The 142,751-nt window shown below is 33.8% G+C and overlaps 4 protein-coding genes, 1 long non-coding RNA gene and 1 pseudogene across 6 annotated transcripts; 3 read left to right on the top strand and 3 right to left on the bottom strand.

Annotated features, from left to right (window-relative positions):
• Positions 1–3,616: 3,616 nt before the first annotated feature.
• On the bottom strand, positions 3,617–10,884 carry LOC7471871 (auxin response factor 6). Its single transcript, XM_024581015.2, has 15 exons — positions 10,205–10,884; positions 9,910–10,123; positions 9,286–9,398; positions 8,953–9,051; positions 8,814–8,870; positions 8,573–8,728; positions 8,346–8,430; positions 7,655–7,745; positions 7,112–7,276; positions 6,913–7,035; positions 6,439–6,514; positions 6,132–6,279; positions 4,843–5,993; positions 4,457–4,647; positions 3,617–4,115 (listed from the first exon to the last, which is right to left on the bottom strand). Exons 2-15 carry the CDS (start codon positions 9,950–9,952, stop codon positions 3,908–3,910), a joined length of 2,706 nt encoding a protein of 901 aa, XP_024436783.2. The 5' UTR covers positions 9,953–10,123; positions 10,205–10,884; the 3' UTR covers positions 3,617–3,907.
• A 39,350-nt stretch (positions 10,885–50,234) lies between these two features.
• Positions 50,235–52,052, bottom strand: LOC7483641 (uncharacterized). Its single transcript, XM_002316734.4, has 2 exons — positions 51,748–52,052; positions 50,235–51,432 (listed from the first exon to the last, which is right to left on the bottom strand). The coding sequence occupies exons 1-2, from the start codon at positions 51,845–51,847 to the stop codon at positions 50,597–50,599; spliced, it is 936 nt and encodes a 311-aa protein (XP_002316770.4). The 5' UTR covers positions 51,848–52,052; the 3' UTR covers positions 50,235–50,596.
• Positions 52,053–59,849: 7,797 nt separating this feature from the next.
• LOC18103275 (DNA damage-binding protein 1-like) lies at positions 59,850–73,083 on the top strand (annotated as a pseudogene).
• Positions 73,084–80,052: 6,969 nt separating this feature from the next.
• LOC7483639 (ABC transporter C family member 2) lies at positions 80,053–113,293 on the top strand. The gene is made up of 28 exons (XM_024611452.2): positions 80,053–80,252; positions 80,553–80,955; positions 81,804–81,982; positions 82,067–82,106; positions 84,159–84,315; positions 85,138–85,252; positions 85,392–85,472; positions 86,953–86,977; positions 90,266–90,322; positions 90,815–90,880; positions 91,962–92,036; positions 92,326–92,433; positions 93,645–93,779; positions 95,443–95,549; positions 95,655–95,748; positions 96,886–97,053; positions 97,926–98,066; positions 98,655–98,855; positions 99,116–99,214; positions 99,315–99,467; positions 100,519–100,904; positions 104,779–104,959; positions 105,181–105,504; positions 107,358–108,114; positions 108,203–108,324; positions 111,504–111,749; positions 112,105–112,531; positions 112,902–113,293. Exons 2-28 carry the CDS (start codon positions 80,623–80,625, stop codon positions 112,997–112,999), a joined length of 4,875 nt encoding a protein of 1,624 aa, XP_024467220.2. The 5' UTR covers positions 80,053–80,252; positions 80,553–80,622; the 3' UTR covers positions 113,000–113,293.
• A 17,862-nt stretch (positions 113,294–131,155) lies between these two features.
• LOC7483638 (BTB/POZ domain-containing protein At1g30440) lies at positions 131,156–137,816 on the top strand. Of its 2 annotated transcripts, XM_052445413.1 has the most exons (6): positions 131,156–131,653; positions 131,852–131,982; positions 134,240–134,309; positions 134,656–135,867; positions 136,703–137,247; positions 137,423–137,816. In XM_052445413.1, exons 2-6 carry the CDS (start codon positions 131,924–131,926, stop codon positions 137,433–137,435), a joined length of 1,899 nt encoding a protein of 632 aa, XP_052301373.1. In that variant the 5' UTR covers positions 131,156–131,653; positions 131,852–131,923; the 3' UTR covers positions 137,436–137,816. The 2 variants fall into 2 exon arrangements, with proteins under 2 accessions (XP_052301373.1, XP_024437218.1); XM_024581450.2 differs by having other exon boundaries at positions 131,157–131,982.
• On the bottom strand, positions 137,804–138,531 carry LOC127904011 (uncharacterized). Its single transcript, XR_008056809.1, has 2 exons — positions 138,452–138,531; positions 137,804–138,220 (listed from the first exon to the last, which is right to left on the bottom strand). It is a non-coding gene; the product is annotated as an uncharacterized LOC127904011 (long non-coding RNA).
• Between the last annotated feature and the right edge of the window lie 4,220 nt (positions 138,532–142,751).

Below are 142,751 nucleotides of genomic sequence, written 5' to 3'. Positions count from 1 at the left end.
TTTGGTATGTAGGTTATAAATTAAAAAAAAACAATATTAAGTATGCAGGCTGCTCCAATGTGTTTTTTTACATGAAAAATTAAAAGTATCATTTAAAAAGTCTATACAATTATCTAACTAAATAAATTGATAATCATTTATGTAAATAAAAAAAATTGTTAACAATAATCAAGAAAAAAATTATAAAGACGAGATATTTACTCAATTATGTTTACTAAATTTTTTTATTTAAATAAATAAAAGATAAACTCATCGTAAAAAACTCATGCTTAAGTGATAAATACAAACAAAAATAACTAAATAAACCCAATCATAAAAAAAAAATTAAAAAAGGCCGAACACATAAAAAAATATAAGAAATGGATAGTTGTTGATATATATATATATATATCTCTCTCTCTCTCTCTCTCTCTCACACACACACACACACATATATATATAATCCTTGAGTGAACCCGGCCAACCCAAATGAACAAATCAAACATATGACCCAAGACATAAAATTGGGATGACCTCATAAATAACAAAGCAAAAAAAGTATTGCCAAAAACAATATTTGAAAAAAAAATGCTTTAAAAAAAAACTAAAGTCAACCCGGGTTAATCTTTTATATTTATGACTCGAGTCATGAGAACAGAGTGACTCCATTAAAAGCAAGCATGAAAAAAATAAAGAAGCAAAAATCTAAACTAAACAAATATTGAGGGATGAAATTGAAGGGAAAAAATCAATAAAAAAAACAACGCAAAACAAAACAAATAGAAATTAAAATAATTAGGACTAAATTCAACATAAAAACCAACTGAAATTAAATGTTAAGGCAAAATTTAAATGAAATTAAATGTTTAGGGATGAAATTGAAAAAAAAATCAATTAAGAAAATAATTAAAAAATAACAATATTGGCACCAAACTTGACATAAAAATTCAATGAAAAGAAATAATTAAGGATGGAATTGAAGAAAAACAAATAAATCAAGAAAATAATTGAAAACTAAAAAAATAGCAATTAAAAGAATGAGGGCTAAATTTTATAACAAAAAAAACTAACAAAATCAAATAACCAGGGATGAAATCAAAAATAAAACCAATTAAAAACAATTAACGTAAATAAAACAATTGTAATTAAGAGAAGAATGATTAATCAAAAGAAAAAATAAATTGAAGGGTTGATATAATTTTTTGCATGGCTAGAATATAATTTGAGGAAGAAAGAGAAAGAAAAGAAAGAAAAGCCAATTGGAACCAAATTAGACCTCACTACTATACACGTACCACCTAGAAAGAAAGATGACATCGAGATACATCAAATGATACGGCGGAAGCTTGATTTCAACTACCGTTATTAGTTGCACGCGTCACTAGAAAGCAGCAGAGCAGGTAATGCGTGTGAGGCACGCGTCAACAACCTTCACTATATTTGTACCAAATAAAAAATACCCCTGTGACTGAACAAAAATAACAAAAAAAAAACCCTTATAAAATTACAACCAAGCCCTTAGGCTAAGGCTAAAAAACTTAAATGACAAGGATAATAGAATAATTCAATTGCTCATGACATTATGAAAAAACAAAAATTTTCCTAGACTAAATAACAATAATAAATCCAATGACACCAAAATCATAATTATTGATATTCTAAATTTGTCCATCTTATTCCTTTCCCTCTTCTTTTATATTTAATGACTTTCTCAATTTCTCTAGACATTAAAGGGCTAAAACATTGAAAAAATAATTATGGACTAAAACATGAAAAGCTAAAAAAAAAGGGATCAAATATGAAAAAATAAAACTTGAGGGACCAAATTATGCATTTATACACCATTTGAAAAACAAACAGGTGAAAAGGTTTAGCTTTTTTAAAATTTCAATTTGATCCTTAATTTTTTAATTTTAGTTTGAAGAACAACATAAAATTAATTTTTGTAAATTAGTCTCTTATTCAACGTTGAAATTCAGTGGCAAATCAGTCACGCGAGAACACTGAATTTGATGAAGATAACAACATATAAAACTATATCAACATAACTTGTAAGGACTTAGTTAAAAATAAATGAAGTTTAGTGATCAAAATGAAAAAAGATAAAAATTTAAGGGAAAAAAAAGAAAAACACTTGTCATTTATTGGCCGTCCAAATTTGACCACTCGAAAACTTTTCCTCTCCTCTTTTTATCGAGGCAACTTTCTCTCTCTTCTCTAAACATTGAGGGATTAAAATGAAAAAATAAAATAAAATTATGGACTGAAACATAAAAAGCCTAAAGGGAAGGGACCAAATATGAAAAAAGTAAAACTTGAGGGATCAAATTGAACATTTCTGCACCCGTTGAACAATAAACGAATGAAAAGGTTTAGATTCTCTTAAAAGTCAATTTTGGTCCTTGATATTTCAATTTTAGTTTTGAGAATAACATAAGATTAATTTTGTAAAATTGGTCTCTAATTCCATGTTAGATTACTGCACGACAAATCAAACACTAGAGAACATGCAATATGATGCCGATAATAACAAATAAAACCATGTCAACATAAGTTTTAAAGATTTAATTAAAAATAAATGAAGCTTAGTGATTAAATAAAAGGAGATAAAAGTTTTGAGGGAAAGAATCGGAAAAAAAACTACTCATCCACAGCATATGAGCAACATTTTTCTAAAATCTTTCTGTTTATTTATTAATGCTAATGCTAATAATAAGGCGAAATCAATTAACTGGTCATGCAAGGCATAAAATAGTTTGAGCTACAATTTCAGCCAGCCGGAGACTCAACAAAAGAAAGCCACGGCGAAGAACATCTCACATACGCTGAAGGGAAAATGAGATAAAAGTGGCTTCTTTTTTTTTATCATGTTGGAGCTTCACAGTTCACAGGGCAAAGCGCAAGTCCCATCAATGTTTGCTTGAGGCATTGCGCAAGCCAAGAGGGAGAAAGGACAGCCCTCCTTCCCCTACCCAAAATCTAAAAGTAAAGGGCCTCTGAGAGGGTTGTTGGATTGCCAACCCTACATCTTATCGCTACTATTATTGATGATAGTGCCCTTCCTTGTCACCTTTCCATCCCTCAGGAAAGTCCAATCTGCACTCAATGCCCCACAACATGCATCGCAGAAACTCAAACCTGTAATCCCACCATTATTCAGTGTCCCACAAGAAAAAGAAAGGGAAAGGGAAGCCCTTTTTCTCCTCTCCTTTCCCTTTCACTTGTTGAACATCGTCCTATGCAGAAACTGATAAAATTAGGTTATATGGATGAGGAAGTCAGGGATGGCACGTGCTTCACTAGTCAAATTCTTGTCGACAATTTACTGTGCTTTTCTCAAGTTTAAACACTTCGCCAACAGTTTGATAATCTCAGATAACCTCAGATAACCTACCCCACTACGTACGCCGGACAGTTAACAGTTCCCTCATGGACCTTCATTATCCGGTGGCTATAACACAGAGCTGAGGTGGGTTTGGCTGAGGCACGTGACGGTATCAGCACCTACAAGATGAGCTGCTAGTCATCTCCCTATCACGACAGAAAAGTCCAAGCTACAACACAGAAAAATCACGTCCATTCTACAGTAAAATTTAGCTCATAATAAATGGACTGCAAGATAACAAAAGCAGACAGCTGAGCTTACAAATATATTTGTCTCCTATTATCAACTGTTGGCATTCAAATTTCAATAGCTTAGAAACGAGGAACATTATCTTCTAGTTACAATAATAGCTTAGAAACGAGGAACATTATCTTCTAGTTACAATAATAGCTTTAGAAACTAGGAGAAGTATCTTCTAATCACATTACAACAATAGCTTACATTAAAACTTAAGCTAGATTAGGCTTGCCCCTTTCACTTCTGAAACTGAAAGATTTGGAAGGAATGCTAATATTACAGAAGAGATTGTGGTATCTTAACTGCTTAAATTTCTCGGCAGTCCAAAGACCCCACAGAAGTTATAGCATTGCTCAAATTTTGTGAATCCTGCCGGTTTACATAGTCATCACAGCTGCCATTGGAAAGCCTCTGAATTGGGACACTGTTCAGAAGCTCTAAACCTCGTTTGCCCATTTGCTGTACTTCTTGCGGTGAGAGTATTTTGATGCACCACACGCTGTTTACAAATTCCCTGTGATAAGAAGGTAACAAAATTGATCGGAATTTGGCTGGTTAACAGGAAAACGATGGATAGAAATTCCCACATGAAGGGCATATTCAGCATGCGTATGTATTCATTTCATGATGGTCATATACACAGAACAAAATCTGACCTTTCAAAGCTTGTTCACGATGATATGAGACATTTTCTTCTTGTTCTTCTACTCTTTTAAATATTTCACAATTATCATAGCTAAAACTTTTAGATTAGATGCTTTCAATGATTTTAGTTTTGTTTTGTTTTAGGAAAATTAACAAAGAAATTTTGCATGTATCAGACCACTTAGCCAAAAGTAAAAGTGAGAAACTCACGGCCAGGGGCCATCACCAAGGAGAAGAACATCATTCTCCCGGTCGATGAATACAAGCTGCCAGCCTGATCTCAGGGGGTCCTCCAGTTGGCCTTCAAGGCCAAACATGAATGCAAGCTCACTTCGCAACTCATTGTAGTTGCTGAATTTGGTTATATCCAGTGACCTACCAAAGGACCCTGACTTGTAAACCTGTAAACAATTACACTGTCAACATCCATGATAGCACTTGCTTGAGGCTTCTAGAAGATTGCATTCATAATGGAGAAACAATTGAATCTAAGAACACACCAAAAATATGAAAGCTAAACATACAAGTGTTCCATACATCCCACCACAAAGCATCAGGAAACGAAAATCAACTAAAATCAGAAAATGGGAAGTTACCTTAACAAAGGTTCTAGATGGTGGATTTCCTTGGCCCACATTTTCCATGGACTGGAGGAAACCTGATTCATCAATGCAACTTGAAGGTGCCATTGCTGGATTAAGAGAGAAATTGGTGCCTGCAATACTCATGTAATTAGAAGAGAAAGGTACAGTTGTTGAATCACTATCACTTCCAACTCCCCTGAGGCTTGACAATCCATTCTGCATTAGAAGAGAAGAGGGCTCTATACTGACACCAAATAGAAGATGGCTTTGTGGATCAGTGCCACCATCCTGCTCTGTTGGACATTCTCTGCCAGGAAAGGGCAGCAAGGAAACAGAGCTAGGAGAGATGCTTGTCTGAGGTGGCCCCAGCTGCTCCACTTGGCTCATCATGCATTGAGGAGCTACAGAGGAGATAAGAGGTTCAACAGCAGCTCGCTTCGAGGGCCAGCCAGAGGATGTTGTCAAGGGGTTTGTTCTAGGAAAATTGAACAAATGAGATGTTTCGTCCTGGGGAAATGAGCCCAAAAGACTTTGCATGGGAGAAACAACAGGGCTTGTCACGAGGTTCCCATTTGAGTCAGAAAAACTGTGTTGCTGACACAGTGAAATTGCTTGCAATGGTGGCGTCAGGGATTGAGTAGCTGAAGCATATTGAGATATTGCAGAGACAACATTTGGGATCTGTTGGTCAGCCAGATGCTGTTGTTGCAGAAGTGGCTGCTGCTGCTCTGGACTGTCAAGTGAGTGCTGATGCTGCAGTTGATGAATAAGGTGTGACCGAGTTGGAGTCTGAGACTGAGGCTGAGACTGATGTTTATTTTCTTGAACACCTTGAAGAAAGGCCTGTTGAGAAGGAGACTGCTGCAACATAAGCGGCTGCATTAAAGCAGCATTCCTGATTGGGAGATTCTGGTGTTGCTGGAATTGCAAAAGGGATGCAGCTGATGATTTAGAAGGATCAAGAGCCCTCATCTCCTGAAACGCAGCAGTAGCCATAGTTTGGTAGACATCATTTTGCAAACCTAGCATGGAAGTATCAACTCTTGGCTGCATCCATGGTGCAACACCCATTCCCTGAAGGTTCAGAGATTGAATTCCACGGTCTCCATCTCCTCTTAGCCACATAAGAGAAGAGTTCATTCCCAGATCATCATCCTTGATGCCTAAATCCAATAGACAAGGCAAAGTAAAGTGAAAGGTTAAAATATGAAAGAGAAGAAAAATCATGAAGTACTCTAAAATTAGAGTTTATATGATAGAACCATCCATCAAAGCCCTTAAGATGGTGTAGAGAAGCTTGCCGTGGAAAGAGTGTAGTCCTGGTGTCCATGGCCGCTTGAGCCTTAGGGGAAATGTAGATGGATACATTGGGAAAGTTGTTAGTGGTTCAATCTCCCATAGAGAAACTCTTGGTTGCCTCTCCCCAGCTGTAGACTCATCCCAGCCAACCTGCACTCACATTCTCTATCAGTATTAAGATGCAGTCTTGGAGAACACAGCAAGTAAATCTTTGAAAGCAGATTTGGCAAGAGAAAATTTCTTCTTGCACTGTGCTTTTATTTTATTAAAAAATAAATAGTATCAGTGTCACTGATTGTCTGCGCATACCTTGACTGAGCGCCAAAGTGAATTTGGCCATCTAGCAACATCTAAGTCACTTATGCCAGTTATCGTACCCATGTACCTGGATAATAAACAACTGTCAGATGTCTTCATTGAAACAAAAACAAAATGCATCTTCAAAAGAATTCATAGCAATAAGAAAGAAAACAAAACAATAGAAGAAGAGAGCTAGAAATTACAGAGCCTGTTATTGATCAACTGTGATGTGACAAATCATGGTAAGAGAGAGACATATAATGTCTTCTCACTCTAATCAATTGTAATGTGACAATAAACCATCTAATGAAATACCAGGCAAAGATTTGTTATGTTGTGGATCTGCTGTCACACTTAGGCAATAATCAGTTACGAGGACTTTTCTCACTCCAGTGGCCAACAAAATGTCAAGAAAATGAAACCCAATCACACAATAATCATAACTATCATATGTGAATATGCCAAAAAAAGTTTGGAGCCTACCGACGGACACTTGATTCTTCAGTTTCAAACAGCATCCTAAAGCGCATGCCAACAGACACTCGAGTATAATAAACAGCTTTAAGATATTTAGCCAACGGTATGACGAATTCTGATGGACTAGCCCTGAATAAGAGAGGTGACAAAAATTTTAGAGGGCGGATAAGTAATTTAAAATTTCCTTTCACTTGCACAATCATACCTTGGATTGTAAAATATTGTAAAACGGCTATTTGTTGCAGCTGCATGAGCTGCAGCAGCAAGAAGGCCCAAGTGCATGCTATCACTAGATAAGACTGATGAAGGCATCACAGTTTGAGGTCGAGTAGCACGCTTAATGCCAAGTAGTAGCTGATTCTTTTCATTCCTGATGAATATAAATCCACTTCAATTGAAAACTGACAAGATCCATAGTTTATAGAAAATCATATACATATAATTTAAAGAGCAAGGAAGTTCTTAAAAAAAGCCACATCAAGCACTACATATAATAACATCCAATGTCGACTCTGGTGACCCAAGCTTATTTTACCAGATTGCCCGCGCATTAAGCTCCTTATCTAGACATTGTGTCATGTACATTACTAGGAATTCCAAGAGAGTGCACAAACTATGTAGGCTAAGATGATCAGGATGTGTTTTCTGGCCATGGTGTCACCAAGTTCAGATGCACTACAACAAACCTAAAAATGAACAATATAGAGTCGAACAAGTATAAAAGAAGTGGAACCAGCCAACAGCATACCAGATGAAAAGCACTGAATCCCCAGCAATAAGTCTTTTAGCACTCACAAACACACTCCACCCTGTTGTAAGAAGGTGTCTTTTTGGCTGGCCTGATTAAAGAAAAGTCAGGAACTGTTAAGAAAGCAACTGTAATTCACGAGTAACTCCTTTTTTGGCTTCAATTGTCGAAAAAGCATAGAATCATCTTATATCCTACATTGCATTCAACTAGCATCATTCCAATAAGAAACAAAATTTCAACAAACAATTAATTATGACTATTTATTATGGTTCTTTGATAATCTAAGTCTAAAAGCTCTAAAAATATAGTTTACATCACCAGTTCAGGCAAAGAATAAGTTTTATGGAGAATAATGTAGACTAGCAGGTAAATAACATAGAGAACAACAGACCCAAAAAAAATTGAGTCAAGGAAGAGAGGAATATAGATTAGCCTGTCAGTTAATGAGTGACAAGCATAAAGAAATAACGAGTTTGAAAGATAATGATTCAAAAAAATAATGCCACTTAGTTTCAGTTCTTTTAGCATCAGATACAAAGTTTATTGGCCTGTTCATCACATGTATTAAACCCAATCAATTAAAACAACTAAATGAAGATGAGACCACACTGGATACACTTAGACTGGCATCAAGAATATCACAGTGCTCGATTAACAAAAGTTGAGCTAAAAAATAACAAGAACTAACCGCGAAAGATGTGTCTGAATTTCCATTCATTATCATGTAGATCCCTAGCAATCAACTCTTGAGCTGGAGGTTGCTGAGAAAAATCCTGCAAGTAAATGGTAGACGGAAATTGATGGTCACATTCCATTGTTGGATTGAATATTTACCATGTCAGAAATTTCACATGTGAGGGACATTGGAGAACTGAAAATTGATGGTCACATTCCATGGTCAGATTGAATATTTACCAGTGGAGGGAAAACTTTCTCAGCTGCCCGCCGAGGGACAGAGAATCCTCCATGAGTACTTGTATCGCTAGCAGTCAAAGTCTTACAAAAATAATTGGTTGGCTGTTTGCTAGGGGTGCCCAAATCTGCTGGAAGGTAGGCATCCTTTTGCTCTTGCTGCAGAACAAGGTCAATTGAGCATGTAATGCTACTCATATAGAGTAATCTAAAAGAACTAATGAAAAATGCAATAAAAACATACTGGACTTAGTGGCTGCAAGGTCAATTGTGCATAAACTTCATCCGTCTCGACATCTGCCTGAAATTGAGAAATCTTTTGAGCCTTCAAGAAAGGAGGGAATATTCAGAACCAGAAACTAACAAAGTAAAGCAAGTCTTACATGCATGGTCACGTTGTGAAGCTGACAGATAAGTTGCGGAGGCAAGCTTGGGTAGTTTGGAATCCGGGCATCCACTTCCTTGTTCGTTGAAGCAGCAACCTACATACAAGGACACTGAGATATAAAAGAAACAAAGCAAGAAGAGTCGCCGACTGTCATAACTCGACATAGAATATGGCTTTGTCTAAACTAAGAAACAGCAGGAAAAGTCATTTCTCAGATGATTATTTGAAGGCTATATTCACCTTCTACCAAAACGTAATTACTAATCAACAATAAAGGAATCTGATCCGTAGGTACAGAGAAGCAGGCTAAAATCAGAGCTCTGCTTACCTGCTCACTATGACCTTGAGCGAAATAAACAACACGGCTTCCAACAGCAGGTAGAGAAACAAGAGGACCCGCACATGCGTGCCATAGTTCAGAATTCAGCACCCGCTTCTCCCCTACAAAATCCATTCCAGAGAAATGTCATAAAATTACATGAAAAACTGCATTTTCGGTGAAGAAAATTTAAAATATGGCCACCAATTAGCTAGAATGAAGTAGCCAAGAATGCTGATCCAGGGCTTTGAAAAAAAAAATTCACTTTTCAGAAACCAAGGAAAACATTAAAATAAATAACCAAAAGAAAAGGGAAAAGGAAGTAGTAAATACAACAAGGTGAACCACTGGATATGATATCGAGAAAATTGAGGAAAAGAAAAACACAAAAGGAAAAGGTTCAAAACAGGGATACAAAGTAAGGTCTCTAAACATAGGACAAGAAAAATACAGAATCAAAGAAGAAGAAGAAGAAGAAGAAGAAAAGGTTGAAAAGCTTAATCCAGGTTTGTGTACGGATTATATTGACCAAGCATGCTAAGGTTTTCCAGGATCTCATTTACACAGCCACCAAAACTATACCCGAAGCAAAAAAGAAATGAGGATTCCTCAAATAATAATCAATACACATACCTTCCTGGGTTTGTGGATTAAAAGAAGCCGAAGAGTGCCTCATTAAGGCAGAGAGAGGGAGATTCAATAACACAATCCCAACAAGCTTAGACCCACAACCCAACCCAATTAAAGATCCACAACAAAAACAATCTTCACTAATTTCTTCCTTTCACACAATGACAATACCATGTCTTCTTCTTCTTCTTCTTCTTCTTCACCTTTTCCTTTCCCTCTTCAAAAAAAAATCACGAAAAACTCTTTAGCCATCAAAGACAGGTTCATTTGGAAGATAAGTAAAGCAAAGATTACGGACCCAGTTTTTAAATCCTCAACCGAAGCCGGTTTTGCTAAAAAACACAATCGATTTCAGCCTCATCCGCTTCTTCCAACTCCCAAGTTTGTTATGCCACAAAATCCCGCTGTTGTGCTTCTTGTTTAAGCTAGTAGATCTTAGTTGAATGCCACTAAATTTGAGTTTGGTAAAAAGAACCCAGATCTTTTACACCAAAATAACTATAACTATAAACTGATAAGTGAGAGCCCAACATTTTCACAGCTAACACACCACTCCACCCTGCTTCAAGCAGCTATATACCACTTGCTATATTGACAACATCCTAACAGAATCGCTCACTGTCCTATTCTATTCTATCTGTATGAATAAATAAGGAGAAGAAGAGGATTTATGGGGAGAGGTCAGTTTTGCCAGTAATGGATGCTACAGGACGTGCTGAGCTGCTGATGCTTCTTCTGGTTTTATCTATAGGGGTGTGTGTTTTTCCCCTTCTTTGGGTGGAGGGGGTCGATCAACGAAGAGGACAGCATACAACCGCCATTAATTTTTATACTTGAGCATGAAAAAAGGCTAGGCAAGCCAGGACCCTCCTCAGCCCTCCGTGCACAGAGAAAGAGGGTGTCTTAGATTTTTTATTAGCTAGAGAAAGAGAGAGTTGGATATCATCATCTAGCGAGTGAATTATACATATTTTGCCTATCAACTCTTGAGGCAGTACCAGACTATTTGGATTGTCCCTACTCCTAACCCATACGTCGACAGATACATGTTCATAATAATAATAATATTAATACGTTGACAGCTACCGTGTTGACCAATCCATTAAACTTTTTTATTATTATTATTATTTTCTTCCGAGCATTCGAAAATTTATCTACGAGTGGTTTTGTTAAAATTTATCTATTATTTATTTTATAGATTTCATTGATACGAGTCTCACAAATCTTAAAATTAATAAAGATTTATATAATTATTAATTTCAGAACATGTAAAATTAGTCAAGGTACATGAGATAATTCGAATACTCATATTAATAAAAAAAAATTAATATACTTTAGCGTGACTGAAAAAACAATTAGGATTTTTTTTATTTATATTAAAATTAAACAAATTAATAAAAGTTAATTGAACATTCAAAAACACAGTAGACACAAATTTATTTATATTATTGATTAAACAGTGTAATAGCATTTTGCTTCGTATAATAGAAAAAAATTAATTATCTTGGTACTAAAAATGTTTTAATCTTTTTAAGAACTCATTAATCATTAAAATATTAACCAAGATATATGACTGGTGAAGGGTATTCATGTTTTTTTTAGTTTTTAAAACACAATAAAATAATAAATTTATTCTTGAAATAAAAATAAATAAATCAAACATGTGTTTAGGTGTTTTCTGGTCTTTTCACTACATTTGTTTACTAACAGTTTCATGAAAGGCAATTTGATTTTTGGCATAGATTAAGACCCCGTTTGTTTCATGGATCCAAGCTTTTATGTATTTGTTTGCAATTAGAAAAGTTGGTCAACGAAAAATATTTTTCAGTTAAAGAAAAATTTAGCTTGATTTTCAGGAAAGTGGTTTCCATTTATTTTAGGGGAAAAACTCTTTTATTTCATATAATAAAAGAAATAGGTATACCCATTTAAAAATAACATTTTTATTTCATATAATATCACATATTTATTTATTTTTAGAAAATATTTCTTGGGTTTTAACCTAAAAAAAATTTAAAAAACAAAACTTTTATCAAAGAATAATATATCTTTGATAATATGAGGAAAAAAGTCAAACTCAAAGTAAAATATTTCAAAACTATAAAAATAATTATTCAATCCTCAAGAACCGAAATATGTCAACTTAACTCTTCCACCAAACACTTGCCACCCAATCTACCCTTCAATTATAACAAAATGACAATTATATTAACTAAAATTAAAAAAAAAAAAGAGCGAAGAAAAAGTTTTGAGGTTTCTCAATAAAATCAAGAAGTTTAAGGACTAATTTGTTACTTTGAAATAAAATTCATTTTCTAACTTTTTAAAACACAAAACAGGTGTAAACATGCTACGGAGTGAACAATCAGATTTAATGGTGTTAGTACCATCAATTAAGAAAAGGGTATAATAATAATAATAATAATAATGTAACGTACGAGGTTAATATTATAAAAAAAAATAAACATTTTAAACATGTATATAAAGGTCATATAGACATATAAATACGTTAGCCATAATTAGAAAGAAAAAAAAAGCATCTTGCCATTATGCTTCATGCTACATGTACAATTTTAAAATAGAATTTCAAAAATATATAATATGATAAATAAGTTTAGACTAGTTAAGTTGAATATTGATTCAAATTTATCGAATGACAGATTTTTTTTTATCGAATCAAGCCTTGGATTGGATTTTTTTCAAGCCTTGGATTGGATTTTTTTCAAGCCTTGGATTGGATTTTTTTTCAAGCTATAAATTAAGAGTGGGTTGAATTTGGTTGGGTTTGTCTTGGCATCTTTATATATTATATATATATATATATATATATATATATCTTTTATCATGATATTTTTGTTTATTGATGTTGATAGTGCATTTTTTTAAAATATATGATCCAAAACCTTCTCACCCCTTGTAAAATGCACTTTTCTGTTTTGCAAAGTAGCACAATCAAAAAAAAAAAAGAGGAAATAACACAGTTCAAAACTTATCCCTTCTCATCGGGCTTCTTAGCCTTCGACATCCATTTTATTTTCTTCTTCTTAGCCCTTAGCTTTCGCTATCTCATTAGAAAAACTTTTCTTTGGCTCACTATCTTTTTAGTCTTTTCTCTGAATAAATCTCTCGGGATTTCTCTATCCCAAAGGAAAGAACCCATCATATACCCCAATCTCACAATTCAAAATCTTGTTAAGGATTAGCCTTATGATAAAATCAACATATCCCACTTTTATTGGTTTTATTTAGTGTTTCTAAGCATTTTTAACTTTGTTCATCATCATGAGAAATCAAATTCACATTGCCTTGCTCTTTCAGTTCGAGAAGGAGCTCTTGATTCCACTCCCTAAGTTCTTCCTTCCTATTCTTTTAGGCTCTGAAGTGTCTGCCCATAACAACAAGAGTTAGGCAGGTCTATTCATCAACAGAAAAAGAGAGGTTGATTAGTGATGAAGTTCAAAAATCCAGGAACATAAATAAAATGTTATTTTGTGTTTGGAATATTAGTTAATCAATATATAAAAGATTTAGATTTCTTCTTAATGTAGAGAACTCTTAATTTACTAATAAGGTCTTGAATACCTATAATAAAACAATCTCACTCGGAGGGACTTAAAGATCTTCTGATGGTGAAGTCAATATCTTTTTTAGAAAGATATTAAATGATTTATAGTAATAACATAACTTTAAAGAGCCTTTAATTCTAAGGACCAAAATCCTTATTCTTGAATTTTAAGTTTTTTTTTAATATATTATAAAGTCTTAGCCTCTTACCTGAATGGTTTAAAGGGTATTTATACCTTTTGAACTTTGTCGTTTCTATGAAAAAAAAAAAGCTAGAAAGTCATATGCTTTCGGTGATATTAATGAGAGATGCAAAAACCTCTTACATATCATTAATGAGACAACAAATATAAAGGGTCCCTTAAAAGACCTTGTACACACTTATAAGCATAGGGAAATTATCATCTTATGGCGGTTTATCATGCCTTTAACATTTATATCGTAAAGAATCGCTTAGGATTAGACATAAAAAACTAAAAAATGATAAGGTTGTAAGAAAACAAGTCAGGGCCACATCACTTGGACTTGGCTGATTGCCAAGTCCATGTACTTTGGACTTGGTATTCGTCAAGTCTAAGCATCTTGGGTCTGGCAAACATGTCAAACTCACATTATGTAGACTTGTTTGACTGCCAAGTCCACACACTTTGGACTTGGTTGTCCACCAAGTCCAAACGTCTTGGGTTTGACAAACATGCTAGACCCACATTACATGGACTTGGTTGACTGTCAAGTCATGCACTTTAGACTTGGTTATCCACCAAGTCCAGACATCTTGGGTATTACGAACATGCCAGACCCACGTTACATTGACTTGGCTGACTATCAAGTCCACGCACTTTGGACTTGGTTGCCCACCAAGTACAGACATTTTGGGTCTGGTAAACATGCTAGACCCACATTATATGGACTTAATTGACTGCTAAGTCTACGCACTTTGGACTTGGCTTTCCGCTAAGTACAGACGTTTTAGGTTTGGTAAACATGCTCGACCCACATGACATGGACTTAGCTAACTGCCAAGTCCACGTACTTTAGATTTGGTTGTCCGTCAAGTACAAGTGTCTTGAGTCTGGTAAACATGTCAGGCCTACATTACATGGATTTGGCTGATTGCTAAGTCCATGCACTTTGAACTTAGTTGTATGCCAAATTCAGACATCTTAGGTCTGGCAAAAATACCAGACTCATGCTATAAGGACTTGGCTGATTGCCAAGTCCAGGCGCCTTGGGTTTGGCAAACATGTCAGGCTCATTTTATATAGACTTAGCGGTCCACCAAGTCTAGGTGTCTTAGATCTGGCAAACATGCCAGACCTATGTTATATGGACTTGGCTGACTGCCAAGTCCGTACACTTTGGACTTGGTTGTTCGCCAAATCCAGATGGCTTGGTTTGATAAACATGTCAAACCCGCATGACTTTGCACTTAGCTGATTGCCAAGTTCAGGCTTCTTGGATCTGACATGTTTGTCAAATCCATATATTTTAGGAAGATTTCTAAACAAAACAAAAATCTTAATAATAATAAAAATCTTAATAAAAAAGATGACTCATCAATTGTCCCCCAAGCCTTTAATATGTGATTTTGCATTTAAAAGCTTAAGAGAGGATAAGGTGACAATTGGCTAATAAATGTCTTGTCATCCTTTATGATAAAAACGGAAGGTGTTTACGTACCTAGCTGACGTTGTATTATAATATTATATAATTCTACATGTCATGACTCCTGGCCCTCCTTAATGTTCTCTTTCCTCTAGGGACAATTCTTGATCGCCATAATATCTTTCATTTCTTGATTGTGTCCTTGTATAACATCATGTTGGGGTTGTTGCTTTTAGGGAGATCACCTCTCCTTTGACGAGTAGTGCATATAGCACTGAGGAAACTACGTTCATCCCTTGGAGGTTAATGCATATAACATTGGGGAGACGATGTTCATCCCTTAGAGAGTGGTGCATATAACACTGGGGAGATCATATTCTTCCCTTAAAGATTGGTGCATATATCACTAATGAGATCACATCTATCCATTAAAGAGTGGTGCGGCTATCGCCCTAAGGGACCACCTAGAGAAAATGAAAAGCCATTTTGAATAAGTCATTCATATTTAAAAAACTTACATTCTTATAAAGGATTATACATCTTGAGGTGATCTAAGTGACAGGTATAAGAAAGGCTCTTCGGGTACCGTGATTATTTCACTTGGAAAATCATTGATGTTGGTTTTCCTTGTAAAAACAAGAACATACATGTCGAAGTAAATTGGCCTCTTCAATCTGTATATGATTTTCCATTAATTGATTTACTTCAGACAAGCTTCTATATGGTAAAACATAAAGTTTTCTCCAGAGGACATGTTCCTTTACTCCTTTTATTAAGGCTTCTGAGGCTATTGGCTCAATTAATTCTTCCACCTTTAGCATCTCCACGTTTAATCTCCTCAAATATGCTCGTGTAGACTTGCCCTCTTGTTCGGCTTCACTGAAAAGCTCTGTAGAGGTTTTCTTGGTGGGTATGCTAGTGTTAAAGCGTGCCACTAGCTTCACACATAGGTTACCAAAACCTTCAATAGAGTTTTGTTATACCAAGCACGCGCAGATCCTTTAAAGGTTGAAGGGAATATTTTGCATATTGAGTCATGGTCTTGGATGATCAAATCCAAGCTACTACGTATATTCTACATATGTTCCCTTAGGTCGATTGAGCTGTCATAGTTGTCCAAATTCATATTCATGGAAAAATAGTTCTTAGAGAGTCCATTCTTCAATATATGTTTGGACAAGGAAAGAAACCTCCACTCTTGGGGACTATAAACATTCCTCTGGGTGTGCTCGTGCACAGACTGTCTCCTTGCTCTTTGTCTATTAGGCTCTTGAGAGCTTGAAGGGCTTGGTGTAGAATGATGATTACAATGACCGGTGTTCATCCCATAGTAACTGAGGGGAATGCATTTAGAGTGTTTGCTCTGTGCATGAGTGTGATAATGGCGTGACTGATTCCTTGAGGAACTTTCATGAACGTCATTTTGTTTAGTCTCCTCTAAGTAATGTAATTGTCTACGAGCTCCTGGAGTAGCTGGTGACCCTGGTGGTAAGACATTGTGTGTTGTTGAGGGTGTTAAGACTTGTTATGATGGCAATGTCTGAATTTGCCCTCGGGTTGTCAACATGGTTTGGGTGAGGAGTTGCACTCAACTAATGAGTTGTTGAAGCTCATGCTAGGTAGGAATGTCTGCGATAATAAGTTGATTTGTCCCGCTTCTTAGCCTTGGGGTCATTGATTGTAAACCATAAAATGCCATGAAAATGCTAAAAACATGTTTTAGGTAAAAACAATGGCTTTTTGATCAGTTTCCACGAATGGCGCCACTAATGAAGTTCAAAAATCAAAAATCATAAATAAAAGGTTATTTGGTATTTGAGGTAGTAGTTAATCAATTTATAAAAGGACTTGGATTTCTTTTTAATCTAGAGAACTCTCAATTTACTAAGAAGGTCTTGAATACCTACAATAAAACAGTTCCAATCAGGGGGGCTCAAACATGCCAGACCTATATTACATGGACTTGGTTGACTGCCAAGTTCGCGCACTTTAGACTTGGTTGTCCACCAAGTCCAAGCGTCTTGGATCTGCCAAACATGTCAGACCCATGTTACATGGACCTAGCTGACTGCCAAATTCGCGTACTTTAGACATGGTTGTCTGCCAAGTCTAGGCGTCCTGGGTCTGCCAAACATGCCAGACCTACATTACAAGGACTTTGCTGGCTGCCAAGTTTGCGTACTTTAGACATGGTTGTCCACCAAGTCGAGGCGTCTTAGGTCTGGCAAATATATCAGACCCACGTTACATGGACTTGATTAACTGTTAAGTCCGTGCTCTTTGGACTTGGTTGTCCGCCAAGTCCAGGCGCCTTGGGTCTAGCGAACATGTCAAACCAACATTATATGGACTTTTTTTACTGCTAAGTCCGCGCACTTTAGACTTGGTTGTCCACTAAGTCCAGGCGTCTTGGATCTAGCAAACATGCGAGACCCACATTACTTTGCACTTGGCTGACTATCAAGTTCAGGCGCCTTGGATATGACATGTTTGCCACATCCATATATTTTAGGAAGATTCCTAAACAAAACAAAAATCTTAATAATAAAAAAAATCTTAATAAAATGTTGATTAATAAATTAGAAGAAAGAGTCGTAATAAATGCAAAGAGGAGTTTCACCCAATAATGAAGGCTTTGAACTAATAGATAAATGGCGCATGGTATTATCTGACACATAATTTAAATGAAAAACAAATTAGGCAAATAAAAGGAAGGCCCAATACAGACTCAGACTTCGAGGTTTCATGTATTACACTCGTGAGAGTTAAATAAAGCTTTTGACTTAAGATGGATATTGGTTTATCATCAGAAAAACCGAAGTCGATCATACATATGACAATCTTCATGTGTGAATAGCTTATGAGGAAAGAAAGGGTAGTAGATGATAATGGAAAGCAGTGCTATGTTTGGACAGGCAAACGGAATATATTAGAGAAAGGTGCTCTGCTATGGAGTACAAAATATCTTCAATATCATGTAAGACAATTAATTAATGCACCTCGAGGCCGAGGAACGTCAGGTACGTTATCTATCAATTTAAATTTGATAAGAATAAAGTTTGCTTTATTTTTAAATTTAAATTTTAAAATATCTTTTGAAATTGCATCTATCAATTATTTTTTTAAGAGAGTTGCAAACATTATTTGTGACTTGTTAAATTGCACTATTTTTCTAAATAAGTTTTGAATCATGTTATTTTTCTCAATTTTTTTATACTGTATTAAAAATTGAGAAAAATAACATGGTTCAAAACTTTTATACACACACAACATCTCCCATTGCAAAACACCCTCATTTCTTCACTTTTCATTTTAATTCATTCTCTTCAATGTTGAACACTTGTTTATCTTCAAAGCATAAATGACATGGCAAGGAGAGAGGAGATGGGAAGAAAAGGAGAGGAGAGAAAAATAGGTCATCGAAGACATATTGAAACTTTAATTTTGACACAAAGAATTTTTGAAAAGATAACAACAAAACAAATCCAATGAGATCTTGAAATACAATAGCGAACATGCCACATTGAAAAAAAAAAGTGATGGCTATTTGGGCCAAAGCCCAACCACCCATGTATCTTTTTATAGTTGTTCAGGCCTACACACCTTTTTGTGGATATTTAGGCCAAAACCAAAGTATCACTCATCTTTTTTCTGACCCACCTTTTCTACTCACCCCCTCTCCCTCCTCCTCAATCCCATGTTTTTTCTCTCACATCTTTTTTCTCTCTTTTTTCACCACCCTATTGTCCAAGCAAATTGCTTCTCAATTCTTTTGGACTAGCTTGATCCTTTTTTCTCTCATTTTGATCCAAGAAATTATTTGGGCTTCAACCTAGTACAATGAAAAAATCTCGGCTCCTACACATATTTTAATATATTTTTTTTAGTTTTGATTAGTTAGAACGCGATGTTGCACTACCCACATAAACAATATTTTTTATGATGAACTGACATATTTTATTGTATATTTTCTGCAAGTACATATTTATATACAGGGTTGGTGGCACCTTTTCTAGCCAATGATCAATAGTGCAAACAAACACTGCATTCAATGCAAATCAGGGATCTTCTTTCTCAACCAATGGTTATTTCTAGTCAACGTATCACTAATAATCACTCACCTATCCACCAATATGAAAGGCATTGCAACCAAAGGTGGGCCCAAATATTTTCACCGATCAATTATTGTGCAACTCTTCATCTCCTGAGGTGAGCTGATGTGGCCAAGGTTTATAAATATTTTGGGTCACCAGATAAACAGAACGAGTTCTCACAACTTATAATTTTCTCATACTCCATATTTTCACTCTCATTCTTACATTCTTCCTCGTTTCTCTTCTACGTTTACTGACTAATATCGGAGAGTCCCTTGTTCCATAATGGAATTGTTTTTCAAGTATAATTAAGCCCAAACATCAAACTTATAGTAAAGCTCATGTATTGGCCTAGGATCATATCTCAATTATCTATATGAAGTTTTTTGTATTCTTTGAACTAATTTCTTTTTGAATCTATAAAATTTATCTTGTAATGGGTTTCTATCATCATTAATGAGATTCTTAACCATCTTTTTTTTAAAGTTCATATTCATGTTTTTGTATCCCTTGTTTGTGCATTGGTATGAGAGGGGATTTCTATATTATATCTACCAATATTTTTCTTTTAAGGTCTTAACGAAAAACATCTCTATTTTAGTTTTTAAAGTAAAGTATTATACCTAATTTGAAGTTTTCCCAAACTATTTTTAAGTAAAGCATATAAAAGAGATTCGGGTTATCATATACTCCAAACAAGGATTAAGACATTATGAATTAATAGGACAACATAACAGATGAGTTCATCTGCACCACGTATTGTCCATTTAAAAGAACCACCGTAGGTATTTAATTTCTAATTGAACATCCTTTTGAATTTTGGTCTTGCTAACTAATTAGAATACACTAGATTTGTGGCCTGTAATCCGTTACGGATCGACCAATTTTGTTTTTTCACATAAAGAAAAATGCTAAGAAAAAATAATTTAAGATCTTAGTCATTGATTCAATTGGTAATTTTAAATAATATGATTGAAAAAAATACAACAATAATAAATAAATAAATAGACAAAAAATAGCAACAAAAAAGGTAAAAGAACATCACTTGAGCTTATCCGAATTATCAAACGACCCTAATGTTGAATGGAAAAATTAAAAAATTAAAAAAAAAACTTAGTTAAAACGGGTTAACTCGTAAATTTCATGACCATTCACATAAGATTAAGACAATCTCATATAGAGAAACATAGGGAAAAAAGCTCGAAGACCAATTCCTAATAAATAAAATGAGGACATGATGACTTCAAAGAAAGAAAAAATGAAAAGAAAAATGTTGAAGTTCAATCTCTAGCAAATAATATGTTGAAGGATGACAATTAAGAAAAAAATATAATTAAAAAAAGGATGAAAAAATTTGATCCAAGCCCACCCAAGTCAAGATGCAAAATCTTTAACTCGATCGTGGTACCAGAGTGATCGCGTTTGAAAGCAAATTGAATAAATTCATGAAGCTCAATTATCAAAAAACTTAAAGTTGAAGGATAAAAATGAAAAAAAATCATTTAAAAAAGCAAAGGAAAAAATAAGGGAAAAAAATGAGCCTAGATTCAAGGGCTTATGGCCTAGCGCCTTTAGGCCACTCTAATAAAGAGCCCACACGCGTAGGTGGGCCTTCAAGCCTAAGTTTGCATGCCTGAGCTTGGTTTTATTTTTTTTTCATCCACCCATATTTTTTTGAAAGAAAAATTAATCATGCGATAAGTCACCCGCGAAGGCAGATGACATGTCATTTGTAAGCCTAGATTCTAGCCACCACTATGGTGCCCACAAAATCAATGAAGCATTTGTTTTGCCCAAAAACCTAATTTTTAACCCATTTCAACCTAAAAACACATCACTAACATCCTTAAAACAACTACAAACCAACTCATCAACCCAAAATACCCAAAAAAGGTTTAGAAACCCGAAATCAAACCTGTTAGTTTTGGTTTCCTTGGCTTAGATATGTCTTTACAAGCAACATTAAGGCTCTAAAAACCACCATCAAGTTCCTTTCATCACATGAAATCTGTGGACACCAAGAAAAATCATTTTGGTGGTTGGAAATGGCGTGAACAATGATTTTCTCTCTCATTGCTGGAAATTGGTGACCCATGTCTCTCTCCTCTCTCTAACCATGAATTGAAAAACAATACAAATAAACTTTTGCATCAAAAGTGAGTTTTGAAAATTTAAAGGGACCTAAATTTTATAAATTGTGTTATTTTTAAATATCGAGGACCTAAGTGTATTTTGCGTGAAATCACTGGCATGCCACCTATGTTTGACCTATTTTTCTATTTAGTCCCTCTTCTTCCAATTTCACCTTTTACTAACAAATAAAAAATAATTGGGCTTCAATTATGATCAAATCACCCAAAAAAGACTTTAAGAACCAAAATGAATTATTAGAAAATATATAGTAAATCTATAGTGTTTTGTGAATGTATAAATAGTGCAAATTTATAGTAAATCATCCATACCTAATACACTTTATACTAAAAGGCATCATCCTTTCGCAGTGCGAATCCACAGTGACATACTAATTTTACCATTTGGTGGACAAAGTAGCATGTCTTGGATATAGGGATATGATGATATTTTTCATGGGACATAGATCTAGCCCAAAGGAAGGGGCTAGACGATAATTTTGTGCTTTCTTTCACAATTTGATTACTTAATTGTCCTCGGAAGACAAAACAATCACTTAGGTTAAGGGGCTTTTAAGTCTGAGACTTTATTTTTAAACAAGTAAGTTACTTTATTACCATTAGAAAATAAAAACAATTGTCTTTGACTTAGGGGCTCTTATGTCATTTACATGTGGTCACTTTGGTAGTTATTGGGTGTCCTTGGAGGCAGTAAAGTAATTTGGTAAATAAGAAAAATTAAAAAGAAAAAGAATTAGATGAATAGTGTCAGCTGCCTTTAGATGGTGCATGCAGCGCTGTCCGATGATTAAAACCGTGATTCCAGGGCGGCTTCTGAAGCGTCTCAGCTTCCCCTCTATGGATCAGCGATGCATGTACCACTATGGCGGCTGGTGTGACGCGTGTGACCTTTTGTTTTCTTTTTTTTTTTTTCCTCTCTTCTGCTCGATTTTCGTGTTGTAATTAAAAAAAAACAAATCGGCCCCTAAAGTTTGCTGTATTTAATGTTTTATCCTTATTCTCTTTATTATAATTTTTAAATTTTAGAATACTTTATGAAATTAAAGGGTTTTTTCAATTTCATCCTTGTTCTCTTTGTTGCAATTTTTTTTTAAATTTAGAATAGTTTATTAAATTAAGAATTGTTTTCAATTTCATCCACAATTGATATTTTCATCTATCAGATTTGGTTTCTATTTTTTTAATTACTATTACTTTTTTATTTAAGATGGTTTTGGCAATTTTTTTTTTTTGCAATTTCATCTTTCTTTAGTTTTTTTCTTGTCAAATCTAATTCTTTTTTTTTATTATTGTCATATTTTTTTGACCTTGCAAGATATTTTTAGATTGATTTTTTTTATTATTTCATCTTCCAACATTTAATTAATCGGGTGTTTAGCTTCTTAGTTGAGTTCGGGTCTAAATTTAATGGTTTGCGAGTTTAGGAGATTAACCCTGGTTTACGAAGTTGACACAGGTTTCTTTAGTTTTTTTTTAGCTTTATTTTTTCATCCTCCATCCTTCAGTATTTTGTTATTTTTTAATTCATTTTCTATGATATTTTTTAGTCGTTTTGAAAATAACATGAGTTGCTTTGGTTTTTTTTTTTTTTTTGTCTTTGTTGAATTTAGTTTTTCTAAAGGAATTTTGTTTTGAAATTGAATTAAATTAATTGATTTTATCCTTTAATATTTAATTTTTTAGGTGTTGAGCTCCTGGGTTGAGCCCAGGTCAAGAATTTAACGGATTGCGGATTTGAGAGTTTAACCCGAGTTTACAAGGTTCACTCGGGCTTGCTTAGTTTTTTTTCCTTTTTTAAAAATCTTTTTTTTCCCTCATATTTCATCCTCTAATAGTCCTTTTTACTTTCTTTTTATATGATTTATCTTTCTTTTAAAATAACAAGGACTGCCTTGAGTTTTGTTTTCAGTTTTTGTTAAATTTATTGATTTCATCATTTGATATCTAATTTGAGGTAATACCCGAAATAATTTTGTTTTTTTAATTATTTTTTTAAAAATTAGTATTCTTTTTTTTGTACTTTTTTTTTTCTATAGAGTTATCCTAATATCATGTCTTTAGTAATGCATTCAGCAGGTTTACCAGGTTTGACTTTGACCTTTTTTTTACTGCTTTTTAATCTTTTTTTTTATTTTGAATCAATGACTCAAATCTTAGATTTTTTTTTGAAAAATTAAATTTACATTTTCTTAATATCTTTTCTACTATATAAAAAAAATTGATAACACAACCATCTATCTTGTTAGTATTCTATAATAATAATAATAATAGTAATAATAATAAAGAGAGAGAACCCTCAAAGTTGAAGAGTAAAACCAAAGTTGAAGTTCAATTATCAAATAACTCAAAGTTAAAGGATAAAAATGATTTTTTTAAAAAAATACAATGCTAAAAAAGAGGGCAAAAAATAAGCCCAAACTCGCGGGCCTGTGGCTCACCGCCTTTGGGCCACTCAAATGAAGAGCCCAAATACATAGGTGGGCCTTCAAGCCCAAGCCCGCATGCTTGGGCATAGTTTAATTTTTTTTTTGTCCACCTAAATGTTTTTTTAAAAAAGAGGGCAAAAAATAAGCTCAGGCTCGTGGGCCTATGGTTCAACGCCTATGAATCACTTTAATGAAGAGCCCAAATGCATAGGTGGGCCTTCAAACCTATGCCCGCATGCTTGAACATGGTTTTTTTTTACCACCTAATTTTTTTTAAAAAGAGGGCAAAAAATAAGCTCAGGTTGTGGGTCTATGGTTCAGCGCCTATGGGTCACTCTAATGAAAAGCCCAAATGAGCAGGCGAGCCTTCAAGCCTAAGCCCGCATGCCTAAGCGTGATTTTATTTTATTCGTCCACCCAATTTTTTTTTGAAAAACAATTAAGCAGGCGACAAGTCAACCATGAAAAAAGATGACGTGTCATCTGCAAGCCTAGATTTTGGCCACCACTATGGTTGTTGAAAAATCAAGAAAGCGTTTGTTTTGCACAAACGCCTAATTTTTAAGCTATTTCAACCCAAAAACACTTCACTAACACCCTTAGAACAACTACAAACGAACTCATTAGCCCAAAATACCCAAAAAAGGTTCAGAAAACTCGAAATAAAACATGTTAGTTTTGGTTTTCTCAGCTTAGATATGTTCTTACAAGTAACATTGAGGCTCTAAAAACCACCATCAAATGATGATTTTCTTTCTCATCGCTGGAATTCGGTGACCCATGTCTCTCTCTTCTCTCTAACCATGGACTGAAAGCAATAAAAATGAATTTTTGTACCAAAAATGAGTTTTGAAAATTTAAAGGGACCTAAATTTTATAAATTGTGTTTCTTTTAAATATCGAGGACCTAAGTGTATTTTGTGCGAAAGTTTTGACATGCCTTCCATGTTTGATGTATTTTTCTATGTGGTCCCTCTTCTTCCAATTTTACCCTTGCCTAAAAAATATAAAACAATTAGACTTTAATTTGGATCAAATCGCCTAAAAGTTTTTTTAAAAAACCCAAAATGAATTATTAGAAAATATACAAAAATATCTACAGTGTTTTGTGAATGCGATTTCATGGTAAATCATCCACACCTATTTGTATTCTATAATAATAATAATAAAAAAAAAAAAAAGAGAGAGAACCTTGAATAGTATAGAAAGGTAATCTCGAAAGAGAGAGGGAAAAAGCGAGAGAGGGGGGAATAAACTAGCAATAGAAAGCACAAGAGATCTTGCGAGTTATCTGCAGATAGATAGTGTAGGCCACAGGGGAATAAATTAAGGTAGAATACTGGGTGGAGGAGGGGACAATCCTGGCCTTCCCCAGCACTATACAACATACTTAAATAAATGTATGTGCTCTGGAAGGCACTACGGCCAAAAAGTTAAAATGTGCCCCCTTTTTTCAAATGCCAAGAGAGGACTAAATATCTCTCCACATTAAAACAATTCTCCTCTCGAAGACCAAAATATCTCTCTCTACCTCTGCTGTCCATCTTTCAGTCCATGCTATCAAATCCAAAGACGACTGATTTGGTTCCATCTTTTTTACTTCAGCTAGACACAAAAAAAAAAAAAAACACGTGGGAAAATAATTGTACAAATGCATTCATTTATCTTGGATTATATAGTGATTCGATGGTTCTATCGTTTACTTTGGGGTAAAATAATCCTTTCGTATAATTTATTTCTCATTCTATGTTTGCTAAGAGACATCCGCAATGTGGTAATTTGATAAAAAATAAAAAATAAAATTTATTATATGGACTTTCAAATGGTTTAAGTAAAAATAATTTATAATAAACCCATCTTAACAAATTGTTAATTAAAGTTTTAGTTAAAATAAATTTCTCAGATTTTCTCTTTTTTTTTAACTTGAAATTAATGTTTTCTTTTATCTATGTATATAATAAGAGGTATCTAATCCATGTGTTAATTTTTTATTAGATAATAAAGTATTATTAATTGAGATTTAAAAGTATTTACATATAAGCAGCAATTGATCATGTATTGTAATTATAAAACAGACTTAGGGCTGTTTGAGAGTGTGAGAACGGTGACGGTTTAAAGTGCTTTTTGTTTAGAAATATATTAAAATAATTTTTTTAAAAAAATTATTTTTGATTTCAGCACATCAAACGATCTGAAAACATATTTTTTTTTCATTTTAAGCAAAAAACAATTTAAAATTTTTTAAGAACACGATTTACACTGCGTTTTCAAACACACCCTTATAATTGCATCGTTTTTTATATTATAAAATTTAAAAAAACTTGTTTTTCAACTTTCTCTTATCTTAAATAAAACTAAACAAAAGATATTAATGTGGATATTTTTTCAAAAAAAACTCATCATTTGCTTTCTTTTCTTTTTTCTGCTCATAATAATTTGGTCCCACGATTACGTGCTCTATATTATTTTATGCTGTATGTAATTTTAAAAATTGATTTAAAATTTATAGGATCCCATTATAAAAAAGATTTACAATCCCTTAGATCCTGAAATTTGAAGTTGCAGAATTGGCTAAAACAAGCAAAAAAGAATCATAACGCCCTGGGCCCCACAAGCTTCATTGAATTCTCATTGGTCGAGTTCGGCACCGCGTAGGCCCATTATTTTATGGAGATGGCCTCAATTATTGAATGATTGTAGAACATTCCTACGTGATATGTTGCCCATCAATTTCTTTTTTTACATTAAAAAACAAATTCTCTACATGTTGCTAATATCTTTTCAATAAAAAAATAATTATATGTCATCCAGTTATTTTAACGAGTTTAAAAATAATTTAAATGACATGTAAAAATATAGTGTGACTCTAAATAAATATTTAAAATAAAATATTTTATTATAAATATCAAGACGACAATATATTAAATTGATTCAGGTATACCCAGATTAACTTCCCAATCTGCATGCTAATGTATGAGACCATAATAATCTCATAAAAATAAATTAAGATAAATTATAAAGTTTAATTTTCAATAAAATCAATATTAAGAGATGAAATTAAAAGATTTGTTCAATTAAAAAAATGACAATAAAAATTATCCGGGTCAACCAAGTTAATCTACCAAACTTAAAATCCAGATCATGAGATTAAAATAATCCAATATAAATTAAACTCAAACAAATTATTAACTGAATTCCCTATCATTAAGCCCAATTGCCAAACTTGTCTCCTTTTCATTTTGATTTTTTTTTTTAATTTTACCGTTAACTAAAACATTAAAAGCAATTGCTTTGAATTATGATCAGATCACATTTTATAAAACTTTGAAGATGAAAATGAATTATCAGAAAAGACAGTAAGTCCACAGTGTTACGTCTGTGTATGAACAGTACAAATCCACAGTAATTGAGCAATGCCATATTCTATAATAATAATGATAATAATAATAATAATCTATAATATTATAATGATTTCAATCTATCATTGCTTCTCTCTCCTCCTCCTGTCACAGGTCACATAGGCGCAGCAGAGCCAGTAAATCCGAAACCCAACTGAGGACCACTGTCAGAAGCAGCCCTTGAATCAAGATTCTATATTGGCAACCCACACGTATCTCAAAAAGAACAAAAATGGTGCCTTCAGCTGCAATTGATAATGGTTTGTCACTGAAAGACCCCAGCTAATCAACCAACCAACTGTATGCCGACCTTCAATTTATTTCATCATCATGCTTCAGTTTCATTCAATGGAGCTGAGAAACTTTGTTGTTTTTGAAAGACAAGCAGCAATCACTCCTCTTGTTCAAAGCCCACAAGGAAATCAGTCAAGTTCTCAGAATCATCATTTGCCTCATCAAGGCTAGCTAGCTCATCGGACCCTCCTTTCTAGGTTTGGCCAGCATGTTCATGGAAATAAGGACGTGGTTCTTGTTAGCGGCTTGAAGGGTGTAGCTGGGACGTGGCATGCAGTCTACCATGTAAGATGCTAGTGGCGCACAACTTCTCAATTCCTAAAATCCTGACAAAGGGAAAATCTTCTGCTTCTAATATAGTGCAATTCTACGACTTCAAGGGACACAAGTACATAAACATGTTCTTACTGGAATGAAAGGTTAAAATCTTTTTAACTCTTGAACAACGTGTCAAATTCATGCCTTCTGTGCAAGGACATGTTAACGCTGTAATATGGGGATTCCGTTGACCTTTTTCTCCACCTCAAATGAAATATGGGCTGTAGTAAGAGAGAATTTCCATTTTAAGCAACAAAGGAATGCTGCAGGAGCAGGAGACGTGAATTATCCTAGCAGGAGCACTGGTGCTGTCAGTACTGTGTGTTAGCATGTCCGTACGTGCCTGTATCGGATGAGGCAGAGCATTCAGAAGGATACACCATCACCTTTGATTTTCGAGCCTGGGGAGTGGTTTTATAAACACTCCAATTGCATTTAATTCCCTCTTCTTCTCCATCAACCTCGCTATTGCAAGTTCAAACAGAATTAAATGATGATGGGTAAATATGAAAAGCAGCCAGCATTAAATACTCTTTTTCCTCGAGAAAAATAGATGCAGCTATCCAAAAGAACACTGAAACATGACCGAGTGAAGACGTAAACAACAGTACTAGACTTCTTCAAATGAACTGGATTGATGATATTAGCCCTTTCTAGTGGAAATTCTTCATCACAAATGGAAACAGAGTCAAAGAGCAGACTTCAAGGATGAAACTGTCAGCCAGAAAGCTTTGACAGGTTGCCCGTTGTATAGAACAGCCAAAACTACTGCACGTTGATAAGCCAAACCAGCAATATGTAAAGCATAAATACAAAACTGTAGAAAAAGCTTCCAAACACTTTAATGTGATGATATATACGTGCGTTGTCATTCTTCTCTTCTAAGAAGCTTCCATTCTTGCTCAATCTATTCTATCTTAGAACTATATATGGCTTCGATTTGACTTTGAGCTCAATATGTTGATCTAGAGAAACTTCTAGTTTGTTTCTCCCTAATTTTAACTTGTTAAAGCTCAGTAGGAGTTCTCCTTTTCAGACTGTCTCCTCAAGAATCTACAAGAGCTGCTGCAACAGAAGCTGCTGATTCGCCTCAATAAACAGAGATTGGAAGTTGAGTGCTTTTATCTGACAGTAGAAATTGCTTGTGATGAGAATATTTTACTTGTCCTCAGTCTACCCACATTGATTTCATGGTTTCAAATTATGCTCAACATTCGACTGCGGACCTTGTTTGTCTAAAATAACGATTGTAGCTTCACAGTTGTGAATCAGTTTTTAATAATTTTACAAAATAAAACCTCGAGTAGCTAGTTCATAATAAAAACTGTACAAAAGAAGAGCATCTTTCATATTCCTGTGGATCTCGAGAATCCTAATTTCCATGTTGATTCAGCTCAAGAAAGCCTTCTGCATGTGGATCTCAAGGGGTACTTAGTGGATTCCTAGACATCACAGAGCGATGCGCGCGCACAAACATACAAACGCAGAGAGCTGGTCACACACACACACGTACAATTTTCACGTCTAGATCAAGGTGATAAAAGTTAAAAGACAGAGCTAAAGCACAAAATTGTCAGCTGCAGGTTAGATACTTTGCTTTATTTGATCCTCTCGCATCCGCTTTGCTAAGGGATCTCTACGAATTCTAACATCGGCCCCCGTCATTATCAACCTCTCCTGTTAACATTAAATCTAAATTAAATTACAATTAATTATCCGTGCAGCACTATGCCTCAGAATAACTATTCAATTACAAAATTATCTCGAACAAGAAAACAGTTGAACTACGTATCGGAGGCGGGGTGAACTTTTTTCTATCACACAATTATCTTTAATATGTTGTGTAAACTCTCAATAATATTCTTGATAATAATAAAATTTAATGTTATAAAAAATAAAGGAAAAGTGATCAATTAAATTATAAAAATGATAATAGATTTGAGAATTTAAAATAAAATGTTTTATATGGGTGTTAAAATAATAATAATAAACAATAAATAAATAAATACAGAAATGCGAATAAAGCTAGGAAAAATTCTTTAATTTGAAAGTGTTAAAGCTTTAAATATTACTTGTTAAGATGCCCTAATACTTTTAAATAAGATTCTTGAAGAATTCATGCTTTGAATTGATTGAACTTTGTGAAATTAAAAATTAGAATTCTTGATAAATTTTGGAGAAATTGAAATTGATTGTGAAATTGTGTTAAGATTATTGAAGTGAGCAGAGAAAGTAAGAAATTATGGTAATTGAAGCAAAATTTAAGTGTTCTTGAAGAAGAAATTTTCGGACAAAAAAATAAAAATTTAAGAATTTTGATAAGATTATGAGATTGTATAGAAAAGAGATGAAATTAATGTTAAAGAGTTAATAGAACATGAAAGTTTTATGTTTTTCTTTAGTTTAAATTTCGACCAAGAACAAATAACATTAAAGACAAATATATTTTTTATTTGAATGATGAAATTAATTGTGTTAGAATGTGGGAATTTGAAGAATAGAAAAAAAATTACAAAGGGAAGAAGGAAATTTTCATGTTTCTTTTTAATACTAGTTTTTCAGCAAATGAAAGGATAATTGGAAGGATTTCATTTATTGATTGTATCAATATGGAAAGAAGAATAATGATATTAGTTAAAGTTTGATATGAATAAATAAACTTGATTAAGACGTTTGAGTGAGAAAGAATATACATATTTATTGTACATATGAAAAGAAATGATGTGATATACTTGTCGATCCAGGAGAGGCTGACGGGTCGTCACCGCAGCAGGAAACTTCAGCTCGAGCTCAGACATCAGGTAATTATGCGGTGCTCCAAATTTATTATTGGTCACTATGTATTTCTATTTGATAAATTATGGTTAATCAATTAATAATTTTTATATTGTTTACTCGAGAAAATAAAATATATGATGCAATGAACTAATTCGTGGATTAATGGAATTAGTGTCGAATGGGCAAATCATTGAACTAATTCCTGGATTAATGAAATTAGTGTCCTGGTGAATGAGCGTGATGAGGAATTAATTCATTGGTTAATGAGATTAGTGCTCTGGTGCATAGACAAATCGTTGAACTAATTCCTGGATTAGTGGAATTAATGCCTTGGTGATCAATGGGTGAGATCAGAAATTAATTCTCTGATTAATGAGATTAGTACCCTGATGAATGAGTGAAGCCTTGAACTAATTTCTAGGTTGATAGAATTAGTGCTTGTTGAATAGACAGGTGAGAAACTAATCACCTATTAGTGGAATTAATGCCCAGGTTAATAGGCGTTAGGAAGAATTATATTTTTGGTTAATATACAACGTTAAGGATTATTCTTTCTTATTTGAAAAATTGTGTTTAGATTTTTATTCAGTATTATATCAAAAATTTAATTGAGATATAATACTAAATAGACGAATTAATTTAATGATCTTATGAGCAAATTTTTAAAGAAAGAAAGAATTTATTGATATTTTATTTCATTTGTCTAATTGAATTATTGTATTAAATTAATTTTCAGTTACATCCCCATATCAGGTTGAGAAATATATTAGTTTTCTTATATTTCGTTGGGTACCATTTTGATATGAATCAATTTATTATTTTGTCATGTAATATAAATTTTAGAATTTAACGCTTCAATAATTTATAGAAAGTTTTTTTTGTAGTATAATTTTAATTATGAGTTCTTCTTTAATTATATACTTAATTCAATTATAATTTTGTTGAACCTTATTTGTAAATCTTTGAATTGTGTAATGTAATTTAATTTTAATTGGTAGAATAATTCATTGAATTGCATTTATGTAAACGTGTTATATTGAATTGTTTAAATATATGCGAATTTGATTGTTGAGAAATGGTAATGTAATGAGAGGAGGAAGTCCTGGATGATAGGACAGATAGGAAATTTGATAATTGAAAATTATGGAAGAAGAGTCGATAACTTAGTACCTAAAAATACAGAGGAAACTCTGCTGGATTTTTGATTAATTGCAATTTTTTACCCTAATCTTAATTGAATTATTATGTTCTTGCTTTTGGTTTTGGTCATAAGTTTTGTGGTTGTTATAGTTGATATTAGAGCCCTAGTTTGAGTTAAGAAATTGAATTAGAATCTAATAAGTATCAAATTGGTTCAGGGTGGTATGCACAAGGCAAAGTGAGATGGCGGATCGCTCTCCAGCGTGGGAACATGGTTAAGATCCCGTATTAGAGTATAAAGAAAGAGAGGATTCTTTAGAGGATTCAGCCTCTCAATACCTGCAGCACCTGATCCAAGAGAGGTGCCTCTTTCAGCAGTAGTGGTGTTAGCGACAACCCTTGCATCGTATTCTGATATGGTATTTATAGCCCAGATTATGAGAGCTGTAATGAAGACCATGCCTTAGGTACCAATGTCGACACCCTTAGTGGCACCAGCATCACATGTACCACAAGTTGTCTCTACATTAGTGGACAATATAGTTACACTGGTTCGGGTAGTGAAGAGTATGCGAGAGTTAGGATGTGACTCATTCTCAAGAGTGCATGATGCTGAGATAGCAGGCTGATGATTATGTACAGTAGAGGACATTATGGAGCATATTTGGGTGGCGAAGGATTTACAAGTAAATCATGCCACTCATTTACTGTCAAATATGGCACAATTTTAGTGGGATACAGTGTGGTCTAAGAGGCCTACAGGGTCTTGGACATAGGCAGGAGGGTATGACATTACTTAAGTATGAAAGGAGATTTCATGATCTCTCCATGTTTTCTCCATAGTTTTTTCCCACTAAACAATACATGATTGACAAACTACGAGATGGATTATGCTAGGATTTGAGACAAGGCTTAATAGCACTTAGATTTGGGACAACTAGATGCTAGGCCCTTGAGACATGTATAGTTGATGGACAACGGAGTCAAGTGAAGGTGGGTAAGAGGAAAGATATCAATTTTTTTTCCTTAATTGGACCTCTTATTTCTAAAAAGGGTAAGGGATAGTTCAACTAGTTTAAGAGAAAATGAGGAACAATGTCTAAGCCTGTTCAGAGTACATAGTGCTGGGACTGCTAATGGACAACCACCTTTTTAGAGAGGCTTTGCTAGAGAGGCATCGAGACTGAATACATTATCTTATCCTTATTGTGTTTGATGCGAGCAGAGACATCCGGGGATTTGATTGTTCAGCATCGCCGGGACGATGCTACATTTGCAGAGCTGAGGGGCATAGATGGCGTGATTGCTCTTATTTAGGTAAAGGATGTTACTATTATAAAGGATAAAGACACATCCATATGGATTGTCCACGGAGAGCTAAATTCATACAGGGACGGAGGCAACATACCCAAAACTAGTAGTATTCTATCATTATAGATAGATCGGGTAGGACAACACATTCAGGGGCCAGTGGAAATAGAGGCTAGCCTAGAGTGCAAAGGGATAGGACTCAAGGCATAGTATTTCATATGACACAGGAGGAGGTTAGAGCTGCCCCAAATATAGTAGTAGGTACTTTACAGTTAAACTCATTGCCTGTATATGCATTGATTGATCCTAGGATAACACATTCATTTGTGGCTAATACAATCATGGGGAAATTAGGAAAAAGACCTAACATGGTAGAAAGATGATTTATGATAAGTACTCCTTTAGGTGAAATCATAGTAATTGATGTAGTCTAAAGGAAATTGGGATTAATATAGATGGGCTTAAATTAGGAGTATATTTAATTCACCTAGAATTGTAGGATTTTGAGGTGATACTAGGTATGGATTGGTTAAGTTTACATAAGGCTCAAATGGACTACTTTGCAAAAACAGTGACTCTCTAAAGACCAAATGAGAGGAGAGTGATTTAGGGGGGAAAGGAATGTCATATCGAATTGCATCATCTCAATTATGACTGCAAGGAAGATGATTAAAAAGGGATGTGAGGCTTATCTTGCCTATATGTTGGATTCAAAAGAGAAAACAAGAGAGTTGACAAACATTCCTATAGTAAAAGAATTTCCAGATGTGTTCCCAGATGAATTACCAGGGTTACCACTAGATAGGAAAGTGAAAGTTTCCATTGATGTACTACCTGGAACAACACTTGTTGCTCAACCATCATATAGAATAACGCTTGCCGAATTAATTGAGTTGAAGATTCAACTACAATAAAATTAAAGAACTATATGTTTTTTTTTAGATTTGTTTTCATAGTTTCACCATTCAACATTGAATTGTTTGATAACTAGAATAAGCTCAAGTCTGGTTCTTTTTATCTTTTTTTATTTGTTATTTTATTTGTCAATTTATTTATTGTTGTTGTATTTTTTTTGTTCATATTATTTAAATTACTAATTAAACCAATGACTAGGGTCTCGGATTTTTTTACCCTACCCTTTTTTAAGTCGAAAAAAAATTTAGTGCGGGCAACAAACCTAGTTAACAAAAAACTAAAGGAGAAGGGCTTTTATTGTATCCCTTCTCATATAACACTATTCATTGCAATATTTTTTCTAATGTGTTTTTTTTTTCAATTTCTATTCTATCCTTCAACATTAGCAAAAACCTAAAAGAGACAAAGTTTTTACTGTAATACTCCTCACATAACACTATTCACTGCAATATTGTTTTTTCTTCCTTCCTTTTTTTTTTTCTAATCTATATTTCTTTCCAGTTTCAATTTACTTTTTTACGAGGTTATCCCAGACTCATGATCTGGACCACGAGTTTAATTGTATATTTTTCTTGATTCGGTATTTTATAGAAAAAAATTTAAAAATATACTGATAAAATCTTGGTGTATCACCTGAATGCCTTAACATGGTTTATGACCCCAAAATACTATATGTAGCTAACTACAAAGGGGTTGGAAAGTCAGAGTTTATGGCTTTTCAGTCTAAAGAGAAAACATGGATGCTTTACATAAAAAATGCTTAGAAACATACTTGATGTCGCTACAGATATTGCAGTCATTGGCTGCTCGAGTATTGCAAAAAAAAAAATTGTTACCACTATTTTAAATGTTATTGAAGCCTTCTTGAAACATCTACTGCCTTCTAGGACTCTTGTCGTTATCCCTGGAAACCTCTCACTCAATAAGTGCTCATCTAGCGTGGTTTACCTACTGTCTTTCATTTTTACTTCTGTCACAACTAGGACTAGTTTTGCAACTTGAAAATGCTTGATGTGGTATGCTACCTATAAATGTTAACAGACGGGAGTAATGGCTAAGAGTCTCATTACCATGTGAAGGAGAAGTCTATTCATTATATACCATAATGATAGTTATGTGATCCTATATAATAAGAAAGATCAAGATACAAACAATCAAGAAATATCCTACAACTATACATACACAAATATTGCGGTTACAGAAAAAAGTGCAACATTTATTATGAAGAATCATTTGATTCTCCCTTATCACCCCCTGCAAGGTGAACATGGTAGAAGGGATAACGTTGAGCTTGCTTCGAAAGAGAAAAAACTGAGGCTTGGTGATGTTTTGGTTAGGTAATCAACGAGCTGTAGTTATGAAAGAACAAAATCAATTTTCAAAGTGCCATTAGCGACAAACTCACGTACAAAGTGATAGTCAATTGCAATATGTTTGGACTGAGGATGAGTAACCAGATTGACTGTCATAAAGATTGCACTTTGATTGTCACAAATAATTCTAGGTGAAGCTAATTGTGTAACACGAAGGTCCTGAAGTAGTTGAACAAGCCATGCAATATCAATAGTGGCAATAACTAGAGAGCGATAATTGGTTTCTGCACTTGAACAAGAGACAATGCTTTGTTTCTTAGAGGACCAAGAGATTAAATTGCCGTAAAAAAAGATAGCATAATTAGTAGTAGAGCGAAGTGTATCAGGACAACCAACCCAGTCCGCATTAGAATAGACAATAAGATCATGAGTGGATTGTTTATGAAGTTGAAGTTCATGATGAGCTGTGTCTTTAACAGAAGGCAAAATACGCTTGAGAGCACGAAAATGATCTTTGGTTGGAGCATGCATAAATTGACAAATAGAATTAACAGAAAAGGATAAATTGGCATGGTGATGGTCAAGTATTGAAGAGCACCAGCCAGTGAGCGAAACAGAGTAAGGTCAGAGAACAACTTGCCTTCGGCTGATAGATGGTGACCACATACAAATGGTGTAGAACTAGGTTTGGCATTAGTCATGGAAGTTTGCTGCAAGAGATCAAGAGCATTCTTCGTTTGACTAAGAAACAAACCCTTTTTATTAGTAAAAGTATGAATAAAAAAAGGACTACTGCTAATGAGGACCATGTTATAATATACAGAAGTAAGTAAAGAGTCCCAAGCGTGGAGTGATAAACAAACAATGAAGACTTAGTTTGACTAGAGAGAAAACATAGTGTGAGCAGAAAGGAGCTAAAGCGATGGAACCAAGCTCGAGGAGCCTGTTTCAGGCCACATAGAGCACATTTTAAATGACAAACTCGCTAAGAAAACAATGGATCAGTGTAACCTGGTAATTGTTCCATGTATATTTCTTCATTGAAAAAGTCACAAAGAAAAGTGTTTTTAACATCTATTAACTAATGTAAACGCCATCTAGAAGTAACAACCAAGGACAAGATGATTCTGACTACAGCAAGACGAACCACAGGGTTACAAGTGTCACCAAAGTCAAGACCATGAACTTGAGAGAATCCTTAAGCCATAAGACAAGCCTTATGGCATTCAGTAGACCCATTAGAGCAAAGTTTTACTTTGAAAATACAGTGACAACCAACCACATTAAGATTTTTAGGACGGGGAACAAGAGCTCAAGTATCATTTTTCCTCAAAGCCTGAATCTCATCATCCATAGCTAAGAGTCATTTAGGGTGTTTTGCAACAGACTTAAAACCCCGAGGCTCTTTGATAACAAGAAGAGCTTGAAAAAACTAAGAAGAAGACAAAACAATCATAACATGATGCGATCATGGTTTGAAAATACCAGCATTCCTTTTGGTAAATATGTGATGGTTGTTAGTGTTCACATGAGGAGTTGAAGACATAGGAGGAGAAACAATAGAATCCAAGGTTGCATAGTTAGAGGGAGATGCTACAAAAAAAAAAGAGGAATTTGCAGAGTAAGAGGAGAATTCAAGGAACTTGATACATCACTACAGGGCAGACATGGTGAACTCAAAATAGAAGGTAAAGGCAAAAAATTGCAAGAATCATTGTGAGAACAACTAGAAACACATTCCTCATAATAAAAAAATATATTATAATTAGTATTGGATTGCAGATTATGAAAAGAGCCATCATTGTAATGAAAGTTATGTTCATAAAACTGCACATGTCATGAAATATAGACACGATGTGTCTTTCGGTCTAAACAATGAAATCTTTTATAAAGAGTACTGTAACCTAAAAAGACACATGAAATAGATTTTGGAGATAATTTATGGGGTGAGTAATCTCTCAAATAAGGGAAGCAAGGACACCTAAAAGTATAAAGCATAGAGTAATCAGGTTGCTTACCAAACAGGAGTTCATAAGAAATTTTGCCATTAAGGGACGATGATGAGAGTCGATTAATGAGAAAAATAGCAGTAGAGAAAGCCTCATCCCACAACGAGACTAGCATATGGGCATGAAACATGAAGGTGAGACTTGTTTCTATGATATGACGATGCTTGCATTCAGCAATACCATTTTGACTAGGATTGTATAGATAAACTAGACGAAGAACAATGCCACAAGAGTGTAGGTGAGAGCGAACCTTAATATTTCTAAATTTAGTTCCATAATCACACTGAAAGAATTTTATTTGTTGAGAATTGAGTCTCAATATGATGTCGTAATTAACAAATGTATCAAAGAAATCAAATTTGTGTTTTAAAGGAAACATCCAACTAAATCTCGTACAATCATCAATAAAAACAACATAAGTCATAATGTAAACGATCAAAGGGCATGACACAACATTCATCATTTAGAGAAAAAGGTAAATGATGGCTTTTGCCAAGTCTATAACCAACACAAATGTCAGAATCATTCATCATTGGTTTATTACTACAAGAGATAAATCATATTCTAAAAAGAGAAGCAAAAATATGATAATTTGGATGACTAAGGCATGCATGCCACAAGTGAACAAATAAACGTGGCTTATTGGCAGAAACAATGGAAACAGGGGCATGATGATGTTGATCGAGGACATACAAATCATTCTCACATCAACCAACCCCAATCACTACTTTTATGGTATGATCCTGTATGATAAGACCAAGAGAATCAAAGATGACACAACAATTAATTTGTTTGTAATTTGACTAATAGAAATGAGTTTTTTTTTTTTTAATTCCAGGAACAACTAAGACATTAGATAAAAGAAGTGAGCTTTGAGGAGCAAGATTGGAAACAAAACTAGTGTTAAGAATAGGTAGGGACTGACCATTACCAACCATCACCCTTTTATTACCAGTGTAGGTAGCAGGAACATCTAAGTTGTTAGGATTATTTGTCATGTGGGAGGTTGCACCATAGTTAGAGAACCATTCAGGGTTATCAGATCTTGAATTGAGCAGGCAAAAAATGCTTCATCAAGGTTAGTCGATTGCTTCTTTTTAGGTTTCAAGAAGTTCCAACAATGTTTGGCTAATTGTCCCTTCTTATCGCACAACTGATACTAAACAGAGAAGGTGGATGGTGATTTCGTGTTGACAAAAGTTGTAGAAGATGTGAAAGGTCGAGGTTTCACTTTTTTGGTTCCTGCCATTCTTGAAGTCTATTGTGCATATAAGCAGAGTTGGAGGGCAAATGGGTGACAAACCGTGCAAAGATCTCATGGCTCAAAGCTTTCAGAACAATATCTGAAAAAGACGGTAATGGAAGTCGTGACATCATGGTGGTAAAGAAGATCTTATAGTATGGTCCCAATGCTCGTAAATACCAGTGGACTTTATTTGTGTCATTAATGGGATGACCAATAGCAGCCAACTGATCGCAAAGACCTTTGAAGGTTCAAGAAAACTCAGCAATGGACCAAGAGTCGCATTGCATTAGCTGGAGTTCATCCTTAAGGTGTAATTCTTGAGTCTTTGACCTCTGAGAGAGGCTTCAAGAGTTTGCCAAGCCTCATGGGATGGATGTAAACCCAGTACCTCATTTATAGACTCCTCTGTAAGAGAAGAATACAGTAAACTGAACAACATCTGATATGTATGCAGCCAAGAGATGTAAGCATGATTTGACTTTGTGGTACTATTAGAGTCTGTAATCATGATACATGGAGCCATGATGCTAACATCTAATTAGTCAAAGAGCTCTTGACTAGCTAACAAAGGAACAAACTGATTTGTCCTAATTGCTTAAAAGACATGCATGATGAGGGCAAGCAATATGATACTAGGAAAAGATTCACTATGAGCTAACTTGGTAGAAATGAAGAAGACAATGAATAATGTACACAAAACATCGTCTCCCCCCTTTTTTTATAACCATTTGCTGAAACGTCGTCACTTAGGCCAAAACATGTTGTTTTATTTAAATCAAAACCACGCCATTTTGGCTTATAAGAGAAAAGTTTTATTCTTTTGAGTCATGTCCTTCAACCTTTTCACATGTTCAATTTGGGCCACTGGTATTCCAATTGTTTTATTTTTGGCCTATTTCGCCCTTAATTGTTTCTTCAACCACACTCCTGATTAAATTAAGAGGACCCTTATATTTTAAACCATTTTCATTTTGATCCTTAGTCCTTCAATTCTATCATTTTTGGCTAAATTGGCTCCAAGTCTTATTTTTTTTATTAAGCTCCTAATTGAATTAATTTATTTTGGTATTTGTCTTATAAATTTAACCAATATGCCCTAAAGTTTAATTTTTTTTTCATCAATTAGGCTCTAAATTGAATTGGACTTTGATATTTTTCCACCTCTTTTCATTTTGATTATTAATCTTCTTGTTTATGCAATTATGATAACTTTCAGTCTTTCTTCCTAATTTTCTTCAATTAAGCTTCAAATTGTATGCCTATCGTGATTTTTAGCTAGTATAACCAAAAGATTTTTTCTTTGGAAATTTTTGTTTTAAAAAATGATGTTTTTTTTTTAAAAAAGATATATAGTTCTAAAAAACAAATATAAAAACTCAAGATTAACAAAAGTTAAGGGGTGTGAGATAAAAGAGGGGAAAATGATTTTGGTTATTAGGAGTTTGGCTGAAGCTCTGAATTAATATGGTGAAGGAAAACTTGAACAATATCATACACTCTCACAAAGTACCTCTCCTTGCCAATAAGCAAAGCATAGATTATACCTCTGTTACTATTTAGAATAACCAGCTTGTACTTAAGCATAAAAACAAACAATCAACCCGAATGTTGTATGATTTAAATTCTTTTAGCAAGGCCTTTGATGCTTGAACAACACTGGATATATGTGAGTGGATTGTTCATTAGCACACTTGAGAAATAAGAATGATTATCAGCTACAAGTTTTGATAAAACTCAAAGCAAACAGTGACTTGTGAAGAGTATAAAAGCGTGGTGTTTGTTTCATTTCAGTTCATGTGTAATGCAATCAGGTTATGATTGTCCAGTCTCTGTAAAGTGCCATACGCTTATGATTATTTCATAAAAAAGAAATCAATTTCCAAATCAAAATATTAAAAGGGCACTGTTAGTTGGCAATAATTGTTGTAGAGGCTCGCTCTGCTCCTCATATGGATAATAACTTGGTTAGCATTTACAGAAGCATGGGAATTGCTTCAGGGTTCAATATCTTTATCAACCTATCATTCCCATTACTTCCCTTTCCAACTGTTAGAGAATAATATAAATCATATGATGAGACCTTACCTAACAGCTTAAGTTATTGGGTTGAGATGGTTCTTTGACACCAACCAAAAAAAGAGTTCAGGTGCCACAATACACTCTTTCAGACACACCAGCACTACGAACTGGATCGAGAGAAAACAAAAAGGCTGACTTTAAAAGGAAGAACCCGTTGTTGATGAAAAGGGAGAACCCTTGCTATCGTCTTTCTTCTGGTTGAGAGATGGAGATGGAAAGAAGTCAAATAAACACACTGATGTGGATCAGCTTTTGGATATACCACCACCATTACCAACACCACCAAATGTTCCTCCTTTCAGTGATATCAAAGACTCAGATGATGAAAACCCCTCTAAATCATATCCCTAAAAGTGAGTTTGGTGCTAAGGTTTTCTTGGAGCAGCCTCACGCTGAATACCAAGAACAGGGACTAGCACATAATCTCTCTGTATGTTGGAATCACTCCAAGTAAGCACACTGATGTGGATCAGCTTTTGGATATACCACCACCACCACCACCAAATGTTCCTTTTTTCAGTGATATCAAAGACTCGGATGATGAAACCCCCTCTAAATCATATCCCCGAAAGTGAGTTTGGTGCTAAGGTTTTCTTGGAGCAGCCTCACGCTGAATACCAAGAACAGGGACTAGCACATAATCTCTCTGTATGTTGGAATCACTCTAAGGAAAACTCAACTCAGAGTCATAAGATGGCAAAAAAAAAATTCCTTCTATTAGTATCATCGTCCCTTAAATATTAAGCCAAACATACAATCTCCAACTCCAACTAGAAAAATAATAAACTAGGAAAACAATATCAGAATAAATCTCCAATTCTAACTAGGAAAGTAATAAACTAGGAAAACAATAACACAAATAAAATTGCAGCAGCTCCAATGTTTACGGAGGCATTGATCACTGAATTATGGGAGAATCCTTTTCCTGATTTGCATCAATTGCCAGCTCCTCTGAAGAACTTGACTCTGGCAAGTTTTGACAGGTGTATGCAGTAAATAGATGTGGGGGTAAACGTTTGAGCTCTGAACTTTTAACCAGACAGAGGCCGAACTTGGATGATCTTTCCACTGCACCAAGAACTTATAATAACCTCCTCGACGAGTGATAACAAATTGATGGTCAAGAATGGCTGCAATCTCATCTCGTGGTGCTATAATTTCTAGAACTCGCAGCACTGGTGTGTCTGCCTGAACTGGTAGTGCACTAACGTCATTGCTAGCACCCTTGAACTACGTAAGATCATCAATGTTAAAAATGGGAATAATACCAAAATTAGAGGGTAAATCAATGACGTAGGCATTAGAACCCGATTTCTTTGTGACTTGAAAAAGGGTTTGCTCTGCGTGCATGCAGCTTGGTAAAGCTCCCTAGAGGAAAACACTCTGGTCTCAAATGAACTAAAACCATATCACCTACGTTAAATTATCGGTCCTTGCGTTTTGCATTTGCCACAGCTGCATAAGAGTTTGTATGGACGGTCAGGCTCTACTTGCATTCCTCATGAACATCTCGTATATAGCTAGAAAAATCCAGCGTAGCCTTATTTGGCCTTGGCGGCGATGGTAATGAATTAATATCAAGTGAGGTGTTGGGTCGAAACCCATAAACCACTTCAAATGGGGTGCAACCTATCGAACGGTTAACAAAGTTGTTAAAAGCAAACTCGGCGTGCGGAAACACCATATCCCAGCTGGTCATATGATCCGCGACGAGGCAACGTAATAAATTTCCCAAACTTTTGTTTGTTACCTCAGTCTAGCCGTTTGTTTGGGGATGGAGGGCACTAGAAAACATCAATTTTGTTCCCATTTTTTCCCACAAGGTCTTCAAAAAATAGCTTACAAACTTGACATCTCTGTCAAACACAATCAAAACTGGAATACCATGCAGACTAATGATCTCCTACAGAAATAAGGCAGCAACTTTTGATGCATCATAAGTCTTGTGGCATGGAATAAAATGGGCTATTTTGGAAAAACAGTCAACTACCACCATAATTGAATCATATTATCGTAAAGTTTTTAGCAATCCAAGGACAAAGTCCATGCTAAGATGTTGTCATGGTCTGCCTGGAATGGGAAGTGGCATATAGAGCCTTGCTGATTGCTTGGTTCCTTTATTTAATTGGCAAATCCGACATCGATCCCCCACTGTATGCACGTCCTTCCATATTTGAGGCCAGTAGAATCGATCAGCAATAATAGCAAAGGTCTTATCACAACTGAAATGCCCAGCTAAACCCCCACTTTGGAGTTCTGTTATAAAAAATTCCTAAAAAGAGCCACGCGGAATGCACAACCGTGATTTGTAGAATCGAAAGCCATCACGCGACACATACTCTTTCCCAGATACATGCCCCTAAATGGAGATATCACTCCATACGTTACCAAAGTCCTCATCATTGGCATACTTTGTTTTCAGACTATCAAAACCTGCAACATTAGCTGAAAACATATGCAGCAAGTGTGGTCTCCTGCTTAAGGCATCAGCCACCTTATTTTCCTTCCCTGACTTATGTCTAATAACAAATTCAAACTGTTGTAGGTAATCCATCCAGCGAGCATGTCGTGCATTAAGTTTACTTTAGGAATTTAAATGTTTCAGGGAGTCATGGTTTGTAAAAAGGATAAATTCTCTGTAGATCAAATAAGGGCGCCAATGCTTGAGTGTTTGAATTAAAACATAGAATTCCATATCATATACCGAGTATCGCTGGCGAGTGTCATTAAGCTTCTCACTATAAAAAGCAATGGGATGACCCTTCTGACTCAACACACCCCCAATTCCCACATGCGATGCGTCACAAGCTGCTTCAAAATTTTTTGAGAAATCTGGCAACTTAAGCACTGGTGTTTGCCCCATCTTTTCTTTAATTTCTATGAAGGCTTTGGCAGCTGCAACACTCTATGCAAATTTCTTTTCTTTCAGGCACTCGGTGATTAGGGCCATGATTGTGCTGAAATTGTGAATAAATCGCCGATAGAACATGGCCAAACCGTGAAAGCTTCTGACATCGGAGAGGTTCTGGGGTGTTGGCCATTGCTGGACAGCCTGTACCTTCGCAGGGTCAGCCTGGACACCTTGATTAGAAACTATAAAACCTAGAAATTTGGCACTTTTCCTCATAAATGAGCACTTGTCTTTATTAATATAGAGCTTTTCAATTCTCAAGACCTTCAGAACCTCTTCGACATGGCTCAAATGCTCCTACACACTTCGACTAAAAATTAAGATGTCATCAAAATAAACAACAACAAATTTTCCCAAGAATGGTTTGAGAACTTGCGTCATTATATGCATGAAAATGCTTGGTGCGTTGGTTAATCCGAAGGGCATGACTAGCCACTCAAATAGACCATCTTTCATCTTGAAAGTTGTCTTCCATTCATCACCCCCTCGGATACGGATCTGGTGGTAGCCACTTCGTAGGTCGATTTTGGTAAAAATAGAGGAGCCATATAGTAAATCCAACATATCATCAAGACAAGGAATGGGAAAGTGGTACTTTACAGTTATCTTATTAATTGCTTGACTATTGACGCACATCCTCCAGTTACCATTTTTTTTGGTATTAGTAAAACCAGAACAACGCAAGGGCTAAGACTGTCTCGAATGAATCCTTTGTTTAGTAATTGCTGAATTTATCGGCTTAGTTCTTCATTCTCTGTTGGGCTCATATGGTAGTGTGGTTAATTAGGTAGGGTGATCCTGGAATCAGATTAATAGCATATTGCACTTCCCTCATGGGAGGTAGTTGATTTGGAACCTCGTCAAGCATGATATCCTGAAACTCCTCCAACATTGTCGAAAACTCTATTGGAATAATGTTGTCCTCTTGCTTCACGTCACGACTCACTATTACCAGCACCATGTTATCCTCATGTATAGCTTGAGAGAATTGTTGCATCGCCAAAACTGGGACAGCCTCCTATTTTGTATCAAATTCTGAAATCTGTAGAGGGTCCAACACAAATTTCTTACCTCTGAAATTAAAAGAGTAAGTATTAGCATACCCATCATAGAGAACTCTTCGATCATAGAGCCACGAGCATCCTAGTAGCATATGACAAACAGTCATAGGAATTACATCACACCAAGCTTCGTCCATATATTTTCTTCCTAATGAAAATTTAACCAAGTAACGTTGTTTCACTAGGACAGAATTGGCTTCATTAACCCAACTAATTTGGTAAGGAGCGGGGTGCTTCTCAGTCTTCAACCCTAAGCGCTGATAGTTTTAGAGATCACATTCATGTTGCTGCCATTATCAATAATGACATTCAAAGCCCGACCATTATGCTCCAAGCGAATGTGAAAAATATTTGTGCACAACCGTTCAGGATTAGCTTGAAGTTCTTTCCTCGTTTCTGTCAACACTCGATGGATAACACATGTAACATCCCACATCAAAAGAAGAGTGTCCAGAGCTAGGGCATATTAAGGCAAATGGTACCTAACCTTGTAGGACGCGTTTTAGGGCCCATGGGCTGCCAGGAACAAAACAGTGAGGCGTGAAAGCCGGGTTGGGCTGAGCCATTGCAGACAATATTCTGCAAGGGGGAGTGGGTCGGGCCTTACATATGGTATCAAAGCCGAGGACGACTCGTTCTTAAGGTGGGGGGATTGTAACATCCCACATCAAAAGAAGATTGTCCAGAGCACACAGGCCCCAAAACAAATCCTACAAGGTTAGGTACCGACTGCCTTAATATGTCCTGGCTCTGGACACTCTTCTTTCGATGTGGGATGTTACAATCCCCCCACCTTAAGAACGAACCGTCCTCGGCTCTGATACCATATGTAAGGCCCGACCCACTCCCCCTTGTAGAATATTGTCCGTTATAGCTCAGCCCAACCCGGCTTCCACGCCTCACGATTCTATTCCTGAAAGCCCACAGGCCCAAAAACGCGTCCTACAAGGTTATGTACCAACTGCCTTAATATGCCCTGGCTCTGGATACTCTTCTTTCGATGTGGGATGTTACAATCCCCCCACCTTAAGAACGAGCCGTCCTCGACTCTGATACCATATGTAAGGCCCGACCCGCTCCCCCTTGCAGAATATTGTCCGCTATGGCTCAGCCCAATCAGGCTTCCACGCCTCACGGTTCTGTTCCTGGCAGCCCACAGGCCCCAAAACGCGTCCTACAAGGTTAGGTACCAACTGCCTTAATATGCCCTGGCTCTGGACACTCTTCTTTCAATGTGGGATGTTACAATCCCCCCACTTTAAGAACGAGCCGTCCTCGACTATGATACCATATGTAAGGCCCGACGCGCTCCCCCTTGTAGAATATTGTCCGCTATAGCTCAGTCCAACCCGACTTCCACGCCTCACGGTTCTATTCCTAGCAGCTCACAGGCCCCAAAACGCGTCCTACAAGGTTAGGTACCAACTGCCTTAATATGCCCTGGCTCTGGACACTCTTCTTTCGATGTGGGATGTTACAACACAGCTGGGTAAGTCTAATGCACCCAAGTGCTCTTCTTTACTGTGACCACTTCCATTGATTTCTTCTCCCTCCATGTTTTCAACAACGTCCTCTACTATCAATTCCTTTTCACAAATGAATGCTAATTTTTTTTTCTCTCGTAGGACACACCACAACATAGTGTCCAAAGCCTTTACACTTATAATATTGTGGTCCTTCATTCGAAGCTTTGGTTTTTCCTTTATAATCTCCACTTATCTCGTCTCTACCTTGATCCCTCAGCGATGGGGGCCTTTGGGTTGTAGATGCTGGGACATGTTCTGATCTTGACTCCCACGATGTCCCTCTCCTCCCAACCGACGACCCCATTTGTTTTTCGATACGGAGTGCCAATTGATACGCCTCCTCTACATTGATTAAACGTGCAGTCCACATTTCTTTACGCACTCGCTGCATAGTCCAGTGTGGTATCGGGCTAAGGTTTATTGCTTAGTCTCCACAATCTTACTACAGACAGTTAGTTCGTGGAAGCGATCTATAAATTGGTCAATACTCAATGATCCTTGCCTGAGTTGCAACATCTCTTGGAACATCATCTGCTCATAGTCAATGGGCAAATATTTTTTCCTTTAGTCGCTCTTTCATCTCTTCCCAATTAGAAAATTATGGTCTTCGTGTTCGGCGCAATTGTTCTTCCACGCTTCCCCACAATGCTCGTGCATACCCCTTCGATTTCATCCGAACGTGACAAACCTTCCTATCCTTTAAAACAACAAACCAATCGAAGTAATCCTCGATAGCCGTTAACCAGTCTTCAAAAGCACTGGGTTCTAATTTTCCAAAAACATCTGGCACGTCAACCTTTATTCTTTTAGTCAGTTCATCAAGGGGCTGATAACCTACGCCATGATCTGCATGTCCTCTGTGGTTGTGACCTTAAAAGGAAGAATAATGGAAAAACAGGTAAGAGTAGTCCTGAGTGCAAGAAACGAGAGATGGATTCCATTGAGATAAACATGATTAAAAAATGTCTATCCAATTCAACACCAAATGGACAAACATGAAAACCCTTTGCCTGATGATGAGAAAATCTCATATATCAAAGGGAAACCTGGCAAACAAAGGGGAAGAAGTCAAGTTTGCTTTCAGTTCAGAACATAATCAAGAATTAACAAGTTAGAACAATGTGGAAGTTTCATTAGATGGATTTTGTTAATGAGTGTCGCATTTGTGATTGTAATTAATTAATTCTTTTAATTTGAATCAAATTAAATCTTAAATTTAATTAAATTTCTAATAGAACTCGTGATTAAATCAAATTGGTTTAAATTTAATCTTTTTTAAAAAGAAAAGGATAATTTTGGGGGAAACCCAAAACTAGATTATGACATACTCGATGATAAAAAATTATTGATTATTTTGAAATTGACGTATTAATAGTTGAACGTGTTGAAAATAAATTTTAATTTGAATTTTGATTTTTTTTTTAAATGCTGAAAATGCAAAAAAAAAAAAAGCATAACACAAATACTTCAAAAATATATTTTTTGAATTTTTTTAGATTTTTTATGGAAAATTTTTGAAAAAGCGTGTCAAATTTTGGACTACGAAAATGAGCATCAGGAAGGCCTAGGAAATGTTTTTGCAGAGGTATCTTACTCCACTGAAAATATTACCGTAAACTATGTAAGGGCAACTGAATCCGCCGAGAGGGTTCAAGCCAGTCTTACCATTGGAATTCCTGATAATTTGTCAACATTAAAAGAGCATTGCCAACCAACTGGAGTGCTCATTCCTGATAATTCATCAAAAGATCTATTTTCTTATAGTCATTAACTAGTGTAACATGTATATGCTCTTGAATTCCCATTACTCAAAGAAATATTAATTGCCTTGGAATCTCACTTTGCAAAGCTTCAGTAAATTATATTTGTCTTTGACGAAGTGTTCATATATTCTTCAACTTAATCAATAAATCATGGTATGATTGAATGAATTTCTGAACTTGAGGAGTCAAACCATCACCTAAATCAAAGTAGCCAAATCTACATCTGTATGAGAAACCTAACACAAGCCTTCTGAATAGAGGTCAAGTGATTTTGATAAACCAAAAGGTTTGGTACTTCCCAAGAAGTTTTTCCGGTGATTTTGATTACTCTCCTCGTTTACTACCATCTTCTAGCCTCCACTCATATTTCTAATGACCTATGCATTTGAAGTTTCAGCAACAAAGATTTGCTCAAACAAATCCTTTTCTTTCACTTTATCAGTTGATGAGGCAGCAACAATTCTTTTCATACTATCACCACCTTCTAAACCTTTTAAAACATCACACCAATCTCTCATGTCTTGTTGATCAACCTTTTCTTCAGTGTTATCTTCCTAGTATATGAATCTAGTGGACTTTCACTCCTTGAAGCATGCAACTCATACAAGATTCTTAATTGTCAAGCCTAAATTTCTCTTACCTCTTTTTATTATAAACCTTGGCAAATTAATAAGTATAGCTTCAATCTTGTCCATTTGATTTTTTATTTTATCGAATGCTACATTCATACACTCAAATCCTTGTTGCGTAGCTTGTAAGAAAAGGAACATGTTCTTGTCTTCCTTGGGGGATGACCTGTATTTGGAAAACATTGTCAAATCTCAAATTTTATGTTAGTAAAAAAAATCTTCACACATCCTCTCGTATGTTTATACTCAATATAATATCACTTCACTCGTGTTTCACTCAATTCTGACTTTTCACGATAATATTCTCATGTTTTTACGGTAAGAATTCTAGAATCCACAAACAAGATATAAACAACCTAATAAAGCTTAAATCATATTAATAAAAATCTGACCCAATGATTACTTGAACCAATGAATCAAAGTTTTTGGATGAAAGGCCTTAAATCTTTGATTATAGACAATCAAAAACTAAAAATATAAGGAAAAATGCCACAAAAATATTTAATCTTTGATAACTCATGAAGAGTTTAATAAAAAAAAAACTAAAGTATGAGTAATCTCTCACAATCAAAGTCTCTTATTTAATTAATCTAAAACAAATTAAATAACCCTATTTATAATAGATAAAAACATCTTTAAAAATCTAAAAAAATAATAAAAGAGTATTAATCCAAATAGAAAAAAGAATCATAAACCAACTAGAAAAATAAAATAAATCTCGCACAGTAGCTTTTAGACCTTATCGCAAGGCTTTTACAATGTTTGATTACTATGAAATTTTAATCCTATAAGAAAAAAGACCTCTAGAATCTTCTGAAAAATTCTTAACCGGATCCAACGGTTGAATAGAAAATTATATTTGTTAGCATAAAATTATGTATTAGAAAAAAAAAACTCAAAACCACCTCTAATATTCTTAAATAATAAGGATTGTTGTTGCATGAAAAATCCTTGCAAAATAATGATTCCACATGTAATGATTTACTTGCCTTGTAAAAATCCACAAATCATATGAAAAATATCTATTTTTTTTAATTTCCTTATTTGTTGGCAGATTTCAAACATGTAATTCTTATTCATTTGGATGAGCTAATAGGCCTATCAAATATTGATGGAAAGCTTAAGATGTCTAGTTTTCATCTTAACTAGAATCGCGATAAAATCTCATATGTAGTTTCAGATATAACCTAAACAGTATATGAAGGTTTATCTAGCAAATTTGCAACTTATTAACCAAAACATTCAGAATCGACCCAATCAATTCCTCTTCTTATTTTCAAACCTTATAATAGGTACAATTGACACCTCTAATGAATCTTTGGTGATATTCAATGATTCACGTCATTTTGTACTTCTCCACTTGTCTTTTTGCTTTTTTTTTATACCCATTTAACTCTAATTACCTTGTGTCCTTGGGAAGTTATGTCAGATCCCATGTAGTATTTTTGTTAATAGCACTCATCTCCTTCTTCTTCCATTTAGCTTCGTGGGAAGGTTTTTCAAATGTAATAGAATCATCACCTCTAAACAAATAAACAAATAAAGTATGCTAGTATTATTAAGATTAATTCTCTGCGTGACATCGTATATCTCGTGTATGCTTTTTGTCTTCCTTGGAACTGAACTTTAGGATCCAGTTGTACTATCAGCCAGGAGGTAAAGAAGGTGCAACCTGGAACTCTTCTTCATTCTTTTGTTCTTATTGCTCTTGTAAAGTCAACTGTTGTGGTTGATCTTCAGTATTCTTAACTGAATTATTCAAGTTTAGTCATGATACTACTACCTTTCACAAAACAAGTTCAACATTCAACACTAAGAGCATTAATTAATAATTATTGAACATATGTAGAGAATTGCTTACCACAATAACGGATCCATTACAATGAGATGCATCAGAAACCTTAAGAACTTATTCTAAGAGCTTAGATCCTGCGACTCAAGATACAGCAAAAAACAAAAAAAAAAACTTTTGGAATTGCACAGCTGTTTAGGGAGTACACCGGAAAACCGAATCAGGCAATTGCACATGGACAGTTGAGCAACATCACTAATCATGTCTACTTGGATATGATACAACTGCTTCCCTCATTATAAATAATTGAAGATACCTAAGAGTATTGTCTTCCTGTGGGGAAAATAAAACATCCTTTCTTCTTCATATTATTCAAGAACAGGAGGCTTGCTAGTATTGATCGCAGCTTTTGGTTTAGCACATTCAATGTCCCTATGTTTTGAGATCTTCATTTCAAAACCCTCAAACATTTGCTCTAATTCTGAAATCTCCTCTTCAATATCTTTGCTTATGGCCACTCTGCTCCTAAAGCTACGTATTTTTTCAAGCCCTGCACCTACTTCGATCTTAATCACATCCATTGTAGCGCAAATTGCTCTGTTTTCCTCTTTTGCGACTTTGTATTTTCTCTTTAAAGATCGACAGCTATCAAGGGACTTGAGGAGTTGCTCTGAAAGCGTCCGGTTACGCTCCTGAAGTGCTGCATTTCCTTGAGCTTCTCCTCCGCTATTACTACTTTTCTTCTGCGGGGCACGAGCTTGAAGTTTTGCCATCAATGTCTCATTTTGGGCTTTGAGGTCACTGACCAGCTCCTCCGCTTCATTCAATTCATGAACTTTTCTTGCAATCTCTGCTGCCATAATTTCCTTTTCCTTTCCCAAGCTTGAACACATCATTTCTAGGCTCTTTCGAGCCGCCATGCTTGCATTTAGCTGCTTCCTTAACCGCTCTTTCTCGTCACCTACAGATTCTTGCGGTTTCTTGTCTGCTGGAGCTTGACTCCGTCTAAGATCCGTGTTGCACCGCCTAAGCTGAGGTGCCTTCTTCTTGCCAGATTGGGATTTTTGGATTCGGAATTTAACATCATCCAGAATGGACACCATTCCAGCGAACCTTCGCATTTTACGGTCATCGTTGTCTTTTGTGCTAGCTTCGTTGTGATCCTGGATTAGTTTTAATAGTAGCTTCACATTTGTTGCAACACCTACACCGGCAGAAGAGAATTTATGTACAAATAGGAAGAACAAGTTACTTCTACCCAACAAAGAAAAATAGCTCGATGCATGCTGCTAATTGCTAATACGAAGCCTCATGGGAAACTCTCTTAATCATTTTATTTTTTCATTAGTTTACCACGCTATATACCATGCATGTTGAATGTAAAAGCTTTAAAGCAGCAGGATATTTCTTAATTTATTTCCTTCCATTATCTATGATCTAGTGGCATGTCATGGATCTGTTTAATTCTCTTGATCAGCAGATGCAAAAAGGAAGAAAAGAAAAAAGAAAACGCAATCACCTTCTAAGCTATAATCTTCTGGCCCTTGATCAGTCGAGCTTGTTGGAAGCGGTAGCAATTCAGGAGATGAAAATGCTCGAACGCGGCTAACATTTTCCATGGCAAGAGTTTTAACAGAAACACGATTTAGTTAGGTCTAAGATATTAGATACATATATCAATCGTCAAATAGAAGAAAAGGGTGTGTTGGATATCAATTTTTAATTGGTTCTTATTTTATTATGAGAGATCCAAAAAAGGGAGACTGCAATGCATTTGCACTCTCCTCTTTCTTGTTTTTTTGCCCTCCCTCTCTGTTTCTCTGTGTTTGCTCTTCTTTTGTAACACAAATTTCTTGGCTGTAAAACCATGCGTGATTGTGGGAGATGGGGTTTGACTCTTTCAATCTCTATTTATTGCTTTGACTTTCTTGGCAAATTCTACATTGCCTCTACCCAATTGACACATGCACTTCATTTCTCAATGTGCATGAGTTTTTTTTTTTTTTTTTTGAGTCGAACAACATCTCAATTATATAGCTTGTGGTATAGGCTTTTTTGCAGAGGTAAGAGGTAAGAGATAGCCTCAGTAATGAATATTTGGAAAGCAAGCAATAAAAGATAAGCTCATGAGACCCACCTTTAACATGAAAGAGCGACTCGATATAAAGATACAACTACTACATTGGTCGAGCTGTGACGCGGTTTCAGAGTAAAAAAAATTTCAAACGCTAAATATAGTTTAAGTATTTCTAATGTGTCTTTTAATAAATATAGATTTTACTCATAAACTTAAAATTAAACCTATATTAAATAGTATTTTTATTTAATACTGAGACGGAAATGTATTAGATCTACCTATATCAATTTAGATTGGCATGCGAAATTTATAAAATCTTAAAAAAAAAAAACAAACTAAAAAGTTAAATCTCCAACTACCTCAATGTTGAAGAACAAAATTAGTAAAAAACAAAACTGGATTTTTTTAAAAAAAATTGAAATTAAGTCAACCAATCAATCTTGCGACGCAAGTCATGCATGCCATTGGATTCAATAATTTTTTTATCCTAGAGATTATTTTTTATTTAATGGATTTATATGAGAAACAAAACGCATGAGAATTTTTTTGTATGAAATATTATTTTTAAAAGAAGAAAAAATCATGATGGATACATGAGACTGAGATAGAAAAAATAGATTATTGAATAAAAAGGTCAAATTGATTTTTTTTTGTTTTAAGTTAAATAAAAGAAAATAAATCATCGATAACAAATGATGAAATTATTTTTTTTAATGAGGGGCAAAAACGGCACTAAACAAAAAAATAATAGACTAAATGTTGTGGCTTAACCAGTCGAACCTGCGATTCGGGCCATGAACTCAACCGAGTTAAATTTTTTTTTACATAAATCTATAGTTAACCTAAATATACAAAAAAAAAACAACAAAAAAGATCTAAAAAATAACCTGGTAGCGCAGGCCCATGGCCTAGTGCCCTAAGCAATAACTTGGGTGTGTGGGCCTTCAAGCACAGACCCTCATTGTGCTTGTATTTGAACAACAAGTCGTCGGTTTTTTTATTAGAAAAAAAATAGACAAACAACCATCCTATAATTCACCCACCACAGTGTTGCCTTGAAAATCAATTATATGGGTTTTTTACCCAAAAAAAACCTATTTAAACCCAAAAACACTCTTAAAATATCAACAAACCAACATATCAACCAAATAAATAAATAAATAAATAAAGCCAACTCACAAAATTAACTTGAATCAAATCTCTCATTCTCGACTTAGATATGATTTTTTAAGCAATATTAAAGCTCAAAACAACGACTATAAAACATTTTAACCTAAAAATACTCTACAAACACTCTTAAAACATCAATAAACTAACATATCAACCTAATAAACCAAAAAAAGCCAACTCACAAAATCAACCTATATAGAATCTCTTATTCTTGACTTAGTTCTTGTTTTTTAAGCAAAATTGAAGCTCAAAACAACCATTATAAGATTCCCCTCATTGAATAGATTTTGTTGACACCGATTTCAACTATTTTGATGGTCAGAATAGTTGTCAACAATGAATTTCTCTCCCTACGTTGAATTTCAATGAGTGTCTCTCTTTCCCCTCACAAAAACAATGACTGAGAAATGAGGAAAATAAAGTTTGGTATCAAAATAAAGTTTCTGATAACTAAAGGTACCGACCACTTGTTAAAAAAATAGGGGACCAAACAATTTTTTTATAAAATTCAAAGCTGCCACCTATTTTTTTCATATTTTTCACTTTAGTCCTCTATGTTTCGATTTTACAATCTCTTTAAAAAAGATGTGATTGGCTATTAATTTGGGATGAGAATGACTCAATTGTGGGGGGGAAAAACATTTGAGAACCAAACTGAAAATTTTAAAAAAAAATTGATTATTCAAATCTACAATGTTTTGTGAGAGAGTAGACAATGCATCTTCACAATAAAATCATCATACACTTAGTTTTTTTTTATTTATTTAATCACTTGTAACAATAAAAAATGAATGAATTAGAATAATTATTTTTTTATAAATTGAATAAACTTAATTAATTAAATAGTGATTGTTATTAAAATGTATAAGAAAAAATGTTTTTAATCAAATGAGTGAGTTTTTTAACATTTAAAAGAAAAAAATATTATGATTCAATGTCGATATTATTTCATAACTATTTTCACTTCATGAATATATTCAATTTATATTAATATTATTATTTCACAACTCATGAAATTTACCTAACAATTTATTTCCTCAACACATATAAATCATATGATTTTTTCCTCTGTCAACCACCTTTAGCACATATCGTAACTCATTATACAATCACGACTGATTCACATTGTTATTTAACTTACAACATATTTAATTAATGTCATCTTTTTACTTTCCTAGCATTTATTACATCTAAGATGTATTGTACTTCAGTCCATATAACACCCTTATCATATTGAGAAATTTCTTCGATTCATTATTTATTCCACTTATCTCATGTCCATTTTTATTATTTATAATTTATCATATAACCTTCCATTATTTTTATACTTACAAGACATACTCAAATCATTTTTCTTTTTCGTTAAATTTTGTTGGTAGGGCTAATTTAATACTCAATCCTTAACTTGTCAACACAATCAAACTCATATACACTTTACTCTATTACTTGTTATTGTTGTTGTTAATTGGTTAGCCAAATAACTTATTAATCACTTTATATGACAAAACCAACCATTTTCATATAATTTTGCATAAGTGTCTTTTAAAATTATATAATATACACTCTACCAAAATTATGGTGGAGTTTTTCATATACTTGAACTATACCAAGTTATCGATACTTCATCAAATATCTCAATCCAACACTACAATCATGATTTACTACTCAGCACAATATTATGAGGTGCCTAATAATTTCTTGACATCAAATACAATTAGTTTTATACACAATAATTATTTAATATTATCTCTTTTATATATTTACCACATCAATTACTAAACTATTAATTTATTATTTTAACTTTAACCTTGCAAATCAATACAATTAGCACAACTTAAGAACATACTAATGTCATCTCTAGTCCAAACCAGCATTTATTCCATTACCAAATTAATTGGTTTCTTTAATTGCTCATTAACTAGAATACTAATTTCATTAACTAGGTAACTAGTTTCTCCAATTGCTCATTAATTAGGATAACTTGTTTCTTCAATTGCTCATTAACCAGGGCATTAGTCCTATTAACCAGAGTAACTAGTTTCCATATAATATATGTTCATTTATCGGCTATCTCACACGTCGATTATATGTGTGTGTGTGTGTGTATATATATATCAATATTAATTTTTGTGTGGGCGGTCTAACACAAATTACACATGATTTCCATCATTTTAATTGGTAACAGATCATACATTGAATCTCGTCAATGTGGTAGATAATAATTCATGCATAGCAATTTTGCTATTGTGGTAAAAAAAATATTTATAATGTTTTTTTATCATTATAGTAAATCACTTTTCATAATATACTACACATTATCGCCTCCTAAAAATTTCAATCCAATCAATCAACAATTTATCAATAACCACTTTCAATTTTGAGATAAGGAAACATAGGAAGTTGTATATATAAGAAAATGAACTCAAAGGAAAAAAGGAGAGGGATGAGAACAAAGAGGTTAAGAACAATTGTCACACTCAAGATGATCGTTCTATGTATTGTCTGCAGTATAAATATTGGTACATGGGTTAGACTTTCTCAAGTCTATTTACAAAAACTCAGCAATATAAAGTAAGTCCAATCAATTACATGTATTACAGAGGGATTGTCAATTAATCATTATGGCTGATGAATGTCGTTGCTTATGATTAGAAGGCTTCTAAGGCTAATGTAGTGGGAGCATAGGACTGACAGATTTGATGGGATCTACTGGTGTAGTATGCTCTGCTGGTGTAGTATTCTTTTTACCCCCTCAAGCGTAACGGAGCAACGCGAAGATTAAGCTTGGACTTAAGAAGAGAGAACCTATCACGATTTAAGTCTTTGGTGAATATGTCAGCAAGCTGATGAGATGAGGGAACATAGAAGGTATGAAGAGCTTTGCGAGCAACTAATTCGCGAACAAAGTGATAGTCAATCTCAATATGCCGAGTGCGAGCATGGAAAATAGGATTGGCAGCCATATAGATGGCGGAGAGATTATCAACATAGATGCAAGGGGCAAACTGAAGAGGGATACCAAGTTCACGAAACAAGAAACCAAACCAGCGGATTTCAGCGACAGTATAGGCAAGAGCACGATATTCAGCTTCAGTGCTAGAACGAGAAACAGTAGACTGTTTCTTGGCAGTCCATGTGAGAAGATTAGGTCCGAAAAAAATACAAGAACCAGTGGTAAACCGTCGATCATCTACAGAGTCAGCCCAATTAGCATCAGAAAAACTGCGTAAAGTAAAGTCATTGGACTGGTGAAACATAAGACCTTGCTTAATTGTACCCTTAATATACCGAAGAATGCGCTTGACAACCTGAAAATGGGAAGAACGAGGGTTGTGCATGAACTGACACACTTGATTAACAGCAAATGAAATATCAGGCCACGATAGAGTAAGATATTGGAGGCCACCCACCATGCTTCGATAGGTAGAGGGATCAGATAAGGGATCACCATCCATACAAGACAATCGAGGGTCAGAAGGTCACAGTATAGGATATGTTTGAGATAATCATCATCCATTGTTGCACCAAATTGTGTAAGAGAATCGAAGAGTGATTTGGCATAATTAAAATAATCAACCACTGTTGTGTTGTTGTCCTTACGGAGAGTGCGAATTTGGTCTTGAAGAATCCGTACACGGGTACTAGCAAGAGGTGAAAAGCGCTTGGCCTGCATGGTCCAAGCTTGATGAGCAGTGGTACAAGGGATGAGAAGTGTTTTGATGGAAGAGAAGGAAGTTGTTTTGATCCAACTCAGGACCAATTTATCCTTGGCTAACTCTGGGTGCATAAAACCATCTTCTTGCACTTTGGGTGGGTCTGTGTTGTTCTTGACGACTGCTGTAAGGCTGTGCATCTCCAGTATATCTTCAAATTAGGATTTCCAACTCAAGTAGTTGGTGCGATCCATAGGAACAGTGAATAAAGATGAGATATTGAAGGAGGTGGGCAAAGAATGGGATGAGAATGGAGGTGAGGAAAGTTTTGACATTTCAGAAATTAGTTTTGACATATCAAGGTTGCTTGATTCTCCAGATTTAGGTGTGTTGGCCATTAGTTTGGGTAGGATTGATATTTTGAGGGTTAGCTCAAAAGAGCTCTAATACCATATAAGAAAATGAACTCGAAGGAAAAGAGGAGAGGGATGAGAACAGAGAGGTTAAGAACAATTGCCACACTCAAGATTATCGTTCTATGTATTGTCTGCAGTATAAATATTGGTACATGGGTTAGACTTTCTCAAGTCTATTTACAGAAACTCAGCAATATAAGGTAAGTCCAATCAATTACATGTATTACAGAGGGATTGTCAATTAATCATTATGGCTGATGAATGTCATTTCCATGCCAGAGAAGAGCAATTACATGTATTATAATGTAGGACATGGTTTGCAATCAGTCATATTAAATCGTTTCAATAAATCAACTACATATCTAGTTTAAGATAGAAATAAATGATCAGGAAACCATGTAATTTCCATGCCAAGAAAAAAGTTGAGCTCACCTAGTCGGCGACTGTCAAAGGTGGAGCACAATTGATCAAGAAACCGGTGGATATTTTGTGGTTCAGACCTGGTGACAATGATATCATCCATATATATGAGAACATAGACTATGTAGGAAGAGGAATGATGAATAAAAAGCGATGCATCAGATTGACTGTGAGCAAATCCCTGAGCAAGGAGAAAGGCACTGAGACGTTGGAACCAAGCTCGGGGAGCCTGTTTAAGGCCATAAAGAGCCTTATGGAGCCGACATACATCCTGAGGACGTAAGGAATCATGAAAGTTAGAGGGTTGTTTCATGTACACCGCTTTTTGCAAATATCCATTCAAGAAAGCATTATGAACATCAAGTTTTGAAGAGACCAGTTATAAGACACAGTTAGAGATAAGATAGTGTGAATAGTGGTCGGTTTAACAACCGAGCTAAATGTTTCTTCATAATTAAATCCTTCCTGTTGATTGAAGCCTTTGGCTACAAGGCGGACCTTGTAGCAGTCAACGGAGCCATCAGCTTTTCATTTTACTTTGAAGACCCACTTGCAAGCCACAATATTCATTTAAAATGTTGCTGGAACCAAAGACCATGTTTGATTCCTTATGAGGGCATCATATTCATCCTTCATGGCAGCTTGCCAGTGATTATATTTGGAAGCCTGGGTGAAACTCGTTTGTTCAAAGGACATGGGATCAGAGTAAGCAGTAGAGAGAGCATGGGGCAATGGGTGCAGGTTGGTTGGGGAGTATAGGGGTTTTGGTGCAGGACCAAAGGGGATGATGGACTTGAGACTCTTAAATTTTTTAGGAGGGTTTTGTGTATCGGGAGAATTTGAGAGGAGAGATGGGTCCAGAGGTGAAGAAGGAGGCGTTGACACGAATGATGGGTTTGTGGTGTCCGTGACGAACGCTGGGTTTGTAGAGCTGGATGGTAGCGAGGGAGACAGAAAAGTGGTAAGGGGTTGTGGGATTGGGAGACAGAGAAAAGAATGTCTTCTGTTGGACTAGGGGAGAGAGGTTGTGTTAGATTAGATTGTATGGGTGGAGGTTACGGTGGGCTTGCAGAAGGGTTGACTGATGGAGAGTCAAGAATAATGAGGGCAGATTAGGTTAGACCTATAGAATTGTTGATTTGTTAAGAGTATAGACCGAGCCCAATATCAAGGTGAGCGGTAGGTGTGGATTGGGCGACTGGTGTAGTCTGAGGTTGCTAGTAGGGGAAGCTTGCCTCATTAAAAACCACATTTCGAGATATATAAATGCGACCTAAAATAGGATCAAGACAGCGATAACCTTTATAATGATCATCATAGCCAATAAATACATATGGAACAGATTTAAAGGATAATTTATGTCTGTTATATGGGACCATATGAGGGAAGAAGACACAACCAAAACTTTTGAGAAATGTATAATTCGATGTGCGTTGAAGTAATTTCTCATAAGAAGACATGTGGTCAAGTTTAGGAGTTGGTAGGTGATTAATCAGAAAAACCGCAGTGGAGAAGGCTTCAACCCAAAAGCTGGGGGGCAAGCGAGATTAGGCCACCAAACAAAGTCCCATTGCAACAATATGTCGATGTTTCCTTTCCATCACTCCATTTTGTTGGGGAGTGTATGGACATGAGATATGATGAGATATTCTATGATCATGTAAAAATATCAGAAATAATTTGCTGGTAAATTCACTGCCACCATCAATCTGCAGTTGTTTGATGTGAGAGCTAAAATGATTTTCCACCATCTTTTTGAAGTGAATAAATGTAGTAAGAACTTCTGATTTCTTATCCAATGTATATAACCAAGTGAATTGAGTATTATCATCGACAATGGATAAATAATAACGATAACCAAAATTTGAGGTGACGACAACAAATTATGGGTAGCGAGGCTGAGAGCAACGATCTGGAAACCAAGCCTCTTGAGTCGGCTCCCATTGCCCTGTTCTTTTTTATCCACGCCCTTGATTCCAATTCATGCCACGATCGCGTCCTCTTCCAAATCTGTGATGAGGATTGTGATTGTGACTGGGCATGTTTGAATTGAAGATGCGCTCGTTGGGCACACGGTCAGCAGCTATAACAACTCTTGAAGCCACGGTAAGAGACATCCATTTCTGTAAATGCTCTTCTTTTAGAGCTAGATCATATAATTGATCAAAATCAATATCGGGATGCAGGTGAAGTGTTGTGGCTAGCTCTTTGTATTCAAGACCAAGTCCATCCAAAACATAACTGATGAGTTCATCATCATCCATTGTTGCACCAAATTGTGTAAGAGAATCGAAGAGTGATTTGGCATAATTAAAATAATCAACCACTGTTGTGTTGTTGTCCTTACGGAGAGTGCGAATTTGGTCTTGAAGAATCCGTACACGGGTACTAGCAAGAGGTGAAAAGCGCTTGGCCTGCATGGTCCAAGCTTGATGAGCAGTGGTACAAGGGATGAGAAGTGTTTTGATGGAAGAGAAGGAAGTTGTTTTGATCCAACTCAGGACCAATTTATCCTTGGCTAACTCTGGGTGCATAAAACCATCTTCTTGCACTTTGGGTGGGTCTGTGTTGTTCTTGATGACTGCTGTAAGGCTGTGCATCTCCAGTATATCTTCAAATTAGGATTTCCAACTCAAGTAGTTGGTGCGATCCATAGGAACAGTGAATAAAGATGAGATATTGAAGGAGGTGGGCAAAGAATGGGATGAGAATGGAGGTGAGGAAAGTTTTGACATTTCAGAAATTAGTTTTGACATATCAAGGTTGCTTGATTCTCCAGATTTAGGTGTGTTGGCCATTAGTTTGGGTAGGATTGATATTTTGAGGGTTAGCTCAAAAGAGCTCTAATACCATATAAGAAAATGAACTCGAAGGAAAAGAGGAGAGGGATGAGAACAGAGAGGTTAAGAACAATTGCCACACTCAAGATTATCGTTCTATGTATTGTCTGCAGTATAAATATTGGTACATGGGTTAGACTTTCTCAAGTCTATTTACAGAAACTCAGCAATATAAGGTAAGTCCAATCAATTACATGTATTACAGAGGGATTGTCAATTAATCATTATGGCTGATGAATGTCATTGCTTGTGATTAGAAGGCTTCTAAGGCTGTTGCAGTGGGATCAGCAGATTGCATGGGACTGACACATTTGATGGGATATGCTGGTGTAGTATTCTCTTTAGTATATAGCCAAAAGCAACAGAGTTAGCTGGGTAGGTGTTATAAACATCTTCTAGTTTTCTTGTCTTTAAATGTAAGAAGCCTTGGTGAATAACTGAAATTGTTGTAATATGTGGATGGTATTTTCTATGTTATTCTTGCATTGACTCTTTCTTTACCTTGTCATATAGAGCAATGGAGGATGTATCAGGTCGGATTGGTCGCCCAACAGACAATGGTCAGGTAATTATTTACAGTTCTAGGTTCATATTGAGTCTTTCTGTCATTTCTCGTAAGCTTTAGGATCGTTTTTTAGAGATGTTCCCTACTCGGAAGAAGTGTGCCTTTGCTTTTCATTGGAAATGGCAATGCACTTTGTCCTGCCTAGTTCATATCTTTGGTTTCTTTCTTACTGCAGATTGGCATAATTGATCCTGATTGTAGATTAATTGGACTCCACTTGTATGATGGGTTGTTTAAGGTACACTATCCAACTATGGGTTGTTGAATTTTGCTAGTTGACTCAAAGGGGTCTTATTATCCGCATTTTTCTTTGCATTATGATCAAAAGCATTAACAATTAATAATTTTATTGGTTGTTTTTCAGGTCATTCCTTCTGATAATAAAGGACAACTCAAACAGGCTTTTAGCATGAGACATGTAATATCTTATCCAATTACTCAACATCAGTTTCATGGATAAATCTGTCAACAACCTATCAAAAGAATTAATGACTCTGCTTATGAAGATCTTGGCTGTGATATTGGTGTCCTGTGTACTGGATCTGGATTCTATATTTCAAATACATATGTATGCAGTGTATGTTTGTGTTCATGTGTATGTATGCAATAAGCAGCAACCATATCATTCTTAGAAATCGATATATATATATATATTGCAATGTACTTTATTTATTTTTAATGAACAAATCATTTGAACATTTTTATACATATGGATAAATTTGAAGTGGTGATTGATCTAGAAAAGTTACATTTTCTTCTCGTTTCAAATGGTTGTTTTAAGTTTTCTAGCTATTTAAGGATATCCCGGAGCATGTTAAAATTTAAAGCATGAGTACACTGAAGCATGTAGATATATTCCAAATAAGCAACCATGCCCCCCCCCCCGCGCTTAAAACAATTCATTTTCAAGTTTCTGTAGTACTGCAATATTCAAACAACATCCGTCACATCTTTTCACTTTTATTCACTACTCTGGCTGGTCTTTGGAGTCCTTGGACACTTTAGATTTTAGAATGTAGCCTTTTTTTATTTAATTATTTACTTCGTTGTGTTTCTTTTTGGTTCTTTTAGGGCATCCACACTCATTGCGTGCTTTGGGTTGTGCCTTTTTTTTCACCCTTTTTGGGTACTTTATTGTTGATATGGAAATTCCTGACAAAAACTTTTATATGGAAATGATCACTTTTTTCATACTTGTAGCCTGAAACTGGTTATCTAGAAAGTCCATGTCCATGTGAATTTTTGTTATTTAACTACACACTTATTGTGGGAAGGAAAATTTAGATGGCTTTTTTATTCTGTTCTTATCATTGCAAGATAACAAGGATGCTCGTTATGTTAAAACATATGAGGTTGCTCTGAAAGATAAAGACTTTATTGAGGGTCGGTGGTCGCAGAACAATCTTGACAATGGTGCTAATTTACTAATACCAGTGCCACCGCCTTTCTATGGTGTTTTAATTATTGGAGAAGAAACAGTTGTATATTGCAACGCCAATGTTTTTAGAGCAATCCCAATCAAACCTATGGGACACTGGTGGAATTGGTCATGATATTATGCTCTCTTAGTAAATTTCTGGACTTGCAAGTTTGACCTTTTTATGTGTTCATGACCTTTTTTCCTTTATTTGCACTGCTAGTCTATCACCAAAGCATATGGAAGAGTTGATGCTGATGGTTCTAGGTATTCACTTGGTGATCTTGTTGGGCTTCTTCACCTTTTAGTTATAACCCATAAGAAAGAAAAGTGAGTTTTTTTTTTAATTTCCCTATCACGCGCTGATGATGAGCTGCATGCATTCAGATTTTCTTTATTGGAAAAGAAAACAAATCACCTCCCAGCATGATCAGGATTTTCTCAAGTTTGTGCTACAGGCCTCAAAATTAAGCTACTGGGAGAAACTTCTATTGCATCTACCATAATATCATATCTTGACAATGCTTCTGTCTTTATTGGTTCAAGCTATAAAGATTCACAGGTATGGTGTATTAAAGGAATTCATTTTACTGTTGAACAAAATTGAGATCTTTTTATTTATCTACTGTTGTCCTGATGTTAGAGAACCTGTACAATTGGGATTTTGCAATTTTGTTTAATGAATAGGGAGATAATGCGTTTTACTTGGTTCGAAAACATCTATTTAATTGATTGATGTTCTAGTGGATGCCTTTCATGATACAGGTGACTATATTGTATTTCATGGATTTTGTTTTTTTGATTAACGTGGATGTCCGGGTCAGTTTAGACGTGCCTCGACTAATCCCACGGGCCCTAAAATTAACAATCATGTAAATTTTTAGTGGTTTTTAGATTTGTGAGACTCGAACGGTGATCTCTAAAGAACAAATTATATTTTTAAGGATGACAAAAAGAGGAGGACAAGAATGGGTCTTTCTAAGGATGCTGCTTTGTCTTCATAGTAGTTGAGATTAATTTATAGATTTCATTTGTTGAAAATTCTAGTTTTCTAAATTCAAATGTTTATCTTTTCATTTTTTTTGGGTTGTGTAAGAAAACTGTCCAAATTGTCAATGCAATGCCTATTTGACTGATTAAATTAATTGTTCCATTGCAGATTAATTAAACCAGATCTATTTAACTGATTAAATTATCGATTCAACAAATACTCCCCAGATGTTTATTTTATTCTTGTTATGTGCTGAAGTCATGGTTGGATGCAAGTAATGTTTTCTCTTATCGTTCTATTGTGTCCTCTTCAAAAATATTATGAACACAATTATGTGAAATTAAGTTATGTGATAAGGATTTATCGGCATCCACTTTTTTTCTTCTGGGAGATATTTTATCCATTATTACATGTCATAATATGGAAAGGACTAACCTGACAGGTTACATCAAGTTCTGTAAGACTAGTCAATTCTATAACAAAAGAGCTTAGAAATGAGTTTCACAAACCTCAGGAATATTGAAAGCATACATGGTTGTTAACTTTAGAACTCGTGGAATTAGTCGAGGTGCGCGTAAGCTGGTTCGGACACCTACGTTAATAAAAAAAAAATAAGTGAAATGTTCCATCAGGTTATTCAAAAAATGTTGCCACTGCTAATGCCACCCAGGTTTGTTTCATGTAATTCCTAAACTATGGGTGTTGACATTTGTGATTCATGGTTTTAGAAAATAAATTTGCATTAGGTTTTGGTGGAAATGAGCGTGAAACTATTCTGTTTGGTTATTAAATGCAATCATTCCCGAGATGCTTCTCAGTCTTATTTCACCTTATTTCTTCTAAAACTAACCCTATTTAACCCTAATTCTGCTTGATCAAACCCTAGATCGAAAGCAGTTGTGGACATGTGTCCTTACAGTTCCTTTTTCTTCTAATAACAAAAGACAACCACATGAAGGACAAGTCATAACTAAAAAAAGGCACGAGCTTTAATGGAATGACAACATTACAATTGGAAATAAAATTCCCAATTCTAATTTGTATCCCTAACCTCAACCTTTAAGCTGCAAGGTTGTCAAAATCGCGATTTTGACACGGCACGGAACATGCAAACCAAACTCGGATCGTAAAAACGGATCGTAAAATCGTAAAATCGTAAGGAATTTTAAAATACATTAAAAAAAAATTATGTTTCAAATAAAAATTCATAGCACCTTAAAATATATGCTTCAAATAAAAATCCATACATAGTTCAAGCACCTTAAAATACATGGTTAATACATGCTTCAAATAAAAATCCATACATAATTCAAGCATCTTAAAATACATGGTTCAAATAAAAATCCATACATAATTTAAATAACTATTCATTAGCTAATAATTAACAAACTTAAAACAAATAATCTGCTGGTGTGTCATGTAAACTAAAACCAGCTTCATTGCCATCATCTTCCTCATTATTCCTCAGACACTCATCAAGAGGATTATTAGTGTCACTACTAGTACCAACACCAATATTATGAGCATTAGTGCTACTACTAGTACCAACACCAATATCATCAATTTGAATCTCCAAATCATCTTCAGTACCATGAATCTCTATTTCAACATCATTAGGAATTTCTTCTTCATCACTTTCATCTTCATTATCATTTTTTTTTCGTGTTGCATTGTCAATAGCACCAAGCAAATCAATGTTTGAATGTTTTTCTCCCTCGGTTATCCAATCATCATCAGATGAAAGATCATCTTCTACACTAAAATCATCTGCTTGCTTTTTGACTTGATTATTATTCAATTTCAGATTGCACATTACAAATACCAAGTCATTCATTTTTCTCTGGTGCAAACGATTTCTTCGTTTTGTATGAACCTAAATAAATAATTCAATTCAAATTTATAAGATTTTTATCAAATATTTCAACATTTAAAATAAAAAAATAAAAAAAAAACTCACCATTTCAAATGCACTCCAATTACGCTCACATCCAGATGAAGTACAAGTCAAGCTTAGAACTCGGATTGCAAACCTTTGTAATTCTGGACATTCATCTCCATAAGAATCCCACCATTGAGCTGGAGTTTTTTTATCTCTTGCTGTCTTGGCAGCCTCAATGCCAAACAACCCTTTTGCATCCTTGAATGATTCAAGTTGCAAGTCAATTTTGCACCTTTCACTTGCATTAGGCACCATCCTTTCTAAGCATTGATATAATCCAATTTTAATGTTGGCATTAACCTTAAAATTGGGATTATAATGATAATGAGGATTCAAATAATAAGCTGCTGCATGTAAGGGTCTGTGGAGTTGAAGTTCCCATCTTGCATCAACAATATTCCATATAGGTATATAACTATATAAAAAAAACAATAAAAATATCATTACACTCAAGGAATATCTCAATTGAAAGTATCTCTAAAGACATTCATATTAATAGATGACAACATTTAAAATAGAAATTAGCAAGCTATATACCTTTTTTTCACAGAACCAAAATTCACTTGTATCTTCTCTTTTGCTTCATCCATTGCTTTATATATAAAACCCATAGCTGGTTTCTCATCAGAATCAACTAATCGAAGAACTTTAATTAGAAGATACGCTGCCTTAATACATATAGTAACATCATGCCAAAACCTGTTGTTCAAAACACAATTTTGAATTTGTTTCCCTTCTTCTATTCTTGCAAACCTACATGAACTCCACTGATTGGAAGTAAACATAGTCATCAACTGCATTTTATGATCATTCAAACATCCCAAAGTCAAATATGCAGTAGCAAACCGTGTGGCAGCAGGCCTAATCAAATCCCTTCCTTTCGTAAAGTGCCTTAGCATGGAAATAAGAATAGTTCTTGAATAAATATATGAGGTGATTCTCCTCCCCTTAGCAATAGTTACTTGATGAATCTCTAACTTCTTCTCAAAATCCTCTAATATCAAGTCAATACAATGGGCAGCACATGGTGTCCAAAACAAACTCTTTCTTTTTTCCATCAATAATTGTCCCGCTGCCTTATAATTTGCAGCATTATCGATGACTACTTGGACAACATTTTCCTCCCCAATCCTCTCCATAATGGCATCTAACATCTCAAATACCTTATCAGCAGTTTTGGACATATTAGAAGTATCAACCGATGACAAAAAAACTGTCCCTTTAGGACTATTAACCAAAAAATTACAAATACAACGTCTTTTTTTATCTGTCCATCCATCAGACATTATTGAACAACCAGTTTTTTTCCATTCTAGCTTATAATCCTCAAGCAAATTCATAGTTTGGTCCACTTCTTGCTTCAAATACTTCTCTCTAATATCATGGTAGGATGGAGGCTTGAAACCTGGCCCATGCTTTGCAACCAATTCAAGTGCCTTAAGAAACTCAGGGTTTTTTACACAATTAAATGGAATTGCACTAGTGTAAAAAAACCTTGCAATTTGTCGACATGCTTCTTCTCTAATATCTTTTTTTAGCAATTGATTTAGAGTTGTTTGTGTACTTCCACTCCCACTAGCTACTCTCTTTCCTTTGTCCCTGGAGCTAATTTCTTTTATTTCATCATCATCATCATCATCATCATCATCATCATTTACACTATATTGATGGGCCTTTCTTTTCTTTTCAGTTGCTTCTAGATTTTTCACCAAAACACCTAAAATCATCTGCTTAACATTTTCTGGTACTTGTTGACATGGTTCAACATCCTTACGAGTGCAAGCCAAATGCTGTTTAAAACGAAAAATACCTCCACTGATAATTTTTTTACAATACTTGCACTGAACTTTTCTAGAATTCTTATCAATATCTATACCATGTTGCCATCCCACATCAAGCCTATTACCAGAAGAATTTTTCCTAGATGCCATATGTTCAACAATTCAAGAATCAATTCAAATCAACCCTGTAATCAATCCAAACATTTTATGCATATAAGGTAACCATTACAGCTTCCAAAAAAAATAGAAATAAAAGCCAGAAGGAAAGGGCAAGAAACAGAAACATCAAACACCCAATACATGATAGCAAATGCATGCTGGGTGCCGGTGCATAGTCATACAAAAGCAACATGCATTTTCAACATAATCACAGGCTTCACAACCCAATTCACTAGCAACTAACAGTCACGACAGATTACTAACACCTAACAACTAACAAGGACTAACAAAATTGCACATGGATTACTAACCTGACTCTAACTTGTTCAGATCAAGAAACAGAGACAATTGATTTATGTGAAAAAACAGAGTCACAGAGTCACACACACACACACACACACACACATACACACACACACCGCACGGTTTAATCCAATTGATTTTCAATATCTCAATAATAGACAGTCACAGAAACTTTGAATCAAAATCTCAATCTTTAACATCATTAAACTGTAAAGATTAAAGCACCTAATGGTCCTAAACAACAGCCACGACAGATTACAAACAAGGTAAGAAATGGACATGGTAAGAAACTCTTACCTCTGTTCTGAGCAGTGAGCACCGAGGAGATCAATATTGCAGTCAAACTTGGAGCCTGCGAATCCAATCAAACAAATATTAGCATTACTGGCTTACTGCATTAGAGTAAGAAACGGACAGGGGAAAAAAAGCACCCCCAGCCGCTGGTAGTTACCAACAGAGAAGAGAGAACCAGAGAAACAAGATGAACAGAGTAACTTACCCGGTGGAGACTGGAGAGACGCCGTTGTTGTTGGGTTGTACTCTGGTTCTCACGGTGGCTGGTGAAAAGGACGTCGTCGATGAGGGGCGAGGGCTGTTTTGAATGATGAACTGGAATCTTGGACGGCTGAGAGAAAGAGATAGAGAGTAGAGACTGAGACACCGAGTGACTGAGGAATCCTCAGTTTAGGGACGGCTGGAACTGGAATTTTGGGATTTCAATTTAGGGATTTTTTTTGGTTCTGAATGTGAATGGTGAACTGAAATGCGAAGAAGACTGAAGAGAAACATTGCAATTGCATTGTTAAATCCAATAGGCGGTCGACACCTGGCAGACACATGGTTTTTTTTTCCTGCGGGCAAAATCGTTAAATCGGTGGTAAAATCGCGATTTTACGCGATTTTACCCGATTTTAACGATTTTACCCGATTTTGACTCGATTTTACCCATTTTCGAGTTTTACAAGCGATTTAGCACGTAAAGCCTATATCAACTCGTAAAAACGTACAATTTTACGAGTCGAATCGCGATTTTGACAACCTTGTTAAGCTGTCATTTCCCTATTCTTTGTTTCACAGCCTTCTGCCACCTTAGTCTTGTATTATTGTCCTGCATGATAATTCCTTTAGATCAAGGCTGGAGTGCAAATATGCTTGGTATTGGGGCAAATATCTTGTTTGCATCATCTTGAAGGCATTAGGTCTATACGACTATATGTATATCACATATGTAGGTCATTTGCCAGTTGTCATAAACTTGTGAGAACCACATTTATAATTTGCTCAGTTTCTTAAGTATGAAAATGCAATTAATGTTTTCCTTAGGTAAAAAAGAAGTTATTTTTCTCATTTCTTCTCCTGTACGTCATCTTAAAGGCACCAGTTCCACACTATAGCAGATATGTAGGTCACATGCTGGGCTGCCATAAACTTGTGAGAACTGTATATATAATCTGCTCAGCCTTGTTACAGTTGATATTTTTCCTTGTGGGAAGGGGAGAGGCTATATCGCTCGATTCCACTTCTATACATGCCAAAGAAATGATAATGGAGAATTCAACCTCATAATATAGTAGAGTTATGAATCATTTTGGTCTCAACATTTCTTTGGATAATAGACAGTTTGAAAAAAATCTGTTGGTGTTGTGCCAACTTGTTACTTCTAGAAATCAGTAGGCGGCATTGATTTGCTTAGGATTTGACTGCAGTAATTGCAAGTTGATGTGATTTGTTGGCATTTTAATTGTATGGATTATGTTTGATTTATGCTAACTTTGATGAATGTGTTGTAAACAATGGTCGTGGATAACATAGGTTTTTACTATGTTCTATGATGTGACCTTTTGGAGTGTTTGGACATTTTTGGGCTTAACATCCAATTCCTGCAAGTAAGAGAATGATAAATTATTTCTAGTATTGAGTCGCTTGTTTGACAGGTTTTATTGGCAACTAGTGGTGGCAACCTTGTCTATCTTGAAATTATTGCTTTGTTCTTCTTTGTTCCTTTGAAGGGGTATGCTTATCAATTTTAGTATTAATTTTTTATTTTTTGGACCTAATTAAGTTTCTTCATGGCTTCAACTCCATGTTATACGTTGTGTCGCATGTATAGAGGACAGAATTCTTGATTCAAAACAAAAGATAAATTGTTCTTGCAAAGAATATTTCTTAGAAAGTTTACTGTACCAAACAAACCAAGAAATTTTTATCATTACTCCTATGCCATTCATTTGATGTTTGTTGGGTTCTAATCCTGCTTTGATGGGACCAAAATTACGTAACTGACTTATTATTATAAACAGTGAAAATGAAACTCACCAATTCATTATTTGGGTTTCACATTGGTTTGGTTTTTACCCCGTGGAGGAGGGTGGTGATTTTGAATGTTTATAATTTCTTTATTCGAACATCTCATTTGTTCCTCGTCAGATATTATATTTTTTTTTGGGATTAAAGTAGGTGTTCGGGCCAGCTTGCATGTACCTTAACTAATCCTACGGACCCTGAAATTAACGACCATAGAAGCCTCTAGTGGCTCTGAGAGGACTCAAACTTGTAACTATTGGGGAGCAAACTCAAAACTTGACCAGTTGAGCTACCCCTCAGGTCATCAAATATCATACTTGTTATGTGCCCTTGGAGATGACCTCTTAAACTTCCTATTGAATTTGAGTACTGGTGAATTGAAAGATAGGAAAAAGGTGTCTTTAGGTACGCAACCTTTAACACTCCGCACTTTCTCGTCGAAGAATGCCACACATGTATTTGCTGCATCAGATAGGCTGATTGTCATTTACAGCAGCAACAAGAAACTACTTTACAACAATGTAAACTTGAAAGAAGTTAGTCATATGTGTCCTTTTAACTCTGCTGCATTTCCAGACAGATAATCTTTTGTGGTCCAATTTTTATTCTGGCTTCTACCATAACAACTATTACGGAATCACCTTCGATTTACTTGTATACAAGTTGATTTTGTTGGCTTGATCAAACACTTTTAATATGGAAACACATGTCTGATTTGATTTTTCTACTTCACATTTTATTGCAAAATATTAACACTGGAAACAATTAGTTACAAATTTTATGTACACGTGAATCCAATTCTTTTACTGAATATAGGTAACTCTGGTGGTGCGATTATCTTCAGTTTGAGACTGCAGTTTCTTTCTTGTAGTTTTTACTTGTTAGGAAACTACATTCACCTTTTTACTCCTTTGAGCAAATTGTCTCTTGTAATTTTATGCAATCACTTCTAAATGTGTGCGGTGAAACAATTATTATGATATTTTTTTTTTATCTTTTGGGTTTAATTACACCAGTGGTAACATGTTTGATGTGAAGTAGAACGTGGGCCGATCACTTGTCATCCAGAACTTATGCATGGTCACGATAGCCACTGCTATTTAAATTGCTCTATCTTAAATTGCTACGAGAATGTTGTTTTTTGTTCTTTAAAGGAAAAAAAAATCACTTCTAAAAAATAAATTCACCTTTCATTGACTTGTGGTTTATTGTCAACAGCCTTGCTATTGCAAAAGATGGTGAACTTAGCATTGGAGCGATCGATGATATCCAGAAGCTTCACATCTGCTCTATTCCATTGGATGAACATGCATGCACGCCGTATATGTCACCAGGAACAGTCTCGCACCTTTGCTATTTGTAGTTTGAAAATCCAATCTAGTGCAGATGAATCTAAAATGCATTTTATTCGATTGTTAAATGATCAAACATTTGAGTTCATATCAACATATCCACTTGATACATTCGAGTATGGTTGCTCTATACTTAGCTGCTCCTTTTCTGATGATCGCAATGTCTACTATTGTGTTGGAACTGCATATGTTTTGCCAGAAGAAAATGAGCCAACCAAGGCAAAGGTCACCAAGATTGTTATCATTTTCTTTGTTCAGAAATATGAAGTTAAACAAAAGGAATTGAAAAATTGGGCAGTCGGCACTACCTATTTCACATTCTGTTCATTTATCTTCATCATGAACATTATAGGGTCGAATACTGGTTTTTATAGTGGAAGATGGGAATTTGAAGCTCATTGCTGAGAAGGAAACTAAGGGGGCTGTGTATTTTTTGAATGCTTTCAATGGAAAACTATTGACTGCAATTAATCGAAAGATTCAATTATACAAATGGGTGCATCGAGACAATGGTACACATGAGCTGCAATCTGAGTGTGGGCATCATGGGCACATACTTGCCCTCCATGTACAAACTCGTGGAAATTCCATTGTCGTTGGTGATCTGATGAAGTCAATCTCCCTGCTAATCTATAAGGTAGCATATATTATGAAACAAATAGTTGCACAATAATTCACTTTGTGTTTATTTTCCACACTCCAACGTCATGGTCGTTACATTTGATTGATGCTCGACTACTTTTTCTTTGACATTAGTAATGCATCAAAAGTTGAGAGCCCATTTTTATGGCTCCTGTCCTTGGAACCAGCTTCTTATCCACACGGAGTCCTAGTATTTATGTTTTTTTTGGTTCTTAGCTTGACACAGCTTTTCATTTGTCTTCAGCATGAAGAAGGTGTTATCGAAGAGAGAGCTCATGATTATAATGCAAATTGGATGTCAGCAGTTGAGATTCTTGATGGTGACATTTACCTTGGTGCAGAAAATAACATTAATCTATTTACAGTTCGGAAAAATAGTGAAGGTGCTATTGATGAGGAGTGAGGCCGTCTTGAGGTGTTGGGTGAGTATCACCTCGGAGAATTTGTCATTCGATTCCGACATGGTTCCTTTGTCATGCACTTACCCGATTATGATGGTGGCCAAATTCCGACTGTTATATTTGAGGTTGGTAATGGTGTAATCGGGGTCATTGCTTTATTTCCTCGTGATCAATACCTCTTTTTGGAGAAGCTTCAGTCAAACTTAAGAAAGTTGATAAAGGGAGTTGGAGGATTGAGCCATGAGCAATAGCGATCATTCAACAATGAGAAGAAAACTGTAGATGCCAAAAATTTATTGGATGGTGATCTAATCAAGACATTCCTTGATCTCAGCCATAGTCGGATGGAAGAGATTGGTAAAACAATGAATACTATTGTGGAGGAGCTTTACGAGAGAGTGGAAGAGCTGGTAGGGCTACATTGATATTGCTGTCTCTAGAAGTTTGCTCACTAGTTTGTTTACAAGAGGTGTTTTTTTTTCATTATACGAAATATGTTTTGTCGGTTTGGAGGGTTATCGAAGTCAAGAATCATTTTCTTGTAAGGAATCCGGTGATGTAAGCAAAATATATTATAAGCATTGGAAAACATTGTGCAGTTAATATGGATATAGAATTATTGTACTATGGATCATACTATAGACTTAGAGTGTTTGTACTGTGAACGACATTATAGCATCATGGGGACATTATCTTTGCTGATGTTTAGTCAAAAATTGCAACTGAGAGGTGTTGTCTTTTCTGTTTGTTGTGCCAAAAGTTATTGGGTCTGGCTTGGCAGGGAGACCCAAATCGTTTCCAACAGAAGCTGGGTCTCGCTTGACAGCCAGACCAAACGCTAATGGGTCTAGCTCGTAGCAGACCCAAGACTATTAGATTTGGCCTTTAGCTAGACCCAGATATGTTCCATTTTACTTTTTTATCTCTTTAGATTTTTTAATGTATTTTTTTTATATGGTAAAGAGAAAATAAATTGATAGGACTTTTTTTATTATACTATACTTTAAAAGACACGAGGAAAACTTAGTACATTTACTGTGGACATAAACTCATTGCACTGTGGACCATACATTAAACATAGAGTGTTTGCACTGCGGACGACATTGTAGCGCCATGAAGGTGTTGTTTTTGTTGTTTTTTAGTCAAAAAGTACAACTGGGGGTGTTGCCTTTTCTGTTTTGTGTGCTAAAAATTGCTAGATCTGATTTGGCAGCCAGACCCAACGCTATTGATTTTGGCGGCCGAGCCATACCCAATGTTGTTGGATCCACTAGCGATGTGCCCTGCTGTCCACCAAAACCCAATAGGATTGGTCAGGTCTGTTTTATTCCAAATTTGGGCCTGCAATTGGCTCGGAGTAAACCGGTCGTCCTGCTAGGTCAACTCGAAACTCGGGTAACCTGGCAAAAACCCCATAAAGACCTTTTTTTTTTCAAATGTGTTTTTTCTCCTACTCAAATACCCTTCTTTTTTCATAATTTTCAGTTGATTACTAACTTATTTTAAAGTTCACTATATAAATACTACAAGAATATTTTATTTTTTCAATGTGGGATAATAAACTTTTTTTGTTTAAATACTTCAACTTAGAAGAATAAGATAGTATCTTTTCAATGTGAGATAAAAAATCTTTTGAAATAATTTTTTAAACCTAATTATTTACAACATGTATAGCGTATATCCACATGAATTGTTTTTTTTTTTAATTTTTTCATATAAACTATTAAAATTTCAAAAAAAAAATTTAATTTTTCTGGGTGATCCGGGGCCTTGGCTCGGTCTGTTTCATTCAAAATCTGGGTCTGCAGTTGGCCCGGAGTAAACTAGTCTACCCACCGGGTCAACCCGTAACTCGAGTGACCTGACAAAAACCTGGTGGAGAACTTCTTTTTTTACGTGTTTTTTCTTCTACCCAGAAACCTTTTTTTTTCATATTTTTCAGTTGATTACTAACTCATTTCAAAGTTCACTATATAAATACTTGAAGAATGTTTTATTTTTCAATGTGAGATTTGAAGGCCTTTAGTAGATATACTCCATGTTCATAAGAAAAAAGTTATGATTTTTCAATGTGCATAAAAAACCTTTTTAATTTAAATACTTCAACTTAGAATAAGATAATATCTTTTTAATGTGGAATAAAAAACATTTTGAAATAATCTTTTAAACTTAATTGTTTACATGTATAGCTTATATCCACATGGATTGTTTTTAAATTTTTTCATATAAAATATTAAAACCTCAAATATTTTTTCCTAATTTTTCTGGGTTGACCCAAGTCAACCCGTGTAACCCGGGACCCGACTCATTGGTTGGGTCAACTCCCAAGCTGGGTTTGATAACTATAATTGCCATGAAAATATAACTTTAAAGAATGTAATTGAAATGAAGTAAAGTGACGTGACCGATTAAAAAACTAAAAATAAAAAAAAAAGATAAAACCTCCTATCTTTTATTTTGTTCAGGGCCTCTTTTAAAAAATATTAATTTTTTTGTTATATGTTTAATTTTCAGAGTGGTTTTTCTAGTTCATATATAGTTTTGTTTTTATCTTTTATATAGATAAACTATGTTTTTGAAAATAAAAAAAATATTTATTTTTAGATGATATTCTTAATATGTGTAGCCTTACATGTTATTTCTTTTTTTCTTTTTATTTTATTCAATCAATTTAATGTCTTATTTTTTTAGATTCAATAATTTGATCTACATTTGTCTCTTGGTTTTTCAAGTTTTGTTTTTGGATGTTATTAATGATTTTTTATTGATTTAATAACAAACATAATTCTTAGTTTATTTGATTACATGTGTGTATAAACGTTTTGATTTGTTATATTGTTGAACTACCAAAATGCGTTGAAAAAACCTGCAGCGAAGCGCGGGTCACATAGTTATTGGGTCCGGCTTTCAGCCATACCCATATATGTTCAATTTTATTTTTTTGCCTCTTTAGATTTTTTTTTCTTTTCTCCTATTTAATTTTTTGGTCAACTCCTAATATTTCAAATATCAACCTCACTTGTAGGTCAAACGTTCTATACCAAAATATTAACCATTAATTCTCATGAATTAAATTTTTTGTTATTGAAATATTGTTCAAATTCTCATGGATTTAGTAAACTGGTCATTAAATCCCAAAATGCATGCAAAATATATATACCTTCTTAGTTTGATAATTCCAAATCTGAATCGATTCTTGGTATTACTTGGCTTTCTTCTTGTTTTCAAGCCTCCCTAAATAAGGCTGAAGCTTCCAAATCCTTCTAGATAGAATCCTTGCTCCTTATCCTAGTTTTTTTCTTCTTCTGTATTTTGCTCTTTTCTTTCCCCTCTCTCTCTTTTTTTTTTTGTGCTCCTAGATCCCTTCTTTTATAGGTGGATTTAGGTCTTCTAGATGGGTTGTTAGGGTTCTAATAGACTAAAACCTACCTGGTTTTGCAATGGAACCAATGGTCTTGGGTTTATGTGGTTTTGGAATAAGCTTGAAGATCAAGGTGAGGTGTTTTCTACCTTTGGATCTAAAGAGAATGGTTTAAAACCTTTGATGGGAACCTTCTGGGGGGTTTCTAAATGGGAACAAACGAAAAAAGTTAAGTGATTTTCTACAAATGGGTGTTCCTGTCAAGGCTGAGTAGGTTGGTCACTTTCGTGGCTTCGCCGGAGCAACTCAGATGTTAACGTTGCATGAGACCACCTGGACTTGGTAGAGGGAGAGCATACCTTTCAATTGGATCTATTTTTACTTGATTTGGAGATTTGTAGCTTCACATTTAAACGTTTAAAAATGTACACTCAAACAACGTGAAGACTAAAATTGTAATGTTGGCTGATTAGGGATAAGATGTTGTGGAGATCAATGGAGAATATGAGATGTAAATGTTTGATTTTAAAAACATGGGGTTGTAGAAGGGGTGTTTTCTAGTTGAATGGTAATAGGTGCAACCTTTGGAGTGGTTAGAAACGTCATATTCATTCACTTGAAAGTACCCACCCGATCAACCAAAAAACTGAAGAAGAAGAAGAAGCACAATACCTTGAACGGCGCTGTTTTGACTAATTCCTACAGATTAGTGCGTTTTGATTTAGGATTTGTCAATTTTCAATTTGATCCCTATTCTTCTGATTTCGTTCTATTTACCCTTAATTTTCCTTTTTCTTTCTAATTTCGTGCAATTGCGTCCTTGCCAGATTCACTTATCATCCCCAATTTTGAGCGTCTTTTATAAGTTGATCCTTGGTCTCTAATTTATTCAATTAGACCCCCTAAATGACCACTAAACTTTTGATTTTTTTGATTTGACCCCTGTTTTCTCCTGATTCCAGTCCCTAAAGTCGCGCGTGTTTTGCAAGTTGATCTTTGGTTTATAAAATGTTCAATTAAGTCTCTATTTGCTCACCAGACATTGAATTTCATGCAATTAAGCCCCTAATTTGATTAATTAAACCTCACAAGCTTCCAATTGAGTCCTTAAAATTCAATTGTTTCAATTGATATCAAAATTGACTTCTAAAAGTTGATTTTCCTTGCGATTAAACCCTTAATAATTAATTAAACCTTTGAAAATTCCAATTGAGTCTTTAAACACCTATTTTTTTTTTACTATTGGGTTTTGTTAATTAAAACCTTGGATTGTTATTTTGGCCTACCAATTTTCACTTGGCGTTATGGTCTTCCATCATTGGGCTCGAGCATTTTTTTATGCTTGCTTTAGGTGTATTTCCTTGCATTTATTTTATTATTATCTATTTTATTATAAAATTGGTTGCAACAAATGCCACCTTTTTACAATGCTTACGAAGCAAAATCAAAGTTTTTGCAGAGTGAGCTTGTAAAGAAAAGTGACTAAATGGGTGACCAAACTTACCAAGGAAATGTCACATGATCATGGGTGACCTCCCTTTTTCAAAATTGGTTTATTTTGCGAGCAACTTGCCTATCTTAAAGAAAAAAATGGTCTATTTTTACGGGTGACTTGCCCCTTTCTGAAATTCAAAAACTAGTCTATTTTCATAGGTGACCTCCCCTTTCGGAAACTAGTTTATTTTCACGGGTGGCCTCTCCTTTCTAAAATTTGAAAACTGGTCTTTTTTCACGGGCGACCTGCCTTTTCTGAAATTCAAAAACCGGTCATTTTCATAGGCAACCTCCCTTTTCAGAAACTAGTTTATTTTCATAGGCGACTTACCCTTTCTGAAATTCAAAAACTAGTCTATTTTCATGGGCAACCTCCCATTTCAGAAACTAATCTATTTTCACGGGCGACCTGCTCTTTCTGAATTTAAAAAACTGGTTTATTTTCATGGACGACCTCCCCTTTTAGAAATTGATCTAATTTCACGGGCGACCTACCCTTTTTAAGATTCAAAAACTGGTATATTTTCATGGGCGACCTCCCCGTTAAGAAACTGGTCTATTTTTACCGATGACCTGCTCTTTTTGAAATTGGTCTATTTTTACAAGCGACCTGCCATTTTTAAAATTCGAAAACTAGTCTATTTTCATGGGTGACCTTCATTTTCAGAAACTGGTCTATTTTCACGGGCGACCTGCCCTTTCTAAAATTCAAAAAGTGGTCTATTTTCATGGGTGACTTCCCTTTTCAGAAACTGATATATTTTCACAGGCGACCTGCCCTTTCTGAATTTTTAAAACTAGTCTATTTTCATGGACGACCTTCCCTTTCAGAAATTGATCTATTTTCACGGGCAACCTGCCCTTTCTAAAATTAAAAAACTGGTTTTTTTTCATGGATGACCTTTCTTTTTAGAAACTGGTTGATTTTCACAAGCGATTTGCCCTTTCTGAGATTAAGAAACTGATTTATTTTCATAGATGACATACCTTTTTTTTTTCTCGCAACTTTATACTAGGACCAAATCCTTTAGTTTTTTCAAAGATCAAAACAAAATACCCTTTCAGGGTATATTCTTAAAACAAACACTATTTTTTAGGTGTTCATGTTATGTGGATGAAGCCTCAAACGTTTCGAGTTATATTTCTTTAACTACTTTTAAAATTTTATCAAATAAAGCATGAGAAAAATATATTGTTAAAACAATTTTTTATATTTAAAATTAAGATGTAATATTTAGTGGTTATCTTTCGGTCACATTAAATGATTGAAGTGGATTTAAGAAATTCTCATTAATAAAATATTTGATTACTTGGTTGCAAACTAAAAACAAATTAATCAAATTAGACAGAGGACAAACAAGTTCATTTGAGTAATGTTTTTTTTTGGCACCTAGGATTTTTTTACCCTTTGGTCCATTAATTTCCTTTTCTTTTTATTTAGTCCTTTGCCATTGCTTGCATACCTTTTTTATGCGAAGGTGTTGAAGAAAAGTTATGTCGCTCGATTTGTTTTTCATGCTTGCATACGGTACTTAATGTTACCCTCGAGTAAAAAATTAACTTTAGCATTAATCAAATTTTGTGATTGGTCTTGGTGATTTGTTTTTCATACTTGTATACGGGGATCTCAAGGTGTTAACGAAAAGTTGTCGCTCGATTGAAAAGTTGTCACTCGATTAATGCTCGGTTTAATGAAATAAAATTCAATTTCATTGATTTAATATAATTAAAGCTTCGGAGTTCGAATTTGAAATTTAAAGAAATATTCAATATCTTTTTTTGCCAACACTACAGACTAATTTGCATAATAAAGGAAAAAGTTCATGTTCCTTTTATATTATTTTTGATATCAGCATATCAAAATAATATAAAAATATAAAAAATTTAATTTTTTTCAAAAGATTTTTCAAATACAAAAACAAACAGGGCATCAATTAATATTTTTCAGTATTTTATGATGATTTTAACGTGTTGATAACAAGAATAAAAAAAAATATAAAAAAAGTAAATTAAATATATTTCAAATAAAAATTTATTTTAAAAAACATACACGGCGATGCCAAACACCCAAAGTGAAGTGTGTGTGATTACTTTGAAATCGAATGCAACCTAAATAAAAAATAATCAAATGTAAAACAAATTGGGCCGAACAGACGGAGCCCAACTTGCCAGCCGGGTCTCCAAAGTCTCACCACAGCACAAAAGAGCCTGCAGGGACCGTGGCAAGGACAAACTTGTTTTTTCATTTGACCAGGGACTTGTAAAAAAACATAAAAAGTAGGTGTGATTAGTAGGTTGTATAAAGGCAAGTAAGAAAGGACGAACCTCTTCTGTACTGTTGTTGGCTGTCATCTTCAATGGGTAATAATATCCCTGCTCTCTTGCATTATTCTCAACTATCATCCATGATACACCACCCATATAAAAACTATCCGCATCGAATCTAGTTTTGTTTTTCTTCGATTAAATTAATGAACTTTTAAATTTGTACGTAAGCGATGACGAATCTATACAACCCCCCCCCCCTCTCTCTCTATTTTTTGTTTTTCTTTTAGGGTTTTCTCGTTGAATTTGTGAAGTATTGTTTTTATTGTTCCTCTGGTTGACCAGGACGGAGGTGGCTGCTTCTTCGTTTTAACCACTCGCTTAGGATTTTGATATTTTCTCTCTTTTATACACTATCTATCCGTTTAGTGAACTGATAAACAAAGAAAAGAAAAGAAAAGAAGAAGGTGTTGGGTAGCTCCTTCTCTCCCTCTCTCTGAAATTCTCGCCCTTTTCTTTTCTTTTTTTTTTTAATTTTTTTCCTTAAAGATTAGAATACAGTGGTATTTGTATCATCAATTATTTTTTCAGTTCTAGTGCTAATATTGATATGATAATAATTAAAATTTGTTGTCTTGTCATTTGTTTTTGGTGATATTCACAAACGTTGACTTGATGATTAGCCAAAATTTTCTGTTTCAATTTTTCTTTTTAGTATTTAACACATTATGTCTGTTTAATTAAAATAATTTTTTTAAAAATATATTTTTGCAGGTCTAATTTCTATGGAAATGAGGAATTAAATAAGCACAAGGGAAGAGAAGAGAAGAGAAGAGAAGTGAAGATGGGATTTGAAGCATTGGATTGGTACTGCAAACCAGTGAGAGATGGGGTGTGGACTAAAGCAGTGCAAAATGCATTTGGTGCGTACACACCTTGTGCCACTGACACTCTGGTGGTCTCCCTTTCTTATCTTGTTCTCATGGCACTTTGCTTCTATAAAATCTGGCTTACCAAGAAAGACTTCAAGCTCCAAAGATTCTGTTTGAGGTCTAAGTGGTATGCCTATTTGCTGGCTCTGCTTGCTCTTTATTCCACCGCCGAGCCCTTGTACAGATTGGTCATGGGTATTTCGGTTCTCAATTTAGATGGACAGACAGGCCTTGCTCCATTTGAGGTTTGCTTCTCTTCTTTTGCCTTTTCACTTATTTTTTTTATTCATCTGGATAAACAATGGCATTATTTTAAATCTTAGTGTCTTAATTTATATCGTGGAAAATTTTGTGTGGCTCAACTCTCATACATGATAAAGAAAAGAGGATGAAAACTATGATGGCCAGGCCTTGGAATTTAGATTACTTTTGGGATAATAAAAGGCATCCCATTTCTCCTTTGGAGGTTATTTTCCATGCTTTTGGCACCCCCATGTAAAAAAGTATCAAGAAGCACCTCTAAGTATACAACCCAAAACTGCTTTACAAGAACACCTTTGTCTGCATTGCAATAATAACTGAAATGGATTGCAAAAATGTAGTTTCAGCTTGCAAACTTCATATTTATTACTGTAAGTTGCGATAATTAGACTCAAAAAACCATTAAATCCTTTTTTTTTTCTTCTTTTTAATCCTATGCCCTAGGCCACAATCACAGGTTAAAAAAACAGGAATTTAATTTCCCTTTGGTATTTTCAGCCCAAGTCAACAACAACAATATTATGACGCTTTTCCGATTTTTTCTTAGTGTATGCCTCTGCCATGATGTGTTTTCAGCCAGTCTGTATTTGGTTTCGTGTTCTTTTTAGTACGCAACTGTATCCTTGGTCTCATGCTGTTTCTCCTTTCTCAAGTAAATTTTTTCTGGTTTATTTTTCTTATACATTTGATTAGCAGTAGCATGTACATTTAAATCATCACTAGATTAAGAGTGGGTGAGGTTAATTAGCAGACGTAAGGTATGATCCTACTTTGGTAAGCTAAAGATGATGTTCATAGTCAAATAATATTCATTTCATCTTCTTGTCGACAGATTGGTTCCTTGATTATTGAGGCCCTTGCTTGGTGCTCCTTGCTGGTTATGATTGTTGTAGAAATTAAAGTCTATATTCGTGAATTTCGATGGTTTGTTCGATTCGGGGTCATTTATACTTTGGTGGGTGATGCAGTGATGCTCAATCTTATCCTCACAGTAAAGGAGTTCTATAACAAGTTTGTATTTCTAATTTATAGGTGCTTTTAGTTTATACATTTGATTGGGAAAAGGCAAACTCACAATTTTAGTTGTTTTTGCAGTGCTGTGCTGCATCTATACATTAGTGAGGTCATTGTTCAGGTTTGCTTCTTTTTACCTCTTCTATCCTCAAGTTCGAAGGATACTCCTGTTTTTGGTTCCCCATATCCTTCTAATATTTACTTGGGCTCTTAAGTGCTAAGCTGGTAACTAGTCGGATGCCCCCATGATGTGTGGTTGGTCCAATCTTACACTTCACCATGCTTTCTGCTAATTCATGTAATTATTTTTATTTTTATTATTCTCTCCATGTCAGACAGGAATTGTATCAAAACATGATGCCTGTAAAAGATATGTAATTGAAGTTTTAATCCATCTGACTCAAACCCTATTCAAAATTTAAATTGCTTAGTTAGTACCTCAAACTCGTTTCATAATACACCTATTAGATCCAGAAATAACAATTCAACCCAATTAAACACTTCAGAGTCTCTTCAACCCTAATTCAACATTATAAAGTTTATTGATTGAAATGAATTAAAAAATTTCACATCATTAAGCATGAAAAGGAAAAAGCAACATAATAATTTCAAAGTATGTGTATAAAATATATTCCACAAAATTGTTGATGCATATTCAATTTAAATTCTTATTTGATTTCAACTTTTGAAAGAAATATTAAAAATTACATCATATGATTTCATAATTTGATCAAGAAATCGCTTACTTGAAAAATAATAAGGGTGTTGATGACACAATTTAACTCTTGTATTTTCGTAACTTTCTAAACAATTTAAGGAATTTGATTAGGGTGGATCCAGTATTAGAGGCAATTTTTTCCTCATCTTACACTTACAAATATGCAATATATATGTTAAACTAAGCCTTATAACATGCACCTGCACTTGGTATAACTAAAAACTATTAACAACAATGAAATTTTGATTTAAAGTTTGTGGTTCAAAATTTTCTATTATTTTCTCTTTATTCAACATAATGTTAATGTTTTGAAGCTTTTTTTTTGAACACATATGACCAAAACATCGCTTTATATTTGATAAGGAGAATTGACTAATATCTAGGTCCATAACACATTTGGCTATATCTCCATGTGTCTGCATCACATAATTTCATGAGAACTGTATCAGTTTTACTAGCGTGTAAAGTTATAGTTAAGAGTAGCTGTCCTAAGTTGCCCCTTGTGGTGTTTCCATATATCTGGCACCTCTAACCAAAGTTGGGCTTGTTAAGTGACACCAGGTAACATATGAAAAAGATGGAATAAAATAGGGAGAAGGGGAGTTCAAGAAGGGAAGATGAAATATAAGAATAGATAAGGGACAAATTAGAAGAAATATCAGTAAGTAGAAATATAGTAGCTGCAATTTTCAACAATCATTCAAGGACCATTTTAAAACATGATGATAATTGATCTTACATAGGCACCAAAATGTATCTGTAAATTGAAATTGGATTATTAGTAGTAAACAAAAAGCTGGATTTGACTACTACCAGTAGGCATTAAGATACGTTCCTAATTAGAGCTACTTTAATATTAAATAGGAATTGTGATTGAATTCCTAAAATCTCTAATAACAAATGGAAATTCCAAATAAACTAAAAGGAAAATAGCAATTCAAAATCTTTGGGTGGTTCTCCATCAATAGCTTCAAGATGGTATTAGACATGGCTTATGGCGACCAATATGGCCTCTAAAATTTTAAAATTCATATGTTTAAGAATTTCTCCATTGTTGGTTCTCTGTTAAGAAAGTTTTGTTGGATGAGTTTTTTTTAGCCCAGCCTTGCTATGGAATGCAATTTGGAGCTAATAATTTTAGAGCTTGTTGAACATCTAGATGTGACATGATATACTTGTTAACTATTTATGCTTGGTTATTATTGACGCAATTTGAATCTATGTCATATTGTGATCAAGATCACCAAATTTGTCGCACAACTTGTATTTATTCTGCTGGAAATGGGTGAAGGTGGTGATTTACAATATTCAGGGATGCAAAAGTTTAGGGTAGAATGTGATTCACAGTCCTTGGGTTTCTGAGTCAGTTACTTTTCTCTTCATAAGCAGGCTTCCAACTTGAATTAAATTGTGTAGACATATTTGGTTCTAATATAAAAGTCTTGTTTTGGTTAGGGCTTGTTTGGAATACTACTACTTGTGTATGTTCCTGACTTGGATCCTTATCCTGGTTACACTCCAATGCAAATTGAATCTGTTGATGATGCTGAATATGAAGAGTTACCTGGAGGAGAGTACATATGTCCTGAGAGGCACGCCAACATAATTTCCAGTATGTATATTTTGTAACTTGTTATCGTGTATCATTTACAAACTCTCTAGTGGCGTTGCCAATTGTCAAAGACATCAATCATTAATTGTTGAACATTAGGTTATGTCCATTGCTGTGGTAATTGGTATGCTTGATGGATGAGCTCCTAATATGTGTTCTCCATTTGTCTTTAGACCTTTTTTTTTTTTATTTAAGTTAGTTGCTCCATGTTTAATCTACTTTGGTTATTTCTGTTAAATGGTTTGCTTCCTCAATTAAAATGATTTTGTTTTTACACATGTAACTTGATAACGAAAAATTTTGATTAAATTTTTTGAACATGTTTGGGAGAGATAACAAGTGTAATAAATGCATTAGTTGACCAAAAGATCACCCTAAAATTATATCTCATGGCTGTTGAGAACAAATTGAATCTAACAGTTTTATTCCTCAATCTTTCTTACGTGCTCCAATGGAACCAAGAGGTCCAAAATTCTAGTTATTTGGTTGTAACTAAAAAATATGGACATTTGTGAATTCAATGTGAAATTTGTTATGGTTTTTTTTGTAAGTAATTCTTATATAGATTTAAAGAATTTATGGGGAAAGAAACAACAGAAATCATCTATGGGCGAAAATTGAGCCACACTAGTATCCTGAACAACCTAATTGAAATGTTATGGAGTTATTTTAGATTGGTTCTGTAATCTTTTTCACACCTTTCATCCATGACATGCTAATTCAGGCATGGTGCAAAGGTTATTCATGGTCTTCTTTAGAATAAACTGCATTTTGTGTAACTGTTTATCTTCTAAATCTGCTATTTCATTTTTCATTTGCTAGAAATTGTTTTTGGATGGATGAGTCCCCTTATGAAGCTAGGATATAGGAGACCCATCACCGAGAAGGATGTTTGGAAATTGGATACGTGGGATCGCACTGAAACTCTTAATGATAGGTGCGTTGCCTCAAGTTGCTAAGATACAATACATATCAATGTTTGTGTCATTATTTAAATTGCTTGGTTTACATTACATTTGTTGCTGAAAATCTTATGCATATCAAATTTCATGCTATCTGTTTTGTTGACTCTGCAGGTTCCAAAAATGTTGGGCTGAGGAATTAAGAAAACCAAAACCATGGCTGTTGAGGGCATTAAATAGTAGCCTTGGAGGGAGGTAAACATAGTGAAACTGAAGTAGGGTTTGTTTGTTCTATTTATTTATTTACATAGTTATATGGTGAAGTCTAAAATGTATTTACATGTTCTTGTCATGGATACATTTCATTCATTTCTCTTATATAAAGAGATGCAGCTATGAAAACTAACCATAGTGGTAGAGTATATAAGATAAATCACAAGAATTCCATCTAGAAAACGAACATCATAGAACATTGATTGTGACAAAATATGTCACGGTTAGAGTTAAAAGTTGGTCAATTGTAAAACTCAATCATTTTTTTAATCATATTTCTATTTTGATCAGCTACTTGTAGCCATTATTGCAATGACTGTTAATGCACCCTAACAGTGTTGTCTCAAACTTGATTATTCTAGGTGTCAAGTGTCCTATGCTGAGCGTTTCTCTCTCTCTTTTTTTAGTATATTGTTGTTTTTGTACCTTTTGGCTCGACGATTAGTCATATGATGGAAGACAAGTCTAGGGGAAAGTTTGCAGTCGGCTGTGATTAGAGTTTAAGTTTTATAATAAGGTGTTTAGGGCTTTGGAAACTGAAAACAGGTCTGCAACTATTAGGAATTGAAGGAAAATAAAATAAAAACTACTAGCCTGACACTAGTAGATTCAGGGAATCACTCCTTGAATAAAACCTAAGCCTAACATCCATGGTTTAAGGAATCACTTTTTAATCAAAGCATCATAGTCTCCAAGTAAAAGGCTCCACTTTATTCATAATAATTCTTTGATAATGATATTAAATTCCACGAACATATTTTTAGGCTTGAGTTATTCCTATTACTAACTAGGCTTTTATTCTTAAATAAGATACGCAAATATTCCTACTTGACTGGTAAAGAGAGATAAGAAATTAACTCTTTCATTTAAAAAGGTACTTTGTACTTCCTAAACAACTAGCAAATATTCATCTTCACAGGAAATTTACTGAAATTTAGCCCATGTTCCATTGAATGTGAGGGTGCATGAATAAGGAATTTCTCTACGTTGCAATTGATTAACCAGCTCTTTGTGTTTGATAGTACCATTTTAAAATTGCATAGATGTTATGCTATTATATACACATAAGCACATGAATGATTCAATGAAAGCTCAACTAATTTGGGCATATTCACTAAGGAATTTTCTATGCAGCAAATGATTGGCCAATGGCTATCTGCCATGTCTTATATTGAAGACCAACAATTTTCATAGTAAACCTTTTATCATCTTTCGGAATGTACGTGCATTGATCATGTAATGTTGATCTACTCATTCTTGATCCAGTGGATTTAATTAATTTTCCTTGTTGGGATTAGATGTTTATATTTTCTACATGCATGTCATACATGTCTTAGAAGCATCATTGTTGTTATCATATACCAGTGCTAAAAAGTCCCCATCAGTACTTGTGATATATATATATATATATATATATATATATATGTGAATCTAATTGATTTCATCCTTTGCTGTTTTCTAGGTTTTGGTGGGGAGGCTTCTGGAAGGTAATGGACTACCCTTTTGACATTAAACTTGTGTTATAATTTGGTTATTGGGTTAAAAGCTCAAAATTCATGTATGTATCATTTCATGAGAAGTGATTTAGATTGATTTGTTTGAATCAGTGTTTGTAAATTCCTAAGGTAGGTATAGGTATGACCATTTTTTTTGGTAATCTATATAGGTGCATGCATTATAAATTTTTGAAATATGCATACTCTGTATTGGGTGGTTCTATCAAATCCATAGTTGGTAACATTTTTTAAATGAATTGTAGATGTTCTAATGTTTTGTCTGCTAATATAGCCACATAGTTCTTGTCATTGGTGAAAAAGTTTACATTTTCTATAGCGCTAATGAAGGCTCTAGCTCTTGGCCTTTTCTTTGTTGCTTGCTAACTCTGTCTTGCTGCTTAGTCTGAGGCTTTGTAAATTTAGTTAAAGGAAAGGAGAAGAATTTGTAGATCTTCTACATCTATAAATGTATTCTCTTTAAGGCGAATCCATATGAACATCCCCTGAGTGATTGCTACTCATGTGTAATGTAATCAATGATAATAGAGAGCTTTGAGGAAAAACTTGCTTTCTCTTGGTGGAGAATTTCCATTATATAGAAAGAGTACAAGTAGTACAAACTGATTTTTAGCCTTTAGATGTGCAAAACTACAATTTACAAAACAGTCTACTGGTAGCCCACAATATCCTAATTAAAGGAAAGATTTACAACAAAGAAATTAGTTTTGCAAGTTTATAATCTGTTGGTTATAAATGTCCAACTAATAGCTGTCAATTTGAGGAAAACTTTCTTCTGACATCCCCCTTGAATTGATGTTGGTAAATCATAAAGCATCAATTTGCTAACAAGGAAATGATGGTGCTGATGTGTAATGGATTTGGTGAAGATACCATCAATCTGTAGAGTAGTGGAGATGTGTGGAAGAGTAATAATTTTTCAGTTAAAGGCCTCTCAAATAGAGTGACAATCAACCTCTATATGTTTCAGGCACTTGTGATAAACAGGGTTGGCATTGATTTGGATGGCGTTGGTGTTGTCAATATGTAGTGGAGTAGGGTGATCATGGGAGAAACCAAGCTTTGTGAGGAGACCACGTAGCCAGATGATCTCGGAACAAGCAGCAAACATGATGCGATACTCAACCTTAGTGGATGACTTGGAGATGCAATCCTACTTGCATTTCCATGAGTGACGCGGTGTATAATGTGCATAAAAACTAGGGTTCCTCAACCCCAAATATTTTACAGTCCAAAACTATAGAGAAAAACACTAGGGTTCCTCAAGCCCTAAAGGTACAACCTTTAATTGTAGAGAAAACTCTGAAAGGTTTATTTTACTAATCTTCATTAAAAACCACTTATTACAGTTCTTAAAGGTTGCTTATATACCAATAAAAAGTCCTAAACAATAATGGAAAAATAATAAATGAGTCTTAATCTAACTAGGAAAAAGAATCCTAAATCAATTAGGAAAAAAAAACAATTCCGTACAAATTTTTTTGTCCTTTTGGCGCTGCATATAATATAGATAAAAACCAAGGTTCCTTAATCCCTAAAATCTTACAGACCAAAACTGTAGAGGAAGAAACTAGGGTTTCTCAAGCCGGTCACCACCCTTAATTGTGGATAAAACTTTGAAAGGTTTAACTTATTAATCTTCAATAAAAACCACTTATTACGACTCTTCTAGGTTGCTTATATATTAGTAAAATGCCCTAAATAAAGCTGGAAAAATAATAAAAGAGTTCTAATCTAATTAGAAAAAAGAATCCTAAATCAATTACGAAAATAAAGACAATTTCGCATGATAATTTCCGTCCTTTATTTGGAGACCTTCTCAATTTCTAATCATCATGAAAATTTAATTCAATAAAAAACAGGGCCTTCAGAATATTCTGTCAAAATTTTAGCTCAATCCAATGGTCATATCAAAAGTTCTATTCGATTTACCAAACCATGTCTTGGACTTTTTTCAAACCCATCAAAACCTAGAAAACGTTAGCAATTAAGGAAATATTTCAATAAACTAGCAATTCCAAGAAACAAACACCATCCAGTAGTGGATTTCCTAGTTTTTGGGCAACCTGCCCAATCAACATCATAGCAGAGGCTTGTAACTGGGGTGAAGAACTAGTAGGGAAGAATTAGTGATTACTAGGTGTGCCAAATATGTATCGAATGATGCGGCGGACACCATCTAGATTGTTTGTGAGTTGTGCTAACTAAACCCAATCCTCAATATACTTGTTCTGATTCAAGACAATACCTTGAGGCTGATGATGCATTGCTAACTCCAAGAAATAGGTGAGTTGCCCAAGGTCTTTCACGTGGAAAGTAGTATTCAACAATTTCCAAATCTCTGAGATGGTTGTTATATAAGAACTAGTGACAATAATGTCGTTCATATAAACAAGGAGGATGACTATCCCGTTAGGTGTCTTCTGTAGAAATAGAGAGGAGTCATATTGATTCTGAATGAATGAAAAGCCAAGGATAGTGGTTTGAAATTTCTCAAATCATGTTCTTGGTGCTTGTTTCAAACCATATAGAGAACGGTTTAGTTGGCACACATTAGTAGCTGGTGAAGTGGATATACCAGAGGGAAGTTTCATGTAAACTTCCTAGAATTGAGAAGCGGCAAGGGCTCTAATTGTATGGCCTTGAAATTTCTCAAGGCCATACTTTTGCTTGTTGCCAAGAACCACTAATTGAGCCTTGTAACAATCTACGAAGCCATTAGAACAAAGCTTAATAGAAAACACCCATTTACTCCCAATGTGTTTCACAGATAGGGGACATGGAACAACATTCCAGGTGCGGTTGTCGTCAAGTACTAGAATTTCTGTTTCAAAGTGTGAGCTTCAAATGGTCATACTTGATTTGATGCTTGTGTCGTAATAGCCTTGCTTGAAACGTGAACCATTAACTTCAAATTGTGTGCTGTCGAAGCTCTTGTTTGATTCTTGCATTCTTCAATGAAAATTTGAACTTTTACTAGCTTAAAAGTTTTTATTTTGTTTTTCATTCTACCTTGAGAAGAGCATCTGTCATTTACATGATCAACTTAAACATGAATGTTTTGTGTTTTTCCTTGTTGGGTATCATTTTGTGAAATATGCAAGATCACAAAGTTCAAGTGTGATGGTAAAGTGAATATTTTTTTGTATGATGTTAAAATTTACTGTTTATTTTAGTATTTACAAATAGGACTTGATGATGTTTCCCAATTTGTTGGGCCGACATAGTTGACATATTTGTTCATCTATTGATCACTTGTAGATTGGCAATGATGCTTCCCAATTTGTTGGGCCACTCGTCTTGAACCAACTCTTAAAGGTTAGCTCCTCCTTTGTCTATACTTTATTGGATAAGTGATCTGGCTTCTTTTTTTCTCCTCCATGAAGTTAAACTGAATGGTTCCTTTTCATTTGCAGACAAATCAAACATGCATTTTAGTTTTTCTCATTGGTTTAAACTTTTCATCAATTCCATTTGAATGAATCATTTAATGTTAGTTTTGTGTGAGGAAAAATGATGTTATGTGGAGAGCTGGTGTTCCCATCTTGTGTACATCTATTTTTATGATCATGAGGTGTTCTTTATCACATCACGGGAGTCTGGCTAGCTTTAAAAGTTTGATATTTGTAAGAATGCTAAATTTGGCTATCCTTTTAATAGTGGATCGGTAGGTAATATTGTCTTGACATAACTACAATGTGCTTGTGTGTGTTGCGGGGAAGGATTTTTACACTTCTCCAATGCAACATGTGATTATCTTACTGATTTTTCGTATGATTTTTAATTGTATTATTTTTTAACCACCTGCAGTCTATGCAAGAAGGTGATCCGGCTTGGATTGGTTATGTCTATGCTTTCTCAATTTTTGCTGGAGTGGTATGATCTCTTTTAATCAATGTTGAGTTGAACATTCTGATTTTTATTTTCATAATGCATGCTGCTTTTGATAACTTGAAATGCCATGCATTTTTGTAGTGAAGAGTTTGACTAGAATTGCCTACAACTTTGATGAGACTCGTGACATTAGGAGGGCTCATGAATCAACAAATAGAAAAGTTTGCATGATTGTTGTAGAAATTTGTTGTTTTATATCTCGATGATAGTCCTCTGCCTTAGCCCTTACTAAGTTATACTGCTCCCCCATTCATTTGGAAAGTTAGAGCATCTCCTGCTATTAGAATAGAGGCATTAAATAATGCAATAATTTTATTTTTTGATACAAGTAGTGAAATAGTATCTACAAGCGTTTACTCTGTCAAAAAACAAGGTTTTCCTTTTATGTTATTTCCCCCAAGCTTTGGAGGTTTTTTAGCTAATTTTTATGAAAAATTATCAGAACTCTGGCAAGGTATTTAATAGTATCATGACGAAATTGAATTATGAAATAGAACTCCTTTTGTTCCATAATGTGTGGCCATGTTTTGTTTTTGTAACTTTGTAAGGAGACATTATTTGCTAATTTTATTTAAAATGGTTGTGTTACTGTTCACAATATAAAGGGAAAATTTGGAAACATAGATATTGCAAGGTACTATATTTGGAAGTGGACACTTAAATTGGGACATGTTACAGGACTAGTGGCCACTTATCATGGGGCTGAGTATAATTAACATTGTGATTAGAAATGGTCAATGTTGCTTTTGTTGTCATGTAAGAAGAATAGTTTTTTCTTCATATGATTTCTTATCTTTATCATTTGGGGATGGCTTGGTTAGCTCTAGCTCATGCATTTGAAAGTTAACTTGAGATTTATTTCATATAATAAGAAATCTAACAAAGGGAATAGGGAGGAATACAATATGGAAAATGAACTGATGCCCTTATTCAATCCAAATAGTTTAAAATTGGACATTACTTCCACTTGCATAACCCTGTCAAATTGTCACCATGCTCTTGATTTTATTAATGGATTATCAATAAGAACTAAGAATCTCTTATCTGGGGTAATCTTATCCAGGTATTCGGTGTGTTATGTGAAGCACAGTATTTTCAGAATGTCATGCGTGTTGGTTACCGCCTGAGAGCAACTTTGGTAATTTCATTTTCTTGCTCTGACCTTTTGATGCATGCAGTTTATGCTTTTTTATTTTTGGATGTGGTGTCATGAAAGACAACTAAACAGCATCGCCATTTTACTGCCATGCAACTCTTTCTTGCCTCCAATTAATTGGTGGAGGCAAATGGTAGCAGGAGTGTAAGTGTGGTTTGAAGAGAAAAATCGGTCACTTATTCAAGAGCTAACCCTGCATTATTTGTTCTCATTGGTCATGCCTGACCTGAAGGTTTAGACATGATTTATCTGTGTGACCAATGCTTTTTAGGTTGCTGCTGTGTTTCGAAAATCTCTAAGGCTGACCCACGAAGGTCGGCGGAAGTTTGCATCTGGAAAAATAACCAACTTGATGACAACTGATGCTGAAGCACTTCAGGTGTGCTTGCTCAGTATCTCTTTTGTGTGCATATATAATGTTCTTGATTGTTGGATATTACTGCATGTGCTTTCATAATCTGACATGGAATGGTGGGTTTAAGATTCTGTGTTAGAGCAATCCCATGTCAAAAATTCATGTAGTGCACTATTTATCTATTGTGCCTGTGCGCGCCTATACCTATATTTACAAAAAAAAAAAAATAAATAAAGAAAGAAAAAGCGGTTGCTGTTCAATTATAACCCTGTTGATGTAGGTTTTGAGAAGGAAATTATGATTAATGTTTTAATCTTTGACAATTTTGTGAAAGTGGCTGTTTTGAAGCCTGAGAACACATAAGTGTGTGAATACATCTTGTTAATGTTTGTAAAGGAGAACCAGTAACCTAAATACTCAAAAACTACTAAGGAGCCTTTCAATATTAATACCTGTAACACATCCCTTCATGTGCAAACTTGTTTGGACTTTGCATGAAGACAGAGACAGATATAGGTTCTTGGGTTTGAGGGTTGGAGTGTGAAGCTTATAGTCTGAGGGGCTGTTATGTAAAAAGGAAAAATGAGGAGCATTGTAGGTTCCTGGAAGGAATGAGGCTGAAGTTTAAAACTTATAGTTTGAGGTAGGCATTATGCAAAAACGATGCTGGAAAAATGTTTCAGGATCCTTAAAAGAAGGTTCTTTTACCCAACTTAGGTTTGTCCACCCCTGGCTCCTATATCCATCCCTAAAGCATGGATCCCAGTGCAGACCTGTTTCTTCATGGTGATTAAATTTTATAGTAGAGGTGATGGGGAACGAAGAACAAATATATCAGAAACTAGTCCAATGTGTAGGAATGTTAATTTTGTATGATTGTCATAGATATTTAGTACTACTTAGGAATATTATTATTCGCCATGCAGTCGTTACTATAGGAATATAGTGTATTTCTTTTTACTAGGTTTTTCTGTTCACTTTGGGATTGGATTTTTTTTTTCCGACCTCTTACTATTATTAGGATTAGTTTTCCTATTTAACATAGGAAATTTATGAAAATCTGTCAAAATTACCTTAATATGACTTTATTGTGGATACATGTAACTTGAAGAATAAACTGGCTCAAGGCATGCCACATGTAATTTCAAAGTTCTTTTTTTGGATTAAAGTTTGATCTTGATTTAGTTAACTTCCCTCATTGGTACCACAACTAATTTGCTTATTGCTATCAACAGCAAATATGCCAATCACTTCACACTTTGTGGTCAGCTCCATTCCGTATTATTGTTGCCATGGTTCTTCTTTATCAGCAGTTGAATGTTGCTTCTCTTCTCGGCGCACTAATGCTAGTTCTTCTGTTCCCCATACAGGTATCTGGGTTTGCCTTATTTCCCTCATCGTTCCTTATTTTAATAGTGTTGTTTTCATGGTGCATGTGTCTTTTAATTTGATCATCTTTTCATTCCCTAGCAATATGTTTCATTTGTAAGCATAAGTTTGCAATAGTCATCTTTGTTTGCGTTCTGTTCTTGTTTTTTTTTTCTTTTTTAAATCTTGGAACTTTAACAATCTTTTGACTTTGTAGTTTCTGTAGATTTTACTTTTGATATCACTCTTTAGTTGGATGAATGTTTCTGATGATCTTCCTTCATCTATATTATTTGTAACTTTTGTTCTCTTAGACCATGTTGTGGAGTCTAGAAGGGTTACTTTATTCTGTTTCCCTTTGCCCCAGGGTCAATTCATTTATACTTACTGTATGAGTGCACAATCTTTTTAATTTTTTGTGGTAGGATAGTTTCTCTCTTCTTTGTGGTGTCATGCTCTGGGTGCTTTTTGGGAGTTTCACAGGCTTATAACCAGCTTGATTGGGCTACTCTTATATGATTTTACTTTGCTTTGCTTTCATGATTTGGAGGATGAATTGTTCCCCAACATGATTTTGTATTTATCTTCAGCCAATCAAGATACATCTTTCATCTAACCAATAACTATACTGAAATGCACGCAATCCATAATGGTTAGCTTCCATTACTAGAAAGAAATATTTTATCGAATGTACAGGAACAATTTATTGGTTCAAGTCCTACTCTTGAATAGCTTGTTCAATTTCTAATTCTTATGGGTCTCCAAGGCCTAAAAAAACAGAATGGCCTCTTATTGACCCAAGGACTGATGTGACCTGTCACAACCAGTCCCAAGCCGTGAAGGAAAGTTTTTTGGGGATCCAAGGGACCCACAGACACCCCACTGTTCTGTAAATACCAAAAAAAGAAATGAATGAACAAATATATTTTTGCATTCATTTTTCTATAATTGACCCTCCGTCATGAGAAGCCCTAGGTCGCGAAGCTATTTAGGCAAAAACATGCAATGAACAAAGAAGAGAAAATTGCACAGTTCATTTGGTTTGTGATTTTTCTAGGAGTTGAAAATCAAATAGTGTCAACAGAATGCAGAATATAGAATCTCTTCTGCTAAACCATATTATATTTGACCCTAGAGAACTGTCGAAGGAGAATCTAATCCTAGATATCTTGATGAAAAATGTGTATGTACTAGTGTGTGTTGATCAACCTAAATCTGGATGGATTGGCTAACTATGCAATCCTTATACTGCTGGGACTGAAGTTCTCGTAGAACTCATTTCCACTGCAGAACTCATTGAACATTCTTCTCCAATGCTATTGGATTTGTTCATGTGGCATGTGCAATTACAGAGTTGAAGGGACACGGCACTTTTTTTTATCAAAAAATGAAAAGAAAAACTTTTCTACTTTTTTCAACGAAACATCCTTGATGATGCATGCTGTAAAAGAGTGTATAATTTATCTGAGTATTTGAGGCCTTTTTAAGATCTGATGCTGCATCCTTGATGATGCATGCTGTAAAAGAGTGTATAATTTATCTGAGTATTTGAGGCCTTTTTAAGATCTGATGCTGCTGTATTTGACAGTTTGTTTTGTGCCTCTGTACCTTTGTCATCTCCTAAGTCACCAAAGCCCTAATTTTTCCATCTTTTGTTGGGTAAAGACATTTGTTATAAGCAGAATGCAGAAGTTATCTAAGGAGGGTTTGCAGCGTACAGACAAGAGAATTGGACTCATGAATGAAATTTTGGCTGCAATGGATACTGTGAAGTATGATTATTTTGTTATGAGTTCCTTGTTTCATATGGTTTTGTTCCTGACTATTTTTCTTATAAGATTATCTACTGACTATCTGACTTTGCTGAAATGGTTTAGATGTTATGCATGGGAAAGTAGCTTCCAGGCTAAAGTTCAAGGTGTTAGGGATGATGAATTATCATGGTTCCGAAAAGCATCACTACTAGGAGCGGTATGCCAAGAATATTTTTAGCAAAGTTTCCATTCTTATATTTGATAAAATTTTCATTTCTTTCTCACTTTGCCGTTTGAAAATTCTATAATATTAGTGTCACCTTTCTCTATTGTTGTTTAAATTGTTAGTTTGGTAATCTTGTTACTCATATCTTGATTTTGGCATTGCATGCGTGTCTCCTGGACATGCTCACTTAGCTTGAAATAAACAGCCGCATACATGTTATGATTTGTTTCACCACTATCTTTGTGTCAAACACATGGATGTGAGTTGTAGTGTATGATCCCAATTGATGCTTCAAAATGATAGATTGAATAGCAGAACTGATTTCAAGAGAAGATGCTGCTTCTTGATATGGATCTGGTGAACATTTGTAGAACAAAGAAACCCAGTACCTGGTGATATAAGACAGGTAGAAATGGAAATAGACGATCAAAGAATTCCTTGTAGGAGAGGGATTAATTGAACAGTAGAAAGAACACCCAATCGGAGAGGGCTGAAGAAATGATATAAAACCCCATAGAAGAGGGTAGTAACAAAACAGAAGAAGCACTCTCAAATCCGAGTCTATTTCTATCTTGAACAACAAGAAACCTAGTAACCTAAACCAACTAGGAAATTATTATCCTAATGAATATTATTTTTAATAAAAGTAAACCATACATAGCTTCCTAAAATAATGAAACTCTAGCATTACTAAATTACAAACATAGAAATAAATTGTAAAAAAAACACCAAATACATAAAAGTTATTTCCCCGCATCACCTACTTTCAGAAAAATATAGAAAAAGAGAAAGGAAAGAAACAACAAAACAGGGTATAGCCTTGTTCTGGTAGGAAGCCTACTTGAGGCCACCATTGACTTGAGGGCTAGAGGAAAAACACATCTAGAAGAAATGCAATCGAAGTCCAAAATCAGAAACTGACAGTATAAGACAACTTCATTGATTGAATGTTGATTCCCAGGAGGAAAGTTGTTTATTTATGGAAATGGATTGGGTTATTCTACACCTTAGAAGTTTTCTAGTTTCAAATGTTATACATAGATCATGGGTGATCAATTGATAGTATTTGCTGCTGCAAATTATTTGTGGGTTTTTCTGTGTGGTCACCATCACTTCCTTGTTTTGCAGTGTAATAGTTTCATACTAAACAGCATTCCAGTTATGGTGACTGTGATTTCGTTTGGTATGTACACTTTGCTTGGTGGAAATCTGACACCTGCAAGGGCATTTACATCTCTATCTCTGTTTGCTGTGCTTCGCTTTCCCCTCTTCATGCTTCCTAATATGATTACTCAGGTTTTGTCTTCCTTCTTTATTGTATCTCTTATAGTCCTGCTTACTGCTGAGATATTGCTTATGGTATTTCTGTGTGGAGAGAGATAACTATGATGGCTGTTTTTTCTGTCATTAATTTAGCTTCTATTTATCATGCTGTTAACTCCTTAAGTTGAACTGTTTAGATTGATTTAATTACTGAAATTGACTTAGTTCTTTCTTTTAAACTAATGTTGCATTAGCTGAAATAGAATACATTATGCTAAAACAGTTTAGCCAGGAAGCCATAGCTTGATCCAATGGCAAGAGTATTGGGCTTGCAACCATGAAGATGCAAGTCTGAATTTTGAGAACACTGCTTCATGCCAAAAGCTGGCAGTAGGCACTTTCTAAACTCTCCTCCCAGGAATTTACTATGGTGGGTCAACAGAGGTCTTTTTCTACAAAACTTTAGCCAGCCAAAATCTGATCCTTAGCACATTAACACAAAGGACTGATAAATTTGAAGATGACACTCTAGAAAAACTGAAATACAGAGAATTGATCATATGTCTTTTAAATAACCCCAATCTTTTTTTCTTTTCAATATTCCAACAACTTTTTGGTGGTCAGCTTTTAATTTTTTCATTAGTCCAAACCAAGGCACGTAAATAATATGTTCTATTCAGCAACTGTCCTTTTTATTTCTAATCATATTTAATTCCTTTTCATTTACATTACTGATTGATTGCTGCTGTATAATTATATATTGTACTTAGTTAAATGATTTGATAGCTCAGATATTGTTATTCATGATATTGAACTATACTGAGTTCATTTAATTGAACCAACTGCTTGGTCCACATTCCCCTGTTGTTTCGTTCTTTTGGTTTCTAATGGTTTTAATCTTACAGGTGGTAAATGCAAATGTGTCCTTAAAGCGTCTGGAGGAACTATTTTTAGCTGAAGAGAGAATCCTTCTACCAAACCCTCTTCTTGATCCTTGCTTACCAGCCGTTTCCATCAAGAATGGATACTTTTCTTGGGATTCAAAGGTTTGATGCATCAACTATAGTGCTTATGCATTACATGCTTGCTCCTGTTTTCTCTAGTTATGCTTGCACATGCAATTACATTTTATTGCATCAATCATTTATGTATGATATCATCTTCTTATGGATTAGCAGGATTGCTTGTTAGGTTTAACTATGCATTTCTGTAAATATACAAATTCAGTAATCATATTTGAGCTTGGATTAGGTGTTTCACAATTCAGTGCTACTCTTTCTGCTGCATCTTGCTGTTGGATGAAATGCTAATTATCTGTCCTATATGCATGCTTTAGGAAAAATGAAGTTGCCCTTTAGACTTGCATGCCTACTGTTTGTTCCTAAGATGTAGAAATGATTACACGTGACTAGTTATCAACATTAGCTATACATACATGCAGTATCTAATTGTATGGAGAATTTAACACAAGTATATTTTCATTTTTGTAATTCATCCCAAGTTATTGGGAGTACAATGTTAATACATTTATTTCCAGCTAACTTCTTTATGCTGACATGGTTCTGGCTTTGATGTAGTGCATGTTCGCTAGTTATTGGCACTTGTAACCATTAAGATTTTGGTTTTGTTTCCAGGCAGAGAGACCCACATTGTCAAATATCAATTTGGATGTACCAATTGGTAGCCTAGTTGCAGTTGTTGGCAGCACTGGAGAGGGTAAGACCTCACTTGTTTCAGCAATGCTGGGGGAGCTTCCTGCAACATCAGATGCCAGTGTTGTTATTAGAGGAACAGTAGCTTATGTTCCACAAGTTTCCTGGATTTTTAATGCAACAGTAAGTTGTGCTTGCTTATGTTGTGTGCATGTATATTATGGTATGCTTGTCCTCTGTGTGAATATGTAAATTGGTCATGATAGCAGTTATAGGTAATAACTAAAATCTTGTAATGAAGCTGTGTTGATTATATTAATGCATTCAAGGCGTATTATATTTTATTCAGTTAGGCTAAATCATTTGAATTACTTAAAGTTCACTCGTTAATTAGTTGATTGTGTTTTCCTTCAATTCTGTGAACTTATAGTCTATCATTTCAGGTACGGGATAACATTCTCTTTGGATCTCCCTTTGATTCAGCAAGATATGAGAAGGCAATTGATGTGACTGCATTGCAACATGACCTTGATTTACTGCCTGTAAGCTATTTGTGAAACTTGTAAAATGGAGCTATCTTATGGACTTCAAGACGTCTAATCATTATGCATTGTTTATTTTTCTCACCTGTTTGATTACTAGGGTGGTGATCTCACCGAGATTGGTGAAAGAGGTGTGAATATCAGTGGTGGGCAAAAGCAAAGAGTTTCCATGGCTCGGGCTGTATATTCCAATTCAGATGTTTATATTTTTGATGACCCCTTAAGTGCTCTGGATGCCCAAGTAGGCCGACAGGTAAGCTCATTATTTAGAAATGACGCTGCTCTCTTTTCATGGTTGCTCTCAATGGAAAATATGATGTGACTTATGGTCCTGAGACACTGCATACATGGGTTAATACTTTTCACTAATATTGATGAGAATTAAATATGGGTCTCTGATATCCATGCAGGATCAATTGGTAGGATAGGAATAAAATAAATTTTTGCACATGCATGTCCATGTGAATATTCCTTGAAAACATAGTAGAGATTGGGACCAAAGAAAAATATCTATTGCAAGGAATGATCCTGCTGAAGTAGGATTCTAATTTCTAATATTGTTGGGAAGAGGATGCTGTATTGGGGTGGGGTTATGATTTCCACGTGCATATCCATGTGGACGGACAAGTCTTTGCAAATTTATTAGAGAAATAGGGAATAGAAAAGACAACTCTATTGCCAAGGAACGATCCTGCTGAAGTAGGATTCTAGTGTCTTATGTTGTGGGGAAGTGAACACTGTATTTGGGGTGGGGTTTTGATTGGTCTCATGTTCACACCAATGGATAATTTATGTTTTCCTAATGTCTTGAAGTTCTTACTAAACTTCCTTTCACTTAGATGTGAGTTTATTATATTTGATTCTCATTTATAACCTGCTGTGCTGCTGGAGTGTGGGCTGGTAGACTCTCATTGCACTGCAGAGGTATCCAGGGTTCAACCTGGGAAATTGCCAGTGTTCACCTTGTAGGAAAAGAAATATATCTGCTTTCATCTTTATGGGATGTCCTTTTGTCTTAGTAACACTTGCTACATATGTTCTTAAAATTTGATAATTAAGTTTATTTTTATTTCTAGAGCATTGGTATGCATACGGACAAATCATACAAAATTTTTAATACAATCTGATGCAGCAATTACTCTTTTAATGCCTAATCAATTATTTATTATTTATGGGACCTACAATTCACCACCTACACTTGCCACACTGTCTGTTGGAATTTCAGTGTTATTTTTTAGTGCATAGCAATTTCCTTATTTTATCCTAGCAAAGGTGATCTATGTGCAACTACCTATTATCTCCAGGTTTTTGATAAATGCATCAAGGGAGAATTAAGCAAGAAAACGAGAATTCTGGTCACAAACCAACTTCATTTTCTTTCTCAAGTTGATAGAATCATACTGGTTCATGAGGGTATGGTGAAAGAGGAGGGCACCTTTGAGGACCTCTCTAATAATGGAATGCTGTTCCAGAAGCTGATGGAAAATGCAGGGAAAATGGAAGAATACGAAGAACAGGAAAATAATGAAATTGTTGATCATAAAACCTCTTCAAAGCAGGTTGCTAATGGGGTAATGAATAACTTGCCAAAGAATGTAAGTGGTACAAAGAAACCAAAAGAAGGCAAATCTGTTCTTATCAAGCAAGAAGAACGGGAAACAGGTGTTGTCAATTTGAAAGTGCTGATAAGGTAATAAAATACAGACTAAAATCCGGTGCTTCAATATTGTGTTTCGTGAAACTGCAATTTTCATTTTTATTTGAATGATATATATTGGAAGGCATGCGATGTACTTTTGATGAATCCTCCCATCATAACTACCAGAACAATAAGTCATGCTAGTTAGAGATTCTCTATCTCATACCTCTTTCATGCCCTTAAGTATCTCAATTTGGATAGCTAGTTGAAGATAATTCTATTTCAATCTTATTCATATTCCCTATCTTCTGTCTCTAAAAGGGCTTCATCACCTTTCTAGTGTCTGATCTTGCTGGAGTCGTTTTTTCTTTTCTTTTTTGTGTGCAATAAATCATTGCTTCTCTAAAAGAAAGAAGGTGAAGAAAAAAAATTTCTTGTATCAATATATTACATATGCTAGAAATTGGAATTTTGGGTGGTGAAGGGGCCAAGCTGCATGTTAGAGAAGGGGATTAGCTCCCCTTAAATGTTTGTACTTCCCTCATTTAATCCTTGAAATTTTCCACAATTTTCATATAGTTCCAAACAAAGCTGCATTGGGTGCCCCTCATAATTTTAAGTTTAAAAGAAAGTTCATTAAATGCTATCAAATATATTTATTTTGTACTTTAAATACAAGTTTAATGTGTTATTGATAGTTGTTTTGTTTCTTATTTGCAAATCACACAACAATATAGATAATAATTAACATACATCATTGCATTCACCTACTTTTCATTCTTTGCTTGACTCTTTTGATGTTATATTTTTCCAAAAAAATTATTATGTGATCATCTATAAATATACATAGATATTTATAAATAGCCCATGGATAATATGTATAGTGTGCCATACTCATATTTATTCTCATTCACTAGAAAATCTAACTGCTGTAACAAAAAAAATTACCTTTGCCACTAGTGGTGATGGGCACTTTACTGACATGTTCTTCATTTAGTTTATTTTACCAAATGACAGCTGTAAATATGATTTCATTGTTAAATAAAATTTCTCTTGCTTGAGGAAAAATATAGAAAAAAGATACTGCACTGCTTGTTTGTTTCTTGGTTATTCCTATTGGCATGCTGCTGCCTCTCATTCTGATCCTCTGATGTGTTGAGGAGGATTGCGAAATCATAGTGTAAGGTAATTAATTTGTTTACTCAACATGGTTTAGATGTTGAAATGAAATATTAAATGGTAGTTCCATATTATGAATGAACATGCAATGGCAAGGCATCTTTGAGGTGAGTTATAGGTTACAGTGTTTTGATTACAGAACTGCTCTCAATATTTCCTTTGGTGGAATCTTTATGATGTTATATCAGCATATTGATATGCTGATCAGTGGAGCACAGGAGGAGATACTGTAAAGGAAGTGCAGCTAAAATGAAAATCAGCCTTATAAAACAGAAAGGTTCTAGGTTCTAAATGTTCAGATAAAATGGACAAAATGAAGAGTGAATTCAGGTATTAACGTAGAACAATTATCCTAGGAGTTTACAGAGCCAAGTCTTAAAAGAAGTCTGCCAAGAAACTTGGAAGCATCTCATATGAAACATGAAGTTACTATATTCTTGTTTTAATTATTTTCTTAGTTAATTTTAGATTTTAATTATTTGTTTCCTACTTAACTTAACACTTTTAATTTAATTAGCATTTTACTATTCAGGAATTCTAATGCTGGATGAATTCTATTAATTATGTAAGTTTTAATTAGGAATCGTTTCCTATAAAAGATTTTAGTACTAATATAAATAGAGATGTATAGTTTATTTTATGGAGATGAAGACTATTATTCAAATTCAATAAAATACCAGAGAATTTTCTCTAGATTTCTCTATAGTTAGGTCTGTAACCTTGGGGCTTGAGAACCTTAGTTTTATTTTCGCTATACACTGCATTAGGTGGTATAAGAGTGGGTCAACATCTGGATTGATGGCGAACTGTGAAGAGAATCGTGGAACAGATGGTGGCAACCATCTCCATGATGGTTATCAGAGGATACAGGCTGTTTGAGATTAGCTAGATTGCCATTCAGTAGCGATAATAGTTTTAGAGGGGTGAATGCAAATTGGATTTGGCAACCTTAATGCCAGATTTGATGACCTTACATCTAGGCTTGAGGCACTAGGTGATGTAAAGCTTCCTGGTTCAACCTCTCGTTGAATCTAATAAGAACAATCAGTAACTAGCAACACAGAATCTCTTTGCAAAGGATTCGCTCCAATTTATATTTAACGAAAATAATTGCCAAAAAATAATGATCTTTATTGTCTGTTTTGTTCTCCCTTTAAATACCCTCCAACTAAGGAATTACAATCCAATAAGTAACTAAAACCAAATACTAATTTGACTAGAAAACTAACAGCTAGCTAGAATAAAATAACTACAGCTAATAAACTTATAACAACTTCTCTTTATCCCACACGTCTCCTTTGCCCAGTAGACTTCGTGAGTTAAAGGCCGCCTTCCTCTGTCTCCTGATTTGCATCATTAGGGTTGCACACAAACATGAATCGGGGAAGAAGAGAGGCACGTGCCTGGGATGACTTTCTCAACCAACCTTTCATTAAACCAGTTCATGCAAATCCCTGTGGTCAGTAAGGTCATATGATAAAGAAGATCAATATTGGCTGATGGGAGGCACTAAGAGTAAATGAACGTGCTTGAAGACTTATCTCGGGGTCAACCTTACCTTGGATCTATTCTTGAAATTCCACTTAGACAACTATTTGTCTATGTGAAGGGTGTTGGTGAAGATGAACTTGATGGAGACCATGAGACCTTTTCATATCAAAACAAACAACCACAACCCGATAGTTGAATGTCAGTATGAGCAAGAATCTTTCGATGATAAGGTTGTCTTATGCGAACCTGATGAAGAAGATTTATATGATGATGAAGATCTTGCAAGCTAGGACATGAAGGACCCGATAATTTCTGACAAGTCTTTTGGAGATATATGGAAAATTATTTTGGTGTTCCTTTAAATACAACGGTTGAAATATTGGAGGACATACATGATGTTGAACTCATGTTTGAAGAAGAAAAATATGGGAATGAACTATAAGTGGATTTCATAGGAACAAAAATATAACATCAAATATGGATTTTTTCTTATTATACACATCATAAATTAAATTTTGAAGTTCACGGGTCAAGGACATGCTACTTCACGAATATGTTAGCTACAATATTATATTCAAAGTATTTGTTCCTTTAGAATGGAAGAGTTCAATTTTTGACAAATAACTCGAGGAAAAGTTTTTCTCAAGTGGGGATGATTGATGTAGAACAATTATCCAAGAAGTTTATGAACTAGATTGACAAGGCCTGAAAAGAAGTCTGCAAAGAAACCCAAAAGCATCTCATATGAAACATGAAGTTACTATTTTCCTATTTAATTTTGGATCTTAATTATTTGATTCCTACTTAACTTAGAACTTTTAATTTAATTTGTATTTTACTATTTAGGAATTCTAATGCTATATGGATTCCTATTAATTATGGAAGTTTTAATTAGGAATCCTTTCCAATAAAGGATTTTAGTACTAATATAAATAGAGATGTTTAGTTTATTTTATAAAGATAAAGACTAGTATTCAAATTCAATAAAATACTAGAGAATTTTCTCTAGATTTCTCTACAGTTAGGTTTGTAATTTTACAGCTTGAGAACCCTAGTTTTATCTTCGCTAAACACTACGGTAGGTACCACACCTAAATTGCACAAGGGGGAGATTCAAGTATTTCCTTTTCCAAGAATGGCTTTTTATTGATTCCTGCATGACGTGTGCTGAATCATTTGTTAATTGTCAGTGATAGGTTCTTATCTTTGTTTCTTCCATAATATTCTGACGAGTGTTGTGATTACTTCTTACCAGGTACAAGAATGCATTAGGAGGTGCATGGGTGGTGATGGTACTCTTTATGTGCTATTTAATGACAGAAGTTTTACGTGTTTCAAGTAGTACATGGTTGAGCAATTGGACAAATCAAGGCACTTCAAAGAGACATGGGCCTCTCTACTATAATCTAATCTATTCCTTTCTATCAATTGGTCAGGTATCAATCAGTTGGATGAAATTAAGTTACATTTCAAGCATAGATATTGCTTTTTATGCTTTTTTCCGATAAATCATTATTCTATGTTGCTTTGTTTCCTGCTTTTCCAAAAATGCAGAAACATCTTCACCATACTTTTGTTTTAAAGGAATAGTTTCAAAATCTTGTATCTTCTATCCCATACCAACTTAATTTTGAATCTTTTTTTCTTTTATATCCAGGTGTCAGTGACATTATTAAATTCATATTGGTTGATTACATCAAGTCTCTATGCCGCCAAGAGACTGCATGATGCGATGCTTAATTCCATACTAAGAGCTCCAATGGTCTTCTTCCACACCAATCCACTTGGACGTATTATCAATAGGTTTGCCAAGGATCTAGGTGATATTGATCGAAATGTTGCCATATTTGTAAATATGTTCATGGGCCAAATATCACAGCTTCTTTCTACATTTGTTCTCATTGGAATTGTGAGCACCATGTCTTTATGGGCCATAATGCCACTTTTGGTTTTGTTTTATGGAGCCTACCTTTATTACCAGGTACCCCGAACCTTTTATTCTCGCATTCTTCTTTTATTTCTCTTTTTAATTTTTGTTTCTAAAATGTTCCTCCTCTCTTCTGACATTTTATCTTTTCCTGTTTAGTATTTTCTTTCATTTTGTATTTACCTCATGCTAATATTTTTTGTTAAATATTTTTACCTCATGCTAGTATTAGAGGAGGCACTAGTTCCATCAGCAAATTAGTAACTCAAAGCAAGTATGATCAGATCATTTCCAATAAATGCAAATATATGTTGAACTCTAGAGAAATGATAGCTGACCAACTTTTTTGAATACCATTGACATTTAACAAAAAGTGTGCGTGTATGCCCACACGCACAGACAGAATGCACACTTATGTACTGTATGTATTCCAGACTTGACAGAATTATAATGAAGGATAGCTTCGAAGATTGTAGAATTGTAGTTCTGTTGATGGGAAATTAGGTTTTGGGATTGAAGTCCAAGGAATCTAAGGATTTGGGTTAGATTAAGCCCGTTGATAATAATCTGAGAACTGTGGCAGCAAATATTAAAGCAAGGATGAAATAGAGAAACAAGGGAAAGCCTTGGGCACCATGCCTATGAAATAATGTAACTCCCGATATGACATTTACATTCTTATTGAAAATTAGAACTCCTAAATAGACTAGGACTGAGATTTATAAATAATACTTCATAACTATTCTTGAATTAACTAGGAAAGTAAATAAAATAATTATTAATTAAAGAGTAAAGACTAAGAAACCATGCTCCAAAATATGATTAGGTGACATAGGTTGGGAAAAGAAAACAACACTAAACAACAATAACTTGAAGAAAATTGAGATTAGAACAAGAGAATAAGTTTCAGGTTTGTAGAAAACCAAAACCGAAAGGAAACCATAATGAAAAAGCTTGTGAGCGACTAGACCTTCTGCCAAATCTTGAAATTTGCAGAAAGATGCAGAATTAACAATTCTTCCCCTACAATTAGGAGTAATTTCTTGAAGCCAGATGCTAAGCTCCAAAATAAGACTAGATCCTCCACAAAGTCTGAAAAGTATGAAAGCCCCCTGTATGCATAAATTATACTTGATTCAAACTTTAATTCCTAACAAGAAATCAACCATGGACATGTGTTCCTTGACCGAAAACAACTCTTGATTGATGAAATTAAACTAGCCTTGGATTCCATGAAAATTCTTCTCTAAATATGACAGCCACTCCATCATACTTTCGCATCAATTTGGATTGGTTGTAGAACTAAGGACAAGGTTTTGTTAGTTTGTTCTGTGATATTGGCCCCTATGTTTATTCTCAGTTCCCTCATGCAGGTTAGTTTATGTTTTCTTTCTTGCCTTGTCTGTTCAATGTGAATCAGACTACTTTTGCTGCTGCTATTATGGAAAAACTCAATTTAGCCAGTTTTTTATCATGTCCTTCATTCATCTGAATTCTAGCAATTGCAATAATTTTTTATTTTATCTGTCATATCATACCATTCATCAGCATTTTGATTTCGAGATTTCATCATTTATTGTCATGGACACTGTTAAGGTACTTGGAAGTTTACAGCATAAAGTTTGTATCATGCCATGTTTGTTGAAATCAAAGAATATCAGAATATCTTGTAGATTGACGAGTAGTTCTGTATCTAGTAGGAGATTGATGCAATGCTTGCTCATAAATAGCTTTTATCTTTTTTGTTCTCTTATTATTGCTATCATGAATTCTTGCTGCAGTATATCTAGGATAAAGAACATATTATGATGCTTCAGTGACTTTTTGGAAGATAAATAATTTCTATCTTTGGATGCATTTTTATTTCTAAATGCATAGTTCTATCTAAGAACCATTTTGTTCTACAGAGCACAGCCCGTGAAGTAAAGCGACTGGATTCCATAACTAGATCACCTGTTTATGCACAATTTGGAGAAGCTCTGAATGGTCTGTCAACTATTCGTGCATACAAAGCTTATGATCGGATGGCCAGCATAAATGGAAAATCAATGGACAACAATGTCAGATACACCCTTGTCAACATGGGTGCAAACCGCTGGCTGGCAATCCGGTTGGAAACATTAGGGGGCATTATGATTTGGTTTACAGCGACCTTCGCGGTTATGCAGAATGGGAGGGCAGATAACCAGCAGGCTTTTGCATCTACAATGGGTCTACTTCTCAGTTATGCTTTAAACATCACTAGTTTGTTGACTGCTGTACTGAGACTTGCTAGTTTGGCTGAGAATAGCTTAAATTCTGTGGAACGGGTTGGCACATATATAGAGTTGCCATCAGAGGCTCCACTTGTTATTGAGAGCAATCGTCCCCCTCCTGGATGGCCTTCATCAGGAGCGATCAAGTTTGAAGATGTTGTCTTACGTTACAGGCCTGAACTTCCACCAGTCTTGCATGGGTTGTCCTTCACTATTTTTCCTAGTGACAAGGTTGGGATTGTTGGAAGGACTGGTGCTGGAAAGTCCAGCATGCTCAATGCTTTATTTCGAATTGTAGAGCTGGAAAGAGGAAGGATTTTGATTGATGATTGTGATATTTCAAAGTTTGGATTGATGGATCTACGCAAAGTACTTGGTATCATACCACAGGCACCTGTTCTTTTTTCAGGTACACTTTCTAAAATCTTATTTTGAAGTTTGAACCATGATTGTGATGAATTATACTTAGTTGACTGCCCCACTTTTCTTTTGTTTAGGAACTGTCAGGTTTAATCTTGATCCTTTCAGTGAACACAATGATGCTGATCTTTGGGAGGCTTTGGAGAGGGCTCATTTGAAGGATGTTATCCGAAGGAATTCCTTAGGACTGGATTCTGAGGTATATTTTGAGATTTTCCTTTTAATGTATCTCTCTTGTTGTTCAGGTATCTTTTGCTTCCAAGGGCTGATTTTATCATCTAGCATAACTATTGCACGGCAGCTTAGGCGTTTTGTTCTGGTACTGCTTTATTGAGACAGTAAACAGTAACCCTAATAGGGACTTTAGGGTTTGAATTGATCTTTTGGTGGCTAATGGTTATAGGTTTGATTGGTTATGGACGTGTGGATGTTTAGGAGTTCCAATGGAGGCTGTTTGATGGTGAGGATATGGGGGTTTGTTTGCTGCAAAACTGTAGAAAGATGGAAAGTTTTTCTAGGAGTCACACTTAGGAGGAAAAACTAAGCTTCGTACTTAAAGTTCTTAGGAGTTATTACACGTAAGAGAGATTGCATCACGCTTTCAAAAGTATATAGTTCGAAGTTTTATTCATAAATTGGTGTGAAACCACCAGGAAGATCACCAAACAAGAGAGACACAATCTTGAAGAAGGTTTTATTTTTATTCAATAATTCAATGAACTTATAACTGAATATCTAGATGTTTATTTAGATGCATCAAACTAAATAAAATAATAAGTCTTAAATCCATAAGGATATGTTTGGTACACGGGACATTATAACAACACAAATTGTCTAATGAAGCTATTTGGTGTCCACATGAAACAGGAAAAGAGGTGGTTTCAATCTTGTCTCATAATTTTTTTTTTCTTGAACACCCCCTAAGGATAAGCTTGTGTTGTCCCCTGGGACAAACTTATCAAGGCATTCTTTGTATGCTACCCATACTTATTTCTCTTAAATTGGAAAATATCATCGCCTTTTTGAGCTTTGGACTTTTTGCATATAACTTTTTATGAAAATAAATAAAATTAATGAAAATTTAATTATTTTTAAAAATAAATGTTTATTTATGAAAAATAAAATAAAAGAAATTAATTATTTCAACAATAATAAAATTTATTTACTTCAATTATTTTTTTAAAAATAAAATACTTAGATTTATAATTTCAAAATAAATAAAATAAAATAATAACTTTATTTGTGAAAATACTCAAATATATTAATAAATAAAAGACTACTTTTTAATTATGTATAGAGTTATTTGTTAAACATAATTAACTTTTTTATGATCATTGTTAGACCTAACACACAGCCACCTAGCTAAAATCCCAGATCATCAACTCATGGGTCAACTTGCTAGGTTAGTGAGCTGATTCAATGGGTTAATTATTGTAACTTCGACTTTCTAATATTAAAACTAAATTGAATCATTTAAAAAATAGGTCCAAGGTTTGAATTCTACTCTAAGCAATTTTTTTTTTCAAAGTCAACTTTTTGACCTGAAGTCATGGTTGGATTTGACTCGGTTGACTAGTTGTGATTGGATCAATGACCTAGCCAGTCTAATTATAAACTGTCGAGCCTGGTTTGTACAATCATTTATTACTGTATTTAATTAATTAATTATATTTTAATTAAGTATTTTATTATTAAACAAATAAGAATTAAATAACATAATATAGTATTATTTTATAACAGAATTAATTCTATAAATTGAAAACAATTAAAAAGAATTATATTATTATTTTTGTATTTATTCATATGAGAAAGCATGAGAGTATTATCGTCCTTATATAGTGTTGATCTGTCTTGTTTTATGGTTGTCAAATGCAATACAGAGTTGTTTATTCCAGTCCAGTCCAATGTGCACCAAACAAGCTTATCCTGTATTGCCTAATTCAGTCCAGTCTCATCCTTCCAATTCTATCCAGTACCATACGCATCCTAAGAGAATTAGAATCTTAATTTAACTACTATATAATAAATATTAATAGTTCTAGATAATAATAAAATCTAGAATAATCATACAATATTAAAATTCCAAAATAAACAAATACCATTGTCCATTATTGCCCTTTATTCTCCATAATAAACTCTTATTTGAAAATAAAGCATTACAAGCATGGGTATTCATAGGCTCTATATACCTAAAGCTTTAAGTAGTTGGATTCCTATTCCAATGAGTTAATGAACTTGTAGATAAGAAAACAATATTAATCCTAGGGACTAATACGACACATAATAAAATAATACTATTATTCCGCTTCTTTTCTTGTCTGCATCACCAACCCAATGCAAGGAGATGGGGATGGGTGTTCTGAGTAACATGTTGTAGAAGTTTGTTGTAAATGTCTCTTAAGTCCTGTTAGGCAGAATTATTTTAAGCAGGAAGAGTTTTTCTTCTCTTGTTCTCCCCTTTAAGAATATCTAAGAAGAGTTCTTGATTAGTCTTTTTAGTACTGTTACAGCTTTTCCATCTTATAGAATTTCCTGCATTTTCTTCTTCACTGTTTTGTTATTAACCTTTCATTGAGAGTGTCTGCTTGCATGTGTTAAGGAAAAGTTTGGTTAAAACCTTTTACATAAATTCTTAATATTTACTCTGAGGTTCCTTTGCTTTTCATTTTTCTAGCTTCAATTTCATATAGTTACTCCTCTATTCTGTGGTCATTATCTTTTTCTGCTAAAACTCTGGTTTGTTGCAATAATTTATCAAGTCCTAAATATTTCCAATTTTAATATCCATTGGATGGGTTCATCTAGTAGAAAGAACTCAGCTCAAGCATATGACTATAGAGTTTGTATTTGTATTACATCGACAAAGTGTGTCTTGTAATTTATTTTTTTCCCACAGTTGCTATATATTTTTGATCATTTTATACAAAGACAAAACAAAAGGAACAAAAGGAAAAGTAAACGAAGGAAATAAAGGGTGAAATGGGATTGATTATTTTATTCAAAAAACAATTTATCTGCATGGTTGACATTTTTATCATTGTAGTTATGCTATTCTCTCTATTCGTAGGTTTTTGTGGCTTAAAAGTAGGAGTTAATTTATCAAGGACACATGTTCATAGCAAAATTGTGTAACAATATGGTTTTGATAAATGCTTAAGAAAGAAGGGCAAATAGAATAGCACATGGGAATCCCTTTTAATTTGATGGTGACTGGAATGATTGAATATGCATAAAATTGCAAACTAAACTCACCAGTCCTTTATCCCTACGATTGGATATGCATATGTTATATGCTTGACCTATTATTAACTCTTTTGCTTGAATTTCTGTAAATGCTCTGTTGAATTTGAACAATAACATTCCTCATAATTTGTTTAGGTTACAGAGGCAGGGGATAATTTCAGTGTTGGACAGAGACAGTTGTTAAGTCTTGCTAGGGCATTGTTGCGAAGATCAAAGATACTTGTTCTTGATGAAGCTACTGCAGCTGTTGATGTCAGAACAGATGCTCTTATTCAGAAAACTATTCGAGAAGAATTCAGATCATGTACAATGCTAATTATTGCACATCGACTCAATACCATCATTGATTGTGACCGGGTCATTCTGCTTGATTCTGGCCGGGTATGACATTGTGTTTTAATTTTATTCCAGGCTCTTTTTTCTTTCATGGGAAGTGACTTGTAGGAAGCCCTTTCTCACATTCTGTGTGTAAGGCTACAAACGAATAGAAATGTTATTGTTTTAAAGGAAAATCAACCTTAAATTATGTCAGGTGACCTGTTTCAAATCCCAAGTCATTTTCATATCATCAAACTTACTACTATTAGTTTAGCCCTGAACCTGTAATATTGAACTGCCATCAATCACTTCTAGTGACCAACAGACTGCTGCTGTCTATTATGGAATCAACTGATAGACTGTTAAGAAAATTCTGATGTTTTTTGCTTCTATTATTTTTCTGTTTTTGTTCCTTCAGGTTCTGGAGTATGATACACCAGAGGAACTGCTTTCAAATGAAAATAGTGCATTCTCTAAGATGGTTCAAAGTACAGGGGCTGCAAATGCTCAGTACTTACGCAGCTTGGTAATGGGAGGGGAACGAGAGAGTAGGTTGGGAAGAGAAGAGAACAAACAGTTAGATGGACCGAGGAGATGGCTGGCCTCCTCTCGTTGGGCTGCTGCAGCACAGTTCGCTCTTGCTGTTAGCCTCACTTCATCGCAGAATGACCTCCAACAGTTGGAAATTGAGGATGAAAACTCTGTTCTGAAGAAAACAAAGGATGCGGTGGTAACTTTGCAAAGAGTGTTGGAAGGGAAGCATGACAAAGTAATTGATGAGTCACTAAATCAATATCAAATATCCAGAGATGGGTGGTGGTCAGCTCTTTACAAAATGGTTGAAGGTAACAATTTATTTTCCTTTGCTGTGTTGCATATTCCCCGTATATCCTGATATGCCTTCTGAATTAATATATTTAAGCAACCTGTCAGTTTAAATTTGTAACTTTTTCTATTTCCTGCAATGCTTAATCTTTCTTCTAGCAAGTATTTTGTGGATAATGCTTCATCGGTATATCACACCATTGTTTCATACCCAATGTTACTGATGATCATTACAGTATGTTTAATTATTATAAATGGTCGAGTGTAATGATTTTTTCCCGTTGTACTTTTTGAAACTGGAAGCGAACATAATCTTGCATACACCTAACAAGCAGTAACAGAGCTGTAAATATCTAATCTTACTATATTTCATTTTCCTTTTCTTTTCAGGTCTTGCCATGATGAGCAGACTGGGTCGGCACAGGCTTCACCAATCAGACTATGGCTTAGAAGACAAAACAATTGACTGGAACCATGTTGAAATGTAGGAATCACTGTGGTTTATCTCTGGGTTCAAAGAAGGCTTTGTAACTATGCTTAATGGTAGCAACTTAATGCAAGTACCTGATGTTTTTCTAATTTAGCTTCTGGAATTTGTCAGACTCATATGCGAAAGATTTCGAGGGTGTTATATACAAGAACACTGGTTTTTTCGTACACTAGGCTCATGAACCAGGTTTTGACCGCCAAATGGATTCTTAAACGTGTACTATTAGAAGAATCCGGATATTTGCTATGTATGAACTCTGATGACCCTAAAATAAGCTGTAGAAACCAGTCAATCTGCTCGTTCTTCCTTTTGTGATGCGAGACATTTATGTTCTCTTCGACATGAATATGTTGCCCAAAGGTCAAGTGGCACGATGAGTCTGCAGATGGTCAAGGTTATGAATAGGGAGCAGATGAGTTTTAGCACTGGTATGAGTTGGATCTATTAAGGCGAGTCAAGTGACTTGAGTGCAAGCCCCTTGGTTTGGTCTTGTATTCCTTTTGGAAAGGCAATACCTTTACGACATCTGTAGAGTTCCGTCCCTGCCCTCTACAAGTTCGCTAAAATAAAGAAACCCGTTTGGACGTGGAAAGAATGGCTGCTCCACGAAAGTCGATTTCCTTGGAGATATCAAAAGTAATTATTGATAGCATCTCGCTGGCTAGCGAAGATGCATGCTGTTTGTGTACCCTCCAAACCTTGGTGGTGAGTTTTAATCTTGTTATTGCACTGTGAATTAGTGGCTGATATCCATGTGTTTCTGTCTGGGGATTGTTCCGTTCCAGCATTTTTGTGTTTTTTCTTATCCTGCTCCGACGAATGCAGTTCTTATTATGTTATTGAACAAATGGGTTTCTGTGTTGGGTTTGAGTTAAAGAGATCCTGCAGTCCATTTTTGTGTTAAAAAAACAGAGTTCAGCCAAGGGTGATTGTTACAATGAATTCAAGTCATTGGTAACTTTTACTTTTTCTTGTTACATAAAAGTAAGTAAATTGCTTGTGTTTTTTGAGACAAGTAAATTAAATTTGACCCCAGTCATGGTAAATTTAAGCCATTATAGAAAAACCCTAAACCAAGCCCATGCCTTGTGCTTTGCCATCGTCACACTTTTTAATCTGCTGAAAAGCACGTTGTATCACATAAATTCATACTCCTTTTATTGCATTATTCTAAAGGCACTCTTTACTCTCGAGTTAAAATTCCGATTTGAAAACAAAAGGGTAAGATTGTTTTTATTTACATTATTGTATTTAGATTAGGAATTTTAATTTAATTAATATTTTATTATTTAGAAATTATATTAATTAGGTGAGTTTTAATTACAAATCTTTTCTTGTAAAGGATTTTAGTTTTAATTAGAAATTTTTTTCTATAAAGAATTTTAAAACTAATATAAATAGAAGTTTCTAGGTTATTTTAATATTTAGATTATTATTTAGATTTTTAATAAAACACTAGAGAGTTTTCTTTATAACTTATGTCTATAATCTTAGGACTTGGAAACTCCAATTTCTATCCACTATATAAATTGGTATTAGGGCGTATTAACATATTTAATAAACAGATATGGTAGCAACCTACTTAGCGATGCAGGAGTAGAGGCCCTCTAAGGCATTATGCAAGCTTATGAGCAGAAATTAGATTGTTTTGCACTAGCTCAGGAACAAAGAATGAATCGTTTGGAGCAAGCCATAACAAATCTAACTTGACTAATGGATAACGCTAACAAGGATCGTGAATAAGAGAGGAACTTTCATATAGACTTGCCTCAAAGTAGGCCAAACCCCAGATCTATTCCTGAATTTGATGAGATTTTATTCTATAATAAAAGATCTTTTAAGAAAAGATTTATTAACCAGTTGAAAGAGTTGGAAGCTTATTTTTATTTCAACAAGGTTCCTTATCATCAAAAGATATGACTTGTCACACACACACAAACTTTTTTATGGTACTAGAGAATAGTGGTTTGAATTTCAAGACTTTAGAACTCGTACCAGCCTTAATTTTGTTCATGACAAGATTTGAGACAATCATTAATTTTGAAATTTATATAATATGGTTATGAAAAAAAATTGATAATGGGTAAATAAACAATTAAATTATTATTATTTGTCTTTGTTTTTTCAACTTCTAAAAGAGCAAGGAAGAAAAATATATAGGAGGTGTCGTCTCTTTAAAGTAAACAGCTTCAACATCACCTTAATGATGATAACAACATTGTTAGAAATACTATTCTACTTGTCAATGTATCATCTGCTAATAGTGAAGAAGAAATCAAGAAGTTCTTAAATTAGTATCAAGCAATGATTCTCAAGGTCTTGAAACACTAAAAGAAAAGCCAAAACAAGTTTGATTGCTTAAGAAGTTGAAGCTAGCATCAAAGAAGACTTAAGTGTGGGTGTTTAATCCAAACCAAGCATGAATTACTTAAGAAGCTGAAGCTGGCATCAAAGAAGACTTAAGTGTGGGTATGTCATCCAAACCAAGTATATCCTTATTAGATCAATCTTCTAGAACTACCAATTCAACCAGTGGTCAAGATGTTGTGAGGGATGACCAAACACCTCAATTAATGTTGCCATTAATTCAAACGATGGTTCCATGTGAGGTTATTTTTTAGGTCTTAAAAAGTTCTGCCTGGACTAAAAAATTCTACATGAATATATCTTGTCTAAAATTGAATTTAAAATATTTGGAACAACCAAACTCGTGCATAAATTAATGACAATGTTATATTCGAAGTATCTATTTATTCGGAGTGATCAAGTATAATTTGATGCAGTTTGATAAATCAAGCTTAACTTTTAATCCGATTATTTGATCAAGCTAAAATTCTGACAGAAGATTCTTAAAACCATGTTTCCTATTGGGTTTAGATTTTATGATAATAAAAAATCGAGGAGACCTTTGGAAGTTACTGTGCAAGATTGTTTTTATTTACCTTATTGTATTTAAATTATTTTTCCTATTTAGTTTAGGACTTTCAATTTAATTAGTATTTTACAATTTAAAAATCTTAATACTAGATGGATTATATTAATTAGGTGATTTTTAAAGGATTTACTTTTAATTAGGAATCATTTTCTATGAAGGATTTTAGGACTAATATAAATAGAAATATTTAGGTTATTTTGAGATTAATATTATTATTTAAGACTTTTAATAAAAACACTTGAGAATTTTCTCTAAATTCTTCTCCAGCTTAGGTCTATAATCTTAAAACTTGAGAACGTAACTTCTATCTACATTGAAAGTCGTGTCAAAGAGAAAAGAAAGGAAAAGAAAAATAATCGAAAAGAATGATTTTGTGTTTTTTCATTAAAGTGGATAGACCTAATAGAATAAACTGATTTCAAGTAATCCAAAATATAAGGGAGATGAAACTCAAAATTGAAAATATAAGGACTCAGTCTTATATGACCAAAAGTTTAGAAAATGTTAGGCTAGTTTAGCCTAAAAATAATAATTGAGAAACAATTAGAAACTTGAGGTAATTGCAGGACTAAACTTTTCTTTTTATGATTTTAAAATAAAATTAAAGTTACCATAAAAAGTGGTGAAAAGTTATATTTTGTAATATAATAAGATGTGATTATCCATTTCAAATGTGAAAATTATAATTTATAAAAACTTAATTGAAAAAAAAACGACTAAATATTCAATGAAAAGTTATATTGGTAACTATTGGTGGGGCGGAGTTATAATATTTGATAACAATTATAATCTTTTAAATTTATAACTTTAACGAAACAATATGTTATTTTATGTTATAAGAGGCATGATTTTTCATAAAACAAACAACCATGAAGAGGTATGATTTGTATCTTTTAATAAAATAAGACATCATTGTTTATTAAAAAAAAGTGAAAATGTGTAATTCTTAAATATTATCAATTTAAAATGTGCTATTAAAAGACACAATATTTTTTATATGTGCATAAAAAATCATAGAGATTGCTATTGGTGGATCGATTCTCGATTTTGCTAGAAAAAAAATTGGCTTTTGTTGCTCGTAAAAAAATTAACATTTTAGGGACCAAATTAAAAAAAAAAAAACAATGCAAGGCTTTTTTTTGGGTTTATTGTTCAAAAACTTGCATTTTAACATATTTATGTCTAAAGATTTTTACATATTTTATTTTTGGTTCCTTCAGTTTGGCAATTTAATGTTTCGGTCACAAATTTCATTTTGTTTATATTTTAGACCTTAAATTGAAAAGAAAAGAGAAAGTTACTGGAAAATATTAAGGAGAAAAAAAGTAATCGGATGTTGATATTCCAGCCACAAAAGATATAATCTTGATGTTAATAGGTTGCACTTCTCAAAGGAAATTCGATAAAGGTAGTTTTCCATCTCACAATGTTGAAAAAAAAAGTAGATTGGGTTTGTAAAGTATTTTAAATCAATTATTTTTGTTTTTAGAGAAATTATAGGTTGTTTTATGGTTGAAACGAGTTTTTAAAGGGTTGTAGCATGTTTTTTTTAGATATTTTCATGTGAAAACAAGTTGACAAGAGATTTTTTTAGTCTCAAACTTGATTTTTTCTTTATCACATCTTGCGATCAAAAAATGTTGCAGACGATGATATGTTGTCTACCACATAGACAACAAATCATGCAATATAAAAAAGAAAAGAAAAATAGAATAAATGAAACATCACTCACTCCATAAAAACAAAGTAGCCCAAGCATGTAGGTTTGGGTTTCCACGCCCAGACACACCTATGCTTTTGGATTGCTAGCTAGGCGCGAGAGCTTTGCCTACTAGACCCATAATTCCTGGCCTTTTTTATGTTATTTTTTTTTTCAAATTTAATTACTACTCTCCTTTTTTATGTATTTTTTTTTACCTTTCATTGATTTTTATCCAAATTCAAGTAATAACCTCTCTTTTAATTTTAACTTGTTTAGTTCACCTTTTTTAAAATATTTTTTATTTTTTATTTCATTTTTATAATGTTTCAAAGAGATTATTATAATTTATCTTTATTTTTTATTTTATATTTGATAGAAATAAATTGCATTTTCATTATTTATTTATAAAAATAAAAATTATTTGTTATTGGTAAGAAAAATTAACCTTTAATTTAAAATAAATAGAAACATATACATTAGAAAGAAAAATCAGAGTTAAATATTTGCAAACTTATATGTTCTTTCTTTTTTTAGAAGAAAGTTTACCTTTTCATTTTAGTTTTTAATTAGAATTAACAACTCTTTCTTACTAAATTGATTCATATATTTTTTAATTTATTATATTAAGCATAAAAAATATTTTGACATTTCACAACTAATTTTTTTTAATGATACTTAAAAATTCATTTGCCATGCATGCATGACCTGCTTTTTGGGTCAAAAAAGGTGGCCTAGTTGGCCAATGTTGTTTGGCTATTTTTATGAGTTCTTTATTGTTTTTGAAATTTTAATTTAAATTCATTTAAATAAAATAAATAAATTATTTTTAGGTTATTATTCCATTAAATATATAAATTCAAATTTAATTAATTTTATTAATAGCAATATTAACTTTTTAGTTCATAGTTAATTTTTTTTATGTAAAAAAACACGTTGACAGCACCTACATATTTTTTATATTACAAATCTTTTTTGACATGACTCACAATGAAGCATGAGTTAACTAACTAGTATTATCTAAATTATATACTGATGCAGGACTGAGCAAGTCCAATTTGAACAAAACTAGTATTGTTTGATAACAATAAAAATACAATTTATTCAATTGTCTTTCATTAAAATCTTGTTTTAATCTAGTTTACTCGACACCAAGTTTAATATTCTCCCTAAATAGAGAATTTCAATTATGTACTTTTTGTCCAACACTGCTATTCAATTTATATTCAAATTATATACTTTTTGCCCAACACTGTTTAATACAAAAACCCAGTTATTTTTGTTAGGTCTTTATTTTTGTATTTAAAACCTTTTAGTGTTTTTTCATTAGTTCAAACTTATATACATATATATTTGAACTTAATGACTATGTAATAGGCTACTCAACGTGGTTGACTTTTGACTTGTAAGGTAAGTTATCTACATTTTCACATGTTTCACTTTTAAGTATAACTTTCTTTGAAAAAAGTAAAAATAATTGTTCAAAAACATATAAATTGACATGATGGATAGCTTTATTCACCAATAAATAATTCTCATATAGTATTCATCAAATGTAATTTCATCATGCTATTTGTTTGATAAATTCTACTTTTAGAAACTTTTATTGGTTCATAATAATTGGTGTAACTGGTTTATTTATTTTCACTTTGTCTTCTTTCTATAATTTTGTGTTATATTAAGTTAAAATTGGACTAATGTTAAATAATTTAGGCGAGAATTTGGGGGTTATTTATATTGATAAAGTCTGTAATTGGTGTCATAGATGACGTTTAGGCGAACACAAGATTAAAATAAGAAAAAATGAGTCATTAACTAGTTTTAAAAAATATTAAGACTCCTATAAACTAGTCTACAAAGATTATATGATAAAGAATTGGTTAAGCCAATAAAAAAATAAAGATATTTAAACACATCTTACTTAAAATAGGTTGCAAAACTTGCTTCTTACCTATAAAGAATTTACTATGTGAGTTATGTTTTTTTTCCAAATTATCTAAGCCCATTGGGTTTATTTATTAAGTTCAAGCTAATTGGTACTTAAATGAGAGTGATTTTGGATGTAGATCCAAAGAGTGGTTTGACCTTTAATTTTACAATTAATGTCCATTGAATACAAAAAAAAGAGAGAAAGATATTGGATTTAAGTTTGTACTTATTAAGATAAAATATTAGATTTTAAGGCTTCACTCACACTCAATCAAATAGTTCTAACTTGAATTGTTCACAAATAAAAAGAAAAAATAAGATGTTTAAGCTCACAACGGACACAAAATTAACATAACTAATATAAAAGCCATGAAAACCAAAAACAAATGACAAAAAACATGAACTACAAAACTAAAAAGCACTCAAAAGCATTTAACATAAACAACAACTTTAAAATGAAAAAAATAAAAATTTAATGTCGAAACGAATTGAATAATCGTTAAAACACAAATAACAACTTCAAAATGAAGGATGACACTAAAAAACTAAAAGTTCACACCATCAATAATTTGAACAAACCATATTACATAATAAAAATCAATATATATATATATATATATATATATATATATATATATATATATATTTGGACAAACCAATAATCCTTATAACCTATCCTTCTAACTTCTTAAGAGATGTTGAAAACAACCCTTTATATTTCTTTGAAAAAGGCCTCATAGAAGAAAAAAAAAACACCAAGAAGTAGAAGCAAATAAACTAAAAAAATTAAGTATAAAATTTGGACTCGAATGAAATGAAAGATGATATCTTTGGTTGTTGGTGGAGAGCTGACAGGATTCTAGTTAGGTGTGGTGATAATGAAATTTTGTTATAGTGCATATGTGGCTTATGGAGTGGCATTGGGGTCTGCATTGAAAAAAAGACCAAAGACTTTTTTTAGTGCTAAGGGTAGTAACAGTCGAGTCTAGGAAATGAAGGGTGTTAAAGTTGTTTGAACTTTGATTTTTTTCTCTTTTTACACCTATGTTAGTGGCTATTACCATCAATTTATTTTTGATGGGTTATAGTTATTTTTTTATACTATCTTTTTTTTTTTTGTTATTCAAAAGTTTTGTGGCTAAAATGATTAAGAGAGAAGGTGGTGGGCGGGGAGGGAAAAAAAAAGAAGAAAAAGAAGGAGAAAAGAGACAAATGATGAGATTCAAGTGAGATAGAGATAAGCTATGGTGGATGAGTGGAACAAGAATTAATAGAAAGAGTAAGAAATAAAGAAAGAAAGAAAAGGAAAGGGAAAGAAATGAGGGAAGTAAGTGATGATTTAAGTGAGGGAGGGGAGTGATGATTCAGGGGAGAGTGCGGGTGGGGCATTTTGTCTTTGATTTTTATGTGTCGCTTTTTGTGTGTGTGTGGGATCACAAGTTATATTTATATCCTTAATGAGGAGTATTTTGAATAATAAAAAAAAGGGATCCATTAAATTTTTTTTCGAACTTTTTGATATGTTCTCTAAAATATTTTATGTTTTGAAAACTTTCATTTCATTTCTTTTGTTTTATTTTGTTTTGTTTTGTTTTACTTGATTGATGTTCAATTATTTAAAACCAATTTTGTCACAACAATTTTATTTTATCAATTTTTTTTCTAATCACCTTTTCTTCTGTTGATTTTTCTCTTTGATTTAAAACTTATCGCATTTTATTTTTTTGCTTTTGACCCCGCTCATGAATTTTTCTACTTTTAAATTCTTTTTTATTTATTTCTTATTTTCTTCTCTTTTTATGGGTTTGATTCTTCTTCTTCTTCTTCTTCTTCTTCTTTGTTCAAAGAAAGTATATTAAAAAAGTTGAAAATTGTACAAAATGAATAAAATAGCAAAACGTTTTTGGATTTGTTTAAATTCTTGGGACTTTTGGATTTTTTAGGATTTAAGGGTGAAAAATAATTGATGAACTATTAGCCACTTTTAATACACCATTTCAAGTGAAAGTTTTTTAAATTTAAAACTTGTATAAGTCTATTAATATATTGTGTTTAATTTTATTAATTTAATTAGATAGAATAATGATAGTGAAATTGAACTCCTGATTAATTGGTCTTAAAGCTTAGATATCATATCAAATAAGTATTTTAACCTTAAAATTTGAGCTATTAAATGAAGTCCAAAGAATGAATTTATATTATACTCTAATAAAATAAAGATAAATTATTTTATACAATATCTAGTTTATTAATAATCCATTCAACAATAGGATCTCAATTTACAACAACTATGCTAGCCTAAACATTTATGGTCATGATATCAGCTTTCTTATTCTAGATATAAAAAAAAAAACTAATGATTGAATGCTAATGATAAACTATATAATAAATATCAATCACTTGATAACAATCAATTAAGAAGAGAAGAGTTTAGAAATTGAGAGAGAAAAGAAGAGAGACAGTGAGAGTGTGTATGCTATTACGATGTTATCAATAATTTTCAATGGAGAACAAAATCCTTGAGAAAAGCTTTAACTTGTTCTTTTGGCAGCAAAACCCTTTCTAGAAGCCTACAACTTCAAATATACCCGATCTTTAATTTTTCAAATCTTCATACTAATTATTGGTAGAAAATAAAATGAAAGGAATTGAGAAAACAAATGCAACCAATATTTATTGTAAATGAATCAGCAATTAAAAACAATAATAAAAATAAGTAGAACTAAAAGTAAATATGAGAAAGAATAACGATTTAGAAGAAGCCTGAAATTGTAGCACGCAATAGCTCTATTTGTACAAGGATAATTTTGCATATAATACACTTCTCTTTCAAGATATAACAATTTGTTAGAATTTTTTGATGCAATAAAAATTCTTCAAACCTTTTAATTATCTTTATTTTGTAACTTGAGTTAATAAGGTATAAGAAAGAAAGTATAGTGAAACTTTAAAGGAATATATAATTTTCATATGTATAATGAATAAAATAAAAGAGAGCAATTAATTTTGTATAATAGGTATTAGTTACCTTTAGGTTTTGAACCTATATTTAGTGTTAATAAGTTTCAACTTGAAGAAACATAGTAATTAAGATGTTTTGAACTAAAATTTTTGGTCCAATTTTAAACTTATTACATGCACAACATATGAGTGATTTTAAGGTCTTTTTAGTGTTGTGTTTTTTTCGGTCGTGCACAAATATCTTGTTTTATGAGTGTCTTTAAAAAGTAGTCTAAGCTTTTACAATAACAACCCCACCACCACACTCACTTAAGTGAATCCTTCAAGGATGTTTTGTGACCAACATACCACAAATTGTTTTTCCTCTAGATTCTTTTAGAGATTAATTATTCATAATCATCACATTAGAGAGTACATTATCATACAAATAGGACCTAGGACTCCCTCGCAAAATATATATGACAATCACTCAACAATTTTATTTTCACATACTTCATTCATGGAATCATCATATATTTGAAGATAAGTTTCTACTATTGGTGATTAATTCAAGGGCTTCAATCCTATTTTCTTCAATGATTGAATAACTTGTTGGCATGTCAAACCTATAGTGAGCAAATCCGTAATGTTATTTCTATACTTGATAAAATCCAAAGAAATAACACCATGAGATATCAAATATCTAATGGATTTTTACCTAATAGTCATATGTCTTATTTTTTTCATTAAAGTTTTTACTTTTAGTCTTAATGTGTATTTGGTAATGTGGTGCAAGGTGTTTTTGCAAAAATTCTTTTCAATTAAAAATGCATCAAAATGATATTTTTCTTATTTTTTTTTACACCAACACATCAAAATAATTGAAAAGAACCTTAAAAGCATTGATTTGATGTATTTTTTAGGGAAAAATAGTTTGAAAAGTATTTTTAAAAACGAGTTGAATTGCAAAAATAAACACACCTTAGCTATAATAACACAACTATCATAATATAATAATATAGGTGGTATTGTTTTAGAAACAAATGGTATATTAATTAACAAATCTTAAAGGCACTTAGCTTCTAAACTAGCAATATCTAATGCAACCAATTCTGCTTCTATGAAAGATAGGGACTCATAAGATCAAAAAGTGTTTCGGGGTTTCAAAAACTTATGATCACTACCATTTGTCTACCTTGTTGTATCTTTCAGTGTTTGCTTGTCGATTTTCTTTGACTTGCTTTTTTTTTTTTAGGAATGCCCCCCAATATTTGAGTTTCTTGGGCTCTTTTCTCATTGGATTTATAACATCATTTTCTCAATAACTAAGCTCCTATTTGCTTTTAGTCTGGAGTGTGATCTAAGTCAGGATTTTTATGAAGAAAATTTCTCTCAAGCTCAAAGGGAACTATAATAAATACATGAATATGAAAGGGACAACAAAGATAGTTTTTTTCTCATTTCAAGCATGAGCAGTTAAAACCAATACATTTTGACCTCGTCCACTATAATGGTTTGAACTTATAAAGAACTTAATTTTATGAGTCCAAGACAATTGAATCCACTATATATCATTATATATATAGCTAAAACACAAATCAAGAAACATAGAAACATGGTGTTTGGTTAATTAATGGGTTTTTTTTCAAGTTTTTGTTTTATTATATATATTTTTTTTTTTGTTAATCACCTTAGGGTAAGAATTGCATGATTAAATTTTTACTTCATTTACCATCCTATAAACAGGATGCCAAAACATTGTTTTAGACAAATATCGAATTATTTTTTTAAATCAAAAGCAAGTTCAATTTTTTAAAATCATTTTAGCAAAGATCTTTCATAAAACAAGTTTTGGTCCACACATTGAGTTAAGCCTACAAGATCATGCAAGGATATCAAGGTGTGATTATGTGAGCTTGCTGGCATTTAAGGGTATTTATAGGTAAGTAAAGAAAAGGGAAGAGTATGTGTCGCACGAGTGCGGTGTCACGATGATTATCCTTCTGGATCAGGATTTTGATGGTGTGGAAAGAACAAGGAATTCTTGCCCTTTTATGGTTTAAAAGGTTTGGATTTGTCACCTAGTATTTTAGTCATTATGAATCCTAACTTATCTTTAGAGTCTTGATAAGAAGATTGATTATTTATAGGGAGGACAATATTACCCTTAGTACCAAAGTTAAGTTGCATTGCTTATTTATCTGCTTTTTGCTAAGGCTTTGTTGTGTTTTTAAATATATAAATTTAAGAAATCTCTATTGTTCACTTGGAAAAGTTGTTATCTTAAATATGTAAAAGTTTTAGAAAAGTAAAGAATTTTCAAATTGATATATGTTTCATAAATATTTTATAGTAAACAAGTAAAATATTCTTTCAATATTAATTAAATCATTCTTGTCAATAAAATAAAATATGTATTTCTAACTTTAAATAAGATATTTTTTTATTTTATTCAATAAATAGTTGAAAAGCCAACAATTTTAAATGATGTCAAAATAATCCTGGACACCAATGTTTTTGGGCACTGAAGGTGTTATAAACTTCCATATGCATAACAAACTCCCAAGCCTATAATTAATTGTTTGCGAACCAGATAATGTTTGTTTTTAGCTAAATAATACTTAGTTAAAATAAGTAGATTCAGATGACCAGCCATACCATCAGTAATGGTTGTTGGTGGTGACTCCAAAATTTTTAAACAGATAGACATCATAAATAAAAATAAATAAATCTCATCAAATACTGTGAAACTCACAATAGTGGCTAGATGTTGCAACATATGGCTTTTTGTGTTTTTTTCATAATTGAACAAAAGAGTTAGAATCACAGTTAAATGATTAGATACTTTGTTTAAGGAGTAGTTGTGTTTGAATGGACTTGACTCGTGTACGAGAAGAAAGATTTCTTGAATGTTATTGATATGTTAATAACTAATAATGATCAATAATTTATCTCAACATGCATGCCAATTTATTAAAATAATAAATTGGTTTCATTGGTTGTGTTAATCTATTGATCAATTAATAATCGATCAATAATTTATCTCATTAGACATGTCAATCTATTGATGGAATTTGTGATAAGTAAAAGAAAGTTGTAATTTATGAAAGTATATTGCAAAAAAGATAAAGTGTAGCACTATCTAAAAAATTACAAAGAAAAATATATGTGTTTATGGGGTTGGTCATCGTTTTCAACTACTAGATGATTTTTTTATAATGTTATAGAGATCGAGTTTCACATAAATTATAAACACTAGTCCTATATAAATTGTATATGGGTTATAAGGATTTTACATCCTGAATCCTAGTACAATCTATAGTTCTTGTTCATGCGCTCCTCCTCTTGGTGGTTATATGTGTAAAACTATAATGACACTACAATATTTTCTAGCCTTAACGGTTAAAAATGGATGTTCAACCAAGCTTTTGTCTAGCATAGACAACTCATCATAGTCCCAAGCGAAATAATCTTTATAAGTATAAAGTAATGATACCAGACTCTCATGATAGTCATCTAACAAATTTTCACTTGCATAGGTTAGTCTAGGCTCATCTTTAGTTTCTAAGTTGACTTCAATCAGTGGGTTGTGAACCTCAGCCTTTATATCATCAATCTTTGATGGAATTGAGAGAAGCGTGTTAGATTTATTATGACCAATCTTTTTGATCATGTTAGGGGCATTATGTTAAGTGTTACACCATTATCGACCAATATCATCTATAATGATATAACACAAGAAGTCAAAAACAACATCATCACAAAAAAAATAAGCATCAACACAAATAACAAAAAAATCACCACCACACAATAAAAATAACATCCACACAATATAACAAATTCAAAAATACATCAACATATTAAATTTCATACCGGGACCAAATCATTACACCTTAGATAAACCAGTTGCAAATCAATACTCCTAACCCCATCACAGAGTATTGATTCCGACCTTATTTCACCTAAAATAAATTCTCAACAACATTATACCCCAAGGTCACCACATAATAATGTTGACCTCATCACAAAATGCATCAAAATCAATAACATATTAAAATTAACCACAATCAAATTCTTAATCATAACTTTCATAAAAAAATCAATAACATGTTAAAAATTATTTAAAATAATCAATAAAATGCATTTGGGGTTTGGAATCGACCTTCTAGAATTGGGGTTGACTAGAACACCTGGAATAATGACTAGTAGTAGTGGCAAACTATATAGTGTTAGCAACTGTATCTCATGCACCAACAACATTATTGGACTTGGCACGTGATTACACATGTCGAAGAGGTGAGGTGGCATGTCTAGTGAAAGATCAAGTGTTCCTCTCTTCTTTTGTTATTCATATGCTAGAGGTGAGGTCAAACACCACTCGATGAAGGAGATTTAGCTAGTATAAGGTTCAATTTTTTTCTCCTCTCTCTTAGTCTTCTCTCTCATTTTTATATGTTGTTGTTTTGGCTGGTAAAGGTGCTAGTATGATGGAGTTTGAGCTATTGTGGACAATATTAAATGGTTGGTGGCTGTTGAAGATGGTAAGATGAGGTCAATATGTTTATAATGGTTATGGAGTTGAAAAGGATAAAGGTGGTCGTTGGTGAGTGTCAAAGAACCATCTCAACTCAATAGCTTAAGCTGTTAGGTGAGGTCCTAAGATATGATTTATATTATTATTTAACACATTTCCTCAAGTGAAAGCCCTTTGGGCTTGGAACTTGCACAGGCTCATACTATTTTATACTTAATTTTTATCAAATAAATAGGGATGGTGAGATTCGAACTCATGACCGCTTGGTCATCAAGGCTTTGATACCATGTCAAAAGACCATCTCAACCCAATAGCTTAAGCTATTGGGTTGAATTGGTTCTTTGACAGTGAGGAGAAAGAAAGGTAGTGTGGTGATTGATGTGTGGAGAGAGATAAAGTGGTGGCTTGATTGACGAATAGTGGTGAAGGCTGAATTGGTGGCAAGGTGGCTAGGGTTTGTTATGGTTAAAGGAGGGAAGAAGACAAAGGTTTTCTTTTCCTTTTCTTTTCTTTTCTTTTTCTTTCTTTCTCTTTCTCTATTTCTCTTTGCACATCTTTTTCATTTTTCTCACTTCATTTCATTCTTCTCTAAAAATTTCTCCTTTTCTTTTTTTTCTCTTTCTTTATTGTTTTATACTATCTAAAATTCATACTTGATATTCCTTTTTTATTCTTTATTCTCTCTTATCCTATCATTTTAAGTTTCTTGAAGAAGGGGTTTGCAATGTTTATGTTTGTCACATATCCCCTCTTTAATTGTTTTTATGCTCACTAAACTTTTTATTTGCTTTTATTTTCATTTTTATATATATAAAATTCATCAAAATGCATGCATTTGATAAGTTAAAAGGTTAAAAATCATAAAACAACCTAAAATTGGACAAATCATGTTGAAAATGCATTTCTAAGGAGTTTTTATATTTTTTGAAAACTTAATCAAAATGAGAGGTAAAAATTGAGTTACAACACTTCTTATCACAACATATTCTAAATGGTGTGGGGGAATCACTGTTCCCCCACACACAAAACACTATGGATTACAACAGTAATCCACAGTGCTTTCCTCTTTTTTCTTTTTTCTTTTTTCTAACTTTTTCTTTTTTTCTTTTTTTTTTCCTTTTTTTTCCTTTTTTTTTCAAAATTACTTTTTTTTTTCAAATTTCCTATTTTTTCTTTTTTTTCATTTATTTTTTCTTTTCTTTTTTCCAAAATTATTTTTTTTATTTTACTTTTTAAATATTGACCTGGTTAAAATTTTTGCTTTGTAATTTTTTTCTTTAAAATATTGTGGATTGCTGCGATGTTTTTCCACATAATTTTTCAATTTTATTTCTTTATTTTTCAAAATTATATTTGTTGATTTTTTTTTTAATATGGAGCTGATTAAGAATTTAGTTTTGTAATTTTTTTCTTTTAAATATTGTTGATTGCTACAGTGTTTCTCCGCATGGTTTTTTTTAAAATTTTCTCTGAAATTATCTTTTTTATTTTATTTTTTAATATTGAGCTGGTTAAAAATTACAGTTACAATATGTGAGAAAAGCACTGTAACTTTCCTAGAAAATTACTGTTGATTGCTACAGTGTTTTTTCCCACATGGTTTTTTTTCTGTTTTTGTTATGTTTTTTCCTAAAATTATCTTTATCAATTTTATTTTTTTAATATTAAGCTGGTTAAGAATTGCAATTACAAGTAAATACAAGTTTTTCCTCACAAAACACTATGGATTGATACAGTTTTTCCTCACATGGTTTTTTTCCAGTTTCTTTTGTATTTTCTTTTTTTGTAATATTTTTTTTTAAATTATCTTCGTCGATTTTATTTTTTTTAATATTGAATTGGTTAAAATTTAACTTTGTAATAAAGCTTAATCATGTAGGGAAAGCATTGTAGCTTTGCTCATAAAACATTGTGGATTGCTACAGTGTATCTCCGCATAGTTTTTTTTTGTTATAATTTTTTTCAAATTATCTTTTTCAATTTTATTTTTTTAATATTGAGTTGTTTGTGAATTACAATTACAAGTCATTACAAATAAGGCTGAATCATGTGGGGAAGCAGTGTAGCTTTCATCACAAAACACTGTGAATTGCTACAGTGTTTCCAACATAATTTTTTTCCTTTTTTTGGTGTTTGTTTTGTTTTTTTTTCTGAAATTGTCTCTGTTGTTTTTTTTTTTAATATTGAGCTGATTAAGAATTTAGCTTTGTAATTTTTTTTTCTTTAAAACACTGTGAATTGTTGCAGTGTTTTCCCATGTGTTTTTTATGATTTTTTTCAAAATTATCTTTGTCGATTTTTTTTTAATATTGAGTTGGTTAAGAATTATAATTACAATAAAGCTAAATTATATGAGGAAAGCGTTGTAGTTTTTCTCACAAAACACTGTGGATTGCTACAATATTTCTCTAAATGGTTTTTTATTTTATTTTATTGGGAAAAGTGCTATAGTTTTCCTCACAAAACATTGTCAATTGCTGCAACGTTTTTTCTCATGGGTTTTTTTCCTTCCAAAATTATCTTTGTTGGTTTTTTTTTAATATTAAGTTGGTAGAGAATTTAGTTTTGTAATTTTTTTTGCTTTTTATTAACTGAAAAGCTAAATCATGTGGCGAAAGCACTGTATTTTTCCTCACAAAACATTGTAGATTGCTACAAATCATTTTGTTCAGTCTCTAAGTTTTTGATCACCAACACAACTTTTTTTTTCCGTCATGAAATATTTGCTCCATCATACCTTTAATTTCTATTACTTATCTAGCGTTGATTCACAATTATAACACTATCAAGTACATTTGTTTTATAAGCCGGCGGCAACGCGCGGGCATGTCATCTCGTCAAACTTTAAATTAGCTATTGAATAAGGCATTATAACCTTGTATAAATGGCCAAATAGATATGATCTTCTAAATGCTTTCTTTTCTGGTCACCTTTCATCTTATTATATCAAATAATGTCATTTGTAAGGGTTGTATATATTTGAGTACTTGTTCTCTAAATAACTCTTCAAGTAATTTTTATATAACCATTAAATTTTCTAATGGGATATCTAGAACTCTTAAAAAAATTAAAAATAATTATTTTCTCTACGTTTATGTTTGTTGAGAAACTTATTAAAATAAATTAAGAATTTCATACTCTATTTGACTTACGAAGCTGTTACCTACCATTATTATTCAGGATTAAATTTCCAAGTGTATTTTATCATCTATCTCCACTTAATTTTTATTTTTTAATTTTATTCAATTATTTTTTTGGGTATTTTTTTTATTATTTTATTAAGTAAAAAATTAATTCTTATTAAATTTTAGAATCTACATGCACAAGGCATGAATCTGTCTCCACTGACAATCACACGCATGCAAATGATTCGTGTATTTGCGAGGGACACTGTCCATTCATTTAGCATTGCTTCTTCTTCTTTCTTTCTTTTTTAATTATTGCATGGAAAGAAGAAACGCATGCACATGGCCTAGCTGGAGGAAGCAGATAGCTGTAACCTCAAATGTCCGTTGTCGTTAAATTAAACATAAAATAGCCCACCCGAACCAATATGGTCAACCTGCAATAAGTTGATGTAGTCGGCAGTCTTGTATCTTCCCTGTGCTAATGATGATGATGTCTGGTTCGGAACACCTGTTAAAGAATACTTAATAATTAAACACTACCACACTCTTTTCTATTTCATAAAGAAATAAATATTCTGATCCTTACTGTTAAAGGAGTATAATAAAACATGGTTGAATTCTTGTTTTGTTTTAATTATAGTTCTTAAGACAGGCACCCCAGTTTTATATGAATTCTATCATTGCAAGTTATAGTTTATAATTCTTCTTCAAATCATATTATAATGCTAATCAGACATGTAACCAGCCAGTTCTAGAAGTGCAATGAGTGTGTTTTAAGCTATATGGCCCACATGTGGAGGAGAACATGTATTGGTGCCATTAGCATCGTGATAATTTCTTCAAGTTATTTATTTAATTCTGGATATATCATGATGACTTTGAATATACTAGATTAATTAATGAGGACTCATCATCAGCGCACCCACCGGCTCATCAGCACATTAGTTCTTGTTTTTGTTCGTTGGAATCTCTTGTTATTATTTGCTGGGTATATAAACCAAGAACTTGATTGGCATGGCAGTATGTTTTGTTTTAGTTTTAAATTAAATTTTATTTAAAATTTTTGGATTAGTTTGGTGGCATTAAAAATAAATTTTAAAAAGTAAAAAATATATTATTTTAATATATTTTTACACAGAAACACTCAAAAAAACAAGCTGTGCCGCATTCCCAAAATATTCTCTCGTTAACACAGCAAATTGGAAGGGTTGACCTAAAACTGCTGTCTGTTTCTTTTTTCTGACCTAAAGATATTATAGTGTCTGATTAAGGGAAACTGCGTGGGTTTGGATTGGGATTTAGGATTTAAGATTTGAGTTTTGTTTGGTGGCAGGTGTATGTTATTGGAGTGGTTTTTTGATGGGTTCAGGGTCTGGGGAAGACATTCTATTCAATGTTAGTTTGCTCAATGTTCCTGTAGATTTGGCTGGCATTTCAGACCAGTAGCTACATTTGCGGTCTGGCTGAAGGAATTCAAGAGGGATTTTTTTTATTTTTTATGGGGGCTTCGGTTTGAGAGTGGTCTACTATTGCCTACTGGGTGGGTTTCTGTCACTGCGCTAAAAGAACTCTCTCTCTCTCTCTCTCTCTCTCTCTCTCTCTCTCCTTTTTTTTTCTTTTTCTTTTAGGGTGGGGGGTGTTGGAGGTGTTGTAGAGCTTTCAGAGTGATATATATTATAGGATTTAAGTCTTGAATAAGCTAACCTGCATTGGGAGATTGCGTTTTTGGAAGATTTGTTTGCTTCCCTTCTGAAGCAATGGCTTGCATGAAACTGGGATCCAAAAGTGATGCCTTTCAGAGACAAGGGCAAGCCTGGTATGTAACACTCCCTCATCTTTTAGTTTAGTTTCTTCTACGATCTTCATTTCTTGCCCAGCTCGTTACTTTTCTCCTTTTATCGTCAAAGTAAATTATGCATTAGCTCAACGACATCTACACATGCTAAGATCTACCAATTTGCTTTCCTTTGTGCCTTGCCTCTTCTTTTATTTTTCCTTGTAATAAAATTTTTAGTTGAGATTTGTATAGTTAAGTTGCTTTGAGTTTTATCCAGTCAATGTATGCGCTGTTGTTACCACTAAACTCATTCGACTTGGGTACGTTGAGGTAAGGTGAATTGTCTTTGATTTTTAGCCATTGGTTTGTTGAAGTAGCACAGAGTTGATTGAGGTTGATGGACCTGCTAACAGAGTACCAACATTCTTGCTCTCGTGTCTAAATCCCTGGTGGTCAATTCCAGTTTCTCTATGATAGCTTCCTTCAGTGTCAGCATCCTTTTTCTTCTTTGAGAATCAAACTTAAGCTTTTATGGAGAAGAAAACTCAAGATCAGTGCATGCAATAGTAGAAATATCAGGAGGATACTCCTCATTCAACACCTGTTCACTACCATGAGCTACTGCTAACATACCACGGCACCTGCGCGCCCATATTGGGATCCCTTTTACAAGAAATGAAAGAAGGGAGGAGGATAAGTCCTTGATGTCTGCTGTTATAGACCCCAGATAATTCAAAAGCTGACTTTCCATATTAATAGCTCTAACAACCAACTGGCTGTCCAGCTCCAAAAGGCCATATCATGAAGCTAGGGCCTCTGCAATATCAGAAGCACCGGCCATTCTCGCAAAATTCATGACTGTTTGCATAAAACCTCCGTTGCTATTCCTGGTGATAACACCTAAACCAGCTCCTTCCGAACAAACTGCTGTATCTGTTTTAATTTCGAGGACATCCAGGGTTGGTCATTTCCAACGTACTAATTCAACATGCCTCTGACCGATAATTCCTCCAGCAGGACTAGCATTATCCAATTTATAGTCCATCATCAGCTTGGAGGCAACCTGAATCACCATAGGAGGGGTTCGAGCTTTATGTTCGAATAGCAAACCATTCCGAGATTTCCATAGAGACCAGGCCAACATAAGCAATATCTTCATCTGCTCATCACCCAGTTTCTCCAAAAGAAATTTCATACATTCACAAGAAAGAGGAGAAAACCATAGCCATACTGAATATAGATAATAAAGGAGAAAGGAACAACACTCCTTGAGCCCATCCACACAGTGTCAGCTTCCTTATTAGTTGTTTAACTTGACTATTTGAAGAGATAATTAGTTTATCAGGTGCATGTTTTCATCCTAACCGGCACCTTGCTCGTTATAATAAAAACTATTGGTAGATCCCACTTTTCTGATGTGGGTTTTCTTTCTATGTGCACGTTCATGTAATGCATTATGCACAAAATACGTGACCCATTAAGTACTTTAGCTAATGGATATGTAGGTTGCAGTTGGGATTTAAACCTACTGCACCTTAATTATAGGTTTAACAACCTTGGGAGAGAAATTGTAGGCATATCATATATATGATGGATTCCACTCCTGTACATGGAATGCTTGCTTGCTCCTTTTGGTATCTATTATTATTAACGGAATTTCAAGGCATTGTGTACCAATGCCTCCTGCTAAAACATGTTGGAATTTAAATGTTGGAAGAAATGTTTCTAACGGTAATCTTAATTGTACAGGGTCATTAGGGATGGTAATTACAAGAATAACCTTGCAGCATTTTGCTTGTGCTTATGAAATTGTCAGTTGTCACAATGAACTGCATTTATTTGCTATATGGAAGATGAACAAATGTTTGAGATCTTCTTCAGGCAGCTTAAAAATGAATGCTATACCTGCCAAAGTATATTAGCCAAAACCACCGAGTTATATCATTCTGGCTCTAGTGATTATGGGCTGTGGTGTATGGCACTACCTTTGTTGACAATGTTTGCTCTCTAAGCATGACATTATAAAGCACTGATCACATAGGATTGTTTTGTAATATATTGCATGTTGCCATGAATGTGAAAAGAAGCAGAGGAACCCAAAACATACATTTAAATCTGTGTTGTGGTATCATTTCATTTATGAGGAGAGACTCCTGTTTTTTTTGTAAAAAGAGACCATATCCTTGTTCTTTTTCACTAACCATTGACGTACTGATATCTCTATTTTGTGCAACTGACTCGCATATTTCGTATGATATCCCTCATTAACCTTCAGTCTGATATGGAATGAATACAGGTTCTGCACAACTGGGCTTCCCAGTGATATTGTTGTTGAAGTTGAGGAGATGTCCTTCCATCTTCACAAGGTAGTGTTCTACTATTTACCTTCTCTAGTTTATACAAGCTCTACTTGAATATTCTGAATGAAATTTAATTGATCATGTATAAGTTGCTTTACCTGTTAGAAAATAGCATATTGTTTTTTTTAAAAAAAAAAAACTATACATGATGGACAATTTATGGGGAAAAAATGACTAGCACCAATTCTACATAAACCTATATTCTGCTTTCCATGTCAATTGAAATTAGAGTATTGTCCTTCTCTATAGTTTAGTCACTCTTACCAAATCCAGCTTTTGTTAGTAGTGTTTATTTTGAAAAGCTCTTCACCATTTATCAATTCTTACACCTTGATATTACTACTTAATGCAGTTTCCTTTGCTCTCTAGAAGTGGAGTTATGGAAAGGTTGATTGCAGAAGTGTCAGAAGAAGATAAAAAATGTGTCATATGTCTCCCTAAAATTCCTGGTGGTGCCAAAACATTTGAGCTCGTGGCCAAGTTCTGCTATGGTGTGAAACTTGAACTTACAGCCTCAAATGTTGTGTATCTGCGTTATGCTTCTGAACAACTTGAAATGACTGAGGAATATGGGGAGGGAAATCTAAGTACACAGACCGAGACATTTTTAAATCAAGTTGTCCTTCGTAATTGGAAAGACTCTCTAAAGGCACTGCAAACATGTGATGATATTTCCTGTGCTGAAGAACATCATGTTACCAAGAGGTGCATTGAGTCACTAACCACAAAGGCTTGTACTGACCCAAATCTCTTTGGATGGCCAATGATGGAGCATGGACCCATGCAGAGCCCTGGCGGAAGTGTCATGTGGAATGGGATAAGCACAGGAGCTAGACCAAAACATTCAAGTTCAGATTGGTGGTATGAGGATGTATCGACTTTAAGTTTACCACTGTATAAGAGGTTGATTTCCACCATGGAATCTCACGGAATCAGACTGGAGATTCTTGCTGGATCCATTGCCCTCTATGCAAAAAAGTACCTACCTGGGCTGAATCGGCATCAAGGTGCCAATGAATCTACCTCCCGTTTGATGCCTGTGACTTTGGGGGCTCCGCCAGAAGAGCAGAAGGTTTTACTGGAAGAGATTGATGAATTACTTCCAGTGCAAAAGGGTCTAGTTCCAACCAAGTTTTTGTTTGGTCTTCTCCGGACAGCCATGATTCTAAAAGCAAACCCCTCCTGTTTGGCAAACTTGGAAAAGAGAATTGGGATGCAACTTGATGAAGCAACACTTGAAGATCTTTTGATGCCCAATTTCTCTCATTCCATGGAGACCCTTTACAATTTTGACTGTGTGCAGCGGATTCTTGAGCACTTCCTTGCCATGGACCAAATTACAGGTGGATCTTCTCCATGTTCAGTTGATGACAGGCAGTTGATTGGATCACCATCATTGACACCAATCACAACGGTAGCCAAGCTGATTGATGGGTACCTTGTAGAGGTTGCCCCTGATGTTAATTTGAAGCTCCCCAAGTTTCAAGCTCTTGCTGCTGCTGTTCCTGAGTATGCGAGGCCTTTAGATGATGGTCTTTACCGTGCAATAGACATTTATCTGAAGGTACTGAACACCTCAGTATCGCACAAATCTTGAAAATGGGTAGCTTATATCATTTCTTGCAACTTTCTATTGGTTCATTTTAACATAAAACAAAATTAAACTGTATGTCTCGCATATTAAGCCAGGAAGTGACCTAACAAAGACCAAGTAGAATCTGTTATTCCCTTTGCGTTTTTTTTTCTAGAGCTTGTTGTGTTATAGCCATGTCATATTTTCTTTTCCTTTTCCTTTTTTTTTTTTTTTGTTATATTCTATTCCACCTCAAACATCCTACCACCATTGTTTTTTTTTTTTTTTTACTTGAAAAGGTATTAATTAAAGTCAGCATCTTTTTACTCTTGCAGACAATAATTTCCTACTTTCCTTAGGTGGCTCTCTTTAACTCTCCACTCCAAATTTTCATGTGCATTAGACACAATAGATTCTCTGGAATGCTAACAACAACCTTCAGCCTTTTTTCAGTTCTAGCCTTTCGTTTCCTTTTAAATATTTCCTTTATTCTCTTTTCCTTTACTTCATGTAACAATAGAAATATCTTAAAACCTCTCGTTTTCAGGGTTTTTGATTGAAAATTTTGCTACTCTTTCATAATTTAAATGGGGGTTTAAATCATAAAATTCTAAACACTACTCAACAACTTAAACATTTCATTGCAATATTCAAGTTAAGAGGGAATTTTGGTAAATGGGTTTTGAGATTTCAAGATAATGAAAAAAATGATGAAGGAAGAAATTATTGGGTACAAATCTTAATTAAAGAAAAAGAAAAAATGATTTAAAATATTTACTTGCCCATTTAAGCTCATTGATTTTTGTTTTTTTGGTCAAACTTGCAGTCACACCCATGGTTGGCAGAGTCTGACAGAGAACAGCTCTGCAGGTTGATTGATTGCCAAAAGCTCTCCTTGGAAGCTTGTACTCATGCTGCACAGAATGAGAGGCTTCCCCTAAGAATAATAGTCCAAGTCCTCTTCTTCGAGCAGCTTCAGCTGAGGACTTCCATTGCTGGCTGCTTTCTGGTTTCTGATAATCTTGATGGATCAAGACAGTTGAGAAGTGGCCTTGCTGGGTCTACTGAGTGTGGCTGGACAACAGCTGTCAGAGAGAATCAAGTTTTGAAGGTGGGAATGGATAACATGAGAATGCGGGTTTCTGAGCTTGAGAAGGAGTGTTCAAGCATGAGACATGAGATTGAGAAATTGAGTGGCACCAAGGGTTCTAGCACTTGGGGAAATGTGTCTAAAAAACTTGGATTTAAGATGAAGTCTCAGATGTGTACTGCTCAAGAAGGGTCTGTTAGCAATCAGAATAACGTAAGTGCCAAGATTGACAAGGCCAAGGACAGGCATGCAAAGCACAAGAAAAATTCTTCTTCAGATGGGTAAGAAGAGTAGGACCCCCATCTTACATTTTCTCGATTGCCTTGTTTCTTTTCCCATTATAATCTTTAATCGTATTAATTGTACTTTGGATTGTGGCTTAGAAACTAAAATTGCACATCCTTGTTTGTGTATCTCTCATGTGCTTACCCTTCTGCGTCTTTCACTTTGTCTTAGATTTGCTTTGTAATGGAGACGGTCGCAGCAGTCCTTGTTGTTTCAGTATCATGTTCTCCCACTCTCTCTCATTCTCCATTCACATCCGGTCAACTAACCTTACTTTCTCATGCTCACAGAGACAGCTGTTGGTTCGATTATATTTTTTTATTTTTCTGGGATGTGGGGAGGAGGGGGTGTATATCATCTGGCTATCAGGATGTCATGATACCATCAAATCCTGTGGCTTGGGTTTGGGGCGCGGATCTACTAGCAGTGCAGCAATTTATAAAATTGAGCAAAGGCATGCCCAGTTTTAAGGGGAAATAAAGTTATAATATTGTAAAGCGGAAGATATGTTGCGCAGGAAAAGTGACAAGAAAAGGAAAAAACATGAGAAACTTTGGTCAGAAAACGTTTGTGCTGCATGGTTTGGAGTTTTTTCTAGATTAGATCCTGCTTTCCTTGCAAAACATAAAACAAATGTACTTAAAATATGGATACATAGCAACGAGGTGGAGGTTTGGGGGTCATCATAGAAGTCACAGTCTGGTAGGACAGCTGCAGTCGATTCTAGTCTTTCATGATGTTATTCTTGAAGACAGATTGCATGCCGCAATCCTTGGAACCAAAGTGGTAGATGACAGCTACCTGTATGTCATTACAGAGGATGTTACCGATCAGTTCCAGAGCTTCTCTCGTGTGCATGTCTCAAGAAATAGCAATGGCGCTGCTCATTGTATGCCCAACTTGACTAGACCGTCAGATGTTGAGCCTGAATTCATGGAAGAGGTTCCAGAAACTGTTCAACCCTCCATCCTAAACAACGTAATTTCTTTTCTCAGTGCTTAATGAAATCATATCCGATTGCTCCCCAAGAACAAAAGTTATAAAAACTTGCATCTGAAGCTAATTTCCCACAAGTATCGAAAAATATATGATTCTAGATATGCATTAGGAGGTGAAAATTATATTAAAAGTAGTCAAGCTGGCCAATGGACAAAACATAAAATAAAAATAGATAAACGCACGCTCCACAGTCCAGCTCACCTGTCCACGCGTGCATCTCACTCGTTGCTATTATTCTCCTTCGTTCTAGTAGTTCCAGTCCAGTTCCAACCAACTCCAGCCTGCAAAGATTGATTTTGAACTCCAATATATAATTTATTTATTTTAGAATAATTTATAACATATGTGTTGATTTTTTATTCGTGAATATGTATTTGCTTGTATATTATTATTTATTTTACTTTGATTAATTTATGATGTGTATATAATTTTGCACTAGATTATATTTGCCTGTATTGATTGCGTTATGTTGATTTATTTGTAATAAGTTAACAATATTCCTTCATGTATAAACGAGTTTTTGATATTATATTGAGATTTGTGTTTTAATAACGACTAGTTAGGTAGTCCGCGTTACATCATGGTTTATTTTAACTTTTTAAAAAATTAAAAACACTACCCGAACCTATTTGGATTATGCCAAGCTAGATCCCAAGCTTATTTTTAGGTTCGACTGCCGCCAATTTTAAATCCTGACCAAGTGCCTGGAGTTAGCCAAATGTTTAAGAAACGGATTAGTTCGTGCCCTAATGGAGACAAATTCAGTAGCCAAGCGTTTAAGCATCGATAGTTGGTGGGCCTAAGCTAGTCACCATTTTTGACATATTTTTTGGTAGTCATTTATGATCTACTATTTTTCAAAACATGAGAAAGCACAAAAGTCAAGAATTCTCGAATTAAATCAGTCAATCTAAAACCTAGATTTGGTAAAATTAGTAAATGATATAACATTTTCTTTCAAATTCATCCATTATTTTATTTTATAATATTAATTATAATAAAATATATTCTTATAAATTTTAATGAAAGTAATAATATTTATAATACAAATCATAATATTTTTAATATAAATATTATTAATTATTATAAAAATAATATTATTTATAACTCCAAAAATAATAATATTTTTGATATTAATACTATTAATTATACTAAAAAATATATTAAGAAAAAATATAATATTAATTTTAATATTAATTATACCAGAAAAATAATATTAAGAGAACAAATAATAATAGTTTTGAGATCAACACTATTAATTAGACTAAAAAAAAATATTTTCAACACCAATACTATTAATTATACGGAAAAAAATATATATTAAGAAAAAATATAATAATTCTTTTAATATTAATTATACTAAAAAAAAATATCAACAAAACAAACAATAATATTTTTACTATTAATACTCTAAAAATTAATTATACTAAATAATAAGAAAACTAATAATAATATTTTTAATACTAATACTTGTAATTACATTTAAAGTATAGGCAGCCCAAACACCACGTGGCGCTTGGGCTACACCCAAAAGGAAGCAGACCAAGCGCCAAGCAACACTGTGCTGCGGGCTTGGGGTGGTGTTGTCCAAGTGCCACGTGATGCTTGGTCTGCCAGCGGCCAGGACCCAATTCTATTTTGGGTCCTGCCCTGCCAGGCCCAAGGCTAGCCTTGGGCCATGCCTATGAGTGCCCAAGCCAAAGCGTCACCTGGCGCTTGGACTGCAGCCAAGAGGAAACAGGCCAAACGTCACGTGGCGCTTGGGTTGTTCGCCCTAATGAGGGAACCCAAGCGCCACGTGTCCCAACGTGGTTTTTTTCATAGAAATTGTAGTTTTTTAAATTTTATTAATAATGATAATAATATTTATGCTCTTATAAATTTTAATGAAAATACTAAAATTTTTATAATACAAATAATAATATTTTTAGTAACAATAATATGAATTATTATAAAAATCATATTATTTATAACACCAAATATAATAATATTTTAGAGATTAATACTATTAATTATACTAAAAAATAATATTAATAGAACAAATAATAATAGTTTTGAGATCAACACTATTAATTAGACTAAAATAATAATAATATTTTTCATACCAATACTATCAATTATACCCAAAAAAATATATTAAGAAAAATATAATAATTCTTTCAATATTAATTATACAAAAAAAAATATCAACAAAACAAACAATAATATTTTTACTATTAATACTCTAAAAATTAATTATACTAAAAAAAGAATAATAAGAAAACTAATAATAATATTTTTTAATACCAAACTTGTAATTACACTAAAAGTATAGGCAGCCCAAGCGCCACGTGGTGATGTGCTGCGGGCTTAGGGTGGTGCTGCCCAAGCGCCACGTGGAGACGCGCCTGGCGCCCTGGTCTGGCCCCAGCCTCAAGGCCGGGTAGACCGAGCGCTAGGGGGCTTGCCTCCAGGCTGGCGCCCCGACCCTCTAGCCCAACCACACCCCTGCCAAACAGTGCAGTCATCAGTGAAAGCACTCACAATGCATCCATAGTGTAGCACAGTGCAATCCACAGTAAATTCACTCACAATGAACAGTGGCCCGCTCTACAGTAAAACATTAATCCCTTTTAGTTCTAGTTAATTATGTAGACTTCATTGCTTAATGTTGATCAGTTATAATGGACTTGAGAATATTATAATCCTTAAAAGAATTTTCTTTCTAAAAAGTTGAGTTTTGTGGTAAAAAAATAATAATAAATATAAAAAAATTTTCTCTAAAAATATGTAAATAAAATTTTATTTTTTTTAATCAAAAGTTAACATCTGAGTTGTATAATCTTTAAAAGGGTTTTGTTCATTAGAGGTTAAAACTTTTAGTTTTTTAAAAGAAAATATAAGATTTTGTTTTCATTGTAGAATTATCTAAGTATGGTAAATTTCTTAAAAGAGTTTTGTTCTTGTGAAGTTAAATTTTTTAAAATAAGAATACAAATTGCATAATAAAAGAATATGGCCTAAACACGATTTATTGTTTACCTTTCTTTTATATCTCGCCCTGATATTTTAAAAGTGAAATTAGATCTTATTGTTTGGTCTAAATTTCAAATCATTATCTTAGATTCTAGATATTTTTTTTATCTTTAATAAATGAACACTCATTTATTAATAAATTTGAATGAAGTTCGTGAAATTAAAAAGATTTGTGTGGATTTTTGGTGTTGCTTGATTTTAAGTTGAAAGATGAATAAATAGTTTGTTCTGAGATGATATCTTGACTAAATAGCTTGATTAAAATGCATTTATGTGTTTTTACCAAACATGATTTTAATCTAATTTTAATAAATTTTCAAATTTTTGGAAGATTATTTGGAATTAATTTTGAATTCCCCATGTTTTTTTACCCCCTCCTATTTTATATTTGGAACAATATTAAATAAATTAGTTTCCTTTCATAAAAACAAAAAAAAAATTCTTTTAAAAATACAACTTTATTTCAAATTACTTATGCTCAAGTCTCTCAAAAATTAAAAAAAAAATCATATTTGCTTAAATAATAATAACACAAACAATATAAGGCATGATTTAACATTTTTAAATACAAAAATTCAAGAAAAATAGTTTTGTTGATATATTTGCATGTATTTTTGAATTTAATAATTAATTGATGAAATCCACGAGAATTTAGCCTACATTTTAAAAATACCAAAAAATTTATTTTGTTTGTTTGAATATTAAGAATTACAAACTTATACATAAGATGTATTCCTGATATTAAAAGAAAAATAAGAAAAATAAGAAAAATATGTTTTGATATTAGATTTGCTAAGTTTTAACGTAATAAGATAGTGACCTACTTACCGAGAATGACTTTTTTTTAAACCTTAAATAGATTAACAGTTAGAAAATATAACAATATCTTAGTTTGTATCAAACAGATAAACAATACAAGTTACTTTAGGTAAGGTGCACTAGGGGTGATACACCCTTCCTATACACATTCAGTTTTATTTTCCAGATTTTGAGACCAATTAGGGTTTCCAATAACCAAAATATTAGGTGGTGTCTCTAATCTCTTTTTTTATTGATAAATGACAAGAAATTCTGTTATTTCCACTCACAACCACAAAAATCCTAACCCAAGAGGATGATCACCGCGATACCGCACACGTGTAACACCAAGTAACCTAAATTTAAATAAGGGCCCTAATATATTTAAAAAGCCTAATAATAACTAAAATATAAATAAAACAATAGCCTAACTAATTTAAATAAGACTAAAGTTATTTTTATAATCTATTGGCATAATTAAAACTCAACTTTAAATGTTTGGTTCTCTTTCGTATTAATGAATTAGAAGGCGTTCCATATGTTATTGAAAAGTCATGGATGCTTACTTTCCAATGCAATTAGAATTGCACTTACATTTCTTCAACGGATCCAATTATGATCAAAACAATAATGAAAGGTGAAAAGTGACAGATTTGAATCTTTTTATTTTAATTTTTTTATAATGTTT

The sequence above is a fragment of the Populus trichocarpa genome, chromosome 11 (genome assembly GCF_000002775.5).
Source record: "Populus trichocarpa isolate Nisqually-1 chromosome 11, P.trichocarpa_v4.1, whole genome shotgun sequence".
In the NCBI taxonomy this organism is placed as follows: Eukaryota; Viridiplantae; Streptophyta; class Magnoliopsida; order Malpighiales; family Salicaceae; genus Populus; species Populus trichocarpa.
Note: the sequence above shows the minus strand (reverse complement) of the source record. Positions and strands in the feature narration are given on the sequence as shown.

Bases quoted from the DNA above. Each gene is read 5' to 3' on its own strand.
- LOC7483638 (XM_052445413.1), top strand. From the start codon at position 131,924: ATGGCTTGCATGAAACTGGGATCCAAAAGTGATGCCTTTCAGAGACAA. The intron at 131,983-134,239 runs GTATGTAACACT...GAATGAATACAG, and splicing joins CAGAGACAAGGGCAAGCCTG to GTTCTGCACAACTGGGCTTC. The intron at 135,868-136,702 runs GTACTGAACACC...TCAAACTTGCAG, and splicing joins CAATAGACATTTATCTGAAG to TCACACCCATGGTTGGCAGA.
- LOC7483639 (XM_024611452.2), top strand. From the start codon at position 80,623: ATGGGATTTGAAGCATTGGATTGGTACTGCAAACCAGTGAGAGATGGG. The intron at 85,253-85,391 runs GTGCGTTGCCTC...TTGACTCTGCAG, and splicing joins ACTGAAACTCTTAATGATAG to GTTCCAAAAATGTTGGGCTG. The intron at 85,473-86,952 runs GTAAACATAGTG...GCTGTTTTCTAG, and splicing joins AATAGTAGCCTTGGAGGGAG to GTTTTGGTGGGGAGGCTTCT.
- LOC7471871 (XM_024581015.2), bottom strand. From the start codon at position 9,952: ATGAGGCACTCTTCGGCTTCTTTTAATCCACAAACCCAGGAAG. The intron at 7,036-7,111 runs GTATGATTGTGC...TCTCTTATTCAG, and splicing joins ACAATATTTTACAATCCAAG to GGCTAGTCCATCAGAATTCG. The intron at 4,116-4,456 runs GTGAGTTTCTCA...TTCTTATCACAG, and splicing joins CTTGGTGATGGCCCCTGGCC to GGAATTTGTAAACAGCGTGT.
- LOC7483641 (XM_002316734.4), bottom strand. From the start codon at position 51,847: ATGGAAAATGTTAGCCGCGTTCGAGCATTTTCATCTCCTGAATTGCTA. The intron at 51,433-51,747 runs GTGATTGCGTTT...CTGCCGGTGTAG, and splicing joins AGAAGATTATAGCTTAGAAG to GTGTTGCAACAAATGTGAAG.